The sequence below is a fragment of the Amaranthus tricolor genome, chromosome 3 (genome assembly GCF_026212465.1).
Source record: "Amaranthus tricolor cultivar Red isolate AtriRed21 chromosome 3, ASM2621246v1, whole genome shotgun sequence".
Classification (NCBI taxonomy): domain Eukaryota; kingdom Viridiplantae; phylum Streptophyta; class Magnoliopsida; order Caryophyllales; family Amaranthaceae; genus Amaranthus; species Amaranthus tricolor.
The window spans coordinates 5728164-5872342 of record NC_080049.1 but is presented as its reverse complement, the minus strand read 5'-3'; the positions used below and the strand labels follow the sequence as shown (position 1 = coordinate 5872342).

General features: G+C 32.9%; 12 protein-coding genes, 1 long non-coding RNA gene, 1 other non-coding gene and 1 pseudogene across 18 annotated transcripts in view; 8 read left to right on the top strand and 7 right to left on the bottom strand.

Moving 5' to 3' along the window:
• The window catches only part of LOC130807259 (sesquiterpene synthase-like), a 7930-nt gene extending 3911 nt beyond the window's left edge, over positions 1-4019 (top strand). The window contains exons 4-7 of the mRNA XM_057672415.1: positions 607-828; positions 1470-1608; positions 2396-2644; positions 3600-4019. Of these exons, the coding sequence (XP_057528398.1) occupies positions 607-828; positions 1470-1608; positions 2396-2644; positions 3600-3893 (904 nt within the window). The 3' untranslated portion in view covers positions 3894-4019. The remainder of the gene's footprint in view (positions 1-606; positions 829-1469; positions 1609-2395; positions 2645-3599) is intronic.
• Positions 4020-16356: 12337 nt separating this feature from the next.
• Positions 16357-21509, top strand: LOC130808267 (sesquiterpene synthase 2-like). The gene is made up of 6 exons (XM_057673748.1): positions 16357-16374; positions 17341-17471; positions 18307-18456; positions 20002-20239; positions 20332-20387; positions 21170-21509. Exons 1-6 carry the CDS (start codon positions 16357-16359, stop codon positions 21507-21509), a joined length of 933 nt encoding a protein of 310 aa, XP_057529731.1.
• Positions 21510-26765: 5256 nt separating this feature from the next.
• LOC130808266 (uncharacterized) lies at positions 26766-27449 on the bottom strand. Its single transcript, XM_057673747.1, has 2 exons — positions 26961-27449; positions 26766-26915 (listed from the first exon to the last, which is right to left on the bottom strand). The coding sequence occupies exons 1-2, from the start codon at positions 27447-27449 to the stop codon at positions 26766-26768; spliced, it is 639 nt and encodes a 212-aa protein (XP_057529730.1).
• A 4566-nt stretch (positions 27450-32015) lies between these two features.
• LOC130807258 (uncharacterized) lies at positions 32016-42345 on the bottom strand. Its single transcript, XM_057672414.1, has 7 exons — positions 42214-42345; positions 41868-41950; positions 34054-34780; positions 33235-33554; positions 32868-32978; positions 32585-32752; positions 32016-32348 (listed from the first exon to the last, which is right to left on the bottom strand). Exons 3-7 carry the CDS (start codon positions 34745-34747, stop codon positions 32202-32204), a joined length of 1440 nt encoding a protein of 479 aa, XP_057528397.1. The 5' UTR covers positions 34748-34780; positions 41868-41950; positions 42214-42345; the 3' UTR covers positions 32016-32201.
• A 16241-nt stretch (positions 42346-58586) lies between these two features.
• On the top strand, positions 58587-62641 carry LOC130807257 (uncharacterized). The gene is made up of 3 exons (XR_009040546.1): positions 58587-58912; positions 59030-59128; positions 59230-62641. It is a non-coding gene; the product is annotated as an uncharacterized LOC130807257 (long non-coding RNA).
• A 3-nt stretch (positions 62642-62644) lies between these two features.
• LOC130807256 (uncharacterized) lies at positions 62645-65613 on the bottom strand. The gene is made up of 2 exons (XM_057672413.1): positions 64326-65613; positions 62645-63416 (listed from the first exon to the last, which is right to left on the bottom strand). Exons 1-2 carry the CDS (start codon positions 65080-65082, stop codon positions 62785-62787), a joined length of 1389 nt encoding a protein of 462 aa, XP_057528396.1. The 5' UTR covers positions 65083-65613; the 3' UTR covers positions 62645-62784.
• Positions 65614-68524: 2911 nt separating this feature from the next.
• Positions 68525-75002, bottom strand: LOC130807254 (uncharacterized). The gene is made up of 2 exons (XM_057672411.1): positions 74319-75002; positions 68525-69855 (listed from the first exon to the last, which is right to left on the bottom strand). Exon 2 carries the CDS (start codon positions 69593-69595, stop codon positions 69176-69178), a length of 420 nt encoding a protein of 139 aa, XP_057528394.1. The 5' UTR covers positions 69596-69855; positions 74319-75002; the 3' UTR covers positions 68525-69175.
• A 518-nt stretch (positions 75003-75520) lies between these two features.
• On the top strand, positions 75521-76810 carry LOC130807255 (histone H2A.6). Its single transcript, XM_057672412.1, has 2 exons — positions 75521-75821; positions 76303-76810. Exons 1-2 carry the CDS (start codon positions 75633-75635, stop codon positions 76510-76512), a joined length of 399 nt encoding a protein of 132 aa, XP_057528395.1. The 5' UTR covers positions 75521-75632; the 3' UTR covers positions 76513-76810.
• Positions 76811-79814: 3004 nt separating this feature from the next.
• LOC130807253 (formin-like protein 5) lies at positions 79815-87020 on the bottom strand. Of its 3 annotated transcripts, XM_057672409.1 has the most exons (7): positions 86064-87020; positions 83549-84218; positions 82770-83457; positions 82467-82666; positions 81924-82159; positions 80973-81837; positions 79815-80667 (listed from the first exon to the last, which is right to left on the bottom strand). In XM_057672409.1, the coding sequence occupies exons 1-6, from the start codon at positions 86229-86231 to the stop codon at positions 80974-80976; spliced, it is 2826 nt and encodes a 941-aa protein (XP_057528392.1). In that variant the 5' UTR covers positions 86232-87020; the 3' UTR covers positions 79815-80667; position 80973. The 3 variants fall into 3 exon arrangements, with proteins under 3 accessions (XP_057528392.1, XP_057528391.1, XP_057528393.1); XM_057672408.1 differs by lacking the exon at positions 79815-80667 and having other exon boundaries at positions 80691-81837; XM_057672410.1 differs by lacking the exon at positions 79815-80667 and having other exon boundaries at positions 80691-81837; positions 83549-84215.
• A 7290-nt stretch (positions 87021-94310) lies between these two features.
• On the top strand, positions 94311-94383 carry TRNAA-AGC (transfer RNA alanine (anticodon AGC)). Its single transcript has one exon. It is a non-coding gene; the product is annotated as a tRNA-Ala (tRNA).
• A 19142-nt stretch (positions 94384-113525) lies between these two features.
• LOC130807252 (kinesin-like protein KIN-14N) lies at positions 113526-121278 on the top strand. Of its 2 annotated transcripts, none has more exons than XM_057672407.1 (17): positions 113526-113681; positions 114160-114455; positions 115228-115372; positions 115471-115580; positions 115841-115960; positions 116074-116277; positions 116656-116865; positions 116947-117021; positions 117132-117278; positions 117348-117486; positions 117582-117691; positions 118762-118923; positions 119019-119206; positions 119571-119652; positions 119922-120026; positions 120129-120233; positions 120367-121276. In XM_057672407.1, exons 2-17 carry the CDS (start codon positions 114180-114182, stop codon positions 120544-120546), a joined length of 2358 nt encoding a protein of 785 aa, XP_057528390.1. In that variant the 5' UTR covers positions 113526-113681; positions 114160-114179; the 3' UTR covers positions 120547-121276. The 2 variants fall into 2 exon arrangements, with proteins under 2 accessions (XP_057528390.1, XP_057528389.1); XM_057672406.1 differs by having other exon boundaries at positions 113532-113681; positions 116944-117021; positions 120367-121278.
• Positions 121279-123832: 2554 nt separating this feature from the next.
• Positions 123833-130172, top strand: LOC130807250 (transcription factor ILR3-like). The gene is made up of 5 exons (XM_057672405.1): positions 123833-124390; positions 125637-125699; positions 126177-126254; positions 126455-126617; positions 126728-130172. Exons 1-5 carry the CDS (start codon positions 124236-124238, stop codon positions 126992-126994), a joined length of 726 nt encoding a protein of 241 aa, XP_057528388.1. The 5' UTR covers positions 123833-124235; the 3' UTR covers positions 126995-130172.
• Positions 129094-130172, top strand: LOC130807249 (uncharacterized). The gene has a single exon (XM_057672404.1). The coding sequence runs from the start codon at positions 129094-129096 to the stop codon at positions 130129-130131; it is 1038 nt and encodes a 345-aa protein (XP_057528387.1). The 3' UTR covers positions 130132-130172.
• A 41-nt stretch (positions 130173-130213) lies between these two features.
• On the bottom strand, positions 130214-133429 carry LOC130807251 (probable galacturonosyltransferase 12; annotated as a pseudogene).
• Positions 133430-135490: 2061 nt separating this feature from the next.
• LOC130807248 (autophagy-related protein 18f-like) lies at positions 135491-143802 on the bottom strand. Of its 2 annotated transcripts, none has more exons than XM_057672403.1 (8): positions 142990-143802; positions 139365-139820; positions 138844-139284; positions 138296-138520; positions 137381-138181; positions 137140-137303; positions 136571-136915; positions 135491-135818 (listed from the first exon to the last, which is right to left on the bottom strand). In XM_057672403.1, exons 1-7 carry the CDS (start codon positions 143194-143196, stop codon positions 136651-136653), a joined length of 2559 nt encoding a protein of 852 aa, XP_057528386.1. In that variant the 5' UTR covers positions 143197-143802; the 3' UTR covers positions 135491-135818; positions 136571-136650. The 2 variants fall into 2 exon arrangements, with proteins under 2 accessions (XP_057528386.1, XP_057528385.1); XM_057672402.1 differs by lacking the exon at positions 135491-135818 and adding an exon at positions 135855-136119 and having other exon boundaries at positions 142990-143801.
• Between the last annotated feature and the right edge of the window lie 377 nt (positions 143803-144179).

Here is a 144179-nt window from a genome sequence, read left to right as displayed (position 1 = left end):
GTGATTTAAACTATAATTCAATCACCCTTAAACTTTTGATTGAGTTGGTTTCTTGACATGACATCTGAGCCAACATGACAAAAAGGTCATAGGTTCGAATTCCAACCACCCCTCAAATTCAAGTGAGATATTTTTCACTGGGTATGAGGAGATTTATGTTGCATCCACGCTTCTATCTCAAAGACTCTTGTGTAAGGTGACGTGTCAGATTATATAACATATTTTAAGCTTCAACAATCAACTTAAACTTTTGGTTAAGATGATACCTTAACATGTTCAAGTGTGCAAATATCTTATTATGCTCTCCCTAAACCAACTCTACTACGAAACTTCTTTAAACAAATTAGTGCATTCAAAATTAATATTTTCTATTAAATGCTTAAAATATATACACTAGCATATTTAATTTTTTATACTAAATGTTGAGTATTCATCTATTAGCACATTTAATTAATGCAAATATGTTATGGATTGTGATTTTACTAAGTTTGAGTCCTAAATTTGCCACTAAACTGTCAAATAATAGTGGCATACATATTGATAAAGATTTTATAGGAATTTAATTTAATGAATTTAAACAAAATTTTATTCATTTTTTTGGGTTAGGTGGTCAAGGAGCTTTGACTCGATCGTTAAGCTGCCCAAGTTTAGTAGGAATAGAGTGGTTGAGGCCTACTTTTGGTGTTTGGGAACATACTACGAGCCCAAATACTTATATGCAAGAATGCTTTTGTGCAAATTGTTCAAGATTATGTCCATCGTCGATGATATATACGACTCTTATGGAGTAATGGATGAGCTAGAATCCTTCACACAAGCAATTCAAAGGTTTTACAACATTTACTCTTAAATTATATCCTATCTTTCATTTCTTTTTTAGAGTGAAAGTGTCGTATAAATTTAGCCACATGAAATAAACTTAGATGAATTAAGTAAAACTGACAAAATATTAAAATTGATGTATATTATTTTAATGTGGACTAAGTCCACAATTAAAAAGACAGTGTTTTTTAATATTAGTTTATATTTTACATATCTGTTTTTATAAAAATGCTACACAATGGAGGGTTTGGATGTTGGCTTTTACATTGAATTTTTGGTTGGTTTTTGGTATTTAACTTGTTGGCTTGAAAAATGCCTTTTCAGTCAGCTTAAAAGTTGGCTTACAAGCCAAAATTAAAAAATTACTTCAGTTCGTTTTTTTTTGTTGTTTTTGGCTTATTAACTCACTTTTTGTCTAATAATCAGTTTGTACTAATACTTAAATTTACCAAACATCTTTATAAATAGTTGGTTTTTTCAGCCAGCTTAAAAGCAAACAAAAACAGCCAACATTTCAACTTATCAAACAAGCTAACTAAAAATTTCAATAGCCAACATCCAGTAATCAATTGCCAATTACTCAAAAACAAATCGAAACGAGAGCTTTTTAAATTAATAATGTAATAACATAAACAACGGAATTTCAGCTGGGACGAAAGTTGCATTGATCAGCTTCCAGATTATATGAAATTGTTTTATCAAGCTATTCTGGACACAGTTGGAGAAATCGAGCAAGATTTAGCCAAAGAAGGACGATCCTTTGCTATTCACTACCTTAAACAGCAAGTAAACATACTTTTTTATTATTTTTGTTTTTCAATTTTCAATTTATTCTGTCTCTTTAATTTTGTACAAGGTAAAGATTACACCTTAAATATCCATCTCACACAAACATGCAAATACAAAAGGAATAACTCTTATGGTTAAAACCTTATTTGCCTCACTTGTGTTAGCCTCTCTCTATACCCTAATAATGCTCTAAGACCCTCTTTTATGGTCCCATAACATATTAGGAACCCTTAAGACAAAACCCTAAAATGCGACTACAAACCGAGAACAAAACAGAAACTTGTAGATTTTATGTGCTCGGACTTGCTTGATCGAGCAGCCGTCCTCGACCAGTCGAGCTTCACTTCAAGCCCATTTGTTTATTTCGTATGCTGCTGTTTTGGTTGTGCACGGTTCTCCTCAAGCCTTGCCTTGATCAAGACACTCCATTCCTTGCACAGACCTCTTCAAATTATCATCATTTATCACTTCATTGAGTGACCCAAAGCATGTGCTTCCATACTCATTTGCACAAACACCATCATCATCCTCAATTGTGCAAGATAGAGCATGGGCAACCAAGCGATCGAAGCTATCACCAATATCACGGGAATTGGCTCTTACTTCAATACGAAAAAATTATGTGCCACTAAAATTTATGAGGTTGTTTATTTTTAGGGATCATGTGCAGTCGGACATATTGTACATGTCCTAATTCTCCACTGTATTAGAGTAATGAGATATTGTCATATTTATACTTCATTTATGTAAACTAAGTAGATTTTTTTGGTTTTGATAATTTTAGATGCTTGCTACATGCCAAGGTTACCTACAAGAAGCAAAATGGTGTCAAGAAAAGTTTGTTCCAACATATGAGGACTATGTGAAGAATGGCATTTTAAGTTCTGGATACTTGTTCATTTTTGTTGCGTCTTATCTAGGCATGGGTGAGATTGCATCAAAGGATTCTTTTGAATGGACCCACAAAAATTCTAGGGCTCCAAAAGCTTCATCTATATTGACTAGGCTCTTTAATGACATTTCTAGCCATAAGGTATGTTTTGAATTCATATATAAGCTTCTTAATGCCTTGTTTGGAAGAAAGGGGAGGAATTGACATGAAGGGGGTTATTTTAGTCATTTTTTCTAACAAGTTGAAAATTTATTTTTATCAAAAGACATACTCGTATTAATGTAACAAATTAACATCTTTTGAACATAGATTTTTAAGCTATTGAGGAAAGCCAAAGAACAATGATAAAAAATAATTACTTAAATCTATGTACTTAATGCATTTACGGGTAGGCTAAAAAATATTTAGAAGAAAGAAAGAAAAGAGAAGAGAATTAATTATTCTTATAAGTGGTGAGAATCAAACCTCTATCACTAGAGTAAAAAAAAAATAACTGTGAACTAGTAGCAAAATCCATAATTCTAACAAAATCTAAGTTAATTTGTGTTATATAGAACTAAATGGACCACATAAGTACATAGCATCAAGGGTATTACATATGTAAAATTAAAGTTAATTGAATTGAATTGACTCGAATCAAATTGAACTTAAATTGAGTATATAACCAATTCAATTTAATTGTACTGAGTAGATATAAATAATAATGATTCAATATTGTTCAAAAATATGCTATTATTTAGAAATGATGATTTTATTTGAAAATCTAAAATCTGTTTGATTTAGCGTTTTACAAAATCAATAAAATTCAAATTTGTACAACCACCAATTTCACCGTTATTTTAAACACAAATTCTTGTATGAAATAACGGCCACTATGAGATACACATTATATATATAGGTTGAATAGTACAATTAATACAAATTATTAGCATATGGGCTCCTTGTTTTTAGGTCGTCTCATTGAGAGACGGACTCACACAAAGATAACTCTTTGTAATTATAATTAAAAATTTAAAATTAAATATTTATTTTCAAACAGTCTTTATTTTGTATTAGTTGACATACTTAAATTTTGAAATATTATGAAAATTTGCAGTTTGAACAAAAAAGAGAGCATGTAACTTCGGCTGTAGAATGCTATATGGGCCAATTTGGAGTCTCAGAGGAAGAAGCTTATAAAGAGATACAAATACAGATGGAGGAAGCATGGAAAGACGTGAACAGAGGCATGCTTACACCAAATACTGTTCCAATGCCTATCATCCAACGAATGATCAACCTATCAAGAGTTTTACATGATTTTTATCAAATTGGTGAAGATGGTTACACCATGAATAAGTATTTGCAACCTAAAATAAATGCTATTTTTATTGATCCATTTAAAGTTTAGAGCTACTTTTATGAAAGATTATCTCTCAGTAAGACGATTTAAAAAAAAAGAGAGCCTATATGTTACTTATTTTAATAGTAGACTATTAAATTCATATATGAGAAACGTGTCACGAGAACACGATAATTTGTGGTACTTATATTTAATTTTTAGGGTTTTTCTTGTAATCCTCATGTGCGTAAAACTTTTCAGTTTAAAATGCAAGTTGATAGGGATCTTGATAGAAGCAAGTGAAAATAATAGGTCTCAAATATGATTAAAATTGAAAAAAAATATGTGGATAAAAATTTAAGAAAGTTATATAAATACTATCTAAAATAGAAATGTTACAAAGTAAAAAAATAGACGAAAATTTCTAGAAACTTTGGTAATCTCTTAGCTAGGAAGGGAGGGAGTAATTAATTTTAATTCTTTATGGTCTATGCTTCTCTAGTTATTTGTTTACTTTAGTAATTGTTAGTGTGAGTGCTTAGTTTTATAAGCCAAAAATAATGTAATAGAACAAGCAGGGTCGAACACAAGATTGAAATGGTAGACTCAATGTTGGATGTGGATAAATTTGTTACTAGACTTGTACAAATAAGAATAGTTTAAGAGAGAAAGAAGACTGCTCATAAATTCGATGAAATTTTATCTTAAAACTAATTGATAATAGAAAAACACCAATTCTTGTGAGTGATGGTCTCTTTGAGACTATTTTTAATTGGGCTAGTTCATTATATATTTTTTAAATATTAAATGTAGGTATTAATAAGAATGAATTAAGTAGATATTTAAAATATTAAAAGTAGGCACTAAGGATATGATAATTTAGCATTAGGATAATGTAAGTCGGCATTAAGAATAAAGTAAGTTGACATTAAGCTTTAATGGGCTGAATTTAAGATATACCTCTCAAAGAAACAGTCACTCAGGAGATTAGGTGATAGGAAAAAGCCTATAAAACTTATATGATAGATGTCCTTTTCTAATTCTTTGATGTACGGTGACACTTTTGTTATTTTCTAAGAGATGACAAGTAAAATTATTATTATAGAGGTTGAATTATGTCTTAATTACCCATTTATTATTTTCTAAATCTAATATATGTACTATTAAAAATTTGAAGGAGTGACAGTTAAAATAAATGTCAATAAATATATATCATATTAAAAGCAAATTATATTGTAGTGGGTTAAAAAATCGACTCAACTCAAAATTTAAATTGATAATTGAGACTCAGGATATATCAATTAGTAAATTATATTCTAACATTAAACAGCAATGTTATACCTTAGTTTACAACCACAAAAATAACTTTAAAAATTAAAACTGAAACAGAATATCCAGACCATGTTTTGCTTCATCGTGTAACCGCAAATTCTTCAAAAATATAAAAACAGTAATAGTTTAGTTGTCGCTAGCAGGCCCCACTCTTTGATACGAAAATGAAGGAATAAAACATTATACATGCGCGCCTTTAATTTTGTACGTGAATTTAGTCCACGCAGGTCAATTTTTAGTAGTTACAAGCATTATCATCTGTCTTGATTTTATTAAAAATTAAAATTAATATAGATACACAAAAAAAAAAAAAAAAAAAAAAAAAAAAAAAAAAAAAAACTATTGTTGATTGTGGTCCGGGCATAGCGACTACGAGATAGAGAACATAAAAATTTATGTGGTTATTTATCGATGTTATCTTTTATTTTTCCGAAGATTTTACTATATATCTTTTTTTTTTATATTTGAGGGATTGAGATGAATCAAACAATACTTTTGTTGACTATTTAAAACTTATGAACAAAAATAAAATATAAATTATTATCGATTGATGAACACTACCAAAATATCAAGTGTTACTCGATAATAATTGCAACTACCAAATTGAAACAAGGGTACAAGATGAGAAAAATATAATTTCATCTTCTTCAAAAACTCCTAAAAATGGCACTCAAAATATTTTTTTGCAATGTTCTTTAAACGCTAGGTTAAGTGGTGTTTACATATAGCGAACAATTATAAAAAATATATTAAAAATTCAAATGATCTTAATTTTTCAAACATTGCATAAGACGGTTGATAACTCGATGAGCAACCTCTTGACTATTCGTCAAGTACGCGAAAATATTTGGTCCCAACATAATGGTTTTTGTTTCACCATTGAAGTTTGAACCTTCATCCGTTCTTGCTTGCCAATCAAGTCAAAACACCACTAATCTCTACCATGACTTAAATTTGAATTTGGCAACAAAAACAACAAGTCCCAAAACAATATAAATCTCGACCACTGAAATGATACGAATTCGTACGTTTACTAGCATCATCCAAAAATATGCTTATAACTATTGATAAAGCACCACTTAGAACGCGATCTAATAGTGAGCCTCTGTCAAGGAACCAACTCAACCAAAAGCTTAAGCTGATGGTTGAGGCCCCAAGATATATTATATACTCTAACACGCCCCCTCACACAACAGCTCTTTGGGCTAGAAGTGTGGATGCAACACAGCCCCTCCTCATAGTTGGCACTAAATATTCTATTTTTAATGAGGGGTGGTTGAGATTCGAACCTGCGACCTCTTGTCACATTGGATCTGATACCATATCAAGGAATCAACTCAACCAAAAACTTAAGCTGATGGTTGAGACCCCAGGATATGTTATATACTCTAACAGCCTCCACCTAGAAAATAACACACCTCCTTTTGGATATCTTCTAAAATATCCGAAGGGCCTAGATTCACACAAGAACTAAGTTTTAAGAAGTCTAAGCAATATTTAAATTGTTGAACGAAACTGACTTACAAACTTAGTGATGAAATCAATAAGCATGTACAAGAAACTTTTATCATGATATAATTTCTTTATCTTTAGAAATTCTCGTCAAATTGAAAAAAACATGAATTTAAATGTAGAAAAGAATTAAATCACATGAATGGTACTAAAGGAGGTGATAAAATTCAATTTCAAATAATAAAAAAAATACAAAATAAGTGAAGCCATTAAAAAGAGAAATTGATACAAATTAAGAGGAATCAGAAATTACGTCAACAACATAACACAATGACCCAACTAGTCTTACGCAAACGCAATAGCACACTTGGGCCACTAAGCTTTCTTTTGTTTAGACCTTCAAAATCAGTACTTTCACATGCATTGACGTAGATGTATTAAAATACTCTATCGACAAATCCAACACAAGCCAAAACATCAAATGTTCTATTCAAACAAATATAAGCTAGAAATTTATTTGCCAATAGTAATACGGATACAAAAAACATTTAAGAGACCAACATGAAATGAATTTCACATTTAAAAAATATCAAAAAAAAAATCTAAGAGATCAATCATTTTCAATTGAATATATATAGAATTTCCATTTAATATTGTCATTGATGTTTTTGTTGTAATTTATTTATAAAGGGAGAATATTCAGTTACGTGTATTCAAATTTGTAACTAATTGACTAATTAAAATTACAAGAATTGATAAACAGGACATTATCATAGCTATTCATCCCATATATTATCAATGGCTTAGATTATGTTAATAATATATGAAATAATCACCAAAATTAATACGATGCTAAAAACTTTGATGAACGATAATAATAACAATGAACTAAGCAAATGTTTGATAATGTAAAACTTGCAAAGAGACACAAAGATTTAAAGAGGTTCACCCAATGATGGCTATGTCCTCCGTCGTGTGTAGTTTCTTGTTTATATTATATCAAAGAAGTATAAAACACTCTTTCAAATGAAGTATTACAATTGAGTAAGAGATAAAAATCAAAAGACTATGTGTTTGGCTTAGGGGTTGTGTTTTATGATTTTTTATGAGTGTATGAGAGCTCTCTATTTATAGGAGAGATCACACTAAGTAACATTAAATAACTTAAAACTATAATTAAATGATAATGAAACATCCCCAAGTATTTGAAGAGTCAAAAACAGCATCCTCGGAGCATCAGAGACTTCGCTCGACCAAAACAGGGGCTCGCTCGGTCGAGCAGCTTGGTCGAGCGGGCTGCAGAAAGTTTTTGGTTGCATTCTGTCTGCTCGCTCGACCCACCCTGGAGCTCGCTCGATCGAGCGGTACTTTAAAGAGCTTCTGATAGCATTGCTCGACTTGCATAATAGAGCATCTTGAATTAAACCTTTACACTTTTTCATTAAGTCTCATAACTCCTATGATTAACTCACACTTCATTACCTCATTAATCCATACTTTTAATCACCATTATAAACCACAATCATCAAGACTCAACTTAATACACCCATATTAACACACTCATTAAATTCCATCCAAGAGTCACACATCAATTGTGCACTCAAGTCAGACCATTCATGATACTATTCATAACAATCTCCACCTTGACTTGAGTTCACCCAAGTCAAAGCATTCATCAATCCACTTCATCTTACAGGATTATAAACAAAAATAACATACACACCTCAATTGCCTCACAGGGCATTATTTCAAGCAAGGAGCTAAACCAACCAAGTCAACACACAAATCAAACTTGGTACTAGGCAATGGCTTTGTCATCATGTCGGCCGAATTTTCTTTAGTATCAATTTTCTTCAATATGGCCCTTTTGTGCTCAACTACATCCCGGATGAAATTATACTTGATATCAATGTGTTTGGACCTTCTATGAAATGTATTTTGATTTCTATCCAAGTGAATTTCACTTTGACTATCACAATGCACACTTACCGAACACACCTTATTGCACATCTCACCAAACAGACCTTTGAGCCACTTTGCCTCCTTGAATGACTCAGGAACGGCTATGGACTCCGCTTCGGTTGTTGAAAGAGAAACACATCTTGTAACGATGATTGCCAACTTACCGTCGAACCACCCAATGTGAATACGAACCCACTTGTGGACTTTCTATTATCAAGATCACCTCCATAGTCCGAGTCACAAAACCCGGTTAGCTCGCTTGAATCCTTCCCATACATAAGACAAACATTAGAAGTACTTTTCAAATACCTCAACAACCACTTAAGTGCCTCCCAATGTCCCTTCCTCGGATTTGACATATATCTACTTACCAAACTCACCGCATGAGCTACGTCGGGTCTAGAACATACCATGGCATACATCACGCTACTAACGGCACTAGTGTTCGGAATTTTTACCATTTGCTCTTCTTCCGCCTTTGTTTGTAGACACAACCTCTTGTAAAACTTGAAATGAGAGGCAAGAGGAGTAGACACACCTTTAGCATCATCCATGAAGAAAAGTTGCACAACTTTCTCAATGTACTTCTTTTGGCTAAGGTATAAGACACCCTTGGCCCGGTCTCTCAAAATCTCGATTCCAAGAATTTTCTTGGCTTCACCAAGATCCTTCATATCAAATTCACTTGAAAGCAATTCTTTCAAGTTCTCCACCTCAAACAAAGAACTACAAGCTACTAGCATATCATCAACATATAAGAGAAAATACAACAAAGAACCATCTTTAAGTTTCTTAAGATAAACACAACTATCATAAGAACTTCTAGTAAAATCATGTTAAATCATAAAAAAATCGAACCTCTTATACCATCGCCTTGGCGATTGCTTCAACCAATACAATGACCTTTTCAATCTACACACATGACTTTCCTTACCGGCGACCTCAAAACCTTCCGGTTGCTTCATAAAAATTTCTTCTTCAAGCTCACCGTGAAGAAACGCCGTTTTCACATCCAATTGATGCAACTCTAAATCCTCTATCGCCACCAAAGCAAATAGTGCTCTTATAGAAGAGTGCTTCACTACTGGTGAGAATACCTCTTGAAAATCGACACCCTCAATTTGAGAGTATCCCTTTGTAACTACCCTTGCTTTGTAGATGGGAGGAACACCACTAGAAGGACCCTACTTCCTCTTGAATATCCACTTGCACCCAACAATCTTCTTTTTCTTTGGTACTTCAACGATATCCCAAGTTTCATTCTTTGCAAGTGATTCCATCTCTTGCTTCATGGCTATCAACCATTTGCTTGAGTCATTTGAGGCCATAGCCTCCTTGTACGTACTTGGTTCATGTAACCTTCGACGTCGCTAGCAATGTTGAGAGCATATGCAACATAATCACACTCTTCAATGTTGAACATCATCATCATCAATTTTTTCTTCATCAATATTGAGAGGTTAAACCTCCACTTGTGCATCAATAGGAATACTTACAACATTATCAACGAGCTTTTCTACACTAGACACTAACATGCTATTTTCATCAAATACAACATCTCTAAAAGTAATTATTCTTTTTGACTCATTACACCACACCCTATACCCCTTTACACCCACTCCATATCCCACAAAAATGCATTTTCTAGCCCTAGGTTCTAACTTACCATCATTTACATGAATATAAGTCAGACAACCAAAGACTCTAAGACTAGAATAATTTACCGGAGTGTTGTACCACACTTCTTGTGGTGATTTGAATTTTAAGGCGGTTTGAGGTGAGCGGTTGATTAAATAACATATCGTAGCCATCGCTTCGGCCCAAAATTGCTTCCCCAATTTGGCTTGGTTTAGCATACACCGAGCCCTTTCCAACAACGTTTTGTTCATCCTCTCCGCAACACCATTTTGTTGAGGATGCCCTGCACAAGTTCTATGTCTAACAATACTTTCACTAGAACAATATTGAAGAAATTTATTATCAACAAATTCAAGACCATTATCGGTTCTCAAGGTTTTAATGCTCCTACCTGTCTTTTTCTCAATCATTTTCTTCCATTCTAAGAAAACATCAAATACTTCATTTTTTTTTAATGAAGTAATACCAAACTTTCCTTGAGAAATCATCTATGAAGGTCAACAAATAATTACAACCACTAAGGGAGGGCTTTCTTGAAGGCCCCCACAAGTCCGAATGAATATAATCTAGAATTCCCGAAGTGTTGTGTATGGCGGGTTTAAAACTAACCCTCTTGTGTTTCCCATAAACACAATGTTTGCAGAACCCAAGGTTCCCGAACTTTTTGCCATCAAATAAACCTTGTTTAGAAAGTTCAAACATACCTCTTTCTCCCATGTGACCAAGTCTCAAGTGCCAAAGCTTTGTGTCATGATCAGACATTGTGTTTGTGGAAATATTCGCCGAGCCTAAGATAGTCGAAACTTCAAGAGCATACAAACTCCCATTCAACTTTCCCTTCATCACCAAGAGTGATCCTCTAGCAACCTTCATTACACCACCTTCACAAGTGATTTTACAACCGATTTTATCAAGAGTACCCAAAGATATGAGATTTTTTTTCAAACCCGGAACATACCTTACATCGGTTAAGGTCCTCACCATCCCATCAAACATTTTCATCTTTACGCTCCCAACACCAACCACCTTGCGTGTTGTGTTGTTCCCCATGGTTACATCTTCCCTATAAACACTTTCAAAAGTTCAGAAGAAAGTTTTGTTCGAAGTCATGTGGAATGTGCACCCCGAGTCAAGAATCCACTCATCACTATCTTTGTACCCATGTGTGGAAACTAATACACCACTATCATCACTATCATTCACGTAACTAGCATCGACATTGCTAGTTCCGTCCCTAGCCCCATCTTCATTTTTCTTTTTCAATTTTCAACAATCCTTCTTGAAGTGGCCTTTAAGCTTGCAATAGTTGCAAGTCTTATTTTTGTTAGACCCTTGTGACTTGGACCTCCCTTTACCCTTGTTTCCACTTCCACTAGCGGAACCTTTCTCTTGTGTCCTCCCTCTTACAAACAACCCATCACTCGTACTACTTTGTGACTTTTGTGATAATTGTGAATCTATAAGATCCCTTTGTGTCAAGGCATTTTTCACATCATCACTACTCAAGTTATCTCTACCATAAAGTAGAGTTTCTCTAAAATTTTTATAAGAAGGGGTAATGAACATAAAAGGTAAATAGCCAAGTCTTCATCATCAAGCTTGACATCTATGTTTTTTAAATCCATAACAATGGAATAAAACTCATCTAAGTGAGGTTTTAAAGGTTTACCTTCCTCCAAGCGTAGATCGTAGAGTCTACTTTTCAAAAGTAGCCTATTGGTAACACTCTTGGCCATATAGAGTGATTCCAATTTCTCCCATATCCCCTTGATTGTATTTTATTTAACAACCTCTCTTAGCACTTCATTGGAAAGACATAATTAAATTGACGATAGTGGCTTTAAATCAATCTCTTTCCATTTCGGCGCGGTCATTCCTTCCGACATCTTGTCTACACCATCAATGACCTTTTGCACACCATTTTGGATTTAAATGGCTCTCATTTTGACTTGCCATAAACCAAAATTCATACTTCTATCAAACTTCTCTATGTCAAGCTTCATTGTAGACATGTTTCACCAACAACGACTTCTCAAGATATCGTAATAACAACTTGGCTCTGATACCAATTGAAATAATCGCCAAAATTGATACGATGCTAAGAACTTTGATGAACGATAATAATAACAACGAACTAGACAAATGTTTGATAATGTAAATCTTACAAAGAGACACAAAGATTTAAGAAGGTTCACCCAATGATGGCTATGTCCTCCGTCGTGTGTAGTTTCTTGTTTATATTATATCAAAGAAGTATAAAACACTCTTTCAAATGAAGTATCACAATTGAGTAAGAGATAAAATCAAAAAGCTATGTGTTTGGCTTAGGGGTTGTGTTTTATGATTTTTTATGAGTGTATGAGAGCTCTCTATTTATAGGAGAGATCACACTAAGTAACATCAAGTACATTAAAACTATGATTAAATTATAATAAAACATCCCCAAGTATTTGAAGAGTCAAAAACAGCATCCTAGGAGCATCAGAGACTTCGCTCGACCAAAACAGGGGCTCGCTCGATCGAGCGGCTAGGTCAAGCAGGCTGCAGAAAGTTTTTGGTTGCATTATGTCTGCTCGCTCGACCCACCCTGGAGCTCGCTCAGTCGAGCGAGCTAGTTGAGCGGTACTTCAGAGAGCTTCTGACAGCATTGCTCGACTTTCATAGTAGAGCATCTTGAATTAAACCTTTGCTCTTCTTCATTAAGTCCCATAACTCCTATGATTAACTCACACTTCATTACCTCATTAATCCATACTTTTAATCACTATCATAAACCACAATTATCAAGACTCAACTTAATACACCCACATTAACACAATCATTGGATTCCATCCAAGAGTCACACATCAATTGTGCACTCAAGTCACACCATTCATGACACTATTCATAACAATATATACAATTCAAACTACTTAGGAATAAGATTGAATAGGGAATTTAAAAATTTTGAGGTAATTGAAAATATATATATATATATATATATATATATATATATATATATATATATATATATATATATATATATATATATATATATTAGTAAAGTAATTATTAAAATATAATAATTATAAATTATTAATGTATGTTTGCCAATGGACGAATTTTGTTAAATGATAGAAGTTGGATATACAAAAGACTTATCATTGTAGCTTATAATATAGAATACAAGCAAGGAATTTAAATTTTCTTGAAATTTGCAATTAGTAATAGTCATGTAGTAGAGATTAGATGTTCTAGAATGAATTGCCAAAATCGATTCTTTAAGTATCCGAATCAAATTAGGGAATATTTAATGAGGATGGTTTGTGGAAAATTATTACCATTGCAGATGTCATTGTAATGTTTTTCCGAATGAAATCAGTACTTCAGTAAATCGTGATGATATGATCTTAAAATTCACTATGCGAAATAATGAGGATAACCTACACTTGCATATGGTTCATGATGATGCTGCTAGTAGAAACCAGACGCGTACTAAACTTCTTTGAAGAAAACGATGCGCATTTAGAAAAAGTTTCCTTTGCAAGTACTAGAAGATCCAAACCCCCAAAGAAGACAGTTTTTTAACATGCTAAGTTGATGAACCTCTTTTGATTCCTTTTATGCATGTTAATTGTTATGTTTCTATGCGGTTTTTGTTACATCTCATTCCTATTTCTTGGGCTAACTCCCCCTTTTCGAGGGAAGCATGCGTTTGTTTGTATTTTTGCAAGTTTTTCACCTTTTTCCAAGCAAAAGAGTGTTAGGGACGATGTTCCCTAATCTCTCAGAGGTTTTTAGAAAGAGTGGAGAAAAACCGAGGATATGAAGTAAGATCCAAGAAAACACTTGTGGAAAAAGAGCCAAAAAAGCAAAGAAGCGTCGTTTCAGGAAAGAGTCCACTTAAGTTCAAATGGAGGTCAAATCACTTGGCTTTGATGGATAGAGTTATGACATTTTCAAAATGACATGGAAGGCAAAAGAAAAAACGATCAATCATTCAAACCTATATGGCTAGTCGTTGCTCTATGCGCGCATCAAAGCAAGCCGCTGCATAACCAACAGCAAAATGCTTCCCAAACCACGACTTAGAACATATAGAGCTTAGAGCCCTTAACCAAGTGAACTAACTTATATTCGTGATACTATTCCGCATAAAGTAATTATGAGATTTCCTAGGCCCAATTTTAGGTTTTGGCCTTCAAGAAGCTATTTTCGTGAACAAAAGTGCTTCTAATGAGGGATAACTAAAGCAACATTTTTAGTTCTTTTTTACCCTTATTAATTTTCTTAAATTTTCTTCTCTTAATTTATTTTTTTCAACTTAAACTTTATTTTATAGTTTATTTTTAGTTACATTTATTTATTACCTTTTGTTGTTGATTATTTAAAGGTTTCAAGCAATAATCATGGAGGTAATTGAGAGTTGATATTTTATGGGTTCTTATATTTTTGTTCTCCAATTATTTCCATCTTTTTTAGGTATCTTCTAATAATTCTCTTTAGTGATTATTGAGAGTTTTGTTCTTATTTTTTATGCTCAGTTTAATAGGATTTAATTTAGATTTTCTTTTATTTTTCCGCGGCTATAGTTTGATTACCGTAGTCTCTACCATCAGAATGTAACCCGTTCAGGGTGGAACGAATCCTTGGACTTTTGTGTTTAAACTTTCATTAATGGCGGATGTCAATTAGAGAACTACGACTTTATGTAGAATTTTCTAGTTTACTTCATCCGGGCTATTACAGAATGCGTTGACCCCATCCCCTTTTTATTAATTGATTGTTAAGTCTTCTTTTTATATACACTTTGTTATCATTTCCAACAAACCCCTTTATCTATTTGACTAATACGCAAAGAAAGTTGCATACCCTTACTCCTTGTGTTCAACCCATATGTGCTACAACACCGTGCACTTGCAGTAATGCACAAGTTGAGATAAATGTGTGTAAACATAAGTGTTGTAAACAATCCATTGTATCTCAGTTGCAAAACGTATACACATATGTCAATAATAGCTCCCTTAACGATTCTTAAGACTGATTTTTGCATTCCTAAAAGGTTGTATGATGAAATATGCAAAATGATGGAGGGTTTACTAGAACCAAATACAATGACAACTAGATTTAATGATACAAAGAAGCAAATAGTTTGACATGGATTGCTAGTAGAGAATATAAACTTTGGTTGTAACGATTGCATGATCTATCAGGGAGATCATCCAAATGCTAGACGTTATGGATTTATAAGAGAAGTAAGTGCAAAATAGACATCAATGGAACCAAAGGTATTCCAAGGAGAGGAGAGATTTGTAGCAGAGATAACTAGATACAGACTAACTTTTTTTTGGCAACTAATTATTCCAGGAACTACGAGTTTAATTGCCACAGAGTCGTGCATTGCTTTTTTTTTTTTGGCAAACAAAACTAGACCCACAAAAATACTTCTTACACAAATCCACCTAAAGCGCAAAACAATCGCACCTAAACATTGTGCGTTTTCCGGCAGTATTTCTAGAAAAGATCACTCCAGTAGTGAAGGGAAAAGATGATAGACGTGCCGTCACACATGGGAGAACAACCGCCTCCATAGATTTGGCGAACCAGACCAATGGCAAGGTTACTCTCACCACTACTGTATATTCCGGCAAAGACACGGCATCGTCAGGAAACAAGTGAAATTGACAAAAGGGGAATGGTGTTTCCCAAAGAAAAAAAAGGACTAAAGGGAGAAAGCTTTGACTTCCCTTAATTACCATTTTATATGCAATTTATCCCCTCATTAAAAAACCCTTCCCAGTAAACCCTGATCCGCAAATAGCCCCTAACCCGCAACCAACAATTAAACCCAGCCCACATTTCATGTGGCTCAAACCCTATTTCTATTAATAATGGGTTGTGCCTAGCAAGCCAATCCATCTCCTCTGGGATTTTTGACTGTGGTGCCACTCACACTATGATCTTTGCCCCTCGGGATGTTTTATCTCTTGGGCCGGCATCTCGTACTCATATATATACACACCGCGAATGGGGAATATATCTATGTTGATTACACTAGACATGTTGATATCCAATCATCCATTCATTTAAATAACTGTCTTTTAATCCCTAGCTTGTCCCATAAATTATTGTATTGTGCAGGATATTTTGACTGAGAAAATCATTGGACATGGTATTGAACGAAGAGGTTTGTACTATGTGGATCAAATAACTCAACAAGTCAAGCTATGCTTACTCACGGGTCCCCTGCTCATCAATTTTGGACATGGCACAGACGCATGGGTCATCCTTCTCTAACTTACTTAAAACATATATTCCCATCCCTAAAAAACACTGTTATGTCCTTGATTATGAATCTTGTGTCTTAGCGAAAAGCTCTGAACACTCATACTTGCCTATATTTTCTCGTTCAACTAGTCAATTTTCTTTGATAAATTTGTGATGTGCGGGGACCTGCTCCTATTTTTGGCACTCATAATATCTCTGATTATGTTTTATTTGTCGATAATTGTACTTGTAAAAGTTGGGCGTATTTTTTAAAACACAAGTCTGAGATTTTTTTTCATTTTTTATCGCTTTTTATAATATGCTTTAAACTCAATTTCATGTTAAATCACAAATACAACATTCTGATAATGGGTGAATAAATTAATTTAGTTACAAAACAATTTCTTTCAAATAATGGGATGCTCCACCAAACTTCTTACCCAAACACACCACAACAGAATTGAATTGCTAAACACAAAAACCGCACCTTATTTGAAATCACCCAAGCTCTTTTCATAGAGTCTGATGCTCTAGCATCTTTTTGTTCTAATGCAATTGCTACAACCTTCAAGGTTAAAAGAATATGTAGTAGGAGAATAAGATAAAAGGTATAAGGATTAAATGAATATGTCATATAATAAGGATTTGATTAAATTAGAGGAAAATACCCCTTAAAGTTGGAATTATTCATGATTAATCAATAGGTGGGATTATTGTAGGAAAATCACGAATAGGTTGGATTATTCTAGGTAATTTTTCCTTATAATTATCTAAATGATTTTTAAATTGAGGTAGGTGGTCAAGAGGCTTTGACTCGAGGATTAAACTACCCAAATTTAGAAGGGAAAGAGTGGTGGAAGGCTAATTTTGGAGTTTGGGAGCATAGTTTGAACCTAAGTACTCATACGCAAGGATGTGTTGGAACAAATGGTTCAAGATTATATCCATAATCGATGACATCTATGACTCATATGGACTGTTAGAAGAGCTCGAAGTCTTCACAGAAGCAATTCAAAGGTATTTTTGTAATATTTTATAGGAAATATTTACATTAATAATTTAATCTTTTACGGTTTCACCAATCTATTGTGAATAATCCTAACTTTGGATTACTTTTTAATAAATCAACCTTTATCCTTAGTTGCTGTCAGGAAATTAATATGGTATGTTGATAGCAAACTAAAGATAAAGGTTAGATTATATTAAAAAATTATCCAAATGTGGAATTATTCACAGCGGATGAGTGAATAGTTGAATTATTAAAATACCAAATTTTCATATTTTATATAATCTATATGTTAATGGATCAATTTAACCAAAAGTTTAAATTTTGGGTTGAGTTGGTTCTTTAATATGATATTAAAAGTCAATATAATAAAAATGTCACAAGTTTGAATTTCTAGTACCTCTCAAATTCAAGTGGAGTATTTCGCGCAAGGTAAGAGGAGAGCTTGTTTTTCATCCACACTTCAATACCAAAGGATTCTTATGTTAATGTGAGAGGTTGTATTAGAGTATATAACATATTCTGGGCATTCACCATTAACTTAAGCATTTGATTGAATGGATTCATCGACATTATATACTACCTCTTATTAGAATTAGTTGCTACACTTGTATAATATATAACTCTATTTTACTTTTTTTTCATATAAGCACAACAAGTGAAATTATATTTATTCTTCTTAAAGTGTTTCTCATATTATTAATTTTTTAAAAATTTTAATTGTGCTTAATTAAAAAATTATTTTAAAAAAACTTTAGCAACTAAATTGTACCAGTTGAAATATAACTAGAGTAGATAGCGAATTAATCGAATAAACGTATTAACTAAAAAATAATGGATTTTTAGGTGGGACAAAAGTTGCATTGATCAGCTTCCTGATTACATGAAATTGTTTTATGAAGCGATGCTCGACACAGACGAAGAAATGGAGCAAGAATTAGCCAAAGAGGGACGATCCTATGCTGTTTATTACGCCAAAAAACAAGTAAAACTGAAATCTTTATCATTACAAAATCTTTTTTACCTTATTTTGATGGGCCAAAAAGTATATTTATTTGGTTTTCATCTACATTAAATCATGTATGTGCTATTTACTATCAAGGGTCAGTCAAAAACAATATTTTTGTTATTACTAACAGTGATAAGATTGCGTACTTCTAGACCCTTAATTTTCACTTACGTGGGAGTAGTCATATTATGGCATTGGGATAAAGGAAGAAAAACTATAAATCATTAGCAATTTTTGTTTCAGTCTATAATATGAAGTACTATAGCAATGACGAAGCCACTTAAGATGAGAGAGGGTCAAAAGACTATTGGAAATATAATGCAAATACAAATAAACAAACCGATTTTTATTTTCCTTGTGTGGATGGCAATGGAACTCCTTTGCTTTGAAAATCACCAAATGGACACCATGAAGATAAGGTTGCGACAATCAGAGAAGTCGCTCAGAAACTTGATATGAGTAGAAGGCGTTCATGCACTCTCCTATTGTGATATTTTTCCCACAAAAGGTGCTTGGGATGATAAAATGAAATTCACGATGAGATACAAGCTATACAACAAAATCCTAGCACAAGGAAATTGCAATAGTAAATACAATTGTTGTAGTGAATTATGAACTTTGATGATATTAAGAGTTAATTACTCTTTCAATATTATCTCATGAAAGGAAGAACAAAAATGAAAGTATTCTTAAGAGAAAAATCATAAATGATATGAAATTGGGATGGAATGTCCCTTGGCATGCAACCTCTATTTATAGAGCTATGCATCAAACAATACCTCATTTTAAAACAAAAGTGTTTCACCAAGCAAAGTTTATGAATCAAAGTAATGTTTTACCAAGCAAAGCTTATGAACCAAAGTAATATTTCACCAACCAAAGCTTATGAATCAAAGTAATGATTCATCAAACAAAACTTATGAATCAAAGTAATGATTCATCAAATTATTCATCAAACAAAACTTATAAATCAAAGTAATGATTCATCAAATTCTTTGAGGCACTTAATTGGACTTATAATATATTTATTTAGTCCCACTACTATACTAAGTATGTAGTATATACAAATCTAGGTCTATATACTCTAAATGTTCAACAAAGACTACACTATGAGGTTGACTATTTAATAACTATTGGCGTTTAAGTTGATTAACAAAGTCAAAAAAGTTATGTCTTTTCAATCAGTTGATAAGCTGGTTTTTATACCATCATTAAAAAGACCTTTAACTTTTTCTAATGGTTTATGAATTGTTGCTCAACTTTTCTTTAATAAACAATTAATAACTAATACTTAATTTTACCGAACATCTATCTAAACAATAAATTTATCCAACTTGTTTAAAAACGAATAAAAACAGTTAAAACTTTCACTTGCTCAAACAAGCCAACAAAAGAACATTACAACCCATAGGTTACAACTAACAACCATCACCCAATCAACCCCTATAGCTGTATACTTGTATGAGCCAAATCTGGTTGAGGTTCCTTATATAGCTCAGGAACCTCAATTAAATTCAAATGTTGGGAAGGACAAGCCAAGCTTACCTACAAGAAGCAAGATGGCGTCATGAAAAGTATGTTCCAACATACGATGAGTATATGAAGAATGCCATTTTCAGCTCTGGATCCTTGTTCGTCACTGTTACAACTTATCTTTGTATGGGGAATATACCAAATAAGGATTCTTTTGAATGGCTCCACCATAATTCAAGGGCTCCAAGAGCTTCATCTGTACTCACTAGGCTTGCTAATGACATTTCAGGCCATAAGGTATGTCATATATGTATGTTTTTTCATAAAAAAAAAGTTTGCGTCCAACATATTTGTGGTGTTTGGCAAAATTGTTTATTGAAAAATTTTAGCTTATTTTGATACATTTAGAGGATTGGGAAGTCAAACCAGCCAATGCTACTGTTTGGTAAATTAGCTAATTGAAACAACTTATTATTATAAATAAACTATTTTTGAACAAGCTACTCATGGCAACGGGCTCAAAAGCAGGTGATCAAATCAACTAATAAAACCAGGTGGTCAACTCAGTCGCTGTAATCAGCTATTAACTACCAGCTATCAGCCGTTTGCCAAACGACCTATTGCTAAATTTATTTAGGGTATATATTGTGTAAAACATGCTGAACTGAAACTGAGTTGAACTAAACTTGATAAAACGCACTATAAATAGTAAAGCATTATGAGAATACTAGTGGTGAAATGAGTTGAACTGAACTAGATATGATAAATCAATTAGAAATGATAGTTTACTTATTAATTGTCGTCCCAAGATTATAGAATTTACTGCACTTATTGTATTTAATCATCTTTGCATTGAATTACTTTACTAACTCTTGTGAGACAAGAAAACCACTTAGAACCCATGCCATAAAAAATTCCTAGTTGAGTTCCTTCAAACTAAGAACGACTGTGCACTTCGAATTGAGCATGATTATTACTAACTTAAGGTCCTCGCAGAACTTCTGAGCCCTCCTAATTCTTGTTACTTGTGCATATACAATCATTGAGGTAGAATTATAACAAAAATAAGTCTCCCAATCTCTTAAGACAAACCCTAACACCAACAACAAATTTAATGCAAATTAATTATATTCAAGCCTTTGACAAGAACACTCAATAAAGAGCTCAATCAATTAGAAATAATAGTTTACATATAATTATTTTTTTTATTTTTTTTATTTTTTGTAGTTCGATGAAAAGAGACTATGCTAGTACATCTGTGGAAAGCTATATGAGCCAATTTGGGATTATCTCCGAGGAAGAAGCTTACAAGCACTTACAAATGCAGATGGAGGAAGCATGGAAAGACATAAGCACAGACATGCTTGGACCTACAAATGTTCCAATGCCTATTGTCCAACGAGTAATCAACCTATCAAGAGTTTTATGTGATTTTTATTCTATTGGTGAAGATCGATACACTATGGGTAAGTGTATGAAACCAAGTATTACTTCTGTTCTTACAGATTCCTTATGTATAGACAAATATACTGTAAGAGTTTTCTTTTGTTCTTGTTGTAACTTGTAATCTTCAATTGTTTAAAAGCTTTTTAAATTTCAATGCAAGTTTATCATTCATACATCTTGGTCTGGAGCAAAGAATATGGAGAGTACTCTTCATAAACTACTAATAATAATTTAGAGATCAAATTTAGGAAAAAATTAAAATTGGTAGGTTTTGTAGCCTTAAAATAACATTATAATAAGATGACACATTACCATATGAGATATGCTTAACTAATGAACTATAAGGACTTTTTTAATGTATAAGGCCCTATATTCTAAAAGCTCTAGGCAGTCGGACAATTTAAATGAAACTAGAACAGCCCCTGAATTAATTGTTTATGAGTTCTATGTAAGAGAACCGTGATCGTTGGTATATTTGGGCCGGGCCACGTTAGTATTAAGAAGCATAATAATCTAGACTTTAGTTGCCCACAAACAACAATTGTTCGAAGTATCAAAGCAAGAACCATGAGAATTAAAGAAAAAAAAGCACACAACAATTTAAAATGTAGAAAAAATCCTTCAAGCAAATTACTTAAATACTATAAAATCTACTCAATCAAGTGGATGCCAATTGCATGGCAAGGGATATGTGCTCAAACGAGCACACCTATTTTTCTCGTTTGAGCACACAAAGACAGAAGGTCAAAAAGACACGCTAAGTATGATGGGGACACTTGAATGTGCTTAAAACAAACCCCCTAAATAGGAGCAGCTATTCTTCTTGTCATGATCTACTTCTTCTCTCACCATACCCCAAGCTCAAATGCTTATAGTAATTATTGAGCCATAACTTAACATTTGCGAACATAAAGCTAAGGGTGAATCCAGAAAGAAATTATTATCGGTGCCAATATATAATGATGTGGACTGCATAACTTATCTTGTTATTTTCCTTATAAAAATTACGATTTCATTACGCAATTCCAAAAAGATAACCAATAAATAAAAAGCGTTCACCGATAAAATATTTATGAATCACTGAAAGTGAGCTCTCCTAACTTTCCTTGAATTAAAGTCGTCTATGATTGAGATGATTATAAATTTTCAGCAATTTCTTTTTCCATATATACAATTAAATAATTCAAAAGAAACTCATCTTCCATCTTGTTTCGTAGATAAGTCTTGACAATTTTCATAGCGAAAAAAATGTTTGGTAATTTTTGTACTAACCAATTTAATCAATATAAGACGAATAAGAATCAATAGTGTTTCTTTTCATAATTTACCCTGAAATATAAACATAATATGAACTATCAATTAATAATAAATCTTATTATATTCGATCTCTACTTCTAGATGTATAAAATTGAATTAATTACAATTCTTAAACTTATATACTAACTTTGAATATTGAAAGTTTTTTTTTTTTTTTGAAAATAACTTGTCAATTAAACTAGAGCAAGCTCCTCCAAGGTATTAAAACCTTGGGGAAATGGTTCCATACAGACCCTATCATGGTTAACACCCGTGTCCCTTTTAGCAACCTCATGGGCAAGGGAGTTCCCTGATCTACGAACATGAGTACATAAGAAATCTAGAAATTGACACTTGAGGATAGAAATAGCATCACAGAAGAGGAAGATTGGTGCAAGTCCTGTCCGAAAATCAACAATAGCTTTTACCAAATTCATGGAGTCGCCTTCTAAATGAGCATAATGAACACCTAACCGAAGGGCCACTTGTAATCCGAACTGAGCAGCAACAGCTTCACAAGTTTTCACATTCTAGTAGCTCTCTATTTTGCGTGATCCTGTAGCAATAACTCTTCCTTCACTATTTCGAAGCACCACACCCAACCCTCTACATACCCCTTCCTTTACCATAGCAACAAAGTTAATCTTCACCTAACCATCCATAGGAAGGATCCATTTTGGACTCGATGGGATGCCGAGGGATGTGCTTGCAAACACCTTCTTAGAATACGACTCATACTCGCGCACATTCTTGAGGAGAGCTGAGGCAGTTGGAATCGGGTCCACCGTAGTGTTCTCGATACAACGTCGGTTTCGTACCAGCCACGCAGCCCATAGAGAAGCACAGATTATCGCCACTTCCTCTTTAGAAGCATGTTAAAGAACCCAACGCAGGAACTCCTTGTTGGAAGCATGGGGAGCAGAGGCGATGAGAGAGATAGCAGTATTATTTGACCAGATGGGGCACTCTTCGGACATTCAATAAGAGCATGATGGAAATCTTCCACGATCGCCTTACAACGAAAGCATCCAGGGGAGTCAGCACAATGACGGTGATGTCGTAGAGAGTTCACAGCTAGGCTTCCTTTTCCTAATCTCCAGAGGAAGTGTTGGGCCTTAGGGGGGGATATTGAGATTCCAAATCGACCTCCAAAGGACATGATCATCGTTCCCAATGTTACCAAGAAAACTTGGGTTGTTCCCCACAAGACCAAGGTGGTACCCAGATTTAACTAGATATTGACCATCCGAGCTTGGCCACCAAAACAGAATGTCAATAGAGGGATCAGAGGGAAGTGGGATAGATAGAATAGCAGCAACAGTGGCGGGATCAAAAAGGTTGTTCTAGACATCACAATTCCAGCACATGTCACCATTGTTAATGAGATCACAAACTCTAAGTTAAGAGTCTGCAGAGGGGCCAGCAACAAGAACAATATACCCATCATTTTTCAAAATCCACACGTCGTTCCACACATTAATCGAGGCACCATTACCCATTCTCTAATCTAACTCTTCCGTTAACAAAGCTTTTCACCCCCATAGCTTCTCCATGTGTAGCTTGGGTCATCACCCCTATGAGCGTCAAGGACATCACCATACTTGAAATATCAGGATTTGAGAAGCTTGGCCAGGAGGGGGTTGACTTCAGTATGAATTCTCCACACTTGTTTAGCAAGCAGCACTGAATTAAAGGTATTGAGGTCTCAAAACCCCATGCCGCCTTTCACCTTAGGATAGCACATATTAGACCAACTGTGCCAATGCATACATCTGTTGTCTCCAGACGAGCCCCAGCAAAATCGAGCCATCATTGAGTGAATGTCACTAATTAAGCTATTTAGGAGACGAAAAATACTCATCATATAAGTAGGGATAGCTTGGATTACGGCTTTGAGCAGGACTTCTTTACCCGGACGAGACAGAAACTTTTCTTTCCATCCTTGGAGCTTCTTGCTAACTCTATCTTTCAAAATCAGGAAAATATCTTTCTTTGATCGCCCAATGATTGTAGGAAGGCCCAGATATTTGGAATGCTTATCCATCCCTTTCACACCCAAATGCGTAATAATATCTTGTCTAATAGATGCCGAGACACCTTTGCTAAAAGAGATTACTGATTTATAATTGACACGCTGACCAGAAGCTCTTTCATATCTGCTGATAATACTAGCAACAACCGAGCATTCATCCAGAGAAGCTTTAGCGAACAAAATACTATCATCTGCAAAGAAGAGGTGAGAGATAATGGGGGCGCCATTGCAAATCCTAACTCCGTGAATAGCCTTTTGTTGGACAGCCCTAGAAATGAGAGAAGAGAAGGCTTTTGCACAAAGAATGAACAGGTATGGAGATATCAGGTCGCGTTGACGAAGGCCTCTTGAAGGGATAACATTGCCACAAATTTTACCATTAATCTTAAAAGAGAAAGACACACTAGATACACATCTCATAATCCTATTCACCCAACTCATACTGAAACCCAATTTCAACTTGACCCGCTCCAGAAAACCCCATTCGATACGATCATACGCCTTACTCATATCAAGCTTAAGAGCAAAGGTATTATTTCGACCATTGGTTCGACGCTTCATGGAATGAAAGGTCTCAAAGGCAATCAATGCATTGTCGGTGATTAGTCTTTTGGGAATGAAGGCACTTATATTCACAAACATAAGATCCCCCAGGTAAGGCTTGAGTCTATTAGCCATCATTTTAGATATGATTTTGTATATCACATTACAACAGCTAGTCAGAAAGATGAACAGGGTCTTTCACTTTTGGGATAAGACAAGCACAAATTTTATTAATGGGGGTCAAGTCAACTAAACCCCTCCACCATTGCACAACCAAAGAATGATGGACCCCCCCTTCCTTCTCAGAATGATGAAGGATCTCGTTGAAATCACCAAAGAACACACAGCACGACGAAATCGAGGATTTAAGTGATCTAATAAGGTCCCACATCTTGAACTTGATAGAGTGATCGGCCCACCCATAGATGCCACCCGCAAACCATGAATTTCCAGCCTCCTCATTCGAAACTTCTACTAAAATATGGTGATCAGAGTAAGAGACAAGGTTCACTTCAAGATTATTCCACCATGTGCCAATCCCACCCGAGTTCCTCACACTGTCAAAACATACCCCATTATCAAATCCACACAAGCACGAACAGTAGCCAACCTATCTTTGTCAATCATAGTTTCCATCACAAAAACAAGATCCGGTCTCTCCCTCCAGCACCACCAATGGAGAGAACTCACTGTCAGGGGTTGGCCCAACCCCTGACAGTTCCAGCTAAGGATTTTCATTATCGTTTGCGGGGTTGGTCCTCGCCAACCTCCGCTAGTTCATGAGACCATACAATACTGTCCTCCAGCACACCACGTTTCTTTTGATTTCAAGGAACACATCTTCCATTGTCACATCATCATCTACAAGCTTTCTTTTCGAAGATCCATTGAGAGTATGGGACTCATCAGCAGCAGCGAGGGTAATAGTAGTGCTTGCTTCGTGAGAACCAAAAGCACCCTTGGCAGCCTTGCCTTTTTTCTTGGGGATAATATCTTTTTTCGAGGAACACCAGAAACCCCAATGGAGAAGGTAGGGTTAGGTGGGGAACCCTCTGAGGTAAGAGAAGCATTATCCCTAAAATTCACATTTGCATGGGGAGCATCAGCGTATAGTGGCTCCATATGTGGCACGGATCCCAACTCATTCTGCAGTAAAGTGGTCCCAGGATTATTTTACATGGTATCCTCACATGCCAACGTAAGAGCTTTATTTGCAGACTTCGCTCTCGGTTGTATATCCTGCATTACCTTTTGATCACTCGTCAGCACCAACCCGCAAGCACTAGAATAATTGAACACCGCATTGTCATCATCCTTCGTCGCAGCAGATTGATTATCATTAACCATAGAAGGGAGGCTTAGATTCTCTTTTGTAATAGTAGAGATCTGGTTATGGTGGACGGTTTTGGGTTTCACAGTGAAAAGTTGTTTCTTAGATTTTAGCCCTGCTAACTTCTCTCTCTCCTTAGATAAGCCTCTTCTAAGGGAGGCTTTTAATTCTAAACCCTAGCCACAGCCTTTATCCTGATCCTCCTCAGCCACCCAAACACAATCTCTATCAGTGTGGTCAATTCTACCACTTAAGAGGCAAAAGTGGGGAAGTCTTTCATACTTAACAGCAATAGTAACAATAGACTCATCCTTCACTCGAATTTTCTAAGATCGTTTTAATGGTTTATTCAGATCCAGCATAACCCTAACCCTCTTATGTGGTTCAATGTCAAGCAAGTCATCTTTAACCTCCAGCACCTCACCAAAGGAGGCGAAAATTTCCCTAACACAGTCTTTAGATCGAGACCCAAAAGGTAGATTATAAAGTCTCAACCAAAAAGGGGAAAAGCCACTAATAACATCTGAGGGTTGAACGTTATTATCGATATCTTGGAGAGCAAGTAACCGTTGTTCAAAGCACCAAGGTCTGCCCTCCAACACTTTCTCTTTATCTTTCCAATGAAATAATTGGAAAAGGAAGACATTAGAACCTATGGATCTAATAAGGACGTCTTCCTGTAAACTCCATTCCATAATCATAGTGCGTTTAAGAGCATCCAAATCAAAGGGCTTAGAGGATAACAGTTTACATATTAAGCAAAGCGAAAGTTTATCGTCCTCCTGTTCATTATCCTCTTTGTCGAATACAAGCACTTCATCATCCTCAACTGACAGATCGAGTGCAGAAGCATCAGCCATTTTTGAATGGGAGTAACTGTCACGCAGGGGGAAACCTTAGGTTGCGAGAGAGAGAAGCCTTACCTCTTAGAGAGAAGGGGAGAAAATTTAATTTAGGTCGGTTTTGAAAGATACATAAAGCCAAATTAGGTTAAAAAAACTATTTAAAAGTACATTAAAAAAATGAAAGACAAAGGCTTACACAATTACACTTACCTTGAGTTCTTGACAACAGGGTAAGTAATGAAATTCACTTTTTAAATGAATGTCTACGACAAGCAAAGCAATTACACTAGCACTAGGCCGCAGATAAACGATTAAAATTTTTGATCGGCCAAAAGGATATCGTCTTCTTCAACGGCCGGAAAAAAAACGTTATTCTTGAATCTTGATTTATATTTTTTTAAATTAGTTTTTCATTCTGATTTTTAAGGTTTTTAAGATGCAATTTTGTGTTTTAAAGACATATTTATGCTTTTTTTTCTTTTATATTAATTTATGTACGTAAAATTTTTTAGTTTTATTTTTTTACAACCTGGGCCTTGGCCTGTAAAGACATGTGTTTAAATTTGCCCTTGCATAAAGGTCAATGCAAAATAAGTGTTATTTTTGTCCTTATTGATGAAACGGAAAACTACTTACTAGCTATCGTAAGTGTATATATGCAATATAAGATCATTAAAAATAGTCGATGCACATCTATCAAATATAATCACACTTTTTTAAGACATAACTTATTTTTTATAGAAATATAACTACATATTTATTCGTGTCAAGCATGAGATCATAAATATTTTTTTACAAAATGATATTCTAATAATTTTTATACGTAATTTTTTTTGGCAAATAAAAATTTTATTATTTGCCAAAAACTAAAAGGTACAAAACTAAAATTGAGGTCTCGACCCTAACTGATTTTGCATCAGTATGGAATTCAAGCCCACCTTTTATGAAGAGTTCCCTTGGCCCCTTCTTCATTTGCATTTCAACGAGGGCAGCAGTAATAGACAAATTTATTTATTTATTTTTTTTAACTTAACAAGATTTTATTAATCCCAAACAGATAAAGTACAAGGCAGCAGCCCTCAAAAAAGCTAAAAACACCCAAAAACCATACAAAACCCAAACAAAAGCCAAACAACCGGCAACAAGAAAGATCAACTAATAAGAAAATTAACCATTTGACTCGTAGCACGACTAGCGATTCTAAATGTGATTGCTGTAGCTAAGCCGTCACTAAGGGAGCTGCTACCATGAAAATTCCTGAGATTCAGTTGAGTCCAAATCATATAAATCATTTACATCCAACATAAGCTCTTCTATCGATCGTTCTAGTTCTTCCTCTAACCACAATTACCAAAAATATCCAATTCCTCTTTAATGTCATGACCAAAGGAAATATTTATCAACACAAAAAACGAGACGGTCTTATTATGAGAACGTCAATTTAGGCCAGCCTAATTCGCACATGTAACAACATTTTCATTTTTGGGGCATTTATCAATTTTAAACTTAAAGGTATCAATTTTGAAAATTGATACCTTTAAGGTCAAAATTAATACCTTTAAGATCAAAATTGAAAAATACCCAAAAAAAATGGCCAGATTGTTACACCCGCAAATTGGACAAGTCCAAATTGACGGTTTCATTATGAGGCCGTCTCGTCCAAGACAAGTTGTATTATCAAAACGAGCAAAAAGCAAGTCTTTGACATCATTTGTGTACCGACAGTGATGAAAAATGTGATCATGGTTTCATCAACAGTCTCTCATGAAAGCCCATCTTTATTAATCTATCAAGTAGGCAATCTCGAATGTCCCACCAACCAAACACAAAATTTAGCTTTAGGGGAAACTAAAGAATTACAAGTTAAAGATTTGCAAGTCACCTTACCTTGAGAATGAATGAGCGAAGCATATTCCTTATTGATGCTAAATCTGTCCAAACAAACATCCTATGCCGGTCTAGATGATCCGAAAGCAAAGTCCTCTACCCGAGAATGAATATGAGCAACAAAATACTTCAACTTGAATGATTATTACAATTATTTAATCAAACCAAATCAATATTGTAAACTTGAAATTCTCAATTATTATTTTATATATATATATATATATATATATATATATATATATATATATATATATATATATATATATATATATATTAGGGTTCAAATCCAATATCTTAGATTAGAAACCTATTCAGTAATGGTAATCATAATTGCATAGAAACAAAACATATTCAATAAGGTAGAACAATAATTAAGGATGGAGCAATTATAAAGAACTAAATGAATAAAATGCTTAATCTTTTACAAAGAAACAACTTTTTGGAATTAGAACTAGAAAATTGTTAAAAACTAATTGTCCTCTTAAGAAAGTCTAAAAGTATCTATACAAAGCCTAATAAATACAACGTAAAAGAAATAAGTTATTTAAAAAATAAAAAAATAATTAAAAAAAATAAAAAAAAGTGCAGAGATTGATTTGTCTCAACCGAGATTGATCAGCCTCGACTGAGACTGTCAGTCGAGACTGATGAGAATTTCGTTCAAGAATCAAGACTAAAAATAATGAACCAATAACTTCTATGAAATGAGTCTCGACGAAGACCAAGTATAGTCTCAGTCGAGATTAAGTAATGTCATACAGTAGCTTTTATTCTGCTAGCTTTAATTTTATCAAATTGACTGTAGTCTCACTCCAGACTTCATAGATGTGACTAAGATTAACTCAGTCTCGCTCGATACTATGTAGAATCTCGTCCAAAGTCTTTCATATGACTACAAAGCTTCACTTAAATGCAAATCCATAGGCCTCCGAAAGTTATCACATTATAGCTTGGTGGACTCAAGTAGGTTCGAAATGATCAAACATCTAGCTCAATACATCGAAAATAGACCATAGATGCAAAAATAGGCACAAATGAGACTGAGTACCTAAGCCCGGTTGATTCCCATCACTTCCAACTGTTTGGAAATACTTCACATGTGAGACAAGATCTCAAATCGATAAAATAATGGATTGTTGAGTTGCATATATATTGGGTGAGCTAATCCTCCTACTACCATATGGTTTTGGGAAATAATAAACTTCACCAAGTGTATGTGCAAGTCAACGCCAAAGTGAGATTATGAGACGAATTGTCATTTGGTTGAGTTGGTTCCTTGATATTCGAGTCAATGGTTCAATCAAAAATAAAAAATGATAGGTTCGAAAAGAATGGCGTTCCTACCATCATTGATTACTCCCACATGCGAACTTGATGGGGGTGTTGGGCTGGTTTATCCCACATCGACAAATTAAAGATGGTGTGCACACTTTATAATCTATTGCAGACCTTGTTCCCATTGCCATATGGTTTTGAGATAATATATATCTCCTTGGCTTATAAAGTGTGTGCACCTCGTGTCTTCCTGTTAACGTGCAGACATTCACAATAAGTCCATTCAAATTTAACACTTATAAATATCTCACATTAATTTACTTTGGCGAGATGCTTATTATTGTAACACATTGGCTAATTTTAACTGTTAGATTATACACAAAATAGTTTGTTTAAAATTGATGATTAACTAATATATCATACTATACTCCCTTCGTGGTTTTCTAGCTCCCCACATATTTACCAACTTATTTACTTTGATCCATCCTATATACTTGGAAATATTTTAATTTTGGCTAACGTTACCATTATTTTCTATAATTCCTAACCTCATATATATATATATATATATATATATATATATATATATATATATATATATATATATATATATATATATATATATATATATATATATATATATATATATACTTAAAGTGGTGAAAACTGAAAACCAGACAGTGGTATACATATTGTGGCAAAAGGAGTACATATTATCTTATAGGGTGTATATATTTTTTGTGAAGAAAAAAGTTAAGATTATTTACAAAAATGGCATCTGAATATGTACCCCTTTTAAGCATATATGTACACTATTTAGCAAATGTCTAATTATTTACAAAACTGTCACCCAAATATGTACTCCATTTGAGTTTTTATGTACCCCTGTGTGTTGTGCGACAGCGGAAGCAAAGATCGAAAACAATAATGAAACAATAAAGATTCAAACAAACAATAAAGAAAATCACACCGAGAAATTAACGTGGTTCACTATCAACGTGATAGCTACATCCACCGGCACCGAGAATAAACTTTTCACTATAAACCGGGAGATTAAAGATGAACACGAGAAACCACAACAATGGCTCTCCAAGCTTTTTCTCTCTTAGTTTTCCTCACTTTGTGTTTTGCATTGCATCCTATTCTAATTCTAATTACATGGGGCCTTTATATAATATACCTCATAATAATAAAAAGAAATTAGGGTTAAGAAAATACAAAAAACCGTCAATAACTAAGAGTAACCGGCCAAAAACGTGCCAAGAAACCGCCATTACGCGAGCCGTGTAACTGAGACAGAACCTACTCCGCGCCCCACGGAGTTCACTCTGTTCGAGTCACCACATTTCAGCACTGTGTTTAGTTTTCACCATTTTAATTGGTTTTCACATGATCCAAATCCTATATACAATATATATATATATTAACTTTTTATAATTTTTAGAAGCGTATAATTCAGTATATAAATGATCAAAATAACACATTGAATTTCATAAAAAGTTAAATATACGTGCGTGCGTGTGTATACCTATATATAAGGCTACTTCGACAAAGCAAATAGGTAAGCTTTTTTATTTCGTTTAATCAAAACACGAATTTTGATCATTATTTCTTCTTGTCACCCACAGGCAATGCACACGATTTACAGATTGGGCACACATTCTTCAGGAGCAGCCATTTCTTCAAGCAATCTACATGATACTCATGTCCACACTTCAGACTTCCAAGCTTATCATCATGTTCATATTCGTCCTGCAATTCGAAAACCCGTAAACAATGAATAAAAAATGCTCATTCTAGTTTACAAGGCTAAAGTAACATTTACTAGTAATAACCAGAATGGACCATCTGAAAAAGATTTTGTTGGATCCCCCCTCTATCTTAATTCTTTTCTAAACACATGGCCCTGGTAGTTATATGCTAATTTATATCACAAAGAACCCAAAAAGAAAAAAAGGATAAGTTGTGGAAACAGAATAGAAATTTACCAAGCAAATAGTACATGATTCATTGTTTTGATCAGTACATGGCAGGTCCTCCAGATTGATAGTAGGTGCATTAAACTTAAAACGTCTGATTTTTAGATGAGATGATATGTCGTCCTCAAACAACCCAGTATTTACATTTCCTATTTGTTCACTCAAAGCAAGAAGATCCTGCATTAAAAGAAAAAGTGTTATTATATGATTATTTTCAATGCACATACAAGAACACATCTATGACTGCAATGACCAGTGATAGATGTGATAAAGATTAATATCAAATACTCACTTCATAAGACATGTTGTCAATGTCTAAACGCATCTGCCTATGATGATCAATAAAGCTCTCTACATCATAGTCCACTTCATAAGAGGTGGGAAATTCAAGAAGTGCAACTCTCTGCAAGCAATAGACAGTCATCAACATTATAAACAAATAACTTTTAGCTAGAATAAAATTCATAGAATAAATTATAGCACAAAAATTAATTGTAAATGATAAATTATTAACATTTTAATGATGGAGAGACATCAGACATCCTACATTAAAGCATATATCTAAATAGGGTTCATTGTAGTACTCATTTACAATTTACACAGTTGCATTTCTATAGAACCCAGAGCAATAAAGAACAAATTTCTGAAGAGGAACTTACATCTACTAGAAGATTCCTCAAACGAGGAAGATCACGCCGTCTTGAAGCTGCATCAGGCGCAAGACTTCTTCCTTGAGAACGATAAATTCTAAGGCCAGTTGGTCGGCTTGCTTGTTCTGTATTATGTTGCAATATAGATGATACATCATGCTGCATACCATCATTTGGTGAGAATCTACTAGGAGCTCCCGAAAAAAGAGGATAGCAAGTGACACCATCACCTCTCACATCTTGCATATTATGCAGTGGAAGAAAATTGTGATGTTGTTGAACAGGGGGGGAGTGCAAGAAACTTGTAGAGCCTCCATGTATATTGTTCACTTGATGAATCATGAAAGCAAAAGTTAACTTCAGAAATCATAACTATATATTGAATTCCATATAGCTAAAAATGAAAGGAAAAGAAAAATAAAACTTCTTCGCTTTTTACCACGAATATCTCAAAAATTCACCTTATAGTCTCTAAAATCTCAAATGTAACTGAAAAATTAAAAATTTTGTCTGTTGTCTACATCATTGCGTGTGCATTCTATGACCATGTGTTAACTTTGCAAATCATAACTATATATTGCATTCCAAATAATAATTAAAAAACTACTGCACCAGCAGCTCAAGAATTCACACCTTGAAATTCAACTAACAAAAAAGGAAAACTCTAAATACAAAGTCTAACCGAGAATTTTCAAATATTGTGTGAAAGTATATATTGTCTAAGTCATTGTGTAAATATCCCCACTCTTCTCTATCTCTTCTTTAAGAAAATCTTCCATTTTGATGGGTGTGTTATCATAATAATATCAACTAAAATAATAATATTACCTTGAAAATAAGAAAAAATGGGAGGTCCATTCCGCGGCAAACCGCCAATATTGGATGGATGGAAGGACTGAGCTCCAATATCTCCTTGAAGATAATGATTGTAGTTTTGTGCCATATGTAGGCCATGACCTCTATAATCAGGCAAGGGGGCTGGAGCTTCGGAAGCAAGCCCATAATGAAAATGATAGCAAGCCATAGGAGTAGCTGGAGAACTACTAGGTCCAGCAGAAACACCAAAATGTTGAAAATTTCCAAGGCTGCCCTCAGTACCTTTTCTCTTGCACAACTCTCTAACACCTTCATTTAAATGGAAAACATTCCCTCCATAATTGCTTGAAGATGGTAAATGGTCCACAAATCTATGGTTAAGTGGAACGGGAAACACCCTAGGTCCAGAGGATAGATCCATGTATACATTGAAGAGGTCATGCTGATTTGTTGCAGGACGAGTAGGTGGAGTATACTGTGTCGTCGCATAAAAAGCTGGCCTAACAACATGCTCAGGAAAATGATGGATATCATAGTTGTTCATACTACCAGTTGGAGGTAAAACCTGATTTGCATGAGACTGGACAAAATTAGATGTGCTTCCCAAAAGAATGCAGGGTTCAGGTTGGAGATGATTCTGAACTTGCTGTCCATTTGCTGAATCAAGAACTTGGTGGCTACTACACCACATATCACTTTCATTCATGTTCGACCAATGAAGTTATTACAATTGCTATAACTGTTCGACACGAGAGAAAAAAAATAACATGTCAGCCAAATTTTACACATTACAGTTGAAGGACTTAATAAATAATCAGAAAAATAACACTTCTTAGCTATAATGTAATATAAAACCATGGCAATCTTGTTAAGTTATCAATCAATTCGTCCATATTCAAATTATTTTGAAGAGTGTAAATAGTACTTGCTTTATAAAATTCCAGTAATTTAATATATAAGATATGCAACTACCCTTAATCCTTAAGCTTGCAATGCAACTTCATAACTTAGATTGACCCAAATATACACAATAAGGGAATCAAACTAAATCTTCAAAGTTCAAAATACACTCTAACCTAAATCAACAAGATCGCATAGTTATGATTAAAAGGTTCAAATCATTGTCACATGATTGACTAATCTCCTTGCGAATCGCGAATAAAAAAAAAGGCGACTTGTTGTCGGTTTTGGGCTATTTTACAGTCATTTTGAGCGAATCGCGAATCCAATAAAATATTTAACTGGCAATCATGTTACACTAGTTCAAATAAACTTTCAAAAGGTGATTAGGTCCTCCAACTATGAATTATAACCTAAGCTATTGTTAACGCAAGTGCCAATAGTTTTAACAATAACGTTAACTTTAATCATATTATCGAACATGATTTATCATGTACATTGGAGGAGGATGGTGAAGGTGGGACGAGTGTGAGTGGATTAAGATTTGGAACGATTGATGAAGTGATAAACGTGGGGCGTTTGAGGCTTCACTAAGTGTGTAGGAATTATGCCTTGAACAAAGTAAGGCATGGGAAAGAGGTTGTTCGCTCGAGGCAACAAGTAAAATGAAGTCAGTGGTGCCACAAGGGCTTGCTTGTTCGAGTACAATAATGCCTCGTTCGAGCAGCATGATCAGAGACCAACAAAAGCTTTCTGAACTATGTACTTGTTCGAGCACTTTAATGCCTTGTTCGAGCACATTGCCTAAGATGTTATTTTGGACTGTTCAATGCACGGTTTAAGGCATTGAAAGGATGTACTGTGGGGCAATTAATCTAAGAATAATGGTGGGTATTATTTCTATGTTTATTACTTGGTTTATTGTTGATGTTTAATATGCATTAAGAGGGTATTTTATTGCTAAGATTAATGTTCATAATGCAAATGCCAAAACACTTAATAATGATGATAAATTCAGCCACTTAATCGAACATGCCTTAGGTTGTACTTTGAAGAGGAACGTTGAGGATGTGTCGTATGTGAGTGAATTAAGGTTTGGAACGATCGATGAGGTGCTTGATGTGAGGCAAATGAGACTTCACTAAAGGGTGAAACCATACCTTGAACAAGGCTAGGCATGGTATGAAGGTTGCTCGAACAAGGCAACACGAAAACAAAGTCAGAAGTGGGCCAGAGAGGTGCTCGTTCAAGGCACTAAAGTGCTCGTTCAAGCACATTGAGCTGCATCAAACAGTGAGTTCTGAACTGAGTGCTCGTTCGAGCACTTCGCCTAGAATTCTTTTTGGGACGTTTGAACTATGGTATGGCATTGATAGAGCATAGTATTCCTTGTTTAATTGCTATGTTTATTGTTGGTTATTATCATACTTATTGTGATGGTTAATGTTGATGTTTATTGTGTGGATTAATGGTGAATAATGATGTGGTTCTTGAATGATGTATATTTCCTCTATAAAAGGATACATCATTCATGGAACAAATCACCACAAATACACATATTAAGAGTAGTCTATTGCATTTTTAGAAACTTGAGAGTGTTCTTACTTAACTCTAGCATTTGTGATTTTGAAAGAATTATTCTCAAGATAAGGTGAGGTTTATTACACTTCTATTGCTGAATCATTTATAATAAAACTACATTTGCGAAGGAAGTATCCAAGATACCTCAATAAACACTTGTATTCATTTTTCATTTGATTTTCATCTTGTTTTTCATTATTGAACCTCTTTAAGGCTTGCATTTTGATTGGTATTAGAGCGGGAGTGCGTCTTGGGCTATTTGGTGAGAAAGTGAGGTTAAAAAAACAAGAAAACCATCATGAGTGAAGGGGGAAAATTCTGTATTAACTGTTTGATGGGAAAATCAATTTCGTAATATAAAAAAGCTTCATAAAGAATTATTTGGTGAAACAAGGGATCGATGATGCACTATTGAAGGAAAGACCAAATAATGTAGAAGAGGCAAAATGGACACAAATGAGGAAGAAGGCGGTAAGCACAATCCGAATTGTCATTGCACCCGAAATCAAGTATCACTGCTTGAAAAAGACCAATCCCTGTAAGCTGTCGGGAAAATTACATACGGTGTATGCTTCCAAATCCATATAATAAACTTTGCTTAAGGTGGGAGTTGTATCAACTCATGAAGGATGAGGATACAACAATGCAAGACCACATTAACACATTTAACAAGTTGATGTGCCAATTGTTGAATGCAAATGAGAAATTGACGGATGAGGGGCAAGCCTTACTCCTATTGGCTTCACTTTCCAAGGACTATTAAAACATAGTCCAAACATTGCTCATAGGTAGGGATTCTATCACTCTTGGTCAGCATAGGCGGGGTTGAGAGAGAATGATAAATTCATGGTGAGAAGAGATAGGGAAGAAAAGAAGAGTGTTGGGGATGGCTTGTTTAGTGAGGGTTCTAATAGAGGGAAAACAAAGGAAAAGGGATATCAAGGAAGGGGAAAGTCTCATGGGAGGGGTGACCTTAGTGACAAAGAGTGTCACTATTGTAAGAAGAAGGCGCACATACAAACGATGTGCAAGGAATTTAAAGAGAACCTTAAAAGGATGAAAAGCTTAAAGGATGGTGGGAGAAATGAGAATGAGAGTAGCGAGAGTGCCGCTCTAGGCTTTGTTGGTGATGATGACTATGATGGGGCTCTATCAGTTGATGGGGAGTGATTCATAATAAGGGATGGGTAATAGACTACAGTTGCTCATTTCACATTTGTTGTGAAAAAGAAAAATTTACTAAGCTTAGTTATGGTGATAATGGCCTTGTTACTTTACCAAATGATGAAAAGGTGAAAGCAGAAGGTCTTAGTGAGGTTGAAATTGAGACACATAGAGGGGTTAAAGAGAAGACTTGGTGATGTAATATATGTACCTAAGTTTGAGAGGGACCTTATTTTATTGGGTAGATTAGATAGTAAGGGATGCACTTTCAAAGCAAGTGGAGGGGTCTTGAAAGTCATTAAAGGGAGCCTTGTGCTTATCAAGGTTAAAAGGAGTAAGAGGAACTTATACAAGTCAGTTGTGGTAGCCTAGACCACAAAGGTGTTGATGATGGTGTGTTTGGGTCAAAGAGAGTTACTTTTGAGGATGATAAGAGTTTTGGACTGGGGGGAGATTGTTAATGCAAGTGCTAAAAAACTTAATAACGATGATAAATTCAGCCACTTAATCGAACATGCCTTAGCTTGTACTTTTGAGAGGAACGTTGAGGATCTGTCGTATGTGAGTGAAATAAGGTTTGGAACGATCGATGAGAAGCTTAATGTGAGGCAAATGAGGCCATGCTTTCAACAAGGCAAGGCATGGTATGAAGGTTGCTCGAACAAGGCAACACAAAAACAAAGTCAGAAGTGGGCTGGAGAGGTGTGCTCCTATCGTTCGAGCACATTGAGCTGCATCAAACAGTGGGTTCTAAACTAAGTGCTCGTTGGAGCACATGGGGTGCCCGTTCAAGCACTTTGCCTAGGATTCTTTTTGGGACATTTGAGCTACAGTATGGCATTGATGGAGCATAGTATTCCTTGTTTGATTGCTATGTTTATTGTTGGTTATTGTCATACTTATAGTGATGGTTAATGTTAATGTTTATTGTGTGGATTAATAGTGAGTAATGATGTGGTTCTTGAATGACGTATTCTTTCGCTATGAATGGATACATAATGCATAGAACAAATCACCACAAACACGCATATTGAGAGCAGTCTATTGCATCGTTAGAAACTTGAGAGTGTTCTTACATTGTTCGAACATTGTGATCTTGAGAGAATTCTTCTCAAGATAAGGTGACGTTTATTATACTTGTATTGTAGAATCATTTATAATAAAACTACGTTTGAGGGGAGGTATCCAAGATATCTCAATAAACACTTGTATTAATTATTCATTTGATTTTCATCTTGTTTTTCATTGTTGAACCTCTTTAAGGCATACATTTCAAATGTATGTTAATTGTAGGATGTTAATTGTGCTTTGATGGTGCATTGAGTGTGGTTCTAAGAATGATGCTTTTCTTCCTCTATAAAAGGGAGCATCATTCATAGAACAAAGCACCACAAACACATATTGTTGAGAGAGCTATTCTTTGCTGAAACTTGAGAGTGTTCTTCATAGAATTAGCATTTTGTGATCTTGAGAGAACTGTTCTCAAGATAAGGGAAGGTTTATTATACTTGCATTATTGAATCATTTATAGTAAAACCACATTTGAGGAGGGGTATCTAAGATACCTCATAAAAAATTGTGTTCATCTTTGTTCATTGTTTTCATTTTGTTTTTCATTGATGAACCTCGTTGAGGCTTTCATTTCAATTGGTATCAGAGCGGGGAGTGCGTCTTGGGCTATTTGGTGTGAGAAAGTGAGGTTAAAAGAACAAGAAAAACATCATGAGTGAAGGGGGAAAATTCTGTATTCAATTGTTTAATGGAAAAATCAATTTTGCAATATGGAAAAGCTCCGTGGAGAATTATTTGATGCAACAAGGCATCGATGTTGCGCTATTAAAGGAGAGACCAAATAATGTAGAAGAAGCAAAATGGACACAAATGAGGAAAAAGGTGATTAGCACAATCCGACTTGTCATTGCACCCGAAATCAACTCATAAACTAATAAACTTTTCTTGAGGTTAGAGTTGTATCAACTCATGAAGGATGAAGATATAACAATGCAAGACCACATTAACACATTCAACAAGTTGGTGTGCCAATTGTTGAATGCGGATGAAAAATTGACGGATGAGGAGCAAGCCTTACTCCTATTGGCTTCACTTCCCAAGGACTACAGAAACATAGTCCAAACATTGCTCACAGGTAGGGATTCTATCACTATTAATCAAGCATTGGCGACGTTGAGAGAAAATAATAGCTTCATGGTGAGAAAAGAGGGGGAAGAAAAAAAGAGTGTTTGGGATGGCTTGTATAGTGAGGGTTCTAATAGAGGGAGAACAACCAAAGAAAAGGGATATCAAGGAAGGGGTAAGTCTCATGGGAAGGGTGGCCATAGTGACAAAGAGTGTTACTATTGTAAAAAGAAAGGGCACATACAAATAATGTGCAAGGAATTTAAAGAGGACCTTATGAGAATGAAAAGCTTAAGGGATAGGGGAAGACATGAGAGTGAGAGTAGCGGGAGTGCCGCTCTAGGATTTGTTGGTGATGATGACTATGATGGGGCTCTATTAATTGATGGGGGAGTGGTTCATAGTAAGGGATGGATAATAGACTTTGGTTTCTCGTTTAACATTTGTTGTGAAAAGGAAAATTTTACTAAGCTTAGTTATGGTGATAATGGCCTCGTTACTTTACCAAATGATGAAGAGGTGAAAGTAAAAGGTATTGAAGAGGTGTCAAAAAAAAATGGTGATGTAAGGTTTGTGCCTAAGTTTGAGAGGAACGTTATTTTATTGGTTAGGTTAGATAGTAAGGGATGCACTTTTAAAGCAAGTGGAGGGTTTTTGAAAGTCATTAGAGGGAGCCTTGTGCTTATGAAAGGTTTAAGGAGTAAGAGGAATTTGTATGAGTTAGAAGTTGGGTGTGGTAGCCAAGGCCACAAAAGTTTTGATGGTGATGTGTTCGAGTCAAAGAGAGTTATATTTGAGAATGATAAGAGTATTGGACTTAAGGGGATGATTGTTAAAACAAGTGCCAATAATCTTAACAATGATGTTAAATTTTAATCATATTATCAAACATGCTTTATCATGTACATTGGAGGAGGATGGTGAAGTTGCGACGAGTGTGAGTGGATTAAGATTTGGAACGATACATGAAGTGATAAACGTTGGGTGTTTGAGGCTTCACTAAGTGTGTAGAAACCATACCTTGAACGAGGCAAGGCATGGGAATGAGGTTGCTCGCTCAAGGCAACAAGTAAAATGAAGTCAGTGGTGCCGCAGGGGGCTGCTCGTTCAAGCACAATAGTGCCTCGTTCAAGCAGCATGATCAGAGACCAACTGAAGCTTTCTGAACTATGTGCTTGTTTGAGCACTTTAATGCCTTGTTCGAGCACATTGCCTAGGATGCTACTTTGGACTGTTCAATGCACGGTTTAAGGCATTGAAAGGTGTATTGTGCGGCAATTAATCTAGGAATAATAGTAGGCATTATTTCTATGTTTATTACTAGGTTTATTGTTGATGTTTAATATGCGTTAAGAGGGTGTCTCATTGCTAAGATTAATGTATATTAATTGTAGGGTGTTAATTGTGCTTTGATGGTGCATTGAGTGTGGTTCTAAGAATGATGCTTTCCTTCCTCTATAAAAGGGAGCATCATTCATAGAACAAAGCACCACAAACACATATTGTTGAGATAACTATTCTTTGTTGAAATTTGAGAGTGCTCTTCATAGAATTAGCATTTTGTGATCTTGAGAGAATTGTTCTCAAGATAAGGGGAGGTTTGGTATACCTGCATTGTTGAATCATTTATAACAAAACTACATTTGAGGGAAAGATATCCAAGATACCTCATAAACACTTATGTTCATCTTTGTTTAATGTTTTCATTTTGTTTTTTAATGTTGAACCTCGCTGAGGCTTTCATTTCAGCTATATTGTTTAACCATATTATTGAACTAAGCTGCAAATAACATTAACATTTATCAAATACAAAAATTCATGCATTAATTTTGTAACTTTTTCCATCTTATTATCATATATTTGATTGAATAAGATGCATATAATTTACCAATTATTTTATTTTATAAAATAAAATAAATACATAAGTCATCGCTCAACATTACATCAATATTAAGGGAAAAAATAAAAATTTATGAAAAAAATTTAAAAAAAATGCAGAATATAAGCTAAGAAATTATAACGATAAAAACAAAAGTAGATTTTACCTTGGTATCATACAATAAATCAAAAACAAAAGTTAATAACTTTGATTTTTGATGAGAATTACAGTCGGCAAACAATTAAATTCCTGCAAATCAAAAATATCCCATTAGATTAACCCAAAAAATTAAAGCTCGTAACATGAAGTTTAAAGGGAAATTAACCCAGAAAATCAAATTGAAAAAAACAACAATTAATCTTAAAAATGGAGGGTATAATTAAATAAAAATAGATGAAAAAAAGAAATAAAATCTATGATCAAAATTGAAATTGGAATCCTTTTTGAAGCAATTGATGGAAAATAAAAAGGACCTAGTTGATAAAAAAAGAAGAAAAACAGAAAAAACACACCAAAAATTAATTGATGGGCAAAAATTGGATGATCCTTGACGATGAAAAAGAAAAAGAGAAAGAAGAGAGAAGAAAAGAGGGAAGGTTAACAATGTTCGGTTTCAACTTATCGCTTTTTGTGAAGATTCCCTCAATTTTATTTATTTTTCAAAAATAATATTAAACGTTGTATATATAAAACATATTTTGGAAATCAATTATTAGATTTATTGAATATTGGAAACTGTAATAATATAATAAAAAATAATCGTTCATAAGAATTTAACAACTTAGTATTTAAGCTAAAAATCCTGTATTTTTATGGAAATTAAAATCTCCGATTTTTTGGAAACAAAAATTCTTTTTTTTAAATCAAATCCTATAAATTGTAGTCATACAAAATAAAATAATTACTCCGTGAAATTTATATCATTAAGGAATAGTTTTAGAGATTAGTATATATTTATATATGTAGACGTATATATATTATATATGAGTATGCGTTTTAATTATAATTGTAATGAAACGATTGATGATTTTCTAGATACGTAACTACTGCGAAGATGTCATTTAACCATGGTGAAAGCCAGACTTATGAGTATTTCAAAAGAAAAGCTTTGCTACCATAATGTAGAGCGATCACTAGAAACACTTTTTAAAGCTGCACAATTAAATTATATGAACAAAAGTATTATGAATCAGTAGAAAAATTTTAATCTTTCAATTGATGGGTTACCCTAACAATCGATATTTGGTTTGTTCCCCACATTTGGATCCTTAATGTATATAACAGCACAGCGGCTAGACCATAATTGGCTTATTCAAAAAACATTATCGCCTTTGAGTTAATGTCCGAAAAACATGCTGAATATAACATAAAATGTAGATTAATAGAGATATGTAAAAAATGGTACTTACTAGATAAGATATTCTCCTGTTCTGTAGATAACGTGATCACAAACACTGAATGCATTGAATTTTTGTATGAAGAACTTGCTTTTCAGTTTCATCCTAAGTGGTAGATATTACATATACAATGTTGTGCTCATGTAATTAACTTATGTTGCCAAGTAGGTATTAAAAAATTAGGTAATTGTAAAAGTCCATTAGAAACGTGATTAAGTGGCTTAGATCAGGACAATTAAAGAAGAGATACAAACAATTATGTGACCACTATCGACTTAAAAAGGATATTGCTCACTAGATACTACGACATGCTAGGGCTCGACTCATTATCTTTTAAAAAAGGCTATTAAATATCGTGTTGTTATAACACAAGTATAATGAATGTACGGATAAAGGTATAAGCAGAAACATGGAAACTAGTTATAAGTGTACACAAGATATTTTCATGTGTACGAAACAACGTCTACCTAGTAGTAAGTGAATGCATTATCATTTTTTACCAACTATAGGGGTACACAAAGTATTTTATATATTTTTTATTTTTATATTATATTTAAAGCAAAAAAAATCGCATCGATGCTCCCAACCCGAGAGTTGAACCACTAGGAACCGCCTCCTGAACCACTTGGAACCGAAACCTGAAACGGAACCCAAAAGTCCGAATCAAGTTTCAATTTTTAGGAACTGAAGCCGGATGAGACTGGAATCGAAACTTGCCCAACTCGGACTGTGGCCAATACTACATGGAATGATTTGGATGTAAAATGAATTTTCCTATTTTATTCATTTTCAACACTTCCAAAACAACTATCAAACAACCCCTTGCTTATTTTGAGATCTTTTGAGTTACGATCAAGTTATCCCGGATTTCGTCTCTTGATTAATTATTGCAGCCTTGAATGATTTGACAACTGAAAACTTTCAACAATTAAAAATTTATATTTCAAGAGTTAGGTTTGAAGTTGAAGGGAAGAGAAGATAGCGTTAAAAGAGAAGATGAAAATGGCATCCTTTAAAACTTTAAACAATTCAATTTTTACAGCAAAATTACTCATGAGAACGATGCTATATTAGAGTTCGAACAATGTGTTTCAAACTCTAATATTGCCAAGATCGAATGTATGAGGATCATGTTCGGTGTGTAGTATCTCTTATATTATCAAAGGAGTTCAAAGAACTCTCAAATATGGAGAATTACAATAGAGAAGAGATATAGGCTAGTGTTTGGCTTGGGGTGTATTTTGTGGATGATTACTATGTGTGAATGATAGCTCTCTATTTATAGGAGAGATCTCACTAAATAACATTAAGTACATTAAAACTATGAATAAATGATAATAAAACATCCCCAAGAACTTGAAGAGTCAAAAACAGCATTCTATGAGCATCAGAGACATCGCTCGACCAAAGTAGAGGCTCGCTCGGTCGAGCGACCTGGTCGAGCGGGCTACAAGAAGTTTCTGGTTACATTCTGTCTGTTCGCTCGACCCATTCTGAAGCTCGCTCGATCGAGCGAGCTGGTCGAGCGACACTTCAGTGAGCTTCTGACAGTTTTGCTCGACTTTGCATTGTAAAGCATCTTGAATTAAACCTTTACACTTCTTCATTAAGTCCCATAACTCCCATGATTAACTCATTAATTCATACTTTAATCATCATCATAAACCACAAATATTAAGACAAAACTTAACACACCCATTAATGACATACTTATGGGATTCCATCCCAAGAGTCACCACATGAATGCACCCATCAAATGTGCACTCAAGTCACGCCATTCATAACAACTCACATAATTTAATTTTTACTAATTTCTCCACAATAATTTTAATCTATAAAGCCTACCAATGAAGAAATAGAACTATAATGTGTCAGACTTTCAACAAAAATTTTTCCCTCTTATTTTTATGCTAATGTAGCAGATGAATTTGCAGTAAAAATTATTTCTAATATAGTACGCACAGAAGAAGATTTGGTAAGCATTATTATTTTCAAATTACTTATAGGGATGGCACTGGGTTGGATTCGGCTCGAATTATACATACTCCGATTTTGCTCCAGATAATAGTCGGACTTCTTTTTCAGTCCACCTCCACTCGGAATCGGATTATGCATACTCCAAATTTGCCCCGACTCGGACTCTCAGACCTTCAACGGAGTCGGATGCGGAATCGAATTATTATCAAATTTTATTGTTGTGATATTGTACTAATGATTTTAAAGCATACAAAATTAACATAATATATTTTTCAATACAATTTAACAAAAAAATATGTAATTTGAATTCAAGTTTAATAAGAGAAATAGTCCTACTACTACAATTTAACAAAATAAAAAATGTTGATTGATTAATCTAAATAAAAATACCAAGTAGTTTTTCAAAATCGAAAATTACAATTAGTATGAGAGAGAGCTTGAATTAGTTTCGTCTAGAGTTTTAAAGGAAACAAAATATTGGGTAAAAGTCAATTTCAAAGTCGATTTCCTTTAGGATCGGAATCGGGTCGCAGTGTCGGATATTTAATAAGGTCAAATTCCGGTCCGTCTCTAATTCATACTTAGATAGTAAAGTCGAAGTCAGAGTCTGATAACTTTTCCCTCGGACTTGAATCGGATTATTTTCCTCGGATCGTGTCGGACTAGGATCAGATTCGGACTGAATTGCCATCCCTAATTACTTACATCGGTAAAAGAGAATAACATCTTGAACTTGATATAGCTAAATAGAACGTACCAAATTTGTAAACCAATATTATTTTTCAATATTATTTTCAATATTATTCTTGAAATAAAGAAAATAATTGCTTGATATAGAAAAATTATTTTTCAAAATTATGTACCAGGCTACCAGCTATAAAATAATTATATCTTCATAATTATACTGATATGCAAATTCATGTCATTGACTTATCTACTTCACATTCCTATTTGCTTTAAAAAGTAGTTTTATAATTGAATGGGTAAATTCACCTATAAGTAATTATTTTAAATTTGTATGAACGGTAATATTTTTTCAAGATCTTTAAAATGAGACTGAATTTGTAATATTTTTTACTCTTTTCAAAAACTGTTCAAAAAAATCATTCAATTATTTAAAAACATTAAGCTTTATCATAAAAAAATAAATTTATTGGAATTTATTAGAAAATTAAATTAAATTAAATTAATTCATGAAAATATAGTTATTAAAAAATTAATATAAGATCTCACTTGACTGTATTTTAGCTAAAAGAAGTTGAACACTGACCTTTGGCCACATTTCCCTACATTCATGTGATCATGTCATTGTTACCTGCCTATTTTCTATTCCTATTTGCGTTAAAAATATTAGTTTTATTTAATAAATGGGTAATTTCACCAATAAATAATTTTTTAAAAAATAATTATACAAAAGGTAAAAAAATTTCAAGATCTTTAAAATGATACCAAATTTGTAACATTTTTAACTCTTTTTAAAAATAATTCAAAAAAATTCAATTATTCAAAAAAAATTAAGCTTTATCATAAAAAAATAAATTTATTTGATTTATTAAAAAATTAAATTAAATTTATTCATGAAAAAATAGTTATTAATAAATAAATATTAGATTTCACTTGAGTATATTTTTACTAAAAGAGGTCGAAGAGTGACCTATTGCTGCATTTTCCTAAATTCATGTGATCATGTCATTGCTACCTGCCTATTTTCTATTTCTATTTGCTTAAAAAATTATCTTTATTTAATAAATGGGTAATTTCACCTATAAATAATTTTGTTAAAAAAAATGATAAGAACGGTAATATTTTTTCAACCAAATGAGATCAAATTCGTAATATTTTTGACTCTTTTCAAAAGAAATTCAAAAAAAAAATTATTCAAAAAAATTAAGCTTTATTAGAAAAACATAAATTTATTTTAATTTATTAAAAAATTTACGGTAAATTTATTCATAAAATATAGTTGTGAAAAAATAAATATTAGATCTCACTTAAATATGCTTTAGCTAAAAGAGATCAAAGAGAGACTTGTTGTCCGTTGAACAACCAATCGATAAGAATACAGTGACATAGTCTGAAAACTGGGATAAAGTGACATGAATTTGCATCACACTTCATAATTTCAGTGACATGCAATTGCAAACTACTTATCTACTTTCTATTTGCTTAAATAAAGTAGTTCTATTTACTATATGAATTATTTCATCTAAAAATATTTATTTTAAATAAAAAATTGCACAAACGGTTTTTTTTTCAAGATCTTTAAAATGAGGCCAACTTTGTAACTTTTTTGACTCTTTTCAAAAAAATTGAAAAAATCTTTCAATTATTCAAAAAAAAAAAATAATTAAGCTTTATTAAAATAAATCATTTTAAATTTATTTTAAAATTGTGAATTAGTTTTAATCATTTAATTATTGTAACGAATTTAAGTTATTCATAATACATTTTTATACCATTTATTATTTTCATAATTTTATTGAAAAGAAATTTTAAATATTCAAAATGATTATATATATATATATATATATATATATATATATATATATATATATATATATATATATATATATATATATATAATCTTTAAAACACTAACAAATAACCTTCTTTGTAATTTTTAAAGTAAATAATATTTAAAACAAATATTTATACAAGTATAAAATTAACTCAAAACTTTTTTTCCAATTTTCGTGCATAACACGGGTATCTATTTAGTTTTTAATTAAACATGAATGATCTCAACTACGACAGGTGCTTGCTATAAATATACTAAAGTAACCTCTTATCTATACAACAAGTCATTTTTCGTAAAAGAATAAATAAGTAAATGCAAAATTAAATTATAAAAAAATTGAAAATCGAAAATTGAAAATTGAAACTATTTTTATTTGGTGTTGAGGTTAGACATGGTTACACATGGAAGGAGTTAATACCGAAGAGGCTAAAAGGTGTGAATAATAGAACAAGAGAGAGAAATAATCCTCATTATTGACTCCGGAGTAGCTAGGGCAAATATTTACTCTTAAGATAAAGGGTACTTCCATAATTATTTGGCAAATTATTAATTAAGACTGTCTTACCATGAGACAGTTTAATATGGACTAATTTAATTCTAATTTATTAACAAAATTTAACAAAAAAAACAATTTAGGTTTAGTTTTTAATTCTAATTTATTTGGCTGCTTGTATGGGCTCGTCTCACTGTGAGACAATCTCATACAAGACTTACTATTACTATTTTCTCTCAATCCAAACGGATTCTAAGTCGAACCCAACAATTATCGAAAGTTAGAAATAAGTAAGCATTTTTTACAAAAAAAATTCATAAATAAGCTTCGGTTAAACTTACATTCAAAATTAAGCGCCTCCAGCCCAGTGCTAAGGATTGATTTTTATTTGCTGTTACTAATAGCGGCCTATTATTAAAGCTGAGTCAAATAAAGTCAGCTTAACAATTGTCCGTTGTTACTAACAGTGGACCATTAACATCAAAATTTAACAACAGTCAACAAAAGTCAAAGCAAACGCCCCCTGTTAGTAACAGCGGCCGATTACTTGACTAAATTTTATTGACTCAGCTTAAGTAATGGCCCGCTATTAATAACAAAACTTATTTTTTACTTTTTTTTTCATCTAAATTTGCTTATTAATTTCAAATTTTTTTCATTGTCTTAAAACTTGCAAGTTGCAACAAGCCAACAATATAGAGCCCATAGAAAAAGATAACTAGAAAGTGCATTAATCAAGAGCGAAATTCATGAAATTTATTACATGTAAATATGTATCATTCTCCCTTATTTACTTTAGATCATTTAGAAGAAAAAGTTTAAATATTATAATCTTAAATTATGTAAAATAAGTAGAACATAGTAGTAATGTAATGCTACAAGTAAAGGTGTTCATTCGGATTATCGAATTGATTTCAAATCAAATATTTTGATTCAGTTCAAAATCAAATCTTATTTTCACATTAATTTTTACGTGATTTTAACATCATTTTCAAGTCGAGTTAAATCAAATTTAATTATTAGGTCAGTTAAATATTAGATCCTTAAATCTATTTTACAAGTTTTGCACTTTGTCACTTTCATCACAGTTCTAGCAACAGTAAACCAACTTTTGAGTTATATCAAATCCATTAAATACGACATTTAAAGCGTATAGGAAATCATGACAATGTTCAATTTAATGAGGACACTGACATGATTGAGGCTTGAGCATGTCTCAATACTCAATAATAGTAGAAAGGATCAGACTACTATCAACAGTTAACAACATTAAATAACTACTACTCTTTCAAATCTTTAGTTCACAAGTTTCTTCGCTGTGTTTTAGTTGCTTATTTATGAAGTATATTAGGATTTTGCTCAAAAATTAAAAAATATAACTGTAACTCCTCAAAAATGAGTGTGGAAGTTAATATTTTCTCCGTGTTAAAATACTTACACCAAACATATTTTTGCGCAATCCAATGTGTTTGTTGGATTGTTTATATTTAAAACTATATATAACTAAAAATTATAAAAATTTAATATTTATGGAACGGAGGAAGTAATAGAAAATAAGGCGGTGAATAAATATTTATAGTTTTTTTTGCTAAAAATAGTATTTAATATAGTAAGAATTTAAAACGATTAAATAACAAAGTATAACAAGTATAATAAAACGAAGAAAATAGATACAATATTATTTTAAAAATAGAATCTTTCTGTTTTTTTATTTAGAAAAGAAATTTTAAATACGATTTTCTTAAAGATTAAACATATACCTATGTGATCATGTACGTCAAATTTATCTTAAAGCATAGTTTATACTATATACTAGTTTTTATAATTTTTAATATATAATACATAATTATACATATTAATTCTAAAAATTATATAAAAATTAAAATTAACAAACAAACACAATTTTTTTAATTCAGTGCCCTTACATGTGGAATAGCAATGATCCATCACTATACAAAAGCCTATTGACAAGGACATACTTACAACTTATTTGATAGAAAAAGTAAATATAGAATATGATGGTAGAAGGCAAAAAAGAAGCTGGAATAAATATAGAGGCAAATGTGACTCCTTGGTTTTAATGTTTCTTATTTTAATGATGAAAGCCACATGAATGGTAAGTACTTCTATAAAATAATTAGAAAATTTAATTTTAATTTTGTCCAAACTTAAAGTCCCCAATAAACTAAAGTTCCCATACACCTAACAAAAATTCAAAGGTGCATAAAGGGTGCTGGGCAAGCAAGGAAGATTTTGATCAATATAAAAGTGTACCAAAGGAGCCTTGAAATATGCCTTGAATGAGGCAACGCACAAGGGGAAGGATGCTCGAACGAAGCACAAAACAGCAGCAGTAAGACAGAGGCTTCTGAAGGCACCGCTTGACCCGGTCGAGTGGCATATGTCTCAATCAAGCAGGCTTCAACAGGCTAGATGCGTGTTTATGTTTCATGGGCCATTTGCTTGGGGATCAAGTCCTACTTGCCCTAGGGTATTCTAAACATATGAGGGCTATATATATGGTGCTAAATCAGGTTTAGAAGCATGGGAATGAGGCTAATATACAAGAGAAGTTAGGGTTAGAATACCACAAGAGTTTTCTTCTTTAATGTATTAGTTTATAGGTGATATCCATTGTTGAAGAATCACTATCTTGAGAGCTTGTTCACAAGTGTATTGTTTATCGTTGTATTATTGAGTATATTAATGAAAGTAATCATTTTTTGAAGGGCAGATATCCTTAAATTGATCATTTACAGTTTTAAAGTGATCACTTTTAATAATTGTAGAGTAATCCCTTAAAGTGATCACTTATTCTTAAAGTGATAAATTAGAGAAATAGACTAATTATGGACTTGTCGGCCTTCTGGTGAAACAACCTCATACAATACTTGCTCTTAATTTTATCCTAATTATGTCACCCAAATTTGAACTTTTTCCCTAAATAATGCTTTTGGCATAAATATTTCCCATTTTGCATTGAGGAAAAAATTTAATTCCCTGAGTACTGTCCACGTAGGACAACCAACCTAATTATTTTTTTACTTTTTTTTTTGCATAATCTAATTTTATATGTTAAGCTTAGATTTTACACCCATAGACTTGAATTAGATTATTTATTTTGTATGCATATTAGGTGTTTGGTGAAATGCTTCAATGAAAATTTCATCAATTTGTTAGCTTAATTTAACGTGATTAGCATATATTTATGTTATTAGTTTTTCTATACTTAAATTGAATAATACTCCCTCCGTTCTTTTAAGTTTGTCCACCTTACTATAACGGGTAATTTCAAAAGTTTATCCACTTTAGAATACTTTCCATTTTGGAAATCTTTTTTCCCTAATATACCCTCATATCTCTCTCTCACTCCCTTATTTCTCTAGTATATTCACTCTCTCACTCATTTTTTTGTTCTTTGAATTTTGTTTTATTTTAATTTTCTCTCTCATGCTTCCAATACAATCATTACTTTACACCACTATCTAATTAAAATAATACCCACTACAATAAAAGATTCTGTTTTTCTTAATAAGTATTAAAAACTCAAATTGAACAAACTTAAAAAAACGGAAGGAGTATTATTAGTGTTGTCTTCAAGTAAGTTAATTAGTGTTGGTCATTGATAATTCACTTATTCATGCTTGTATACCAAAAAGTGTTTGTGGCATGATGTTAGTAACATGCTTGTGTGTGCAGAAATGGATCATTTTCTCGTTAAAGTGTATTGGGGTGGGGAAATTAGTCATAAGGAGGCCGATGTGGCGTATAATGGTGGATTAAATTCAGTCATGTTATCCATTGTCAAAACATACAACTTTTGAGGTGTTTCTTACCAAAGTGTATGATGTTATTGGTTGTGATCGTAACTCTTATGAATTTAAAATGGAGATGAAATATCCTGTAACGGGAAAAAATGTGTTAGTTTCGGTTAGGAATGATGAAAGCATAAGTGCTCTTGCTTATGCGGCATCCTAAGCCCTTGGAACGGCAATGGAGGTGTATGTTGAATTGGTTCCAAAACTGGGTAATGCGAGGGAAGCCATGTGTAGCATGGAACTTCCAGAATCAGGTCCTAGTGTAAGCCATGATACATTTACAGAAATGTTAACAAACCCAAATTACGTTAATGAGCATTTAGATGAGTTTACTTTTCCAACTCATTCATGTGCCATTGGTTGTGGTGCAATGCACACCTTCTCCACGACTCACTTGGGTAGGCGTAATGCCAATGAGGTTGACTCTTTAGATAAGGAGAATGAGCATATTGATTCTAATTCAGAGGAGGATGATGAAAAAAGAGAAGCTCTAGATGCAGCGATTAGAGATGGTGCTCCATCTCATGAATGGCTTAGAATTGATGAGGTTGATCAAACATTGATTGATGCATGGATGACCAGGAATAATGACAGCTCCATGACTGAAAATGGTGACTTCGGGATAGGGCAAGAGTTTAACTCGTTAGACCACCTTAAGAAGAATGTTAAAGCATGGGCAATATCTAACAATAGAAACTTCCGTGTAATTGAGTCGGAGCCTTTAAAGTATGTTATACAATCTACTAATGCGGAGGAGAAAGGTTGTGAATGGAGGACGCAAGCTATCATGAGCGCTACTAGAACATTTAAGGTTGTGCGATATAAGGTCATAAACAAGATTGCTCAGGGCATTACAGTGATGACCATCCCTTCCTTACTTCTGATTTTGTTGCTGATCTCATCGTGGATATGATAAGAGTTGATCCAGCTTTCAAGGTGAAGTCAATTGTTAATTTTGTTAACACTAAATACGGATTCGTTATACCATACAAGAGAGCTTAGTTGGCCAAAAATAAGGCTATAACCAAAGTCTTTGGGGATTGGGATAAGTCTTTTGAAGAGTTTTCAAAGTACCTGCAGGCGTTAATGCAATATAATAGAGGAACAATGGTGCATTGGGAAGTCAAACCAACAATGGATCCTACAGAGTTATTTTTCAAAGAATTCTTTGGGCTTTTGGATCATCAATTAAGGGTTTTTCCTACTGTCGATCCCTTATCTCCATAGATGGGACACATTTGTATGGAAAGTACAAAGGCACACTTATAATCGCTATAGCGGTAGATGCAAACTCTTAGTTGTTCCCACTTGCCTTTGCCATTGTTGAGGGAGAAAGCAACGACACATGGAGTTGGTTTTTGGATTGTATAAGGCAGTATGTCACTAAAAGAGATGGCTTATGTGTCATATCTAATCGTCACAAAGGAATTTTACATGCAATGAACAGAGTTTGAAAAGGGTGGGAAGAGCCATATGCATTCCATCGATTTTGTAATCGACATCTTGCTTCAGATGTCCATAAGAAGTTCAAGAAAATAGCAGTCAAAAACTTATTTGGAAAAGCTTCTGAACAGACAAAGATTTGAAAATATAATTTCTATATGAATCGCCTTAAAGAGTATGATGAGGAAGCATATAAGTATTTAGTCGACGGTTCTATTCCTAAGCGTCAATGGACTTTGCTTCATGATGGTGGCCATCGATATGGAGTGAAAACTACAAACATGTCTGAAGTGTTCAATGGCGTAATGAAGGGGGCAAGGTGTCTCCCAATCATTTCATTAGTTAGGATGACATTCTATCGGCTTAACGAATACTTTGCAACAAAGAGGAATTTAGGGAGAAAGAGATTAGAAAATGGACATGTTTATGCCAAGAATCCAACTGATATGATTGATAAGAACATTGAAAAAGCTCACTTTCATGATGTTAGGATATATGACACAGTACGTGGAATATTTGAGGTCACCACTGGTCATGGCAATAGGGTAGCAAGAAAAAGTGGAAAATGTTACATGGTTGACCTCACAGCTACATCATGCTTTTGTCAAAAATCAACCATATTCAAGTTACCATGCTCACATGTTCTTGCAGTATGTCAAGCTCGTAACATTTCATATGATGCTTTTGTGGACCCTTCGTTTCGAACTACAGAATACGTATCCACATATAAGAAGACCTTTATGCATGTTCCAGACATGTTCAGCTGTGCTCCTTGGAATGGTCCAACTGTTGTTCCAGATCCATCAACTAAATGTAGAAAGCGATCAACCAAGATAAGGAACAAAATGGATGCATCGATGACGCGTCCTCGGAACACTTGTGGCATTTGTGGATTTAGTGGTCATAATAGAAAAACATGTCCTCGTAGGGATAGTCAAAGCTCAACTAGGTATGTTTTTTACTTGTATACTAGTTTGTCATTATGTTCAATCTGATAATAATGTATATATATAACAGGAATAATGACGATGTCGGGCCTAGTTGATCCATCAGTACTTACGCTTCAAACGAACCATCGAAGCTTAGGTGCGTGGGAGGGCTCCACTTCCCAGTCGGTTACTCACCAGCACTATCAGGCGAGTACGTTGGATTGGCAGGTCGATGACAGAGTTTTATAGTTAATTAAGTTAGCAGGTTTTACTTATATTCATAGGTTGTTAGGTAGGGGTTTGGAGCTCGATCGAGCTCTTATCACTGCTTTAGTGGAGAGGTGGAGACCGGAGACTAATACATTCCACCTTACGGTTGGCGAGGCAACAATTACTTTACAAGATGTCACAGTTATACTAGGACTGCCGGTTGAAGGACTAGCAGTCATTGATCATGGAGAGGGACATTGGCCAGCCTTAGTTCTTGAGCTTTTAGGGATTTTGCCAGAAAACCCTCAAGACCGCACGGAGACAAAGATCATCACTGGATCCTTGTTGAAGTAGACTTGGCTTAGAGATCGTTTCAGGATATGGTCGTGGGAGCATATTCATTTAGGGAGGCCTGTCATTCGGATGGTTTGACCCCCTGGGCAACATGCTCAGGATGATGACGTAGAGGATTTTGAACCGGTCTTAGGTTCACAGCATCGACACGTGAGGGATCCTTTAGTAGTAAGGTAATAATAATCAATTCCCTGTTTAATTCAAATTTCACTATTTTATGATACTTCACAATGTTCATTTGTTCGCAGCTGGCTTCGCGTATATCTTTCGAGGTCCCACTCCCTACATACTCTAGTCTACTATCGAGACTCACTTGATCGACAAAGGGACGACCACGTTATTAAGATTTATTATTTGTATTAGTTGTGAATAAATTGTTCATGTTACCGCGTATATTGATTTCTATTACAGATGACATGGCAACCTTACACAGCGGCTAAGATGGAGGCTTTGCCAGACATATGTAGATCGGGCCAGGGAATTTGGAGATCGCGTTGTCCACTAATTTGCTTTAACATCGTCGAATTACATCTCTCGGATCGTGTAATGCGTCAATTTGGTTTGGAGCAGGTTATTCCGGATGCCTGTGACACTCAAGCTGCACTACATGCGATTGATAGGAGGACTGAGGACAAGAACTACATCATACGACATAGATCGCATGTAGATGTGTGGAATGACCGAGCATCTCGATTAGTTTAGAGAGAGAATTACACCGGTTAGAGCTTGGGTGCGTACATGTATTGGTAAAAGCAAATCTCTATATTACGCATCATGAAACCACATTTGCACAGCCAGGATCACATTACCATCCTACATCTACGTTACTGGTACGTCTTCTTTAAACAATCACAAAATATAGTAATACCTTTATGTGATTCTTTCAACATTTTATTGTTTACATACAGGCTGAGCGCATAAGATCGGTCCTTATACAATGCAATGACACGATGCACGGGGCTGTTACATTGTCCATTGATGTGGGGTATCGGCTATGTACTCAGACCCTGGGCTCCATTAACACGTCATTGACCGATGTATTGAGTCAGGCGGGGTATGATTATCTCATTCTGACTCCACCCACCACTGGGGATGATCAGACGTTCCACACTCCTTCTTCTCGGGGTTTGAGCCACCGAGATAGCTCTTCTGGAGGATCAAGTAGTCGGTCCTCAAGGGGTTCTGGGCGTTCATCTACTCGAGATCGGTCTTCTAGATCTCCATCAATGTCCGGTGCTATGTCGCCATATGTTTCTCCAGCTTCCGTGTCCACTCCTCCACATCTATCGCCTCCGCATATGATCATTACATATCAGCGTGCTAGTCAAAGACAAGTTCTTGCTCTTAATGTCATTGCAGAGGCTGACGAGTCTACACCATCCTCATCCAATGGTGCATGCAGTAAAAGGGGGCGGGGATTGTAGTTTAATAGATTTTGTTTTATATGTCTTGAACTTCTTGTGTCACTTTCGATGATTGTAATATCGTGCGCATTATTTTCATAATTAATGTTTACAAATCATGTTGGTTGTTAGTTGATTATCATGGAATAGATAGTATTGAACTAGTTTAATGCAGGCTGTGCTAACTATTTATGGGAACTGAAAGAACAAATAAAGCGTTGCAAGGGCACAAGAAAAATAGGCATCTGAGATGGCTGTTTACATGGTAAAGCTACCCAGACAAAACCGCTACTTCATGTGGCGATTTGCCCCATACACTAAAAAATTACTCTGTTTGTAAACCGCTGAATGAAATGACGATTTTCTCTTTAAGGTAAACTGCTATCTCATGTGACGATTTGGTATTGTAGATTTAAAAAAAAATATATTATGCCACGTGGACAATATATTGGGAATAAGTTTCCCTGCAACATAGATTGAGAATTATTTTCTAATATATCTATATTAAGGGAAAAGTATCCCCAAATTCTAGAAAAAAAAAAATCATATTCAAGATTTAAACATTCAGAAGTTAACTTTACATTTAAAAGTGTTAGATTTGCACATAATGAGAGTTGGATAAAGCATGGACCAAAGAGATATAAAAAGCAATGCAGAAATAAGAATCACCAAACTTAGGTAGTGGTATTAAATGCTTCTTCTAAATGGGCCTTATCTTATAACAGTGCGTGGTATTAGTTGTTGCCGTGTAGTTATGCCAAGTTTAATCGGCAAAGAAATATTATTGCACTCAAACAGAATGCCCCTAGAATTAAGATATATAAAAAATGATGAATTGTGGTTAAAATATTGTCCATGTTTATAATGACATTGTGACTTATGAGTAAGGAATCGATCATTAAACTTCACATGAGAAGAAAGCCTTATTATTATTTTAATAAATTCTTGTATGAGACGGTCTCACCGAAAAATACGTTTTATAGATGATTAAATAGCACATCTCATACATATTATGAGAATATAGATTTCTTATTTGAGGTCATCTAACCGAAAAACGATCTTTCATGAGATTAAAAATAATATTACCCTTATTTAAATAACATTAAGGTGTGTTTAGATTGAAGGAAAGAAAAGGAATGTAATAAGGAGAGGGATTGGACAGATAAAGGATCCTATGTCTGGATAATAAAATGGAAGAAAAGAGATTTAGAAGATTAGATTAATAATTTTTAAGGTGTTAATCTCTCCAAAGTTTAAAAGACTTGGATGGAAAACATTCATCTCCCTTAATTATCCTTCCCTTTTATTATAAACAAATAAGAATTACTTTTCTTCTATTTCTCTTTACTTCATTTCCCTTTCCCCTTTCCCCTTTCCATTCTTTCATCATTTCTCTTTAAAATTGTTATCCAAAGATAAACGATGAGCTTAAGAAATAAATTTTTCTCATATAAGATTTTGAGTTTTAATTTTCACCTAGTCATAACTAAAAGATAAGCTCAACAAATAAAATAATAAAATTAATTTTTTTTATAAAAAGTAAATGGTGAAGACAAATTAAAGTGAACCATGGCTAAGTTTTGTTTCTTATTCTACCATCAGTTCATAAGTTGATGCTAGGCTGGCCGTGCCTGGGTATTCAATGGACCACATGCCCTTTTGTCTTATGATTTAACTGCCAACTGAGTTTTTCAAAATCTTGCTCAACTAGACTTTGTACCATACTATATTACTATTAGTACTAAGAATATATAATTAATGTTTAATGTCTTTTATTTGCAAATAATTCCTTTTATTTGTCCATTTTTGAAAATTCATCCACATTGTAGCTATGTATTAACAAATGAGAAAACTACATATGCAAATTTCAAAGTGGAAACTAGTGAATCAAATTAGGTTTCTTTTGAACTAATTTAAGTAACATTTTATTTGTCCTCTTTTTCACAACTTTTTAGTTTTGGATTATTATTATTATTATTATTATTATTATTATTATTATTAATGTTAGGGCTGGCAAAAGTTGACCCGACCTGCTAACCTGATCTGAAACCGACCCGAAATTAGCGGGTTTGGGTTTAGATTTTTGACCCAATTAATTAAATGGGTCAACCCGACCTGATCTGTTTATATAATGGGTTAGGTTCAGGTTGAATATTTGAACCCGAAAAAAACCTGTTTAACCCATTTATTAAATGGGTCAATCAGGTCAGGTCGACCCATATTTAACCCATTTAAAAATAAATAAAATAAGCATAATAATAATAATAATAATAATAATAATTAAAAAAAAAACGGTATAAAAGACCCACGAAACCCTAAACGCTTAAAGACCAAGCCGTCTTCTCCTTCCTCCTCTTCTCCCTCTTCTTTCTCTCCTTCTTCCTCTCTCTTCCCGTGCGCCTCCTTCCCATTTTCCCCGACCAGCAGCCGCCCTCCCAAGCAGCAGCAAGGGGCTGCGTCACCTTCCCCAAACAGCAACGACCAACATCTAGGCTGCCTCTGCTCGCGTCTGCTGCAGCCACGACCCCAGCCTGCGCTTCTCCCTTTTCTGCTGTGGAGGCTGCTCTTCTCCCTTCTCTCTTTAATTCTTCATAATAATATGGTTTGTGTTTGTGTTATTTAGGGTTCGATTTTTTCGAATTTGTTGGGGTTTCATTTTTACTAAACTGGTAATTTACATCTTGTTTTTTATTTCATTTTTCTGTTTCATTTTTATCGATTTTTTTGATTTTTTCGATTTTTCAATTTGTGTTACGTTTACTCCATTTTTCTTTATGTTTTGCAAGATTGTGTTCAATCCTGCTTCATTTTTACTCCTGCTTGCTGCTTCTCTGTGCGACTTCAGAGTGTGCCTTCTCCTTCCTCTTCTCTGTGGCGGCACCTAGGTAAGAATTATTGATTTATTTCTTTGTTTCCCATTTTTCTGATTTTTTTTTTGATCGATTTTTTCTGATTTGGATTGTGTTCGATTTTTCTGATTTTTTAGATTTTGCAGTTCAATCTTCCTGATCTTCAATTTAAGCTTGTACTGTGTTCGATTTTCAACTCCATTAATGGATGAAAGTATGTTATACTGTGTTCCATTAATGGATGAAGCTTGTAATGTTTTACAGTGTTAGCCATAAATTAGTTTTTATATTGTAATTTTGTAATATTGTAATTTTTGGGTCAAATGGGTCAAATGACCTGAAATATATGGGTTCAGGGTTTCAATTTTTGACCCATTTAATTAAATGGGTCAGGTTCAGGTCAAGGGTCTATTGACCCATTTATATATGACCCGAACCTGAAAACGACCCAACCCGACCTGTTTGACACCCCTAATTAATGTAAAGAGCATCTGCATGTTAAGCAGAAGGTTTGAGGTTCGACCCCTACTGGTACAGGTATTAACTAGGGGGTTTCTTGACTGCGTGCATCCTCTTTACTACCTCGTTGAGGGAAACATGTATGACTTGTCTGCATCTTTCAGGAAAAAAAATACCCCCCACTCGAACCCTGCCTTTTGCGGGATACTGGGAGTGTCCTTCCTTTTTACTAAAGTAACTCATTAAATCATATTTATTTCTTATTTATGTAAAGCTGTAAATGATTTTTACTACCAAGGGTCATTTGAAAACAATATCTTAATTATCTTTTTATCGCTTATGACTTATGAGTATATAACAAGAGTAAAATTGGGTATATTAAATTTCCCTCTCTAACTAAGAGCTTAATACCATTGGGGAAATAATATATGAAATAACGTCTCGTATTGTTTATTTTTTTCCTTCCATCTTCCCAACTTTTCTCACTTTTATTTTATTTATTCTCTATTAAATGACAATTGATTCATAGGGCTTGAAGTAAATTTTTTAAAAAAATCTTTGTCCTGTTTATGACTTGTAGGGGGACCGCGGGATTTTAATTTTAGGAAAAATTATCAGGAATAGTATAATTTTTTATTTATTTTTCTATAATAATATGAATTTTTAATTAACTATGAATAATAACAACTTAAAGGGTTTTTTCTTAGAAAATCCTTAACATGTTAAAAATCAAACTATAAGCGATTATAAGACAAAAAAATTGGTAAATAGTTAATAAACTAAAGTTGGTATTATTCTAGGAAAATAACCCACTAAGTTAGTATTATTCATGGTTAATCAATAATTAGTATTATTATAAAAAAATTAATAAAAAATTATATCATTTACGTTAATTTTTCCATAATTTTATTATTATACTAACAAATTCCGACATAATATGCTTCCAGGATACTTATGTGCATTAATTAACATGAAATCTAGGTTTCTAGGATGCACGATTATCATAATAATATTAAATACTCACCAAGTACCCTATTGACAACCGGAGCAACGGAAAACTAAAATATTATACTTTCTCAATTTTGAAATATTTGGAGCACGTATTTATTGTTCAAGCTTATTTTATATATTACGGTTAAATGTGTAAGAAAAAATATAATCAAGTGAGATCTTGTTTGAATCGTCTAATCGTTTACTTTCATAATATAAATTTTTTATAATTTTTAAATGTGTATAGTTTAATATATAAATGAATAAAATAACACAGTAAATTGCGTAAAAAGTCAAATATAGCAAGTATATTGAAATGGAGAAAGTATATAGTACTCCTAGACCTGGGAAAATCTGATCCGACCCGAAAATGAACCCGGGACCCGACCCGACAAAACCCGAACCCGACCGACCCGAAAGCGACTTAATCCGATACATGACCGACCCGATAATTACCCGACCGAAAACCGACCCGTTTTGACAGATTTAATATCAATTTTTAGAGTAATTTCAATGTTCAAATTCATTTCAAATAAAATTTTAGTTTTCAAAGTATCTCAACATATTGAGTATACCACTTGAACCCTAAAACTCATCAATAGATCTCAAAAAACACGTATTTAACGTCTTTTTAGCCATCGTAATTATTTTTCTTTAAAAACAGGACGTTATAATCATCTTAATTGAATACATGTATCTTGTTAAATCAGTCAAATGAGTTTTTAATTCTTCTACATTTCAGTAAGCAAATCAATATAATTTATACGAACGTTTCGCACGTTTGAATGAGCTTTTCAAAAAACGAATGTCGCTACCCTAAATTATAAAACGCGTATCTTATAAGACGAAATAAGTACTTAGTTAGTTGTATATCTTTCCAACATGAAAATTGTGAAGATAATTTTAACGTCATTTTTATCTAACGTTACAATTATAATAAACAAAATAACTTTTATAAAGCGCGTATCTCACAAGTCTTTCAAAATAAGTATTAATTCCCCTATATTTTCTAGCACGTAAATGAACCTGACATACCAACTATTTTTTAAAAATCGTACATGTAATTTCTCTAATGATTTTTTTTAGACATTTTAATGATTTTTTTTTTTATGTTGAATTAGTTGATTGGATATTCTAATGTTTTATGGTAACCCGTTGGGTCAATCCGAACCTACCCGAAACCCAGAGTGATCCGACCTGAAACTGACCTGATCCAAAACTGACCCGACCCGAAAATGACCCGACCGAAATTGATCCGACCCAAAACCCGACCGACCGACCGTTTTCCCAGGTCTAAGTACTCCCCTTTGTTTCACTGATTTTGTCGCATTTATTTTTTTAACATTATTCACAGTTTACTTTTAACTTATATTTTACTGTTAATCTATAAGTTAAAACATAATTAAGAAATATCGATAATTATAGTACCACATTTTCACCCGACAACTCTTCTGCTTGCCTGTTCTGTTAAACACTAAGCTATATCTCCTATTTTTACCAATTTTGCATTAAATGATCTTATAAATCTTTCAAAAGATTCAGCTACATTAATAAATTAACTGTAACTGTATTTTTAACTAAAACCAAAAATAAAGTCAGTGTAGGGTTATTACTATACCTACCAAACAGTCTTGCATGGCCTACCTCTAGTTTTGTGAGGTGATAATGATCATTTTAATGGTTGAAATTTTAAATTAAGACATAAATACTGTAAATATATATAATTAGATGATCGTAATTCGCAAAAAAATGCAAGAGTGTAATTTGTAAATTATCCTATTTTAAAAACATATTACAAAAACATGTATCACAAAGTCAACTAGTACGATCATTATTGTTTCAAAATTCAAAATATAAATAAATTGCTAAAATTTGAATATTAAGTCGCATTGAGAAGAACCAAAACCAAAAAAGCTCCCATAGTTTTCACCAAATGAAGTAGAAGTACATTGTAATTTGTAAGTTATAAAGATAAGAATCATAAATAGGCTCGTGCATGAGTGATATTACAAAAATGAAAAAATATACTTAGCTGTTCTATTGAAATTGTAGCATTTTGTAAATCTATATGAGAGCTTTTAAAAATAAATGTTAAAATTCTAATGGGACGAAGGGAGTAAGAATTTATCATTCCTTGACATCCTTTTAAGTTCATAAATTGCTATCAATACATAAAATGCTATCAATACATGGGATTATACACCCTTAGTTTAAAGGACATTTTGGCACCCAAAAAACAACTTTTAGGGTTTGCATATTACCACAAAACAAGGGAGTAGAGCCCTAGGATTGAGCAAATACAACTCCTCAATGCTTGCATATAGACCTACTTTTCCTGCTAATGAATCAAACCCTGTTTGCCCCGCCAATTCTTGCAAATTTTCCAATGGCCTATGAACTCTTCCTGCAATAACTCGGCATACAATCAACGCCCTCTTAATCGATGGCTCTTCATCACCGAATTCGATGCTTTCAAATGCCCGTCCACTAGTAGAAGTCGTAAAGACACCAACCCCACTTGTAATGTCCTTCTTGGTATAGAAACCGTGCCTTATGATTTGACAAACACAACATTTTTCCGAGATACAAAGGCTCGAAGAACCATCGAGGCCTAACGAGCAGGCCACAGTCGTCCCATAGAATCGTAGTAGCTCGTTTCCATCTGCAAGGCATCGCGGATGCTTCTTAGTGAGCTTACTAGCTTTGATCTTAACCATTTCTCGGTATTCTTCAAACCGAGCTATTGTTTTCTGTGTGTTATGGACTTTCAACACCCTCTCTATTCTACCACAGTGATTCTCTGACTTTAACCAGCTTGTTCTGCATATGATTTCAACTATTTTTCTTGAAGAATCACCTTCCAAAAGCTCAGTCACTGTAGTAAATTAACATGAAGAGTACTCATAAATAGTCTTTAATAGAAATTGCATTAAAATCTAGCTAGGACATATGACCTAAAGTACCCATGTTGACACTAAATTTAGAATCTCTGCAAAGAAAACTCTTTAATGGAACAGGGTAGAAAATTCATTAGCCTTGTATAAATGACAGTTCTGTACTCAAATTAGTACTATCAAATTGGTAACATTTATAGAATTACTCAAAAAAAAAAACTATCCTAATAAATTGGGTGAGACTAGAGCCGTTCAAAACAGACCTGATGACCGATATTCATCCGACCTTGAAATTGAACCCGAATTGAGCCGATTTGAAAATAGATTTACAATTTTGTAAAACCAAAATAGATTTGAAAATAGATTTTATAACGACTTGAAACACTTGACCCAAAATCAAACTGATGACCCGAATGAACATCTCTAGATGAGACCTTTGTTACCACCTCGAGTACATGAGTCTTCATTTGACTTCAAGTATATTCGACATATGGACATGGGTAGGACATCTAACCCTTTATTTTGAACCAATAACATTGCATTTTCTATAATTTAGTCGAGTCAAGACACTTGTATAGGTGGAAGTATTGGATATGAGTTCCCGAGTCCAAGTTACACAAAAGTGAAACAGTTGAAAGTCAAAAACTAATGAAACAAAACTAACAAGGCTTTGTTATCAACATTCAACCAAAATGGTTCCAAGAATGTCTTGAAACTAAAATAAGGAAAAGGGCCCAAAAAGTTGAAAATCGAACATCAACACTTTAATAGAATTACTTCTATAAAGCAAATAACTTTTGAAAAAAGCAATTAAGGCAAGATCATCTAGATTTCTTAAAAACAATAATTAACAAATTTAACAAAATAAAGCCAAAGAGAAAACAAATTACCAGCATGATTTGAGAGATGGTGAGCTTCAAGGGCGTCCCATTTGTTAAATTGCTCTTTACACTTATGACAAGTCAATTGAGAAGACCCATTAGACTCAATCTCAAGGGAGAACCTTTTCCTTGAATTACTTATCCCACTACTACCAATTCCACTTCCCCCATTCCCAAACACAGAAGAACCTTCTCTTTCCCTCTCCAAACTAAAGGACTTTCTAGAAGACTTTGCAACTGATGAACTTTTGTTAAAGTAATGCATTGTAGGGTGCCCTCCAGGTCCTGGGGTACCTGGTCTTAAAGTACCCACAAATGTTGACTCATCCTTCTCTTTTTCTGAGCTTAACCCATCTGGGTAATTCCCAAAAGGTCCATACCCAGTAATCTTAAGCTCACACCTTGAATTACTCAAAATTACTTCATGGGTAATTGGGTTTAGAAACTCACTACTACCTATAGATCTTGGACTACAACTTGGGGGTTTTTCAATATGTCTTTTACTTCCATGAATTACATCCTTAAGATTTGCTATTGACCTTGAACAACCTGATCTTCCAACCCTTCTTGTTAATATTGAGTTCATCATATGATGATTATGATGATGATTTTTACTACCCTTTGATGATTTTGGTTCATGTACATCTGACGGCTCTGATTTACAGTGCAAAGATTTCTTCAATGAGAACCACACATTTGGTTTGGTGTTCTCTTTTCCCTGTTTGTTTCTTCCCTTACCATTAACATTTTTCCCACTTTCTTCCATATCTTTAAACCCTAATTTTTTTTTCTCAAAAAGCTTGCTCCTTTATCCAAATTTCTTCCCCAAATTTAATCAAATTAAAACCTTTAAATTTCCTTATACCAATCTATCATTTTCAACAATAAAAATTACGAATAGGCAATACCCCATTTTCCCTTTCAACAATGTGGGAGCTAAAAATGGGAAATTTGCAATAAATGTTGCATTAAAAAGTGTATACTTCTGGGATGACTTAAAAATTGAACAAAATCTCTAAAAAAGATATTTTTTTGGTTCCATAACCAACAATTAACCCACCAAAATAGACAGCTAACTGACCAGAATTTCTACAAGCACCTTGCAAATTTTGAAAATGGGTTCTATCTAATCTCACTATCTATCGCTTTCTTTTGGAGGGAAGGGATAGAATTAAGTTTAAGAGAAGGATAGATAGTAAGACAAAAAATTTGTGCTTAAAGAAAGAAACAATTAAGTGAGTCCAATTTTCAGTGAAAATTTAAGAAATGGTAGGAAATAAATGCAGAAATTTTGCAAGTGGTGATGGAGTCTGTTTAGGGGTATTAAATTTATGGTAGTAAAAATCAATGAGGCTTCCTGACAACAGGTGTTGTGTGGGGAGCCTTAAAATTTTTAAAAATTTAAAATGTAAAATTAAATATAGATAATATCAAGGCTAATACTTCTATAACTAAAGTTGAATGGAAACCCATGTATGTACATTTATAAATAATTTTAATAAAAAAGTTGTAATTATATGGTATTGGTATAATATTGAGTAGGAGTATTATATTTCATATAAAAATAAATATATCATTTTAGAATTTATTGCGTTTTAATGAAAGAAATTAAGGTTGTTAATATAAGTATTAATTTAAATTCTTATATTTTGTAGGCGAATGTTATTATAACAAAATTTGTCACAGTTAAACTAATATTGCAAATTTTGTGAGAAACAATTTTTAATTGGCCGGTCCATAAAAGAAAATATGAAGTAAGTTATTTGATGGACATTAAGAACATTATAAGTAGACATTTATGATTTGATAAATAGACATTAAGGATTCTGTAAGCATGCATTTAAAAATAATGTAAGTATGCATTAAGGATACAGTATACAGACATTAAAGATTATGTAAGTAATTTTTAAAGTTACAGTAAGTAGGCATTAAGCTTTAATAGGCTGGGCCTGAGAGACGTCTCTCAAACAGACAATCTCTTAAGAAACTTGCTGAAATAATATTTATTTATCATGTATTCTTTTCTTTCTTATAGAAACATTTTAGTTTAAATTTTGATAAATAAACTTTATTAATATGCAAATACTTTTACATAAAAAATTAAGCAAATATATATATATTTTAAGAAACTTTAATAGGAGATGTCATGTAAATTTTAAATTCAAAATTGTTATGGTTTAAGAAAATTTAAAAGAGCATATCTTATTGTGATATATTACACATATATTAAGGAATATGTTGATGTTAATTTTGATAGATATATTAATACATTTGTTTGATATATTTATTTTAATATACGTGCCATGTAATCTCAAATCATCCAATAATTGTGTTCCATGTGTCGAACTTCTATAAGAATGTCATTTAAAATTTTACATTTTTTTTATTAAATTGTTTTATTGTATTTTAACAATTTCAAAGAGAAAGTAATTGTAGAGCAATGACAGGATTATGATATACCAATAATTTAACTTAAGTAAATTTATTAGGAACTACTTTTGTTTAATATTGTCTCTTAATAAGATAAGCTCAAAACAAAAAGCTCCAATACTAATAATTTGTTTTAGTTTAGCTTTTTAACTCATGTATGATATGCGTCTCTTTATGAGTCAATGAGACCATTTCATACAAAACTTTGTGTCGCATTAATGGATTTCATTGTTTGATAGTTGTACGATTGGGGTTTTTTTAGTCGAATTGATTTGGATTAGAACTTTGGATCTATCTATTTTGAGTTGGTAGTGGGTTGGGTTGGCTATGGATGGGGTTGGGTTTGGTGTGCTTTTCGAGTCAATTTAGGTCTAAGATTTTGCTTTTCACTTCTGAGTAGTTATTGCACTGTGCACCTTGGAGATTGGAACTTTGCTTCCTACCTTATTGAACTAAAGTTCTTTTTAAGGAGATCTTACATGGTAATAATGAGGTATTGTGCTTTTTAAGTGATAATTAAAGCTTTTTAAAAGTCTATGCAGTAACTTTGAGGTTTATCAAATTCTTTCTCCGTTACCTTTTTACACATAAAATGTTTGAAAATGTTAATTACAAAGCAAATTTGAAAAAGTATATCAAAAAAAAATTCATTTTAAGCACAATGAAATCCTAATTTGATAGTAGAAGAATCGAAAAAACTAGGGTTTGAATTTTGGGGAAAAATGTGATTTGGAGAAAAGATGAGAGAGTTCGAGTTAGATGTTTTGGAGGAAATTTATGAAACTGATGCAATTTGATTTGTTAAACGAATACATAGACATACAACAAGGTTTAAGCTTAGTAAATAACGTTTTCAAATGTTTTAAAAGTAAAAAGCTCACGAAGAAAGAATTTGGTAAACTTTAGGTTATCGTGTGGATTTTTAAAAAGCTTTGGTTACCACGTGGAAAACCCAATACCTTAAGGTTGCCACTGGAATTCCCTTCTTTATATTTAACACAAAGACTTGTGAGTGATAGTCTCATATCGAGAACCGTTCATATAGGCTGGCCCAAAAGTAAAAAATTAAAAAACAAAATTAACTTTAACCTAAAAGTGATCAATTTCAATTTATAGTAAACCTTAAATAGATCATAAAAATTAAAAAATTAACTTTAACCTAAAAGTGATCAATTTTGACATTAAAGTGATCAATTTCTAGTTGCAAAATTATAACCTTAATTAAATCAATTTTTTTGAAGTATTCAATTTCGACGTTAAAATGATCAATTCAAACCTTAAATTGATCAATTAAATGATCAGTTATATTATTTAAAAGAAAACAATAAAAAATTTCAATTTTGATCTAAATTGATCAAATTTGACATTAAAGTGATCAATTTCTACTTCCAAGTTTATAACTTTAAATAGATTAATATTTTTAAATTCTTCAACTTCGACGTTAAAGTAATCAACTTAGATCTTAAAGTGATCAATTATATATAAAATGATCAGTTATAACTAATAAAAAATTAATTTAACTTTAAAAATATCAATTATGACCTTAAATAGATCAATCATTGATCGCGTATTGAAAAAAACTATAATTGAGTCGATTAGGCCACTAGTTTCAATATGAGACGGTCGCTCGCAAGACCCACTGATTATTTAAGCATTATAATATAAATTAATATTAATAAAACTTATCTTCAAAAGTAGGTAAGTTTGTAAAAAAAAGTAGATGAGTAATTTAAATAATATAAAAATAATCATAATATAATGAAAATAAAGTGCTAAGGTACCATAAGAAGAAATAAGTTTCAATCAAATTTTAATGTCTATTTTAATAAAATGATTATTATAATAGGAAATTTAAATTAATAACACTAATTCTTAAATGAGACAGTCTCATGGTGAGACCATCTCTATTGGACTAGTCCAATATACAATTTGTTTTAAAGTGATCACTTATAATTTTAAAATAAACACTTTTCATAGTCTTAGAGTGATTACTTATAACCTTAAAACGATCACTTATGATTTTAAAATAATCATTTAAAGAATGGGCTATGATATGGGCTTATCTCATGGTGAGACGGTCTCATACAAGACGAGTTGTATTAATAATACTATTTTTTTTTGAAAGAAAGCGAAAGCTAGACTAAGAATGATTTAGATCAGAGTACAAAGCGTCCCTTAGCCAGGTCGGGCCAACATCCACCCAGACCTCATCACTAACACCGGAGGCAGCCCACCGGACTAACTTATGAGCGGCACCATTACACTCTCGATAACAAACTACAAAGGAAATAGACTCAAAATGAAAACTAAGAGAGGCAGTATTGTCCAGCAAAGATTGAACAACACAGCATTGAGAGCTCTTGCCATTCATGGAGTCGATAATTACCTTGCAATCACCTTCAAAGAGAACATGTCGCCATCCCTGCTCTTTAGCAACAGAAAAAGTCCAAAACATGGCACGGGCCTTTAGCTTCTTCAACAGACCCACAATGCCAAACGGATTTCGAACCGGCCAAAATAAAAGAACCCATCGAGTCCCTAGCAATGAAGCCCAGACCGAATTTATCTTCTTCCTTGTGAGCAGCTCCATCAAAGTTGATCTTAATGGCATCAGCTGGTGGACACGACCAAGCCGCTAACAATCTCCCATTCCCAGAAGGACCACGATCAAACATCAGAGCACATTGGTAATCAAGCAACCAATCCAAAGCTCTTCGAACATTGAGAAGAGGAGGCATAACAACTCGATCAAAAATCTCCTCGTTCCTAGACTTCCAAATTTGCCAGCAAAGAGTAGCAAATTTTTCAGCTTCATTCCTCCCTTTATGAATTAAATACCAATCCAGCATATCCCGAAAAGAATTAGATAAAGAGCAAGGGGCCTCAATTCCAGGCAGGTTCCAAAAGTTCACGGCCCAAGAGCAATCACGAATCAAATGAAATAAGCTCTCTTTTTCCCGCAACGCTTGCAAGCCTCAAAATCAGGAATCCCTTTTTTGCTGAGATTGACTCCATGGGGAATTATGTCCCAACACACGCGCCAAACAAACTCACAGAGTTTGGGGGGAAACCTTAAGCTTCCAAATCTTACTCCAAATTGGATCAGGACCTATGGAACAAGAAGCAAAATCGTTAGAAAGCAAAGCATGGGAATAAACATCCTTAACTCTAAGAATACCATCAGCATTAAGAACCCAACAAAGTTCATCATTAACGCCACTAATGCTAATCGGAATCCTCAAGATCTTATCCGCTTCAAATGGTAAAAATGTCTCACGAACCAAGCCTTCCCGCCACACTTTCGACTCCTAATCGATGAAATAATCAAGAGTGATCTCCTCATCAGAACCTTGGCGAGGGGTAATAACACGGCCAGACCCAGCTCCATCAATCCAAGCATCTTTCCACACACGAATATTTTTACCGTTACCAACTTTCCACCGAACCCCGTTGCCTAAAATTTTGCAAGATCTCCAAATACTATGCCAACCGTAGCTAGGGCGAAAACCAACTTTAGCGGACCAAATATCACAATGCGAAAGCAGCGGGCCTTCAAAGTGCGAGCTAACAAAGAGTCCCTACGACAATGGAGCCTCCAAAACTGCTTAGCCAACATGGCTTGATTAAAGACATCGAGGTCTCAAAAACCCAAACAACCATAATCTTTTGGACAACAAAGATGAGCCCAAGACTTCCAACAAATACCTTTTCTCTCCTTAGGAATACCCCACCAAAAACGGTGAATCAAACACTCAATATCCTTGCATAAACTGATAGGAAGCTTAAAACAGCTCATAGCAAAAGTAGGGATAGCTTGCACAACAACCTTGATAAGAATCTCTTTACCCGCTCTAGATACCAGCTTCTCTTTCCAACTTGAAAGCTTTTTCCAAACTCTGTCCTTTAAAGCCGCAAAAGAGATTTGTTTAGATTTATCAAAATCGTAGGAAGGCCCAAATATTTATCGTGGGAAATAACCTCAACGATTCCAAAAACATTTTAATTTGCTGACGACAATGAGACATTAAATTATGACTAAAGGAAATCTCACATTTATCAATATTAATCTTTTGCCCCGACAAAACTTCATAATCTCTAAGAATATTACTCACAATCTCCGCATCTTTTATAGAGGTCTGGGAAAAGATAATACTATCATCAGCGAAAAACAAATGAGTGATAGGAGCCCTTGCAATAGAAATACCCCGAATAAAACCCAAGCTATAAGCATGTTTAATCATCGCTCCCAGACCCTCAGCACACAAAAGAAAAAGATAAGGAGATAAAGGATCTCTTTGGCGAAGATCCCTATTAGGAGTCAAAGAATCAGTAGGTATGCCATTAACCAAAAAAGAATGGGAGACAATCATCACACATTCCTTAATCTTCGAGACCAAACACAAAAGAAAACCCATCTTAATCATAATTCCTTTCAAATAATCCCATTCAATACGATCGTAGGCTTTACTCTTGTCTAGCTTTAAAGCCATATAACCACGCTTTCTAGTTGTGTTTGTCCTCATGAAATGAAAAACCTCAAAGGCAAGTAAAGTATTATCCGAAATTAGATGTCCAAGGACAAAAGCACTTTGGTTATCATCAATAGTATCAGGAAGAATGACTTTAAGCCTATTAGAAAGAACCTTTGAGATGATCTTATAGGATACATTGCAATGACTAATGGGCCGAGGGTCCTTCATCTCCTTGGGCTTTTTGACTTTCGGAATCAAAACCACATTAGCGTCATTGAGATTGTCAGGCATACCCCAATGATTGAGAAACCTAAGCACCATAGAGCTAACCCCATCACCAATCAAGCCCCAAAATTTATTATAAAAACATAATCGGAAAACCATCAGGACCAGGCGATTTGCTTGGATGCATAACATCCAAAGCAACCAAAACATCCTCTTTAGTAAAAGGTTTAAGGAGAAGATCTCGCATGCAATCATTAACCTAAACCTCAACATGATCAATTTGATTTACCGATATCGGAGGTCTAGAAGAAGAAAATAGGTCCTTATAGTAATCTCTCACAATACGCAAAAGTTTCTCTTGCTCAAAATGATCCACACCCGCAGCATCTCTAAGAAACTCAATCCTATTACGCTTTCTTGGATGAGACGCCTGATAATGGAAATAAGAAGTGTTTTTATCACCATCCCAAAGCAAAAAAGGACGACATCTTTGCCAAGCTTTCGTCTCAATTTTCTTCCTGATGTCACGAAGTTCCTCTTCAACTCTGCGCTCCTCCTCAATAATACTAACAATTTGCACCATCCAATGCAACCTCTTCAACTTTTTTTGCAGCCATCGGTGACGTTTATGAAGATTTTTGAAAGTGTGTTTACCCCAAGGGACTTCAACGTATCCCAAGTCTTCTCCTTCTGACCATTCTCAGACCAACCGTAAATACCCGTACCACGACAATATTCACATGTACCATGCTTGACCTCAAAATAAATAAATCTGGAATCCTTCGATCGAATACAAACATCCACCTTACACTAGTGGAAAAAAGTTTATTGGCTGCGGTTTTATCCCCGTTATATGCTGCGGTTTTGACCCGCAGCACTTGTGATAGCAGCAGATGACACAATATTATATGTTGCGGTTCAAAACCGCAGCATATAGTCCATATGTTTTGTTTTTTTTTTTCATTTTATACTAATTCATCACTAAATATTAATAACTATATACATAATAATTATTACACTAATAATCATTCAATATTTCCCCAATCATCACCAATCATCATCCAAATTAAACATCATTTAAATATATATATATATATATATATATATATATATATATATATATATGCAACCTAATACAATTTACAACCAAATACATAGCTCTCTTAAAATTAAGATATAGTAACTTAGCCAAATTCATATCAACGGTTCATATCCACAAACAAACACAAACCTCCAAAGTCTTTATGTTCCTTACCCGAACAACTCTCATGGGTTTCCTTCTATGAAAATTTCCACTTAAACTCAAATCAAATAAACTAAGATCAAAAATTAAATCAACTGGTTTAGTTCCCAAAATCGGATCAACAAAGTTGGATAAAAAGGGCTCTAGAGAATCGGTACAACTGATTTATGTTCCTTATATATCTTAAAGACATTGCGTTGCATAAGTAGTCCATTTTCCATGACATTTTAGGTTTGGAATCCGGACACCCAATATGTCTGAAATGTTTAATGGGGTTCTAAACGGAGCTCATTCACTACCTATTACTGCCTTGGTTCAGATGACTTTTTATCGTGTTAATTCTTACTTTGTGGCAAGACGAAGTATGTGAAAAGAGAGGCTTGAGGCAGGATTTGATTACACACCAAACTCAACTATTACGATTGAGAAAAACATGTTGAAATTTGTATTCCATTTGATCACGAACAAGGCTTGTTTGAGGTTAAAACAGGTCGTGGTAATCGTCCTCTGGGAAAGGGGGGGAATGTCCATAGTGTTAATCTTGTAAGGAAAACTTGTACATGTGAAAAATACAAGACTTATAAGTTGCCATGTTCTCACATACTTGCAGTTTGTGGCTTTCGAAGCATGCCATTTGCCAATTTTGAGGATTCATCATTTACGACTTTTAAGTATAGGCAAACTTATATTAAGAGCTTCAAGCCCATCAAAGATATTGCATAATTGTCATCTTACTTAGGTCCAAAACTTATCGCCGATGACAATAAGAAGAGAAGAGGGTAGGGGCGTCCTCGTATGACAAGATTTCCAAATGAGTTGGATGAGGCTTCACGCCCCAAGAGAGCATGTGGAATTTGTCGAGAGAAAGGACATAATAAGAAAACTTGTCCTAATCGAAATGATGGAACGCCAAGGTGATTGTTTATGTTAAGCTTCGTTGAAAATTTCAATTTATTTGTAGATATTTATATTTTTTCAATTTATTTGTAGATATTTATATTTTTATTTATTTAAATGTAATTGCCTTTCCATTATTGGTAATGTTTTTTACTACACTTTCATGTATGTGTTGCAGTTGACATGGACGAAAAAGGGTATTTAAGGGTATGGGTCGGGTCTGGACCCTATCCGGATTCGCACCCTAATTTTAGTGTAGGGTCAAGACCCGAACCCTAATATTAAAGGTCTAAAAATTTAGACCCAGACCCAGACCCTAAGAGTCTGAACTCGGACCCTTTAGGTCTAAAACCATACCCTAAAAAGTTTATTTTCTTGAGTGAGAATAAAGGGTCTAAAAAAATACCCTAATATGAATCCTAATTTAAACCCTTTATTAGACTCTTAGGTTTCTAAAAGCCATAGAGAATTACTTCAAACCTTCTAAATCAATAATGATTTCAAAATCAAACTTAAAAACAAATTTGAGAAACATATTTTTACTTCAATGACAGAAATTACTCTAACACTACAAACAACATTAAACACTTAAATTTAAGTTACGAAAATACTAAAATCCAAAATACACAATTAATCCTTGTCCAAATACAAATCTAACTCCCATATCATCCAATTTCTAAATTCGAATAAACAAGAAATAAGTCATGGGAAACAAAATTCGAATAAATTTATTACCTTGATGTAGCTTTAGGCACTAGTACATAATCAACCCATAAAAGATGGGTTCAAAATTCCCCAATCAAAAAACGATTCTGACCTTGCGATTTCCTCCATTGAAATCCGTACAAATTTCAGACCAATACCATAAAATAGAATCCAAACAATCCAAAGAAAAGCAACCCCCAAATCAATTCATTAAAACTTAGGGAGAAATTTGGTGGATTTGGATTTTAGGATATTAGGGTTTGATACTTTTCACTGTGGTGTCGGGTTTAGTGGTGGCGCGGGCTTTAGAAGCTAATTGGGGTTCTGCGACTGGGTTGGGTATGTGTAGTGGTGGGTTGTGCGGCGGGTTTTGGAGAAGGGAAAGGAGTGCTGTTTTCAGAATAAGGTTATTACAAATTATACTCTCCAACCCAAAAAAATTTAAAAATATAAAAAATAAAAAGGGTCTAAGGGTCGGATCCGAGTAGACTCGGACTCTGAATCTTATAATATATTTTAGACCCGAACCCTTAGGGTCCAAAAAAAATAAACCCTTACCCTTAAAAAAGGATAGGATCCAATAGGGTTTGGATTGGGTCTTAGACCCTTGCCCATCCCTACACATGACCCTCCGGTGCTATGGATTCACCACCCAATTAAGGATACAATGCCAAATATATGAATCTTGGGTAACATACTTTTGTCATTTATTTTGGAGCCTTAGATGGACTTTGTAATGTTATTTTCACTTAATCAAAAATATATTTTATTATAATTTTGTCATTTTAGTTTGAAAAAAAAATTGTACATAATAGATGCTATGAAAAAATGATACTGAAATGTGAAAGTAAAACAGTCCAATTAGAAAATTGTGAAGATATTAAGTTGGTTTTAATCTATTTTAACAATGAAAAAACAACTTGTTAAAATAAATTATAATTTGGAAATAAAAAATCATGTAACATTATTTTGGAAATTTTATAAACATCGTACATTATTCAAGTAAAAAACTCAAACTTAAAATTCCCTCGCTAAACAAAAAGTTCAAACCTTATAGGCATAACGGCAACCTTGGTTGTTCGTGTGCAACTAAATGGATCAGCAATCTAAAAGAAACCTTGTCAACCGTCGATGTTAATTTAATCTAACGCCAAATAATACGATCCGTGCACTTAAATCTGATTGGCTATCATTCAAACACCCCAAAAACTCTATAAATTCACAACGAATCTGATTTACTCGCAGAACATTTCACTTTCTCTCCCCTCGAAACGAAACTCATCTCATTCTCTCACTACAAAATCGTCCTCAACTTCGAGTTTTCTAGATTGAAGCCTTTCATTAATGGCAGGAAGAGGTAAAACCCTAGGTTCTGGTGCCTCTAAGAAGGCTACATCTCGTAGCAGTAAGGCTGGTTTGCAGTTTCCTGTTGGTCGTATTGCTAGGTTTTTGAAAGCCGGCAAGTATGCTGAACGTGTTGGTGCTGGAGCTCCGGTTTACCTTGCTGCTGTTCTTGAGTATCTTGCTGCTGAGGTAATTTTTGTTCTCCTTCAATTTTGAAACTTTTAAAAGTTGTTCAGAAATCTAGGGTTTCGTTGTTTTGTTAATTGTTCTTAATTAATTTCGTTCTGTTATTGGAATTGGTTGATTTTATTTCCGCTGAATGTTTCCTCGATGATTTAGCTGATAGAATTTCTTAAATTTAGAGTTGTGAACTTGTCTGAAGATCTTGAAATTTGAGTTCAGAAAATTTAGTAGTTGCTTTAGATGATTGTTTTTCCTGACTTCTACCTTTTGGAAGGACATATTAACTCCATTAGTAATTAAAATTATTATCGATGATTAGTTGCTGATCTTGAATTTTGATCTGGAATCTCATGATTAATTTGACTTGAATATAGCTATTTAATGAATATTAGTCGTTTGTTTTAATGTCTTTCTTCCTTAAGATTTAAATGAATTCAGAAGTGGATGAGTACTGGCTGATTTTGAAAAGGTGAAACCTTTGGTGTAGGTTTTGGAACTGGCAGGAAATGCTGCAAGAGACAACAAGAAAACCCGAATTGTCCCAAGGCACATTCAATTGGCAGTAAGGAACGATGAAGAATTGAGCAAATTGCTTGGTGATGTAACAATTGCAAATGGAGGTGTGATGCCCAACATTCACAATCTTCTTTTACCAAAGAAGAGTGGGACTAAATCTTCTGCAGAGGATGATTCTTAGAATTGATGATTTGGGAAAATATTGTTCAATTTGGGATTAATTGTGGCTTACTTTGTTAGATTGTTATAAGATCAAGTTAGGGTTAGAGTATTTAGCATTTAAGCTTACTTTTGTGGGTAATTTGTGTTTAATTTATTGTTATGTTTAGAGGTCTTGGATAGAATTTATCACTTTTTAGTGTGTATAAGTTTCTTTGTTTCATTTTCCTGACAATTAAAAGAAACAACAATGAAATATTTCCAGTATCTCTTTTTTGTGGAAATTACTTAAAATTGAATAGCATCTCTTTTAGTGTGTATTTAGCATCTCTTTGTTTCATTTCATTTAGTCATATCTAGGATCAAGTTTATGTAACTTTCATGTTTATTAAGATGTACCATATATAAAATTGAATAGCAAGAAAAAAGGAGAGTCAATTCAACGTTTCCAACTCTCCCATTCCATTTGTCCGTCAAAACCAATCATTCAAGGAATGTTTATCGTCACCAACTTCTATGATCTCCACTTCACTACTCCCAAGTCAAGGCTCCATGATCCCATGAAGATTAACTGGTCACTTACTAGTTATTTCTCATTAGTGTACTCGTATAAATCAAATTTGAATTGATGAAATTGAGTTTTTAGGATTACAAATCACTTGATTGAAGTTATCATGATTAGTAGTCTTCGATTAGATTACTAGTCATCTTAAGAGCCTTTGTGAGAGTATTATGGTGGGTTTAACCGATACTTAAACAAAATAGATTAATTCTACATTTTATTTTTGGAAATTATTATTCATTAAAAACATAATTATAAGTGTGTATGAGAGGATTATTTAAGAGAGATCACATTTAGTAATTTTTAACCTTAAACATAACCCTTAGCCTAAACACATTTCCCTAGTCCTAAAGAACCATTGATAGATATTTAGAGTGAATAATATTTAGTATTTCTAAACTTAAAAAAAATTGAACTTTGGGCATCATAGCCTAGTTTTCCTAGCTTGTGTATATCATTTTAATATCTGAGCAAGATTAAAATCCACCCTGTTATTCATCATCATCACATGCCATCTTCCACCATGAGGGGAGAAACATTGCAATCCTCGCCAAGTTCTCGAAAGGATCTTCATGCATTATATGAAAGCGAAAGATAGGAGAAAATGTCACAATTAAGAAGCTTGAGACTTATTATTCAAGATCTTAAGCTTATGGCTAAAAGTAGTCAAAGCTACCATCACTATGAGTATGAAGATGAAGAAGAGTTTAAATCTAGATGAAGAAGGGATCAAATTCAAAATCGCCCCTTCGTACCAAAGTTGATGAGTTTGAAGGTAAGCTAAGCTTGATCTCGATGATTTTTTTGGATGGTTGAGAACCGTAGAAAGAGTTTTTAACTATTAATAAACCTCTGAGGACAAGAAAGTCAAGATTGTTGCATTGATGCTTGAAAAGTATGCATCAACATGATGGTTTGACAAATGCACCAAATGGTAGAGACAAGGCAGGGAAAAGGTGAGATCATGGGAGTAAATGAGGAGACAATTGAAGGAGAAATTTCTACCTACGCTATATGCAAGAGATTTTAAAACTTTATTAATGAAATGTGATATTAATGAAGATGATCATCAAATATTAGTTATAAATCTTGGTGGTTTTAAACCTACTACTATAAAAAATGTTGTTGAATTTCACCAATGCTCATCTCTTCAAGATTTGATGTTACTTGCTCATAAAGTATATAAACAACAAACTAATCACACCCTTATCCATTGGAGACACGACCTAATTGTTAAAAGAGTTCATCCTTCATTCTAATCATGAAGTTTTGGACCAAAATTCAACATTGGGCTTATATGTAAATATTTATACGCCATTATAATTTATTGAAACTGTCTTTATACCCAACTTAAAGTAATTTAATTGATGTGAAAGGGTTTGAAATCAAATGTATCAACAGATTGTGGACTTTAAATGTGTAGAGACTCACTTTATAACTGTGTTATATGATGAGCTGAATACAAGTCAAAAGTTATTATATATAGCTATTATGGTCCCTAGGTTATACATATTCTTTTTCTCCTGTTATCCCATTATCAGAGAGAATAAAAAGTGAAGACATTAAGGGTCGTCATTTTAGAAAATATGTATTAATCTAGAAGATTTAATCGCTCTCTTTCTTCAAATTTCCCCGGTGCTATGGAATTAGGTAACTTTCGTTTTTTTTTTTTAATTTGTTCTTCTAATTCAATATCTTGTTTGTTAGTAATAGTATTCACCATTTAATTGTCCCATCATGAAGCATTTAAATTCATTCAAATCCAAGAAAAAAAAAATTCCAACATAGACATGCTACGTGGGTTAAGTTCCTTTAAATTCATTTTACTATCAAACACAAAGTCGAGAAATTAAACAAAGGTGCAAATGCTCTATCTTGTAAATTCCTTCTTATAAACACTTTGTTCTATTTGTTCCGAGGTTACATTTTTCATTGTGTTTTCATTTAAACACTTTTATATATGTTTGGATAATAAATAGGAGAGAAAATAAATGAAGGGAAGGGAGAGAGAGAGGGAAGCAAGAGAAATGAAGAGGAGAGGTAAGGAGGGAAAATGCACCTTATTTATTTAGAAAAGTAGGGAAAGAAAAAGAAAAGAAAAATGACTATTTAGTATTTACCCTTTATATTTTTAACTTTAGGAGATATTATATTATTAACAAAATTTATTCATATTTTCCATCCAAACCCTCATCTCCAAATCTCTCCTCTCTTTTCATTTAAATTTGCCACTTTTTTGGTGTATAACTTTTTACTTCAAAGTTCTCTACTCTTTAAATTGGCTCATAGGACACACAAAACTAGGGATAAGCATGTGCCGGATTTAATAGGGTACAGCTAGACCCAAATACAGATTCTATTTTTTTATTAGACCAAGACTCGGACCCAGATCCATAAGGCCTGAAAAATTTAGACTCGGATCTAGACCCTTAGGGTCTGGCAAGTCTACGATCTGCATCTAAGTCCAAAATAATATCATTTTTTTCCTGAAAATTTTTCAAACAATTTTTGCCCATTCGTATAAAATTATTTAAACATTTTCAACTAACGAGGATCTTCTAATACTTTATACTATTGAGCGACCAAATATATAAAACTTTTCAACATTCAAGTTCTTAAAATGAAATATTTATCATGTCTTTTGATTTTGAAGTATAGATATAATGATCACATTTCAAATTACGTGAACTGACAAAGTTCCAAATCACGTAGTATTCCAAAATATAACAAAGTACCAAATAAAACAATTAAATACACATGATAGCTAATATATAATTTTAAAAGGATGTAAATGGGTCTATGAGTTAGATTTGAGTTTCAAATGTGTGGACCCAAACCCAAACCTTATGGTTATGGATCCAAATCCAAGACCCAAATCCAACCCAAATTCATTGGGTCAAAAAATAGGTGAATATAAGACTCTTAAATTAAAATCCAGTCGGTTCTAGAGCCTGAGGATCGAAGACCCATACCCATCCTTACACAAAATTCTTTAGGATTGAGATTTTTTTTCCTGGCAAATAATTTTCTTATTAAAAAAAAATGGTACTACCAAACAAACCAAATTTAATTAGGCAAAACCAGTGACCCCCCAAATGAGCATAAATATGAGTTTACAATTCACTTTTCAGGAAGTGTGCTAAAGGGAATCAATCCAACCAACAAAACATAGCAATTAACCAAAGAATCTATATACCACAAGCAGATAACATAGCATGAGTGTGACTGATGCCAGCAGCTCTAATTCAAATATTAAACTGCATATTTCTTTGCTGCTGGAGGGACTCTCTTCAATCACGACTTATTCGTGATGAAGGTACTGGTCTGTCTTCTTTCCCACCATCCCCAAATCCTCCTTTGAGCGGGAATCATTGGAATGATGATGATGATATTTCTTTGCTGTTGGTAGAGGGAAAGTCGTCTTCTTACCATACCTCATTGGTAGAAGCCAAAACCTCGATCTCGTGCTCAATAGAAGGCCTATCCTTGGTGCTTAGCTTGTCTTTCTGATGACAAACTTCCCTTATTGGGAAAACCTCTCCCCAGCCACACCAAAGGACAACAATAGATGGTTGTGGCAAAAATTCTCTTCAATAGCCAAGTACCTGACCAGCCCTAATAAAATCCGAGAGAACCCATTTAACCCGTAAAGAATCTTTTTATTTTATCAGCTCATAATTGAATAATGTTATAAAAAGATCCGTACAACAGCATACTATCAAGCTCTAAACAATCAAAACTACCCAAAAAATTAACAGAATGGATTAAATTACAGGGTGAGAACCTAGAATGTAAAAATTAACTAAATGGATTAAATTACCAAGAGACTAATGGCCGGTTTGGTTAGTGGTACTAAATGGTGGTAATGAGAATGAAAACCGGTGTAATTTTGGTTGAAAAATTACAAGAGAGCCTGTTACCTTAATCCTCATCTGATGAGCTAGAACCATTCTCCACCCGTCTCTCTGCAATAGCGGGAAAAAGTTTTTGGCGAAAATCAGGAGGAAATGGTGTTCGAGGTGTTTCAGTAGACATTTGCCTCAAAGGAGGCTCCTTTTTCTTCTGATTTTTGGCAGGCCACCATGGTCTCTGTTTCACCTCTCGGCATGCTTTGTCCAGCATAATTATAAAATCCCGAACTATTACAAACAAGCGTAACCCTTCTTCCTTTCCGGAGTTTCCATGGAAGTAATCTGCAGTACTCTTAACAAGAGCCATAATCTTCTTTTCTTCCACCAATAAACCCATGATATTGCCCTCGGCATGCGCTACAAAGCCTTTAAGGGCTTCATGGAATCCGCTGACTTCGTCCAGGTCTTTCATTTCATTATTGAGAAAATTCTTTGCTTTCAGTAAAGCATTTCCGAGTCTAGCAACAGTTCCCGTTAAAGAATCAGAATCCAAACTTGCTGCTTTCTTGACGTTTTCAAGCTGATCACCTACTCCTGAAACGACCTGAAGACCAAGATTGCGGTAGTGTTCTTCGGAATCTTCAGGGACATCTTCCAAAAGATCTTCCGATTTGACGCTGGAAAAGCTTTGACGGTCTTGCATAGCACGAGCAGCTCTCACACCTTCTGAACGGATTATTTCCTGAACAACAAAATGGAGAAGTGTGGTCTTGCCATCTGTCCCTTTGACATCAGCCAATTTCAGCAGTGTATCCAGCTTGAACGCTTGTGCGCCTCCACGATATGTTCCGTCATTCATACGGTTCCCTGTCTTCAGGACAGCTTCTAGAAGCTTCAGAAAAAGGCGATTGTTTCTGAGTTCCTTACAAGCAGCCTGCTCAGAAATGCAAGAAATGATGGAAAGAGTAATATCAGCAAATGAAATTATATTAGAAGCTTGTCAGATTCGGTGATACACACCTCTAAAGTTACGAACGATTCATTTACTGACGTAGCCTCTTCCTGAAGAATACTCATAAAAAGTAATGTCTCAAGTCGTTTGAAGGCAAATGGGATATCCACCAAGACCTTTAAAAATCGCTCAGCCGGTCCAAGCTGAGAGATTTCATCATTGAAAAGTCTCAATTTTAGTTCTTCCTCTGTGGTTGGAGCCATCTTTAACAAAGTGTCAAGGAGCTCCGAGGGAAGTTCATTCCCTAACAAAAGACGGACAGTTAGTAAAATTCTAGGAAGGTATGGGAAATGGATACGCCAAAAAATAATTAATAATTCACAATAAAAATTGCCTCTTCATTATGTGAAGTTGCAGATAACGTTAGCAAACAAGGGTCAATCGACAATTTCTTTATTATTACAATGATAAGGTCGCATCTATTCAACCCTGAACCCCCAACCCTACTCAGGCGGGAAGCACTTAGTGGCATTGGGGTGATAAAAACTTCTTTCATACCATTTCTCGCTTTTTTAGATATCTGCAGGAGGAACAAGAGATAAGATGATCACCTTCCAGCAGAGCATCACGGACTTCATGAGTAGTTACATTTAGTGCCCGCAAGAGGATAGAAAGATTTTGAGCCTTCTTTTGGTCTATAAGTTGGATGAATTTTGATGGTGGATCGCGGGAGGAAGACTGTTTCGTTTTGTCATTTTTGTTCTCAGTCGCAGCATAACCAAATAAAGATGCTATCATCTCTTCATTAAACCTGCAAAGTTGGTTAAAAATATTATAGGCAATACACCATACTATCCAATGTCTAAAAAAAACTAAACTATGGAATGACAAATAAATTGGAGTAGCAAACTCACTGAAAAGACCCTGATTTGAGTTGGTCCCAAACCATTGAATGCTCAGGGTTAGCTTGAACCTTGTCCCAGAAAAATGGTTTTAGTTTTGCTTTTGAAGCATCATCCTCGTTAGCAAAACTACTGCCCGGTTTGACTGCAATTGGTGGGAGTTTGGAATCCTTGTTTGGTAGCGGTGGAGGCCCAGAACCAGGTTTACAGGGTCTAGGTGGTGGTGGAGGTCCAGGAGGAGGTGGGCCTGGTGTTTTAGAAGGTGGGGGAGGAGGTGGGCCTGGTGTTTTAGGAGGTGGGGGAGGAGGAGGGGATGCTGCTGGAGGTTTTGCAGGAGGAGGCGGGGGTGCTACAGGAGGTTTCGGAGGCGCAGGGCCTCCTGTGCTTGAAGTTGGCCTTACGGAAGCAGGAGGTTCAGGGGGCAGAGGTTGTGCTCTCCCAGGGGGAGGTTTCAAAGAAGGCATTCCCGAAAAAGGCACACCAGCTCTTCCAGGAGGTGGCTTCAGCCCAAGAGACACGTTACTATTGGTAGACACGTTCGAAGCATTAATTGAAGCTGCACTAGCTATCACATTGCCAGCAGATTCCGTTGATAACATAACACTAGAAGACATACTATTCAAGTTGCTAGTAAACGAATAATTGCCCATCTTGTCTTTTTGAACATAATTCTCATAGGTCCAAGTTTTGGGAGAAGAACCTGAAAAATTTACCGCAGCTGATAAGTATAAGTGAACCAAGTACATAATGAAATTTAAACTTCAAGACAAGATATTTCAAAAAACTTGTACCAATAGCATCACTCAAGCTTAAGCTAAGAAGGGGCCTGTCATCCTTATGTTCCAATTTCGAACCTCCACCAAAAGCCTTGCGACAGCATATAAATAAACATAAAGCCACAAAAAATGTTACGAGGGCAGTAACAATAACAGCAACAACAATTGTCGTATGGCTGTGGCTATTACTGCCATTGCCAGCTGCTGTGTCTGACTCAGAATCTCCACCTCCATTCTTTGCCGGTGGAACAGGGATTGGATTGAAAAAATTGTCTGCTGGTGTTGGAGCCGTGTGCTTTGGACCAGGGATTTTAGCGCCGAAAGATTGAGGTGAAGGAGATTGAGCAGGAGCTTGTGCAAGAAGCCTTCTTGAATCAACTGAGTGCGTCAACTTTAAGAACTGGGAATTCGGCTTTTTATGGAACCAGCTCACAGGACTAGCATCTTCACCAGAGATTGGAAAGATGATATAGTTCTCCTTGAAGCATTTAATAAGATTTTGCCTTTTTTGTGAATCTAGGATGCTGATAGCTTTCCGAGCATTTTCCTCTTTCACAGCCTGATCGTTTAAACGTTTTCCGGTTCTTGTTCCAGAGGCATCTGGGTTACTGAAATCAAGATATTTATAAATTTGCTTCACTTGTATCAACTCAAGCCTGCAATTGATAGCTAATACCTCCACCTGCTAAATCATATTATAAGTTAATAGTTATAATAGTCATATGTCAAAGGCCTTTGTAGGGAATATAAATATCTGCGAAAAAAATAGAAGCCCTTCATTTCAGTTATCCAATGTCATTTCAGTTACTGAAATTCGGTTGCTTGAAGACTAATTAAACTGTGTGTCATTTGGTGTGTAACTTTGACTTACATTCGTGTTATTTGGTTTGTAATAGTTTATCATAACAATTAAGAGTTGACTTAGTTTAAAATCACTTAGTTGCATTCGACTACCCTAAAAAGAAGCTAAAGTTCGACACTCTACAACAAATCAGCTGAACACTCACTCATGACGAAGACACGGAGATAACAGCTGGATGGATGAAGCAAAACGTAGGAAAACACACAGTAGCATTGATTGACGAAGCAAGACGTGGGGCATCAGTGAACCAAAAGAGGAAGTTACGAATTGATGGAAGTGTGAAAGCAAGAAACTATCTAGGCGTTGCGTGGGACATGAGTTTGCGATTGGATACAAGACATAAAGTTGTACACAACAAGTGCGAAGTTACAAGCATGTGGGTGGTTGATCAAGGAGAAGATGCATGACAAAGTATAAGGGAATTGGGATGTACTTGGGTAGACCATAGCAAATAAAAGACATGAAGTACAAATGAAAGATACAACATATAAAGCGCAACTAAAAGATTTCCAAGGCCTACAGAGAGAATCAAAGGAAGGGGAGAATCAAAGTCTTGAGGTGTTGACAAAACCAAGGAAGGGGAGAACCAAAAGCAATACCATCGAGGCCATTCCTGAGGGTAGTTTTGAGGTGCAATTACCTAGGGCCAAGCTCATAAAGGGGCCCAAATTGAGTTAGTACTTATAGTTAAAAATTAGTATTTGCATAAGTAGCTTCTAACATGGATCGAACTTGCAGCATTAGGTTTCTCAGTTAAGGCCATGACTACTGAACTACATAGTTGGAGAAAAAATAACCGAAATTTTACTTATAAAAGGGTCATTTTTAAATTTTCACGTACGGCCCCAAAATTGTCAGGAACGACGCTGATTATACCATCAACCAACAATGAAGTGCGCATACATTCAATCTGCGAAAACGCTCAAAGGTGCAGGATCACCAAGCATTAAGCTTCCACTTAATTAGAATTCACAAAAAAGGAAACAACAACACTTAAAAGATTGAAGTTAGCTAATCCGAAAAGATAATCTTCAAGTTTTAGCCAAAATTTTGATATCTAAGTATTAGTTCTCAACCATACATGAAACACAAGTGGAGAGTGGTAAAGCAGAAGACAAAGTATGAGCTCTAACCTAGTATCTTTAACAACGTTCATGGTCGTCAATTAACAAGGGCAAAGCGGGCTACCGCCCCATGCCCCAAATTTTTTAGGGCCCATAAAACTTATTTTTATGTATATAAGTGATATTAATTTTAATTATATTTAGATATAACTTACATTTTTTCTAAGTAATATGATTCTTATTTCTTAATGTTTTTTTTATAAAATAATGTAAATATCAACAATAAAAAATAAAAGGTGTATTATATTATTCGTTACGGTTTTAGTTTTTAGGGGCCTTTTTATCTTTTAATCTAGCGCCCAAAAATAAAAGGGACGGCTCTGACAGCGTCTACAGAATAGTGAATTACACGGCACAAACACAACTATCCACTTTAAGATAGCAGAATGAAGCCATACAATTCAGACATTGAACAACTCCACAAATTTCTCTAATCAAATAGTTAATATGTATGGCAAGTAGTATAATACAGTATATAGAAAAACTTTTTTGTATTAACTGATAAATAAAAAGCTCAAAAGAAAAGACAGACACTTTTTCATACCAAATTTTCATCAAAATCTTCGGAAGCTGAATTAAGGCCCAAACCAGTAAGAACTCCTTGGATCACCTTCCTATCTTCCAGGGTCATTCCCAAGAAACAGCAAAACAGAAGAACAAACACCATTGAAAGTCCCACATCTTTTATATGCATCTTTTGCAGCTTCACCATCCCAAACACAATAATCCCTTTTCATTTCATCAATAAACCCAAAACCTCAAATCTTCAACCAACAAAAATAAGGAAAAAAAAACCCTTTCCCAAAAGGGAATTTGTAAAGTTTGGGAAATTGCAACTAAATTTCACCTTTAATGCAGCAGTGAAAACATATTGAAATCCCAATTCAATTCTCACTAGAAATTACAAAAGTTAAGCAAATTTGACTGGTTTGAAGCTGACCCACAAAGCCTAAATCAAAAACATTGAACTTTGGGCAACATCTAGTTGAATTAATGTAGAAATTGCTTCTGGATGAACAAAAACCGACAAATTGAAAAGAACCCAATTACCCAAATGAGAAAAATTGATTGAGTATTCAAACGTGCATGCGTTTAAGCAAGACAAGGCGTTTTGGAATTTTTAGACCCTGAAAATTTGAAAATTGACTAGATCAAACAATTGAAGAAAAACCCATGTAAGTTAAGGAAGCAGAAAAGTTTGACCGCGTTAAAATCAAAAGGGTTCTAAAAGTTTAGGGTTTTAAAAATCAAAAACGATAATCAAATGAGAATCTATGTTGAAAGCCTTACACTGAGATGAAAGGAACCGAATACAACGAATTGTAAAATCCCACTACATTCTGTTTGTCAGACTTTGGGGCAGGTTCATTTGGGTGAACGTTTCGCAAAAGGTCACGACTCACGCCTAGAGGTAGGCACGGCCGAACGGATCATATGAGTCATACTGTGGCGAGTTTAGGAGTGGTTTGTGTTGGATCGTTTCGTGCCATTGGCTTGTCATATTGTGCACATATAGCTACAATTATTTTGTTTTCTATACAGTTTTTAAATTAGCAAAATACAAATAATTCACATAATTTAAATTATATTAATTTTTATTTTTTCTAAAAATTGAAATAAAATTGGAAAAACAAATTTTAGACATTTGTATTGTAAGAATATATATTTTATAATCAACAACAAAATTAATGAATAAGAAACAACAAAAAAATAATGGGAAATTTCACGTAGTAACCCTGAGGTTTTAGGTTTTCCACGTGGTAACCTAAAATTTTCAAAAATCCACGCGGTAACTTTAAGGTTTACCAAATGCATTCTTTATGATTTTTGCTCAAAAAATGTTAGCAAACGTTAATTTCCAGCTTGGTATCTTGTTGTACGCCTATTATGCGTTTTACCTTATCAAATTGCTTTAATTTTATAAATTTTCCCCATAACATAAATCCTAACTCTACCATCTTTCATCCAAATCACATTTTCCCCCAAATTCAATCCTTAGTTTTTTTTTCAATTCTTCATCTACTACATGATTCCAATTCAAAAAACTATTAACACTTTTAAGAAGAGTAAATGATATATAGACCATACATAACATAAGAATTATTTATTCATAGGATCATTACACCATGTATAGAATAAATTCTTAGATGCTTGACCATTTGCCTACATAATTCAACATAGTTGGTCTAGAAGGAATTAGGGGACATCCCCGGCCAGGAGAATTGGTTTAGGGTTCATAATTAGGATGTGAGTATGTATTACTGTGTTAATTGTCACTAACCTGTCGTTCTCCCTCCTCTAATATACAACCTATTGATCTCAATTTGTTGTGTTCCCTAGAAGTGTTTTGAATAAGATAAATGCAGTTCTTAGGAGCTTGCTTTGGCGTGGAAATCAATTGTAAATGGCTCCTTGCAATGTCAAGTATTTATAGGTCATAGTATTTATAGGACGGAGAAAAGGAGCTTTTCCTTTTTTTTCGTTCCTAGGTCATAATATTTATAGGACGGACTAAAATAAAAATTGTTTAAAAATAATGAGATAAAAAGAGTATTCTTTTTAGTTTCTTTGCAAGCATTTTGTTGTATTTTGTTTGGTGGGTGTAATAAAATTTTATTTCACCAATAAATTAGTTTGAAGAGCTCACTAACTAATCACCATTTTTATTTTTACACTTACAATTTACAATTACAAAGATCATATTGCCTTCAGGCTTCATGTAATATTCCTTTGAGGCCACTAACTTTGAGTTTGCTACTACTTTTTTAATTTCAATAAAATTGCTACATGATCTTTCATTTTAATGAAAGAGATATAATTTAGAATAATCTAAATTTTTTATAATTTTTTTACAATAATTTTATTTATTGATTAATCATGAATAATTTTAAATTTAGAGGATATTTGTCTAAAGTAAACTCATGTAGCTTAATGACCTCCTATAGTAAGTAATTTATCAAAAAAATAGTCTAAAAATTAATGTAAAATTTAGAAAAAAAATTTGAAAATTTTACATACAAAATACTGAATAATAAAAAAATAAGAGTAAAAACTTTAACCTTTTTTTACATTTTTTCGAAATTTTATTTTAATTTATCTTTTTTAAAAAATAATTAAAAGTTGTTATAGCAAGTCATCCAAATACTGAATTTATTTTAGGCAAATACCCCTAAAGCTGTAATTATTCATGGTTAATCGATAGATGAGAATATTATAGAAAAATTAAGAAAATATTAAATTATCCTGGATAAATTTTCCTTATAATGAAATGAATTTTTCTTTTTTTTCTTTGAATTATCAACATGAGTAAATCGTTGTAAGTGTCTAGCCCTATGAGCTTGACTCTCTAAGCGTCACACATAGCCCTAGTAACACTTTAGCTCCTGGCTTGCACTTCTCCATAACAATTGGCTTAAAAAGCTTACTTAAGCAGTTATTTTTTTTAGTCAATATTTCATCTGATCAAACTAGCCAATAACTTTAACCAACAATTCTAACTAACAGTCATTGGTCAAACAGACCTAAATATGGTAGAAAAGAATGGACCAAAACAAAATTTTGGCAACTTATGAAGAGAAGTATATATTGCTAAATTAAAGTATCTTTAACTGTTGGGAGTCTTTTTGAAATTGTGAAGTAAATGAACTACTTTGAGAAAAAAAAATGTAACGATTACTCTTCATAGTTAAAACTTCCTGCTCCATTCTTGAAGAAAATCTCACCACAAATGTTTATGAAAATTAAGAAAAATACAATTTTAAATAGTAGATATATTATTTTATTAAATAATAAATTCAATGAAAAAGTAGAAACTATAAACATTAAAAAAATTTTAAAAAAAAGTTAGTGAAAAATATGGGAACCACAACAATTAAATATTTTTTTTTGATAAAGTTAGTGAGAAATATATAGAAATCATAAACAATATAAAAATATTAAAATGAATTTAGTGGAAAATATGTAGGAACAAAAACTAATAAAATGTTAAAATGAGGATAAACAAGATTAATTTCATCCAAAATTTGTGAAATAAATAAAAAAATTCTTTATGAGAATAACAAATAGAACAAACCAAAATGATAAATAGAAACAACTTTAAAAAACGGTAGAAGTATTTATTAGGGATGGCCAGGGTCCAAGATATAGTACACGTTCCAAACCTGCCCTTTGTTTTATGGTATGGGTCTGATTTTTTTAAATGCAAATTCTTGTGAGCGACAATCTCTTTGAAATACCATCTCTAATGTAATTAGCTCATAATCATCATTTAGTTAAATTAAGCTTTAATAGGCTGAGTCTTAGAGACGTCTCTCAAGAGAGTAGCTCTTTTTAAAACCTATTGAATTTGAATCCGGGTCCAAAAAATTAATATAGTTGGATCTAAATCTGGATTTTTGAATCAATTTAAATTCTACTTGATTTCGGTTAATTGGTTCAATTTCGAACAACTCTGCTAGTACTGTTATCTTGAGTTGTTTTTTCCTTACTCGGCTCTAGGGCTGTGAAAAATAGACCCGACCAACAATACCGTCTGAAGCCGACCTGTATCCGACCCGTTCGTTGACCCGAGGTGCGGTGAGCTATAACCGATCGAAACTCGACCTGATGTTGACCCGTAACCCAACATGTATCAGATTATTATAGACCCATACTCCTGAATTTTCGACCCTTTAAACGGAACCAAAACCGCAAGGGAACAGAGGAAATTCGGGTGTTACACATAAAATAAAATAAAAATAAGAGGCAACATCGACCTTGTAACAAAATATCACGGCGGAATGTTCATCGCCTAATCCTCTGTCGACATGCTAAGTATGGATCGTAGTTCCAAAGTAAACGCTTGATGTTGAAAAAAGAAAAAGAACGATAACTAGCGGAAATAACTTATACAAAAAGGAGGACATGTGCCTCAAACATAAACAACCTGAATGAAAATATACTAGTAGTAAAGTTGAAAAAATAAGATTATTGTACACTTCAAGATTCTCACTCATTCCCCTCCGTATGCAATGCATGGAAGCTCCATCATCTGTAATGTCTATCTATGATGTCCCTGTTGCTCAACGTAAGATCATAGACCAACGCGTCATAGCAGGACCATCAAAGACGAGCCATCAACAATGAAAACAAACAGTGCACGTCAGTAACTAACAATTATGTTATATATATGACCAACAATCAATATCCACATAACAAGATAAAGGATGCATTCCACTATGAAAGTATCAACTCTAACTATTTCTCATTTCGATGTACTTCTCAATGCCTTCACCATTTTCCTTCTCTTCTTTGATTTCATATATTCTCTTATGTGACAAGAGGCCACCATATTGGAGTTTGCAAGACCCATATGGCAACACCTCGGCCAAGGATGGTGACAGCCATGCCGGCGCCCAATGGCAAAGCATGATCATACCCCCGTACAGCGACCATTTACAGATGATCCATGCCTCCGGGAACTAAACCAACTGGGGTACCAATCCAGTGGAGTCACAATAAACAACCAACATAATATCTCATCAATAAGGGACTCATTCCCATTCATAAAACATAATTCAAAACTTATCAATAAGGAATCATTCCCATTTCATCTCGTATAATCCAATATTCCACTCTCGCGATATCAAAACCCATTCTCTACCATCTCTACAAACCAATCCATACTTGAAACAATAACTTAATAATGTTTAATAGCAAATCACAATCAACATAACTCATATAATATTGTTATGCAAAGAAAACATATTCAAGATGCATGTAAGAGTTAGCTACTGCGTGTACTTACTTGCAACTGCAAGATGACAAGTTGTAAAATCACTTCAAAAGAGGTTCTTACGCCCCTCTTATGAACCGGGCACCTATACACGTTTAAAGTAAGACTAGTAAGTCTAATTGACTTCATTTAGCAGCTACTTGCTCTAAGAAGTACCCCTCTACCATCCTTACAAGTCACAACTCATGTGAATATGCACTCTAACCATACACACAGCATGTTTATTCGTAAACTACACCATTAAATCAATCTAACATTAGTTTCCATTAAATTCTAAAACAAGGCATGTTCAAGGGGAAAATATTCAATTCACCGACTTTTGCAAAAAACAAGACTATGTGGGCTTAAATTGTATAATGTAGTGTATTACATCCGATTTCAATGCATGATGATAATGATTTTAAATCAAATTTGTTCCATTCCTCAATGTGTTTCATTGTCACCTTAGATTACTTGACATGAGCATGAGATATTAACATATTTATAACTTGTTATCTGATGTTGTTTCATTGCCACGCCAATTTCTTGGTATGAGGCTGAAACTTAATAAAGTTACTGATTTGGCAATGGTTAATGTGTTTTGTCTCAATGTCGTTTCAAGCACTAAGATGAGCCTGAAATACTTACATTTGTACAATTTCAAATGATGTTAAACCTTAATTCTGAGAGTTAAATAAACGTACACAAGTGCATGATGTTTAACTTGATTAGATTTTTGTGTGTAATAACCACCTCAATGACTAAATGGAGAGGTGTGCATAAGTTGATAGTTACAAAATCTTGTCTTAAATGTTCTTTTCTTTACAAAATGTTGATCCATGTCTACATAATATTGTAATGATTTACAAAATGTCTACTTAACTAAAGCAATCCTTGTGATCCAAAAATATAAGGGTGTTAATCCATTTCTACGCATTGATAACTTGTGGAAGATCATTGAGATTAATTATACCATGAGATAAAAATTGACGTGCTGCATCTATAAGTTATGGAGGAACTTCTAATTATCTTGGCAACATACCCAAACTGTCCAATCTTTGTTTTCCAATGTGTGGATTCTTGTAATCATTACCACCTCTAGCTTTCAACACCTCTAGCATGCATAGTTGATATTGTATCCATGTGTAGTTCAAAAGTTTTGATTCAAAAGTGTCATATGCATCATTGACTGCCTTGATCAAATCTTTGAGGTCTTTTGAGAATGACTTGAATTGAATTGATTGTAGTGCACTAAACAAACCTAAATTTAAGATGTTCATATCTGGACTGGATGCCGGTTGACAAACTCGTCTTATGTTAAATCCATCTTTGTTAGCTTCTTCATTGAATGCTTGATCATTTGTTAAAATATGTGGCTTGGAATTATCTTGTTGAATCCAAATATCTTTTGACTCCATTCGTTAGCCATTTCAATCTGATTGCTGGTAGAACTTCATTGATTAGTTTATCTTGAATGACATCTCGTGTAACTTTTGTTATTGCTCTTAAATTGTGGTGTACTTGATGGTCTGTTTTCTGACCTTTTTATTGCATAATAAGTCTCTGTGAATGGAAAATTTTCTATTTTCCCATCCCACAACACTTCTCCATTATTACTAATTTGAGGTCTTGCAACAGCTACTATAACCATTACTTTACCTATGAAATTTTTGTTTTACACATACCTGTATGGTTTTTTCTCTTCCCAAGAGAATAAATAGTACCTTTGTGTTTCCCTACTCATGTAGAACCATTTTTCATCGATGTGTACAACATTATACATCAAACTGAACTTTGGTGGGTTGTCTATAATAGATGGTATTATTTGAGATAGAATAAAGTTGAGTCTTCTTATTTTGTGGTCATGAGAAAGTACAATGAATTGAAGAATATGAAGTTCAATGCCTCTATATATGGACATTTTGATGTACTGTATTGTAATATAACGATTGACTTTTGGTAGAAATTTGTAAAATTGGTGGGAATGTTATGTTTTGGTGGTAAAATCTTATTTTTGAGGGAAATTCAATGTGAAATCAAAAGAAGGCAATGAGTTGAAGAAATGAAATATAAAAGCTATTTTTCTTTTTCCTTCTTCAATTAACAATAATAAAATATAGGTTATAAAAGCAAAGCAAGAGCTACTTAGTAGCTCAGCCAGCTTTCCTTAAGAATTGTGCCCATGCAATATGTAGCAACAATTACAAAACAGAGGAATTATCTACTTTATTGTTACAACATTTAAGGGCATTGATAAATTAATCAGTGAATTAAAAGTTAAAATGGTGAATTAAACATTTGAGAGCAAAAATTGGATGCTACTATGTGGAAAAATCTTACAAAATGATGAATTAAACGGAAATTAACGGAAAATGCTAAAAAAATGTATAAATTGGATGCTACCATGTAGAAAAATCTTACAAAAGTGCTATCATTAACGTTTCATGAAAATTGAATGCTATCTTGTGAAATTTTCTTTTTATTTATTTCACATTATTTTTATATTTATATTTAAAAATAGATAATATCACATTCTTTTTCACAATTTAAGTCTTCTATATTTTTGATTTAATGGAGTAATTATCAACTTTTTGTATTCCCTCCGTTTCATTTAATTTGCATTATTTGTCATTTTGGTTTGTACCACTTAATTTGCATTATTTTTATTTTTGGACAATAGCCCACCACTTTCTTTTAATTTCATCTATAAACTTTATGACTTTAACTCTATTTTAATTTTATCACACAATTCCATCTCTCTTTTTATTTATTATCATTATTCACCTTTTTCTTAAAAAATATTAACTTTTTCTTTACATCAAATCAAGACTAATTTCATTTGGAAATTTGTACTTATTCTTTGGATGAATGACAGATCTCAGAAGTCTGACAGTATCACGTGAAGGCTATTCCTACATACTTCTGAGTAAATCAGAATAGACTGTGACCTTCAGATCGTGAAAGGATACTCAACATGCGAGATACTGTCATCTACAATAGTATAAATATAATATTTTATATCATCATTAAAACCAACAAGGGGATGTAGCTCAGATGGTAGAGCGCTCGCTTAGCATGCGAGAGGTACGGGGATCGATACCCCGCATCTCCAAATTGTTTTTATTTTGCTCCTCTCCTCTAAATACTGTTTCAATACTACAAATTTCTTAAAATAATTTTAATTTCTACTGTTTTTGTAAAGAATTGTTCGTATACATTCAACAATTTAAATTTTCCAACCCAAACAATGTTCTCTATTTGATAATCTCACATTCATAATGATAAAGTAATAACATTCTGAAGGAGACAGTAATTTCAAACATCCTTGGAGATTGCTACATGAAGCTTTCTCTTCAATCATTCACTTTCTTTACTAATGAAAAATATATATTATAAATAAGTTATCAAAGCTAGAGATTAAAGTGAAATGGATTTGAAAAAACTGGATTATGTAAATACGAAATAATGGTATTAAAAGATGCTTGTTTGACTTCTCCCTCATAATTTTAATTTTTGGAAAAATTACCTATAATAATTCTACCTATTGATGAACCATGAATAATCCCTACCTTAGAGTGTATTTTTTAACATTTTTTTCTAATTTTACATTTTTTTTTGAATTACCACTATAGCAGAATATTAGGTTACCGAAGCTTACTCTAAGCAAATACCCTAAAGTTGGAATTATTTATGATTAATCAATAGGTGAGATTATTATAACAAAATCATGAAAATATTGGTTAATTCTAGGTAATTTTTCCTTAGTTTTTTTAGAATTTTAGATTAGATCATCATCATCTTTATTATCAGTGTTTTTCGGTTCTTCATAATTGAAAAATTAAAAGAATAATTAGAAAGTTTTAAAAGACTAAATAAAGAGACTAACTATGTAATTAAGAAATTAATTGAGTAATTAAGAGATTGATTACGTAATTAAAGAGAGTAATTAGAGAAAAGTAAAGAGAGTAAGAGATGGTGTATTGGTGTGAAATGGATAGTCTAATTCATTCATATTTATTGAACAATTCTCAACGGCTAGTTTACAATGACTCTATTTGGCGGTTTCAAAAGAAAGATTATTTCAAAGAACCGTCTGATTCAATTGACTCAAATTTGACAATTTACAGTTCTGATTCTGTAATCGGTTCAAAGGTTTTCTGGAACTACCCTTGATCCCTTGGTTTGGAATCGGTTACAAGTGATTTCGGTGTGAACATGTTCCTGAGCGGTTCGATTCTAAATTACCCACATATAACCTTTCATACGAAAATTCCTCTACAAAGTTACAACCAACAAATTTGAGAACAACTACTCTCTTAAGAGACCGTCTCTATGAGAGACGTATCTCAGCCCAACCCATTAAAAATTAAAGTCTACTTACAGTATTCTTAATGGCTACTTATATTATTCTTAATGCTTATTTACCATCCTTAATGACTACTTTCAATATCTTAAATGTTTACTTACATTATTTTTAATGTCTATTTACAATATTTTAAAAAATATATAATAGCCGGCCTAATTAGAGATAGTCTCTCAAAAAAAAACTGTCTCTCACAAGAATTTGTGATCCGAGAAAGTATCACCTTCTCCATGTGATACCTCTCATTCTTCACTAGTCACTCCTTACTTCTTTATAAGACTATAATATTCAATTTGCCTAATTTTAAATGTGAATTCATTTTTATAAATGTACTTCAATTTTATTTTAAGTATAAATATATTATTTTTACCCTTTATATTCTTTCTTATTTGTAAATAATTATTTTAATTTATTATATTTAATTTTTTAATATCCGTGAAATTAATGGGATTAAATTATTGAAACAAGAGGAGTACTTAATTTGTTAAATGTTAATGCATCAATAGCGTCTTCAACAAACAAAGCTATATCTTTTGGGCCAACTTTAAGCAAACTCCTAACTTGCTAGTTGTTGCCTTGTTGGTAGTCATATTTCTATCAAAGCAAAGCTTCAAGCTAGTAATTGGATTATCTCTATTAATGGCCAATGGGCTTCTTTTTCAAAAACAATTAATTAAGCAAACAAGTACAAAACTAAGGTCTTAGCTTTATATTCCAAACAAGAAAAAAAATTTCTATTTAATGTAGGCTTGAGAATCATTACGGACAAGCGGAAAGGAAATTTTAATTCAACCTAAAGGCAGTGAGAATCAAAACCTTATTATAACGCTGAAAGGAAAAGTTTATAACCACTAGGTTAAATCATGATTCTCTAGAACAAGAAAAATCAATTAGTTCATTATTACATAGGAATCAATAATTTGTGTTATTTCTTTACCTATCGATGTTTTCAGTTGCTTTTTGTGAATTTTCAAAGTACGTGTTCGAGACTCAACATCTATAAATAAAATTCATAAAAAATTGTACAAAAATATAATAAAATTTAATTCATCAAAAAGAATTTAACAAGATTTTATACATTAATATATTTTAACTTGTGTATTTCTTCTGTTCCTTAAAAAAGTTTCCCGTTTCTACGTTACATTTTGGGGTGTTTTATTTGTTGTTATCATAAGTAATCTTTTCATTTTTATCACAAATTTTGGACAAAAATAACCTTACTCGTCCTCATTTTAATATTTTAATAATGTTTATGGTATCCACATATCTTTCACTAACTTTCTTTTGATATTTTTATAATATTTATGGTCCTCACTTTTCTTCCACCAAATTTATTATTTAATAAAATAATATCTATACTATCTAAAAGGTTCTATATATATTTTTAATTCTTGTGAACATTCCTTAAAAAAATATGTAGACATATTCCTTTTCTTTTTATTAGATTATTCTTTGTATGGGAACTTCAATAGGAAGAGATGAAATAGTTCTCGGCCAACAACAGTCATCAATAGATTCTTTCAATGAGTTTAAAATTATGATTATCCACTGGGAATAATGATTAGATTTTACAAAACTGAAGTTGTATGATGCACCAAAATAGCACCACCGTCCATACAACCTAAAAGGGCATATAATCATTAAGTATTTCAATTATAAACTCAAAAACTTAATTAAAAAGTACTCTAGTTGCAAGTTTCTAATAATTAAAAATAATAAATACATTAAAATTACGTGAATATAATTAAATGGATAAAAATTAATTATAATAACATGTGTATATGAGAGTAAAATTGGCCATAACCAAATTGAAAATATTATAAAATAAAATAAAAAACGCAAAATAAAAATATTGACAAACTCATAAACACATAAAAGTACCATTGTTTTGACATACATGGAAAAAGATATTAATATATAAGGTAAATGAAAAAGTAGCCAAAGGTGCCCATCAAAGGGATAAATTCAAACTTGAAGACAAAGAACGGTAATAATTTAATATACTCCTCAATTAATTTAAATATTTTTTTATTGGTAACACTTATATTTTATTAAGATTTATATTATGTCTCAAACGATTGTACATTAGTTTACCTAATGTAACAATTTTAATGAAACTAGTACAAGTTTTGGTTGCATTCAAATGAATGTACTCCATAGATTTTCTATATCTTTTTATTATATTGATAAAAAAAACTACAATATATAGAAACTCATGAATTTAACAAGATTTGACGTTATAATATTATAATTGCCTCTCTATATTAAGAATAGAAAATTTGAAAAAGTTGAGAAAAAAAATTACATTTGGTTGACCATTAGAATAAATATTTTACTTCATATAGCCGATTTTAATTTTTTGAGATTAAAACTTTGGCATTATTATCTTGTATATAAAAAAACAAATAAGATAATAATAGTTGAAAAAAGTTAAGAGATTACACTTGTTCAAATAATATTTTTTATTTTTTAAATTTGAAGAGTTATGAGATTAAAGTTTAGATTTTGACAATGAACTTATTTGATTTTCTGTCACTTAAAATTTACTTTATTTGACATTTTGACGATGTTTGGCAATTAATTTTTATTTTTTCTGTTTACTTTTGATCTTTTGCTTTTTAGTAGGTCAAACAGCTAAAAAAAACTTGGTAAATGACTTTTAAGTCGGCTGAAATCTATCTTTTAAGCAAAAATCAAAAAGCTGCTCATAATAGCTTATATATTATTAACTTTTGCCTTTTTGATATACTCTTTCTAATAAACAACCAACTGCCAACAAATAGTTTTTATTAAACATTTAAATAACAGCTGATTTGAATAGCTAGCTTATACAATTGGATTTTCAGCCAATACTTTCAGCTAATCTAATCAGCCAACAACTTCAGCTAACAGTTATTTACCAAACAAACCATTTGTATTTCTAACCAAACAAGAAGAGTTGAATTTTAATATGGTAATTTAACTTATTTTATATACGCATACATACTTTAATTTTAATAAGCTTTTTTTTTGGAAGGATAGTGAATGTCATTAGTCATTACTCATTGAAACTTGAGGGTTAAAAGGTAAATATGTAATATATTTTAAGTAAATTGTGTTAGACAAATGAGATTATTTGATCCAAAAAATATTATAGAATAAAAATATAAGTAATAAAAAGAATTTTGTAAAATTTGAATTTAGAGAAAATCAGACGAACAAATAAAAATGGAAAGAATACTATTTCTATTCAAGGTAGACTAAAAAAGAGTTATAATTGGTCAACAAAGCACTACTAGTTTAAGCATTTACCTTGTGGCCGGCTTCGTATCCCCAAGTTTGAGTTATGGACACTATTTATCATTTAAGTTTATTTTATAAATTGCGACTAATATGTGAGTAAAATATCGTCAAGTAGATTCTTATTTGAATTGTTTAATCGCATACTTTATAATATTAACTTTTTATAGTTTTTAAATGTGTATAATTCAACATATACATGAACAAAATAATACATTAAATTGCGTAAAAAGTCAAATATAACAAGTATAATGGAAGGAAGGAAATATGATACCAGAACTTTTTACCACTAACTCTTGTACTTGGCAAGTTTTTATTGTTGAATGCTTCTGCTTCAGCAACAAAGTCCGTATTTTTCCTACATTTTTTTTGTTTTTATTAATTTAATCTTTTTATTGTGAGACATATTTTAAATAAATTAACTTTATTTGTAAGTATATTTTATAGAAGTGCATCAGGTATTTAAATTTTTAACCCTCAAAATCTTAGTGATTTTTTCATATTAATGGTATCTCTTTTGTTATTCTGACCACACTATTTTCTACTAAACTCCTTGTTTTTTTACTTAATTTGGTGAGAATGTTATTCTTTATTTTATAGTATTTTTAGCTTCACTATTTTCATAGTATTTGTTATTTTTTATGAGATTAAACTTTAGTATACATGGTATACTTATACTTAAACTTTTTATATTCAAAATTATCCAACACCCTTTATCAGTATAATAAAAAATCATAATAAAACTTTTGCCACATAGGATCTAGATAGTGATATTTTTCATAAATGTCACTATGCACTATAGTAAAATTAATCCCCCCATTTCTTTATATTTGTCCACTTTACTTTTTGCATGCATTTCAAAGCAAATTTTAAGCCTCAATCTCTTAGTACGCATTATAAAAAATTGTAAAAATTATGTATTAAAATTCTTTGCATCAAGACAAATCTAACAAGAGCTCACATGAATACATTTTCTCTTCATTATATACTTCAAAAATCAAATTTAAATTTCTCTCTCCTAAGTGGAAAAACTTAAAGCGCACAAATACAAGGGAACAAAGAGATATGTTATGATTGGTGTGACTTGAGTGCACATTTGGTGTGTGCATTCATATGGTGACTCTTGGGATGGAATCCCATAAGTTTGTCATGAATGGGTGTATTAAGATGAGTCTTAATATTTGTGGTTTATGATGATGATTAAGGTATGAATTAATGAGTTAATCAAGGGAGTTATGGGACTTAATGAAGAAGTTCAAAGGTTTAATTCAAGATGCTCAACTATGCAAGTCGAGCAATACTGTCGGAAGCCCTCTGAAGTGCCGCTCGACCAGCTCGCTCGACCGAGCGAGCTTCAGAATGGGTCGAGCGAGCAGACAGAATGCAACCAGAAACTTCTTGTAGTCCGCTCGACCAGGCTGCTCGACCGAGCGAGCCTCTGCTTTGGTCGAGCGATGTCTCTGATGCTCCTAAGATGCTGTTTTTGACTCTTCAAGTTCTTGGGGATGTTTCATTATCATTTATTCATAGTTTTAATATACTTAATGTTACTTAGTGTGATCTTTCCTATAAATAGAGAGCTTTCATTCACATTGTAATAATCCACAAAAGACACCCCAAGGCAAACACTAGCCTATATCTCTTCTCTATTGTAATTCTCCATATTTGAGAGTTCTTTGAACTCCCTTTGATAATATAAGAGATAATACACACCGGAGGACGTAGCCTTAGTTGGGTGAACCTCGTTAAATCTTTGTGTCGTTTTATTGCTTTACTTTCTCCTACAAACATCGATATCATTGATAGCGTAATTTTTTTGTCACTAAACTTCATACGCTCGATCTTGGCAATATTGGAGTTTGAAACACATTGTTCGAACTCTAATACATCATCGTTTTCAAGATATATGAACTTGATATTAATTCTAGGCGAGATGCTCTTTCCTAAAACATCATTTTCTCCCTACTACGGTGCTTGGGAATATAAACTGAAAATATGTTCTAAGATACAAAGAATTACACTAAATTCCTAGCACAAGAAAATTAGAACGACATGAGAAAACTTAAATGGAAGAAGAAAATGAAAATTTACAATCGAGGATTGCAAGTTCTCTATATAAAGTGCTAGAGAGGATAAGAAATTCAGAAATCACATGCATATTCCATGTACATCTCATGTAAGAAATAACTTACACATGCCTTTTATATTTATAGAAAAACATACAACCATTCAAGAAGTAATATGTTACTTCATGAACCGCAACATCGATTCACGAATCAATGTCGATATTAAATCAATTCATCCCAATTATTTAGTTAATATAACCATATTAACCGTATGTAGTTATTGCATAACTAACAAAACCGAATAAAATGAACATTGCAAAAACCACCGCGAAAGTCGCGAGCCGCGACCAGGCCAACTCGCAAGCTGCAAGTAATGTTGCAAGCCGCGACCTGTGCTTATACCAAAACAGAACTTTTGCAATCTTGGAATATTTCCAATTAATTATTAATTTAATTAATTTATTATTTACGATAACCATTATACGCTCTAAATGACAACAAATTATTGACATGAAATAAAACAAGTAAATATCGAGATGAGATATTATACCTTTGTAGCGTGAATCCACTAGCAAAATATATCAACGAGACAAGAACCGCAAACGAAATTCCTCTTGTGCAGTCCAACAACAATGTCTCGTAAGACCTCGTATATTAGTACGTCGTTTAAGAACTTTTCTTAAACAAATTTTATATGTATACAACTCTTGTATTTAACTCCATTATCTTTTACGCTAAAATACAATATATTAAACTAAAATGAAAATATTACTTGTTTAGTATTTTTACGCCAAAAAGGATAGTTATCAAATTTTGCAAACTCACCAGAAACTTTTTTATCTCATGTACCCATCATAATCTTATACTTATATAGTAATAAAGATAGGTTTTAGAAACCTTTTACGGCCTGTTTGGTCGATGGTAATGAAGTAATGAAAATAAAATATTGTAATGGCAATAGTAATGAAGGAATGGATATGAGAATTGGTAATGGAGATTTTTTTGTTTGGTGTGCATGACTAAAGAATGGTAATGGAAGATAATATTCCATTGATTGCATTTGGTTGTTAGTAATAAAAAATGGTAATGATTCTTAGTTTCATTATTGTATATTTGTATCTAAAAGCATTATTGTATCTAAATTATTCTATCTAATGATTCTTTTTTTAATAATAATATTTTTTTGGATAATTACATACATTACCTTTTTTTTCTTCATTATTTTTTTCCTTCAGCTCGAAACGACATTACCTTATTTTATTACTACAGTAATACTTCATTACCATTCAGCCTAATACCAGGTTGTTTGATGGTAATAAAAATGGCTCTTTTTGGTAATTTCATTACCTTATTTTATTACCATCCATTACCATTGAAGGCATCCAAACAACCAAATTTTTTATTACTTAATTTTATTACCATTACCGCCCTCTAATACCATGTACCAAACGGGCCGTTAATACCTCTCAATTAGACGTTTACCAAGAGAATAAATATTCTCTTAAAAGTCTAATTTAAACTAACATAAAAATTAGGGGGTTACACTAACTCATATAATCATTATATAACCATTATATTAAATGGAGGAATATGAGTAATATCTATTCCAACTAAATTGGTCATATGAACCTAGATTAATATAAGTCCAAATACATAAAATAGTCTCACACATTGATACAGTGTGACCCAATAGAATTAGTGACATTAAGCTCGCACCATTATCAAATAACAATCCAGTCATATTTATTAGTCTCTAATAAAACATAAATGTTACTCAATGTCCACTACATTAACGTGTCATTGTGTACCAACTTAATTACGTTATATGACTTATAAAATATTTACTTGATTATATTGAACATTTCTAACAATCTCCCACTTGTTCAAGAAACAAGTTTACTAGAGTTGTAGGACTCCTTCTACTAACTCCCACTTGCTCCAACAAGTTGTGAATCTCAAATCCTTTGTCAACTTAAGTTTTAATCAAACATAAGGTAAGAACAACTCTCATCTTTATTTGGTCTGATCATGTTCCTCGGACTTATGAGATGAACTGAAAAACAAATGATTATCTCCATAATCTATTTGAGCATGGTCATGCATTTTACAGTTCTAACTCTCCGAGTGGCCTGAGACTAATAACCCCAAAAGGGTATGACAATTCCATCTTGTCCTTCCTCTATTCGCTATGTGATTCATAAAATGTATAGGTTATGACAAAAAAATAAAACAAATTCAATGAGGCATAAAAGAAAATTTAGGCTGAATATTGGGTACAAATATTACTCCCCTTGATTTCAAATGTTCTTTCCATTAACTTTTTTTGCAGATCCCAATGCAAACTTTAAAATCAAATAATTTTAATCGTGAGTTTTTTAAAAATTCTAAAAAGTTAATATTTAGAATGTATATATTGAGACGAATTTAACAAGATTCCACATGAATATGTTTTTTCTTATAGATCAATGGGAAATCATAGTCAAAGTTCGGTACTAAAATTCGTAAATTCTATTTGACAAAAACATATGAAAACGGAGGGTGTATAAGGTTACAAATTCTTGTGTAAGACGGTCATACTATAAGACGTTCCCCATACATAGCTTGAATAGTCCAACTAATACAATTATATTTTATTTTAAAGTCGTCTATTCACTCAGAGACATCTCATACAAGAGTAGTTCTTATTAGATATAGCGTTTGATTTTCTAAATTGGTCATAGAGAATTACCTAAGACAGCCAAAATGTATACATCAACAACTCCCTAAAAGTTGGTTCCTGATGTGAATTTCAATATGGAGTATTACAGAATTTTTTTGTAAGTTAAAGCAAATGCATTAAATAATTAAAATTATAAATCAAAACAATAAATAAATGAAAAGCTAAACTAATCATATGGCTTTAATTCATTCCATAATATCAATGATTCACTGCAACACGTTTGGCATAAATCTAGATAGAGAAAGGTGAAGAAGAAGTTATAGAAAAGGTATTACTCCCTCCCACTCTAAGATACATATTGCAACATATTTAATGACACAATATATAAAATAAATTTATTACAAAGTTAAAAGAACGGATAAAAATAAATATTGTGTCAATGTTTCACGTTTGGAATGGAGTGATAAAATACAGATTGTAGTAGACTTGTGTTGAAAATAGACCCAATGACATGATATTTACCTGACCTTGTAACCGAATTTGACTTGACCCGTATTCAAAATCTATTTAAAATTATATAAAAATCAATATAGACGCAATACTCAATTTTAAAACAATCCGAAACACATAAACCAAAATCAATCTAATAACCGAAATCAACACAATTGAGGTAGGAAAGAAAGTAAACATAACACCAGCAAGAATTGAAGTGCCAACTTATCAATGTATTAGGAGTGGCAGGGGAAGAAGTCTTTTTTATTTATTTTTTAATTTTGATTTAATAATCATTCAAATTAAAACAAAGAAAATTAATTAAATGCAAAAGTCTTGTATAGATTTGATCCACACTATTTTAGTGTTTATTCGGCAAAAATTAATTTGTGTCATTTTTTTTAACTTTTCTTTCTATTCTTATAAATATAATTTCCCCTCTAAAAAATAAAAAAAAAGTGAAAATAAACATGATAATAAGGTCAACAACATGTATCATTGTTGTTGCAGGTAATCCGAGAGTCTTTGGAATCAAAATGACACAAATACTACTACTTGGCTCCAACAAATACATTAAAGTGGGCAAACTTCATGCCTTCATGATCGGACCTTCCTTCATGTTAAGAGTCTCCATCATATACAATGCAACATCCACGACGTTAAATGACAATCCTTGACCTCTGCTTGGGGACCTATTTCTTTTTTTTTTTTTTTTTTTTTTTTTTTGTTTATCATTTGTTTTAGGTAGTATTGATTCAATCTTATAAAAGTAAAAAAAAATCCTTAACCACTAACCTAACTCATACTCTTTTTGTTTCAGTGATTTTGTTTTATTTGATTTGGACATGTTTGCCAATGTAATATTAAAGTCTTAATTATGCATAATTAAAAATTATAAAAAGTTAATATAAATAATCTTTACATTGAGACGAATTAAATAAGATCTCGCTTCACTATATACATTAAGAATAATACAAATAAAGAGTGAATTGTCATTAGTGTTAAAAAATCAATAGGACAAAGATACTGAAACAGAACAAGTATATAATTCTTAATTTGAAACCTATTTCTTATTGACCAGGCACATTTGGGAATGCAATAATTATATTCTTAATATCTTTAGTTGTGCATAATTAAAAATTATAAGAGGTTGATGTTCATGATATTTGCATCGAAACGAATTAAATAAGATCGTACTTTACTATTTTATAATAAAATACAAACTAAAAGTAATTGATAAACAATGTCAAAACTTAAAAGTCGTCAAATTTATACGACTAATAACTTGATTAAGAGGAATTAGATGATATATTAGAATGAAAAATGCAATCAGAGATGATGAGAAGAAACTATATGAGAATATATACAGTATCAAAATTCAATTACATAAACGGACTCTGCAATGAGAAATCTATCATATCTTAGCCGGTGAAAATAAAAAATATTATTACAAAATTGAAATAAAAAGGTTTTGACCGTTAAATTAACTCATAATTATAAGCATATATCATAATATAATACTATTTTTTTTCTATAAGGAATATACAAATAATATTTATAGCATTAAGGTTTATGTATAATAATAATAAGATAAAAATAGAATTATTAAACATTAATTAAGCTGATTGACCCAAATTTGATAATAATTAATTTTCATAATTGTTGATTGACACAAATGGAAACAACAAATGAAAATAGAGGGAGTATATCATAATTCACAGGAAAAACTGTCTTGAATAATCCCACATATCGTCTATCTAATGTGAATAATTCCTACTATTGATTATTTTTAAATAATTCAACTTTTGTATATTTTTTGTTGACATCCCTTGTCACATTTTAACCGGGTACTGTAGTTACCTACTGGTCGTTACACTCACTTATTTTGCCTCCTTATGCTTCTTCGATGTTCTACCCCCAACTCCTTTTTGGTGGTACGTACCTACAATAGCTGGTTAAAATAAGGTAAGGAGTATTGTCCGCAAAAAATATACAAAGATTGAATTATTTATAAATAATCAATAGTTAAAATTATTTACAGTAGATAAGAAATATGTGGAATTATTGATGACAATTTTTCCTAAGATAAGGTTCTATAAATCTTTGCATCCAAATAAGACACCCTCCATTTATATAGGTCGTTGTTTTGACTTAGTCTAGTTGTTCTATTTTTGTACTCTTTCTTATTCTGGTTAAATGTCATTTTTTTTCTTTTGACATATTCTAATAAAATGTACAATAATCTTATTTGATAACATTTTTATCTTACAGAATTTCTTATAGATTTAATTATTTACACAAATGTCATTAAATTAATACTTTTTAAAAAAAATTCATTATCAAATAGCACATCTAATGAAATATTATATTTAATCATTAGAAATTAAATTATACATTAATAAAAACGACACTCCTATGACGAGAAATAATACTCTATTAGTACAAGAGCGTCGTTTAAACCCAGATAATAGAAGATCCATCGTGAGTCAACATTTGACCGGATAATAAGTTTGTGGTGACCAATCAGTGGTATCAACATGCATGGTTTTAAATTTTAATATTTTTACGATGTACAACATTCTTGGAAAACTCTTTCGCCTGATTGTTTTCTAGCTCTCATGATATTTTAATATAAAGAGACCCAATGGAGAAGCCATATAATTTGGTGTAGATGTATACTCTTCTTTTGTATTGAAATTTCAACCCTTAAATGATATCAAATGATGGTAATGAGAATGATTTATAGTGTAAAATTTCATCAAAAGTTTTATATTATTTTCATAGTAATGAAACTTGGATTACAAAAAATTTTATTTTTTTTTCATAAATTTCTATTACCACCTAATACTACCTCTCCCAATGGTAATGCATTGGAATGAATTTCATGAAGAAAATGAGATGATTGAAGTTGGACAAGCATGACCATCAATATAGCAAAGAGATTTTTCAATCAAAATTGCACTAGTTTTTCATTTCCATTATCACTATTTATTATCACCTACCAAATAGGCCGTTAAAGTGTTAGAGAAAGTAGATGTTTCTTAATCTTCAAACTCACGTTCTTATTTATTACTATTTTCTATATTATGTTGTCATTTTTTTGTTAATGTATTTAATTTTGTGTTTCTTTTCAAACAAGATCTAACTTGTTTCAATTCATTAATATCAACGCTCGCGCATATGAATTTTAGTAAGTATTCTAGTCCCAAATCTAAACTTTTGTGATTAATTTTGATTTATTTCATAAACTTCATAGGAATTTTTAAAAAAAAAGTTAAAAAGGGTGAGATGTGAATTAAGTCGCACACAATGTGGCACTGTTTCCACGTTTTGTGTTTCTTACCCTGTTTTTTTTGGTAGGTTAGAGAGTTTTTCGTTTAAATATATATTTTAAAAATATTTAAGGGAAAATTATTAAAAAGGGTAGCGACACAATGAAAAAGATGTCGATAAATAGTAATGCTCATCTTCAAAAAGGTAAAGGGTGATAGCTAATTGGAGTTGTATATTTGACTGATTGATTTTATCAATTGATTTGATTTTTAAATTTCGAATACTGGGAACAACTTGTTTTAAATTAACTTATTTTGATTCATAATGAAAAGTTGTTTCAACCTATTAATTTATTAAATATTAACATTAGATGGTTGAAGCACAAAATCATCTATTTTTACCTAAATAAATTTAATTGTCTAGTAAACTATTTTGGCAAACATTCCAATTATTTTTGCTGCTTTGTATAATATTTAGTAGTAATTGGTTATATAGTATTAATTTATTAGGAATAAAAAAAGATATAAGTTAATGTATGGACTATGGAGTATAAAGAAAATTAAGGAAAGAATAATTTGATATATAATGGGTTCCTAAGTCCTAACCATCACTTTTGGTGGAATTAGTTTCTTGATATGGTATTAAAAGTCCCAGTTACGAGTTCGTATCTCATTCATCCTTCTTTCAAATGGAATCATTAGCGCTAAAAATGAGAGACTTATGCCACAACCTCACTTTTATACTTGTGGTACATTCTCACTTATAGCCTAAAATGATTTTATGTGAGGATTCCGAGAGATATAATGGTTTATTAGAGATTAAACCATCAAATTGTGCTTTTGATTAAATTAGTTCATAAATAATCATACACCACTCAAAAAAACAAAAAAATAAATAATCATACAAGGTTGCAATATCTTATAAAAAATATTTACTTTTATGTGATGGGAAAATAAAAGGTCAATGTTAGCAAATTGATGCAATATTCAAATTATTACAAACTAATATATACGGTCACTAGTTTTTTTTATGGTAAAGAAAATGCAAGTTAACATTTTTAATTATATTCAAACTTCTAAGTAAAAAAAAAAACGATTATATATGGATTGATTAGATAAGCAAAATGCATCAGCTTCAAACTAACAATATTATTAATAAACATTTTCAATAGGCATTGTACTCCGGTCTCAATAATTGAATTTATCTTATTTTTTATTTTGATCAGTTTTAATAATTAATTTTTTGTGTTTTATTTTTTAATATGATCCTCACCACTTGAACACATTTTTACTTTCTTTATTTTCTCTTTTTATTCTAAATTAATAACCCCACTACTTTAACCTGAACTCTTATATCTCATTAAAATTACAATAATAAATGAATTTAGATAAGAACTTTTAAAAATCAAATGTTACGATCTCAGACCGATGTCGTATTAATTTCTAAGGTACACCCAACCAAGTTTCCATAACACCCAAGAAAAACCGAGAGAAAAACAACATCGTGTAAAGGTTGTTACTTGTTACTTGTTACTAGAGGTGTCTAATGAAACGGAGCGGATCAAGTCAAGTTACTTGTTACTTGTTACTTGTTATTGATAGGGCGGATCGATGTGGGTAAGAACTTAACAGGTCGGGTCGAGTTATGAGCCCATTTGCACCGGCCATGGGCGGCGGAGTAAATTATTCTGACGCTTGGTTAATTTTTTGTAAATTTTTAAAGATCCTTTATAATTAAAAAGAGAGGTTTTCTTAAATAGTGTTAAAATTAAATAAAAACTCAACACAATTACATTTTAAGAATTATAATTAAATAAAAACTCAGCACATTTTTCTAATTAAATCAAGTTAAAATTAATATTATAAAAATAACTTCAATTAATTTGTTAAAAATTAAATTTTTATTTCTAATGTTAAGAAAGAAGAGAAAAAAAGTAATGAGTTGATCCAAAATAATAAAATAGTGTAAAGTTTAAAAGAATGAAAAATTAAGAAATAAAATGTTGATTATTTTTAGTGATTATTGATATTTAATAAATGGGTGAAAAATAAATGATGTAAGAGAAGATGTTTGACATTAAAAAGATTGCTTTGGATATAGATAAACAAACGGAGAGAAAAAATATGTAATTAATAAGATTTGATCCTATATAAATATGTTAAGTAAAACTCCTACCAACTACTCTACCTTATTAATATGTTATTTTAATATCATTCTCTTATACATGTCTTTTAAATTTGGGGGCCCTAAGCAGTTGTGCACTCCGAACTCTCGGTGTCGGCCCATTAAAATATCTTAAATAATGAAAAGGGACTGGGATGATAGTTGATATATGCAACGACACTTCTTGGATCAATGTCCAAAACTTTGGAGTCAATGTTCAATGTTCATCAACGAGGAAACGCAGCGTCAATTGGTTGGGTGTTGCTAATTGATCAGCATCATTGATGATCAGATAAAGGCATGGCTGCATGCAATAAAGGAATATTAAATTGTACTCGCTCCGAATCAATTTAGATGTCCCATTTGCTTGGGCACGGTTATTAAGGATGGTGTAGGGTCCATTAAAAAGGGTAAGTAGTAAAGGGTAAGTAGTGAAGGGTAGTTGGGGAAGTAAGGTATATGGAGGTATATTCGTAATTACTTGTGTGAACTAAGGATATTTAGGTAAAAAAAGATTGACAAAAATAGAAATGGAATAACTAAAAAGACTTTGCCAAATAAGAAAATGGGACAACTAAATTGGTTCGGAGGGAGTATTATATTAAGTCGACAAGTTAAAAGCCTACCCTAATCCGTTAATTTTTTTTATTGTCAATAAATCTGATGGAATCTAAGAAAATAGTGTGGCAGTGCCACAAACAACCAGATCTCCTTTCCAAAAAATATACAAAAATGAGTATGCTCCTCACGCCTGGGAGTATGTCCTTCAACATTACAAGTACTCCTTTGTCCGTTGGGGATGCATAGATCTATGGATATGGAATAAGTCATTAACATTTATCAATGATTATCAACATTGCTACGTATATTCATGATATATCTTAATAAATTAGAAAAAACATTTCTCATCTTTTGCCTATCTGTTGTGGATAATCTATACTATTAATTGTAATAAATAATTTATATTTGTATATTTTTTACTAGCAACACCCCTTGAAATATTTTAATCGGTTACCATAGGTACTTGCTACTAAAGAGGAGTAAGGGTAGACCTATGAAGAAGTATACGGGGGAAGAAGAACTCTGTGTAAAGACTATCGTTTTTTAAAATAAGGCAAGCGTTACTTTTAATTACTTGGGTGTTCAAAAATATCCGATCTGAATTATCCGGTATCCGATTTCAAAAATCGGATAAATTATCCGGTTTTTTAAAATTGGATAGTCCGGACCAGGTATCCGGTTTTTAAACCAGTTACCGATCTAAATGCAGATTAGAATATCGGCAAAACTGGTTATCCGTTTTTCTAAATTTTTTTTATTAATTGTTATTTTTTATTTTTAAAATATATAAATATTTTTTAATAAAATCTTTTGTTTAGGTTGTTAAATTTACTAATATGTACAATTCTCAATTATAACTAAGTTGTCTAACCAATCTATGGTTAATTAATTTCGACTTTTGAAAATCCAACCATATTTCCAAAACGATTTGTATTCCAAATTTAAAGTGGTGAATCTTGAATATTAATATGTAATAGACAAAGCACTTGCCTTTATTTGTGTACTCAACCAATTCAGTTACCATAATTTTATATCGTATATTAGTGAATATTACACAATTTAATATTACCATGGTTTTTAAGCATATTTGCTCAAATAATATCAAAATGAACCAAAATTTAATATTACAATTTTTTAGTCACCAAAAATACTATTCATGTAGGACAATTTGGGACTACAAAGAATACCTAATATTTAAGTGGAAATTTCCAAACATGAAAGAAAAGTTTTTGCATTATAGGAAGATATGAGTTTCTAATTCTTTTTCATTTGATTTTTCTAATCCAACTCATTTAGAGTGAATATTTTCATACATGAAACAATAATTGTCTCAATGGCAAAAGATATTATCTTATAATTTTAATTTTAATAACTAAACCCATATTTAAGTAATAATATCATCATTCATAAAAGAAAATATAATATTTGAATGGTGTGATGTAACATTAAAAAGAGAAGAAATCGTACCAAATGTATTAGTAAAACCAAAATATAAGTGAATATCTTTATCCATAAAAAAAATTTTGAAGTGTGTTAAATTTATAAGTATATAAACTTACATTTAAGTTAATATATTTATCCATGCAAAATTTATTAATCCAACAATGTCCAAAAGCGAATGAATTGCTTAAAAAAAAAAATTAATTTATGTCATTAGAAACAATGGGATAATAAATATTTTTATTTACATGATTTAAAAGAAATCAGTATAGGGATCAAATATGTTTGCTTAGTTTCAAGCATAACAAAATTCATATGTTACATGTGTGATCCAATTTTAAATATTATTAAAATATTAATAGTGTTACGATTCATCACACATTTAGTGTTTAATAATTATAACAATATTAACAAAGAAAATAGATGTCGAGATCAATTACGCATCTGATGAATAATAATAACAATAGCAATAATAATAATTACTCCCTCTGCTTTCATATCTTTTTCTCAAATAAAATTTATAAATTTTAGTGTCAAACTTTGACAATAATTTTTCATCTATCTATTAAAAAACATATTAATGTGGGATCTTATTAGATTCTTTTCAATATATACTTTTTAAATATTAACTTTTTAAATTAATATTTACAATTTTCATTTAATTTGTCCATTGATATGCACATTTTTTTTTGCCAAAGGTTTAACTCATATTTTTTAAATCTTATTCATAAACTTATACTTTCAATTTTAATCACTTATTTTTATTCTTACTTATTTTTTTATTTCATTCTCCAACCTAATTTTCATTTTCATTAAGTTACAAAATAAAAGACACAAAAAGTATGAATTTGGTTGAGGTAAATTGAGAAATTAGATTTAGATTTGGATTTGGGACCTAACTATTTATTCCTTATGCTTTTAACTTTTATAAGGATGAGATTCTGAGCTTGTAGTTTACTGCTCATATAAGCAACGGTTGGGATTCACATGATTGCTTTAATTACAATCCACGGGCCCACCTTCGGCAAAACATAAACATAACCAAAGTATCATACTTCCTTCTATCCACTGGATAAAGGAGATTTACTTTTTCACCCTATTTAATATATTTATTGATACTTAAATTATCTTATTATATGTAATAAAACTTTATAATAAGTAAATATTAATCATCTTATGTGCATTGAGATTAATCAAACAAGATTTTACTTGACTATATTAATAATCTATAAATTACTTATTCCGTTATACTTTATCCGTTCCACTATACTTGTTACATTTGAATTTTTATACAATTCAATATATTATTTCGATAAGTTTTATATTGGATTATACACATCTAAAAATTATAAAAAGTCAATATTAGGAAAGTATGCGATTTGACAATTTAAACAAGATCCCACTTAACTATATTTTTTCGTACACACTAGCATAAGATATAAAATAAGCTTGAACGATAAATAGTGTCAATAAGAATAATGTAGCGAGTATTTCAAAACGGATGAAGTATTATACTTCACTTGGAAATATTTCAAAACAAAAGTAATAAATGTTTTGATTCCTTTAAATATGAGTTTTATTAATATTTTCTTGAACATAAATAAAGATATTTAAAAAGAATTACTCCTTATGTTTTTAAATGTTTTTCCCATTTACTATTTTTGCATATTTCAATGCAAACTTTAAAATAAAATAATTTTAATTTAGAGTTTTTAAAATTCTAAAAGTTAATTGTTTAAAAAATATATATTAAGACGAATCTAATAAAATTCCACATAAATATATTTTTTCTTATTGATTGATGAAAAATTATAATTAAAAGTATAACACTAAATTATTAAACTTTTATTAGGAAAAAGCATATGAAAATAGTAAATGGAAATTGAATCAAATTGTACTACTATATTTTTTTTGATAAAATAAGTTAAAAACCTCTTACCTAAACCAAAAAGTAAAAAATTCCTTTCATAATTTTTCTCTCTCCTCCTAAAAGTTCAACCTTCACTTTCTCTTCCTCTTTCTCTTTCTACTCCTTCTTCTCACTGCTCACACTTCTCACCTTGCTTCATTGCAAATCCCTCTTCCCTCTCCATGCCCTTTTTTTTCTTCAATATGTAAGTTGCATTTAATCATTTTTCATTTTCCCTTTTTTTCATTTCTTTTAATAGTAATTATGAATTATTTACACTAACTAATATTTATGCACCCATTTTTCCATTCTTTCATAGCCCATTTTCTTTTATATGTAATTTTTCTACATTTTGTGGGTTTTTCTTATTTGTAAGGAAAATGTCAACTGAAGTAATCCTATTTAACTAAAGATTAGATTTTTATAAACAATTAGTGAAGTTTAATATATTAATCATCAAGGGTCGTTGAGAGATTCAATCTAATGAAAGAACAAATCTTTATGAATAATTATTGTGGGTTTTTAATTTTAAACTAAGACTAACACTTGAAATTTTCAAAACATTGTTGTATAATATTAATGATGGGTTGTCATTTGATTATGTCTTTTTATTATTTTTTTAGTTAGGAAATGAAAGCAACAAAATTTATGCAATATTTTAATAATTTAGGGGTTGTGCATAGAAATGTGTATTAGGTGGTAGATGATGATGATGAAACTTCAAAATCAGTTAAACGGTGTAGAGGGTTTAGAACAAAGAAGGAGAGAAAGTATGGTGGGTCCCAGATCAAATGGAATTCGTCCAAGGCAAGCTTTTTCCGCCATTAATGGCCGCCGTGAATCTTTTCCGGCCAGTGCACCACCAAGTGCACCTGGTAGCAATGCAGGTTCTGATGTTGGTGGATTTGATTTTACTAAAGAAGATGTTGAGATGTTGTTGTCTGAGAGGATGAAAACCAAGAATAAGTTTAATTATAAGGTAATATTTTTATGATAAAATATGGTATTATAGTTAGGTTTACATTAATTTTTTGGGTTTTTTTGAATAAAATTAAAGAATGATGGAATATGGTATATGGGTTTGGTTTAATTTTTATTTTTTGAATTTTGTGGATTTATTTTTGTTTTTTTTGCATTTATGTGTTTGGTGTGGCTTGAAAAAGAGAATTAGGGTTGTGGGGTTCACTCAAGTTTGAATTTTTGTTGCAATTTTGTAGATATTATGACTGTTTTTACTGTGAATTTGAGAGAAATAAGCTTTTGTGGGTTATTCAAATTTAACTTTTCATTTGAATATGTAGAGATTATGACTGTTTTTCCTGTGGATTTGGTTGTGTTTTTTTTTAATATGTTGTACTACTATTCATTATTTTAGTAGGGTTAAAACAAGGACCCAAGATTGTGGGGTTTCAATGAAATCTAAATTCCTGTTAAAATTAGAGTTTATGCCTGTTTTCCTCTGATTTTGATTTAATGTGATTGTGTATTGTAAATTTGTAATTATATTATATCATACATAAAAAAGGAACGCTCACGGAGAATTTTGGGTTAGCGTACTTTTTTCGATTTTCACCGCCTATAGAATTAATTAATTTCTGCTTCCTCTTGCCTGTAGGGTTTGTCTAGCTTAACTCCGAATCAAATAAAAGGAGTCTAAAAATGAAGATTTTGAGTTTATTTTTAATGTTTTTACTGTTATTTTATTTTTAATATTTTTGTTTTTCCTATTTCGTGAATTTGGATAATTGTAGGAGAGGTGTGAACAAATGATGGATTACATAAGAAGACTTCGGCTTTGTATTAGATGGTTTCAAGAGGTTGAAGGAGGATATCTCATAGAGCAAGAAAATCTCCGTCAATTGCTGCTAGAAGCCGAGATAAAGTGCTCGGAGATAGGTATGATTATTAGTTGTCTACTGAATTTGGTATGACTGAAATATAATTTGAAAGGCTTATTGATTGCTTGATATGATTTGGATGTTTTACTTTCTAAGAGATGTTGATGCAAAACAAGGAGGAAGAATTGAACTCCATTATCATGGAGTTGAGAAAGAACTACAACTTGTTGCAAGATAAATGTGCAAAAGAAGAATCCGATAAGTTGGTGGGTTAAAAAACTTAGTACATGCTAAATCTATTTATTCTACTTATAGACGAAAATGATTCATCAAATCATGTCTAATTTATTCACGTGAAGTTGCAAATTAAGTTTGCTACATGGGTCAATTGGAAACCTCTTTGATATCAATAACGAGGGTATGGTTGTGTACATCTGACCCTAAACCTTGCTTGGGTGGGAGCCGATTAATGGCATTGGAGTAATAAAATGTTGATAAGTGGATTAAATTTGATTATTATGAATAGGCTGTAATGGATGACTTGTCAAGAGAGAAAGAGGCCAGGATAGCTGCAGAGAAGTTACAATCTTCTTTATCGGATGACCTTGAAAAAGCCCGTCAAGAGCAGCAGACATCCAGTCAAAAGGTAGACTGTTGTAATGGGTGACTTCAATGTGCATATGTTGTGTAAAATTGTTGCACGATGACCTTTTCCGCCTGGACTCTAAACTGATGCAAGATGAATACTGATATTTGCAGATAGCTTCACTTAACGACATGTACAAGAGATTACAAGAATACAACACGAGTTTGCAGCAGTACAACAGCAAACTTCAAACAGAACTTTCTACAGCTAATGAGACCTTAAAACGGGTTGAGAGTGAAAAAGCGGCTGTGGCCGAAAACCTCAGCAGCTTGAAGGGACAATGCTCTTCGTTGCAGGATCAATTGACGTCATCAAGGGTGAGTTAAGATGCTATAATTGTTAACACTTATTGAAGTTCTTATGGCATTGACTCATAGTCATAGCTTAATGTTTTCTTCTACTATTACAATGTTACTGCTGCAAGTCTATTCACGGTCAAAGCAGGATCGGCCCTGAGATTTGTGAAGCCCAGGGCGAAACAGTAATTGTAGGCCCCTAACTTCTAAATATACTATTATGGGCCTCTAAGTATTAACTATTAAAGCGTCTTTTTTTTTTAATATTTTTTGATGGGCCCGGGACTTAGGCCCCTTTTGCAAGTTATCACCATCCGCCACCACACCTTTATATTGTTAGGTTTCTTGAATGAGAGTTCTCTTTCTGCAATGTTAATAATTTACGGATGATTTCCTTAGGCATCTCAAGAAGAGGCTGTCAAGCAAAAGGAGGGATTAATTAATGAAGTGGGATGTCTTAGGACAGAGCTACAGCAGGCTAGAGATGATCGTGATCGTCAGTTGTCACAAGTTCACACTTTGACAGATGAAGTAGCCAAATACAAAGATTTCACGGGAAAATCTGTGTCCGAGCTGGGTTGCCTTACAGTGAAGTCTAACGAATTAGAGGTCTATTGCATTTACTCTTTAGCCTTACAAATTGCACCGCGAATATAATGCTAACACTTCAACCCTATTGATTACTAGCAGGCCAAGTGTTCTACACAGAATGAGCTAGTTAAAACCTTACAAGATCAGTTGGCAGCAGCGCACAAAAAGTTGCAGGTAATCAGCCAATGCCAATGTACTTGTATTTGATATAATTCAGATCACGGTCGTTTTTATCTATCCTTTCGGGCGTCATGTTTTTCTTTGTTACATTTGTGTGGCTTCAGATGAGCGATTTATCTGCAATGGAGACAAGAAAACACTTTGAAGAGCAAAACATGACTATTTGTGACTTGCGAAATCGTTTGGCGGATGCAGAAGTGAAACTTGTTGAGGGAGAAAAATTGCGCAAAAAGTTGCACAATACCATATTGGTAGATATACGTCCTTTGAACTTTCGGTGTGATTTAAATACAGGATCACTAAAGCATATATGTTTGCAGGAACTCAAGGGAAATATCCGTGTTTTCTGCAGAGTACGACCATTATTACCTGATGAAGGCTCTACAACAGATAGTAAAGTCATCGCTTTTCCTACATCCATGGAAGCCATGGGACGGGGAGTTGATTTATTGCAAAATGGTACATTCAAAAATATCTGTTGTATGCTCATTATTTTATGGTACCTAGAATGGATCTTGAATCTCTGATGCCGCTTGTTTTTACTTGGAAACCAGGCCAGAAGCATTCCTTTATGTTTGACAAAGTATTTATACCGGATGCTTCTCAAGAAGATGTATTTGTGGAGATATCACAGCTTGTTCAGAGTGCACTTGATGGCTATAAGGTGAATTTATTAGACGTGCAAAGTTTGATATTCAAATTTTAAAGTTATAATTTGATATTATCACAAAGATTCTACTCTTGCATACTACAATGTCAAAGCCTTAATCTTAAAAGATCGAGGTTGGTTAAACCAATAAATCAGTGTCAGTCACTGACCACATGAGTTCTACTTCTCCATTCTTTTCGGTTTTCCATCACCTCACCTCAACCCATAAATTTAAATTCTTCACATCATTTTCCACTGTTATCTCGGTTATTCTTCGGTCTTCCTCACTCTTTTTTTTTCAACTTTCTATCATTACCGGCTCACCGATATACTCCATTGATGCCCATGCCCAACACTGCGATTCACCTAGATTCTACTCTGCATGCTGTTTAAAAACAAAAAGGTTTCTGCATAGATATTAAGATGAATACAAAACTTGAGAGAAAAAATGGCTTAGATTGTGGAATCCAACTTTAGTGAAATACGGAGGTAAGACATGTAAAAGACGAATGTAGAGTTTATCGTGACACATTTAGAAAATATGCATAGAAAGGGAACAAAAGGATTGTTTTACGCTATGTTTGGATAGCATAGTAAGAGAAAAAAAAGGAAGGAAGGGAAAGGAATAAGGAGAGACTGTGGACCTTGTTTGTTTAGAAGGGAAGGGAAGGGAAAAAGAAGGAAAATAGATGTTTTCCCTCTAAATCTTTTCACTTTTGGAGATATTGTATTCTTAACAAAGTTTGTCCATGCTTTCCCTTTAAACCCATTCCCTCCAAATCCTCCCTTCTCTTTTTATTATCTAAACAATGTATCTCCATCCTTCCAAATCCCCCCTCTTCCTTTCTCTTCATTTCTCTATATCCAAACACAGTGTTAATGTGAGCCGTTGTTGAGTTTAGAATACTCATACCATGCACGCTGTCTTCTTCCCATGCTTTTGGTGCATTGTTCTGTTCATCATACTATGTTTTTTTTAGTATTCTCGACCAAAGAATCTCTTGCAGAAAATGGCCAGGATATAGAGTATAAATCATTATTCCTGACAACCTTATGGAATAACCTTATTTTTCTTATGTATTTAGGTCTGCATTTTTGCCTATGGTCAAACTGGATCAGGTAAAACATTTACAATGATGGGCAGTCCTGGAAACCCTGAGAAGAAGGGATTGATTCCTCGCTCATTAGAGCAGATCTTCGAGACAAGGCAGTCTCTCAAAGCGCAAGGTTGGAAATATGACCTGCAGGTGAGAAATGAATCGTTCCTCTATATCTAAAATCACCATCAATATATTGCAGTCACAAGGAAATGCTAAATGCTATATTGGATGATCTATTGCAGGTGTCTATGTTGGAAATCTACAATGAGACCATCCGCGATTTATTATCTACTAGTAATGGTGCTGCTGGAAAGCAGTACACTATCAAACACGATGCCAATGGCAATACCCACGTCTCTGATCTTACCATAGTCGATGTTCGGAGTTCTAAAGAGGTCGCATATTTGTTGGATAAGGCCGCTCAAAGCAGGTAACAATCGTGTGATTTGTTAAAGTATTACATGAATAATTATCGTTTAGGTCGTAAATACGGGAATGAATCAAGATACCGTTAATATTCTTCACCTATTTAAGTTTTTACATCTCCAAGATGCCAATATAGTATTTCATTGCTTTCATATTCAAATGTAACATCAAGGACAATATTGGAAGATTTTACTTGATAGATTTGGAAAGTTATTTTGGGACACCCTAAAATATAACGATGCAATATTCGGATCAAATATTAGTAGTCCAAAGTTTTCATGGAAGTCAGTTCAATTTGTTGTGGGGATCTCTTTTAACAACGGTTGGTATGAGTTTAGAGTTGAAATATACTATGTTGTTTATTGCAGATCCGTGGGTAAGACCCTAATGAATGAGCAATCATCACGCAGTCATTTTGTGTTCACTTTACGTATATCTGGTGTTAATGAGGTACCATATCCATATGATTCTACTACTTCCATTGTTTTGCAACATTGTAAGTGTCATATGACTTGCTTATCGCCTCGCAAATCACGAATGGAAAAAAACAAATTATGGTCGGTTTTAGGCTATTTTTGCACCATTTGTGGGATCTGCAAATTCAAAAGGCAAACTAACTAGTGAATTGTGTTTCGCTTTATTATTGTTTACATGTTCATCCAATTCAATGAATTTACCGACCAAGGTTTTTTACAACATTTTGTTTGAAATTTTGTTAGAGTACCGAGCAACAGGTACAAGGTGTGCTTAACCTGATTGATCTTGCTGGAAGTGAGCGTCTTTCAAAGAGCGGGTCTACCGGTGATCGATTGAAAGAAACTCAGGTACTCCTTTCATTTAATTTTCCAATATTGAGTTTTTGGTTCGTTTTATAAAGTTTACTTCACAGTTCTCATGACGTCATGGCTTAATCAACTATTGAACAGGCCATCAATAAGAGCTTATCCTCCCTTAGTGACGTTATATTTGCTTTGGCGAAAAGGGAAGACCATGTACCATTTAGAAACTCCAAGCTGACATATCTCCTACATGTACGAACTTTTCTGTTTAGTGATTTGACCATAACCGAAGATATTAACTTTCCTTCATTAAATTCCTGAAAAATTTCTTTTGAATTTTGTAAAAATGAATGGAATTTGATTACGATGTTTGATTGTGGAACAGCCTTGCCTTGGTGGGGACTCCAAGACCTTGATGTTTGTTAACATCTCCCCTGAAACCTCCTCATTGGGCGAGTCATTATGTTCGCTCCGATTTGCGGCCAGGGTTAATGCTTGTGAGATTGGTATCCCTCGGCGCCAGACTAACATGCGATCCTATGAATCTCGTATAAGCTACGGCTAAGTCTTTTATCGGAAGATGAGCTTTATACCTGTGTATTTTATATCTTTGATTGGCTAATCATCACGACTTCAGCAGAAAATAAAGACTAAAGAACAAGGAACGAAGAACAACGAGAAAGAATGACCGATTGATACGTCTAACTTAGGTAAGGAATGATTTTGTATAGTTTCGTGTTTCCCACGACTTGGGTTTGGCTTTTCCCAGTTGAGCTATCCACATTGTTGTATTAATGATCTATGCATACACAAAACATTACACTGAGGTTGATATTTTTTAAACTTTTATCCTCATTGTATTTATAATTCTAATTCTTTTGTGAATCTATCTTGTATTTCTTTCTGAGTTGCAACAAGATTGTGTTAGAGCAAGATCGTTCCGTTTTACCCCATCTTGAAGCTACAGGGTAGGCTGATGGAAGAGCATGGTCAGTTGAGAATTGAACTCAGTACGTAGGACAACAAAGTGGTACTTGTTTCAATTGAGACACGATTTGATTCTCTAAATCAATAATGAAATGTACTTGTAACCTATAGAATTTACATAATACATCATTTTGAGTTTGCAAATCTCATGGAGCATAATGCATCCTAAGGTAAAGGTTTTGCTCGAACTGATCTATTAATATAGTATTAGAAGCCAACATAAAGTCTTGGATTAAAATCACCTTGCTTAATACACCATAGTAGTTTCAATTTGAAGGCTGTTATTTGTAAAAACAACTTTGAGGCTGTTTATTTTAAAATGACTAAATTTCAAGGCTGTAGTTCGTAATTAATCCTATTAATATCATCTTTCTATAAACTTTAATCATATTAATTAGAGATAATAAAGCTTGATAAAATGCATTGACATGTATGATAAATTAAAAGTGATTACTATATTGAATTAAAAAAATATATTATATATTTATGTATTTCATTAAATTTGTTGCATTTTATGAGAATCACTTACAAAATAAGACAATCATTACTATAGTGGACATATATTTGAGTTCAAGGAGAAACAAGAGTGTTGACATTTTGTTTATTGGGAATCAAGTTCCTCATTGTAAGGGCCACAATTAGCCAAGTGATTGTTGGTTCATAAAATATATATTCTCCCTATCTATCTAAATTAGTTTCATTTGACTTAAAAAACTTTCACATATTTAAATTAATTAATCGCAGAGAGATAAAAAAATATAAATTAATAGAAAATGATGTGAAACGCTTACGTTTAGCCACTAAATAGTCTTAAACATCAGCACCTTTTGCATTGATATATAAATCATTTGATGGCCACTAACTTCCTTTCATTTTTTTTTTTGATAAAACTTCCTTTCACTTTCACTTTATTCTGTTTGATTTTATTATATTGTGAAAAACTGAAAATTGAAGTAATATTTTTTTTTTGCATCATGTAGCAAATTTAGAATTTAATAATATAAGATTGTTTACTATAATTATATGCATAATTTTTAAATTTTTTCGGTATAAATTTTTTTATATAACTCGAAACTTTTATATACATCTGGTCTATATACGAACAAAAATTTTACTTTGTGACTAAAGATTAACCAACCCACCTTTACAAAATTTTCAGCCCATCTCACAAAAAGAGAAATATTGCATTTACTTGCTAGCTTGGCTCCATTCCCTACCCTACATTTATGTGGTTCTTTAACAACCTTTCACTATTGAGCCACCCTTTGGTTCTCTTATTAGCTATGGGATGGAAAAATCCTCCAATTTTAATGTTTATGTTGGATGGAGGATATTAAAATAGGCTCCACTTTTAAGATTTTTCCCAAATGGAAGAGAGAATATATATATCATGTCACAAGAGTGTTTAATGTTGCAATGTCAACACTTAATTTGACTACAAAAGAAAAAAGCAGGGAATCGTGCATTTTACGTCTAACCTAAAATAGGTGAAATTTGATAGAAAAAGAAATTTTATTGGAGAATGAGACAAAAAATAAGTGAAGGATAAAAATAAGTGGTTAATAAGTTTATAGATGGATTAAAAGGATGAAAATGAGACCATTGCCAAAAAAATTAAGTGAAAAATTAATATGACAAACTAAAATAAAAATTTTTTGGCCTCACTCGAATGCACCCGAGAAAACTTCCTAGAGGTCACTCATCATAAGATTGCTCTCCACTAAACATTTTGCAATTGGAAGTGCCATTAAAGGTGGTTCAATTTCTTAAATTGGAGTTTCATTTTCTTGATTCGGAGTTTCATTTTTTTGGAGTAGATGATTTGTAGGTTCATTTGATTCTATGAGTATTAAATCAGGGAAGAACAAACATATATTTTTCTGAGACTTTGAGACATGATTTTTCCAAAAGTATTCAATTCCTTCATATTCAAACTGCCAAAATCCAATAATTCTAATAAATATATGTTAGCGATCAATTAAAAATTCATTTTTTAAAAGTGACGATTTTATATTTATCGGACTCAATTAAATATAGAAAAACTTTTCTATAATAATCCAACCTTTATAATTTCAACTTTAAATTAATCATAAATAAATTCAACCATAAGAGGTGTTTGCTAAGAATGCACCAAGTAACCTAAGGCTAACAAGTGAGTTTGCAAAAAAATAAAATAAAAAGTATAAACAAAGTTAAATTATGAAAAATTAAATAATTAAAAAAGAAATCAGGTAAGTTTATTCTTTAGTTTTAACTTTTAGTTTTAATAGTTTTGAATTTTAATTTTATTTTTCCTTTTTCTAAGCGATTAACAACTCATAAAAAGCATTTTAATTTTCCTTTTATTTTTTTTATCTAAATTGTTGGCAAAAGAAGGGGTAATGTCTTAAATTACAAAATCAACTTATTTTGAGGGAAATTTTTTTTAGTTTCTCCATTCTGTAATACTTGCTACATTACAATTATTGACACTATTGATGATTCAAACTTACTTTATACTTTCTTCATTATGAAATGTTTGATATATTATGGTTCTTGGCACTATGCATCATTCTAGTTTATTTTATACATTATAGCTAATATGTAAAAAAATATAATCAAGTGAGATTTTATTTTAATTCATTGGATTGCGTAAAAAGTCAAATATAACAAGTATAATGGAACGAAAGACATATATTGTAACTAAATCGTCTTATTACATATTTTCACAATATTAGCTTTTTAATAATTCATAGTTATGTATAATTTAATATATAAATGATCAAACTAACACATTAATTGCATAAAAAGTCAAATGTATAAAAATATCAAAATTGAAAATGAAAAAAAAAATGATTGGATGACCTAAGAAAACCCATGAATTTGGGGAGGACACGCTCACCCAAGAAGAAAAGTGAAAGGTTCCTCTTAGACTTTATGGAATAGTGAATGTGATTATCTTCATTAATAGTTCATACTTCACATTAGTTTGATGAATCCAAAACATAGTCTACAACTACCAATTTCCCCAATTACACACACATTTCTCAATAGTCTTGGATTCTCAATTCTCATCCTTTTGCCATACTTTCATTTCAACCCATAAGCATAATTTTTTTAATATTATCATTCATTTATCAAATTTTTATTTTATTAAATAAAAAACTCATCCCCATTTTCTCTCTCCAGCCTCCACCCTACCTTTTCCTAGAAACCCCCTCTTTCTCTCTCTAAACTGACCGGAAAATTCACCCTTTTGCCTGGAATTTTCCGGCAATTGTACTGGAAATGGTGTCTCAAGAAAACTCAAATTGGGTTTTTGATTTTAATTATAATATTGATGAACTTCAGATCCCTAATCCTGATACCAATTTCTCTGCTCCTAGTTTTGCCTTCAATAATTGCCACTTGCAACCTCCTTTGACCCTTCCATTTAATGTTAGGTATTCTCTTTTCTACCTCTTGTTTCAATTCTTTTGGTGTTTTTTTATATGGGTTTTTTTTTTTTGGTGAGTTTGGGTTTTGATTTTTGTAACTCACTTGATGATTTTGTGGCTCAATATTGAAACTTTTGTTAATTTGAGAAATACCCATTTCTGTATTTTTTTGATTAATGGGTTGTGTTATCCTGGAAACATTTTTGTTTTGAATATGCCCTTTTGATGAATTATTTTGTTTTCCTTTTTCTGTGAGAATCTTCTCATGTACTTATAATTATGTCTCTTTTTCCGAATGTAATTATTCTCTTTTAGGCTCTTCAATTTAATTATATTGTGTTGGTCTAAAAGTTATGAAATTTCTTCTCTTTTCTTTATTTTAACAGCTAAGGAAGTTGGATCATTATTAAATGTTATTGTATTGATCTTTATTGTTTGCATTGATAATAGTTGTTCTGAAAATTGATGCTATGGATTAATGGACTTGGTGGAGTAGCTAATTATCACTTACAACTTATTAATTACAGTTTTATGTTTGATCTGATTTTATATTCTCTTGAGCCAAAAGTTAAATACTGTTCTGGTTTTCACTTGAGTGTTGAGCACAATGTTGAATAGTTTAGCAAAACATGGTGGAGATGATGGGTTGGTAAATTGGTGATCGCCGGTTATTTGATGAGAACTGTATATTATTAGGAGAAGGATATGGTGGATTATGGAGGAAGTCTAATATGGTGATAGAAATACCAATTGGTTCTTATGGCTAAATGGAAGACTAGTGAAGAGACTGTTTATATGGGTTATGGAAGTATAACATGTTAATAGTTTATACAAATATGTTTTGTGGCTAAATCGAAGACTAGTGAAAAGAATTATATTGATATGGATTGTGGAGGCCTAACATGTGAGGAGCATGGCATGTTTGTACATCTTAGCTATTTTCTTACAGGTTTTTGTATTAATTTGGAAACTTTAGGAGCATCATAACCCTAGCTTAAATGCTGGTTCCTGGGATAAATTGGGTTTTGTATTGAGGTGGGTATTAGTTTTTTGGAAGAACTATTGAGTATGTGAAAACTTGGATGTTTGAAACTGAATTTTTATGATCTTTCTATGTGAACATGGTATTCGACTATTATTGATGTAACTTCTAGCTCGTAAATTTCCAATTTGTGTTTGTGAATTTTGTTCATGTTTATGTGCTCCTTATATTTCTTCTCTATCTATTGGTGCTTATGCTTGTTTTGCTCAGTGCGGAAATAGAAGGAAATTATGGCGATTCAGAGGGCCCTAGAGAGAACAACTCGAAAAAGAGGTATTCTTTGTTCTTTCTCCTTTTAGTATATTGGATTGGATATTGGATTTGGTATTCCAGTAAATGAAGAACTTAGTTTAATTAGTATAGGACTTAGAAGATCTTCTCCAAAAAACTAGATTGGTAGCTAAGAGTGGATCACATTGTTAGAACCATTATCCTTGAGTCATCAAAGATATCAAAAATACTTGCACCGTTCAATTATTTTGTTGTTCGACAAAACATTTAAGTTATGGTTTATGACAATAATAACCCAGAAGATCGTATCATATTCTTACCATGTTTGGGCTTCTCTGATAGCGTTTGCTTGTGTCATTCTCAATTTGTTTCCCAATACTGATTATGTTTATGCATTGAGAGCCTCATGTAACGTGTTGAAGGATTGTTTTTATATTAATGAATGTATTTTATGGTATATGTGGTGTTTCATCATATACCCTTTTCGTCTTGCAATCATTTTATTCCTTCATATTACAGGGGACGATCTGAATCATGTGGTCCATCTAGCTCGAAAGCTTGCAGGGAGAAGGCACGTAGGGATCGCCTTAATGATAAGTTAGTTCTCTTTTTTGTGTGTTGTATTAATTGGTTTGTTAGTTTAGTTGTTTTTGCTAGATAAAGATCATTCACTATTGTTTGCTTCTGGATAGATGCGTAATGGTCACTTTTTACGTGTATGTAGTATGTAGTATGTAGTATGTAGTTATGTACGTCAAGTTGCACGAGTGTGAAATAATGATTTAAATCATGCATAGGTTCATGGAATTAGGCTCGATATTGGAACCTGGTAGAACTCCCAAGACTGACAAGGCAGCCATTTTGAGTGATGCCGTTCGAATGGTGACCCAACTAAGGAGTGAAGCCCAAAAGCTGAAGGACTCTAATTCGAGTTTACAGGAGAAGATCAAAGAATTGAAGGTCTGTATAGTGAGCTATTTTTAGTCAGTCGAGGACACTCATGTAATTATTGCAAAATGTTTCCGAAGATTTGTATGCAAAAAAGGCTTAGTTTGTTTATTTTCCTTTAGACTGAGAAGAACGAGCTCCGAGATGAGAAGCAGAGGCTGAAGGCTGAGAAGGAAAAGCTAGAGCAACAGCTGAAGACCGTGAATACTCAACCAGGATTCATGCCAGCTCCGACTCCTATCCCAGCTACTTTTGCTCCACCGACACAAGCACCGGGAGGCAAGCTGGTGCCGTTCATGGGATACCCTGGAGTCGCTATGTGGCAGTTCATGCCTCCAGCATCAGTCGATACATCGCAAGATCATGTGCTCCGCCCACCAGTGGCTTAACTGGTTATGTCATTAGTCCGTTCTTCAAGATTACGGTTACACCTTCACGCTTTTTCCTCCTTCTCTTTTCATTTTAGTAAGTCAATTGTCAATTTGCCATTTGACTGTGCACTACTTTTTGTGCTGAAGTCTGCTAACAAATTACATTTGATGGGATGTGGAATGTGTATGTTAATAGTGGAACTTCAATGAAAATGTCGCGGTTCAAAAAAAGGTAACTGTAAAAATATCTGAATTAGTTTCTTTCTATCCCCCGTTTAAGCCATCATGTAAATCGTTCCTCTGGCTCTCGATTGACCACTAGTTTTAGGTATTACCTAGACCTCATTTGTTAGGATGTAAGCGGCCGTATGAACTTTTACGGTTGCTGGAAGAACAAGGAAATTCAATGTCTTGCTGAGTTGCTTTCATGGAAATTTAAGTTTTGTTTTGTACTTCTTACCATTGTTTGGTAATATGTCAGGCTATGTGATTTATTAAGTTTAAATAGCTTGGTATATTCGGCTTTGGGAAGCTTGACGCAAAGCATGCAAACTCAAACCGAGTTTGAGTTGGCGTTGCAGGATCAATATGGGTCCTTATAGTACCCTATTCGTTTGGATTCTACAAACAAGCTCTCTAAATCTATTTTCTTTACTTACATGATTTGTTTTGACCAACATTAGTTAGTTGAGTACAAAATACATCTTTGATCATAGCTTTTATGAGCAGAACGCACTAAATATGATGATTATGATGACAGGAAAAAAATGTGCAACATTTTTGCTCCTTTTATTATGAATTTTGATCTTAGTGGAATATGAGGAAAGTTTAGAGCTTTTTCAGGACCTGAAAACTGAGATGGAAAATGGAGATAGTGGTGGTACGTTTAAGTTTAGTTAAAAAGAAAGTGTTGTGATTTGATTCAAGTTCCATTATTGGATTTGGAGGACATGACTACTTCGTGTTTCATTCAATTTGCATTATTTGTCATTTTGATTCGTTTAACTTATTTTGTATCATTTCTATTTTTAGACAAATGTTTTACCACTTTTTTTTAATCTCATTTATATATTTTAACTTTCTTTTATTTTCATCCATATAATTCATTTTCTCTCTTTCTTTATTATTATTATCTATTTTTTCTTAAAAAACTTTAAATTTCTTTTTGTTTCAATTCTACGGGACAATAAGAGGAAATATGTTGATATTTACATCCAATCAAAGCCAATCACGCGTATGCGCATACAACTTAGAAGTGGAAGCTCCTTTGGTCTAACTTGGACTGCTTTCAACAAATGTGTTAATAAGAAACGTGATTTTATTTGCTTTTTTTTTTCAACAAATTTACTATATATTATTATGTTTGATTGGGAGAATAAGACAAATTTTAATTTGAATGGATGACATTACAAAGAATAAAATGTGTTTAAGGTGTTAATGATGTTAGTCTTGTAAGTCTTTTATGCAGTCTTAATGAGTAAAATTCATTGCAAGATCTTGTAGAGGGGCAAGTTTTTAAAACGTTTGCAAGATTTTTGATAAATATAGTAGTTTGAAGAGAGTTTAGGGATAAAGTATAAAAGATGAAAATGAGTTTTGTATCAGTCTTCATCTTATCTTAATATTAAAGAAGTATATAAAAAGTTAATAAAAATCTGATGTGATAGAGTTGTAAGATTGAGGCTTAATTTCAAGATATTCACATCATAATGAGCAAGTGTTCATTCAAAGTAGGATATGGCCTTGGTAGAACTATTGGGTAAATTCAATATATTCAGCAAGTCTTGTATGAGACCGTCTCACCTTGAGACGAGCCCATATAAGCAACCCATTAGTATAAAAACAATGAAATTTGAATTATATAGGGCAATAGTTTTTTTTAAAGCATTTGTGATGATCCAATTGAGGTCGTTTTATGGTGAGACGGTCTCAATAAAGAATTAGTGCAATATATTTGTCCCATGAAACAAAGATGTCAAATGTGAGGTTGAAAGTTTTCCACCTTATCCCCTTATCAAAATCTCTTGATTTCTTATCATCAAAAAGAAAAATATTGGATCTCTTGTCATCCTTCCTTGCTAGCATTCTTAATACTACATTCAATCAAAAACCTTTCCATGGCTTCCCATCTTCTCAAACTCCATATCCAAACCACAAAGCTTCATTATCCACCTCACCCATGTCCTCTCTCCAAATTCCCATCTCACTCTCTTCCTTCCTTTACAAATCACCCACTTCATTCTTCCTTCACAACTTTCTTGCCTAAAAAACTTCTACACATACCAAAACACAAATTTATGCTTGTTCAATCTTCCCTTCCTAGCTCTTTCCCTTCACCTCCAACTTCCAAAGAAGGTGCAATTTTCCAAGCCAAAACTAGCCTTTCGGCCGCCTTACAAAAGCCACTGAACAATCCTAAACTTGCAGGAAAGATGAAGAAACAAAAACAACCAAGATTTCGAGTCGAAATACCATTAATTGATGATTCCCCTGAATCCCTTGCTCAACTTGCTTTAGAAGTTTTTAGTGATCTTCAAATCAAGAGAAAAGGTTCCTCCATTAAAATGTTGCTTATTTGGCCTAATCCCACTTCATTGGATATGGGGATTAAAGCCTTTAAAGCTCTTCCATTTGGTTTAGTTGAACATATTGAGCTAACTACTGCCATGACAGTTGATAACAGAGTTATAAACTCAGCTGACGTGGCTGTCTTTTTGGCGCCAAATTCTTCACAGTTGACAGTTATGAAATCAGTTAGTGACAGTTTGTATCCAAGCCCTTTGGTTTTGTTCAACCCCAAATGGGCATTTGACGAAGAGGGTAGTTTCGGTTATTCGAGTGGCGTTGCAGGCTCGTTTGATGTAATTTATGCATTCTTAGGATTGGAAGTTAGAGGGATTTTGAGCAAGAGAAAAGGAGTTGTTTTTAAGTATGTTAGGGATGGTATTGTTAGTGGAGAGCAATGGAATGTACTTGTAGAAGAAGAAGGGAATGCAAATCAATTTAAGGTTGTTTCGAGATTCAAGACTCGACCTTCAATTACCGAAGTCGAAAATGTTCTGTATAATCTAATGGCAGTTAATTCCCCCATCACTAAATCAGCTAAATTTTTGAAGGACTTAGTTTCCAATGTAACAGGAAGAAAAGAAAGTTAATTGAGCAATTACTATGAATTTGACTGAATTTATCTATGATTTATTGTGAGTTAATCATGCACCAAAGTTATTATATTATGAAGTGAAAGAATATAGAAGAGAGTATACACAAGAAAAGGAAACTCCTAATCTAAGGAGGCTTATTGTTGTGAGAGATTGTCTCTCTCAGTGAGACGATCTCAAAACAAGAAGCTCATATTCTCATAATGTGTATAAGTTGGGCTATTTAGCTCATATATCGGGTGCATCTCACGGTGAGGTTGTCTCATACAACAGTTTGTGATGAAAAAATAACTTCTACCCTGTTTTGCCTCCTCATCTTGTATTTTTCTTTACATGGATGGAAACCCTTGAATTTTGTTGAAATTCCGCGTGCCCCTATCTCATGTACAAGATTATCACCCTCGTTTCCCTCGAGAATTAACTCTCAGATTTCTCTTATATGACAACCCTTGATGAATTTATCGGAGAAATCGATATATTTAGCCCATAATGGCCTCAGTTGCGGAAATGCTATATCAAGCCAAGGCTTAGCCCTTCCATTAAAATGGATGACACCCGCCTTTTCAGCGTCCGCAAGACTTGTATTTTCTTGGTACCCGAGACCTAACATATGCTAGAACAGATCTATGACATGAACTTGACCGTGAAATGCTAGTAGTCCCGGTGGCAATGTGCCCAACTGCCATAGACTTAGGTCCGATTTCAAGTTCTGTGCAAAAGAAAAGTATATTCCTGATCACATGATATTAGCAAAGCTTATAGAAGAGTGTAAAATGATGTAAATAGGGAATAAGAATCTAATATGGTTTGTAAATTACCAATTGGAGCCATTGATAGTAGGCTTGAGTGATGTTCGACTTCCTCCACGCGTCTAAGTCGAAGACGTTCATGCCATAAGCCCACGCACATTCCTCCGGATGAAAATTTTTCGATACCAAAGGATGAGAGAAGTTCAAACAGTTCTTGAGTCTCTTCGATATCACAAACTTATCATCTCTGCTACATGTTTGAACTGCTCCATTAACCTTCCCGTTCATATCGAAATCCCACAAGCGTGACAAATCTGTTTGTATCATAATATCATCATCGAGAAAGACAACCTTCTTGAGGCTCGGAAACAGCTGAAAGGTCATGAAAGAAACGATAAGCATACATATAATATGAGACGAGAAGAGTATTAAGTGTAAATGAATGAATATGCCTCGGGAAGATGTATTCTTATATGATTCATGATCGAGTTATACTTGGGGCTCATAGCTTGAACTTTAGCAGCAATAACATGAGGTTTTTTGGTATCACTAGCTACAATCGCTTGAGACCCACCTCTAAATCGAGACCTAGCCTTTTGATCCTTTTCCATGGCCTCCAAAACCGGCACTTTCCCTTTAGTAATCCAATCAAACTGAGGTAACGCCTTGTCCTCAATCACTGTCGGTGTTGAAGAATGCAAAGAAAATCAAGCTTGCATAGGCGCAAAGGTCTTCTTATCGGTAATAATGTGCAAAACAACCTTCTCGGGTTGAAGAGAGTTTCGAACAAGAGAATTTGGGACGACTGAGGCAGCTAACACATTGTCAGAGGCCAAAACAAATTGGAACAATGAGTTGTCAACGAGGTAAGGGACTTACTCGAGGTTTGGAAGTTGAAGACGAGCTGCTGAATTTGTGCTGTGCTCGTTGGCTAGCCTTAATGCTTGGCAATAGAGTTGTTTCGGAATACTGCTAGATGCTACACGCCGGTACGAGTATTATTGGATCTTGGCAGTTCGCGTCCTTTGTTCAAGATAATTTACCTGTAAAATATAACGCAAGCTATGAATCATGCACATAACATGTAACACCTCTGGATTTCCATCCTTTGTGATTTTGGTTTCGTATAAGAGGTTAGAAATTCAGGCCCCTTATATGAAACCAAAATCGAAGGATGGAAGTTTTTTGAGTCATCATCGTCGTATCCAGTATGTCCCGCTCATAGAAACTATGTTCAGACTCTGGGGAGGGATGAAAGATGGCTAATCATACCCATAAACTAAAGTTTTTCGGGTATTACATAATATTAGTTTTTATGCTAATAAAAGAAGAAATGATTGATAAATCTACCATTGATTTAAGCCTTATAGCAAATGTTCTGGCATCTGGTTTACTGTGTCTTATGTCATCCATAAACTCTTCTAGTGACAAAGGAATATCAGGTCCTGGATTTTTCTCATTTATATAATTACTTGGTTCTTCAAATATTTCATATAACACTTCTGGCACCTGAAATAATATAAAGATCCAAGTAAATCATCAAGTTTAGTTATAAAATGGTATTTATTGCTAGAAATACAGAAATCTTTTAGAAATATAGAGGGAATTACATCATTGGAAGGAGATGCTCTTCCTAAAATCCTTGGTGCTAGTCTCTTCCCCAAGCAACCTAAATCATTAAACATACAATTATATGTTTTCATTCTTAAAGAAGTAAATGAAACGGTCTAATGGTAAAGTGATCACTAATAATCTTAAAGTGATCAATTAGAGAAATGTGCTAATTATTTGGGTTCTCATACAAGACTTAATGAAATATAGTTTATTGGTTTTGAACTATTAAAGACTGGTAAATTGACTCATTCATTGATATGGACTTCTTAATTGTATCAACGGTCATCAAAAACAACTTTATGTAAACAAGGTTGTGTATACATCGAGACTCGTAAATCCTGCCTAAATAGTCACATAATGATGTTGAGATAATAATATATTCTTCTATAAGTATTGTTGAGATAATAATGATCTCAACCAAAAGTGTATGCTTATGGTTATAGTACTATAATATGGTATATACTCTATCACACTCTCTTACACAAGTATAGATGTAACACAAGGCTATCATATACTTAATTAGGGACAAAGTGGATTAGATTCGAACCCACAACTTAGGTATCTAATAATATGTCGAGGAACCATAAACCATTTTAATTCTCAGTCAAAAACTCAAGTTTACAGTTGTACCCAGAATATGTAACATACTCTATCACGAGATAGTAAGATTAATCAACATACCTAAAGAAGAGCATCTTGTTTGTCCATCAATTGTATTCACAGTTGTCATAACAAACACAAAACGCAGCAAAAGAGTGAAGAACACAAGAGAATACAACACCATCCTATAAGAAAATCTTCTTGATCCACCCTTAACTTTTATGAATTCTCTTACTCCTTTGCCTGGAAAAAGTGTTACATGCCTTAAACTTGGACAAATATGAAGGTGCATTATTATGAATGTAATAGGAGTTTTATTACTATTTAGACCTTCCAAAATCAGAGAAAAATGCAATGTAAAAACAAGTTAAAATGTGTAAAAGGAAGGTATATTGAGGTTGTTGTTCAAGGTGTCTATCAAACACCTAACATTGCTTATAATTCAGGCCTCATATTCATATTTGTGATTACAACTTATGATTTAATATTTAGTTTTCACTGTTTTGACTATTGTTTTCGGTGTCGTCTTATCTGCGTGAATACAATACGCGAATAAAGCGATCGTTCAGGATCTTAATTTTGACGGAACCTATAACTTTTTTGTTCGTAAGTTGAAAAAAATGTTTTTTGTCCCTTGTGGATCAATTATAAAAGATTGTTTTATATAATTCAAATAATTCTTGTTCTCGTTATAATTACATACTATCTCCATTCCAGTTTACTTGCAACATTGGAAGTATATACACTATTCACTTAGCTTCTTTAATCTGTGATTAATTTTTAATCTATAAGTTAAAACATAGTCAAGTGGAATCTTGTTTGATTCGTCTCGGTGTAAAGATATTAATATCAAATTTTTATAATTTTTTATTATATATAATTAGAGATATTAAAGATGAAATTAGTGCATTGATCCGCATAAAAAATTCTAATTTACAACTAAAACGGAACGGAGGTAGTACGTATGTATATATATATCTAGGTAATAACATATATCAATAATTCATTGTATATTAATTTCTAGATTATTTATGTTTATTGAGTTGATAAATGTGGTTTTATTATGAAAATTAGACTTTTGTCAATTGTCACTAAAAATATTAAACATTCAAATATTTTTATAGCAACCTTTAATTTATCGAAGACTAATTTATCGAAAACGTCTATAATTATTTTGTTTGAGACATTGGACGTAATAAATAGGATTATATGGAAATGGTAACAAGAATAGGAGCAGATGAAGAGTCGAGAAAGATCCAAGAGAACTTAAGACGAGCAGATAAAAGTCGACTTGCGGGAGCTAAACCTCTTTAAGGTCCTGACTAGGGATAGGGGTAGTTGGAGGCGTCATATCCATGTGTTAGATTACTGATGTACTCGTAGGTTCCTGTCATCCGGCTCCTCCCGTTCCTTTTATTAGTTTTCGTGTTCCCTTTTATTCTGTAGGTGGATCTACCTATGCCATTTTATTTGTCTTTTCTCCCATTTAGCTACGTCTTCGTATCTTTCTCGAATCGGGGGACTTCTTTGGCCACGCTCTCCTCCATAGGTATGAGTTGCCGCCGTCCTTCCCTCCCCAAACCCTGTCCATAATTTTCTATATGCGAAATATACTGAGTTGGATGATGATGATGAATAGGAGCAGATGAGGAGTTGTTTGGTTATTGCTTTTCTTATACTCCACATTTCTTAAAGAAAAAAATATTAAGTGAAAATGATCCTATTACGAGTTTAACATGTTTTCACAATACAAAATCTATTATATGTTAAGATTGTTGACAGAAACAGAATTTCTACAAGGAAAATGACACTTTGCTCCATTTGGCTTAAAAAAATGATTTTGTGGTAGATTTTTTTTTTTTTTTTTTGATTATTTTAGAAGAGTATTTTGTTTTTGCTATTTTCACGTTTGGAAAAATACATCTTAAAATAGAAAATTTTAATAATACCCTTGAACACAACATTCCAAATTCTTCCTCCATTTTTCATGGAAATAGACTTATCTTAGTTCATTCTCCATAAAGCTAAAGATTCATATTTATATCAGTTAGAGGATAATAGACAGCTATTAAACAACTTATTAAATTCTCTGAGCTTCTATTTATGTGAAGTTGCAATGACATTTATTATAAACGTAAAATAAAAACATCATTAAAATCACAAACATAAAATTAAACTCAAATTCACCTAAATTAAGTCACTTAATAATATTAAAGTAATAAATTATTCATGTATTGTTGAAATATGGCATATATATCTTATAGCTAGAAATACATTTGCCATACTACCTCATCCCCTGATAAATTGTAGTGTAGTTGTTGAAAGATGGCATATAGATCTTAATAGCTAGAAATACATTGGCATACCACCTTATCCCCTAATTTTGCTACATCTTCAATAACATTAAATTAAATAACATGTCGGGATTGTGATAACAAAATGATAATACGATAACAAAAGTAATTTATCTATCATAACGCCTAAATATCAGTTAAAAACTTGAGGTATTCCTTAATACTTCACAACACGGAAAATATCAAATACTTTTTTGTTAACAAAAAAAAACCTTTACAATGCAAACAATGCGACAGTGCCTTGTTTTTTCCATGAACACTTGTATTATAATGACGAAAAAATGTTGTATCAACAAACCAACCAGAGGAAACACCGGAGCATCTCAACATCAATATGGTGACTGATGAGTAGCTTGTGCAACACAGCCTTTCCAATAACCATAGAAAATGACAAGTCCATAAATTAGATTGGGATAACCATATCATATCATAATCATATCAAAGAAAAAGACACAATGTTAGAGCTATTATTTACAACGTATATATTATAGACAAGACAGCTTTTATGTACAAATTCAATAGATGAGAACTGCCCAACACCACAATATTAAGTGACAAAGTTTCGACACAAGAACGATAACCATCACAATGGGACGCCTCGCTTCTCTAAAGAAGTCATTGTAAAAGTATAAACATAAACACCTTGAGAGTAAAAGAATAGCCGCAACCTGAAGAAGATCAAGCAAAATAGTTTATATCATTGAGAAATAGGCTATAACACCATCATAATTTGGCATGTTTGTCCATTCAGTTTTCAGGATTGTTTCTTTTCTCAATTCCAAATATCTTTGGTTGTGCTTATTTAACATAATCTACATTGAAACATATCAAACAAGATACCACTTGACTAAGAGGTTAAAAATGAAGCACATATTCCTCTGTCCCAACTTAAGAAATTGAATATGATGAGTTAAAGTACTGGAATATTTAGAAATAAGAGTGAGTAAAAGTGGTGGGGTAAATTGATTAAGAAAATTTAAAATGAAAAATGGGACAAATTGAGTGGGACAGAGAAGTGATCGATGAATAGTATTAAAAAAACAAATGAGAAAATAATAGTGAATGAGAGTAATAAACAATATGAAAATACAAAACCCTCGGGAATAAAAATATCATTACCTCTAATAGCACTCTTAATCTTTGCCTTCAAACCGATTCTTCATTATCAAGGCTTTGCTGTAATTACAAACTTGAAACAGCTACCCATCTTTCAAGTGTTCTTTGTCTCTATTATTTACAATCTGAAGCTCAGATGACTTTCCTATGGGGAAATCATTAGCATTCACATTGACCATTTTCGCATCTGCAGGATTCACTATACCATTCTTGTTTTTGCCAACGTCACAACGGAGTTTCATTCCAATTTCAGCCATTGAGCCAAAATCATCTGGCCTGACACCAGTTGATAGATTACCATTTACAGCCATCAGCTTAGGTTCAATCTTTCCGTTTGCAGCAGCAACTCTGAACAAACAAATGCTATTTGTAAATAATAATACATAGTTGTATAGAACTATAAATACATTGAAAACAAACTAGAGAACACATTGTGAATTATAACCAGAATACATCATCAGTAGTCACTAAAAGTTTGTCATATCGATCGTTTGAACAATCCCCCCCTCCTGTCGACGTGCGCCCTAAAGGGATAAAAGGGAATACATCGGAAAAGAGACGAGACAGATTACCTTGCAAGTCGAGATTTAGAATTAACCACGTAATCGAAAACAGGAACCAAATCCTTGGATCTAGCTTCAATTGTACGTACAGGAATATTTTCAATCTCAAATTCCCCACCTGTGTTATCACCATCTATCCTGATGCCATCATTTATCATCGACTGAAAGCAAATCTGTAACAATTAAATGAGCAAGATAAAGCATCTACTTGGATTCTACATTATTTGGATAATTATAGGCAATATTATACCTGAGATTGGACCCAAAGCGGAACATGCTTTTCATGCATTTGCAATTCAGCTGATGAAATAAAAAGTTGATTTCTTTCATCAGCAGTTACTTCAGATCTAGCTAAATCACCACCATATCCATTTCTGGTCTCTTCACAAATTAATTTTGTAGAATCTGAGATGCCATTTTCACCATAAATATCAAAGTTATCTTCTCTATCCCTCCGTTTCTGACAAATATTCCATTTTTGAGTTGCCTCAACAATTAGTTTTGAATCATTGCCGGGAACTGATCCATAAGCAGGACCCATTCCAGATACAGTAGCTAGTGAATCTTGGCCAACAGAAACTCGCAGTGCATATTGGATCAAACTACCAGAAGGAGAATAAACGAGCAAGTGATACTTTGACTTCATATTACAAGCATTAACATGCATGTCGTTGCCTTTGCAAAGATGGAAAGAGGCAGCAACAGCACCAGAGCCAACACTATTCCTTCCCAATGCAACAGCTGCAGCACCATTAATGGAGCCTTTCCAACCATTAGTTCCATTTCTTATCCTGCTAACAACGGATAGAGTAACAGGTGGACCAGATTCAAAAAAGTCGTTTTTATTGAACATTTGGCCAGGAGATTTAGGCAAAGATGGAACCACTGAATTGCTCATGACACTAAACCCATTACTTTCATCTCTAGTATCTGCAAATTGAAGATCCACAGAACCACCAAAAGGAGAAATAGCAAAAAGATGGCTGGTGCCCCTTGAAGAGCTTATCATGAGCCAGCGGCTGTCAGTGCTGAAAGTTATATCTTGGATAATCTACAAACATGCAAAGGTGGTGTATCAGATCAGCAGCATAAAAACTTAAGTAATTTGGCAAGAGATTGTAGCAGGAAACTAGGAGGCAAAAGGTTAACTTATTTGAGACCTCACCGCATTTGTCAGGCCACGTTGCAGTCTGTAAAGATGCACACAGGAACCACCAAAATCAGATGTCAAAAGTTCAGGCTTTATGCGGAAAACATTGATGTTATGACCCATAACTGAGGCTGTCACCAGAAGGGTCCCACTAGGATCAAAACATAATGCAGCAATAGGGCTTTTGTGTGCTCTAAATTGAGTGATCACCGATTTACTAACAACATCTTTCACAATGACCTGAAAAACAAACAGGGTTGGAGCTTTTAGATCATACAATAAACCAAAAGTTCAATGACTAAACATGCAGCAAATGGCATCAAAAGATCAACAAATGGACAACAAAATTTTGGCCCGTCCAAACTTCCATACTTAATGAGCGAGTGTGTTTGGAAGGATCTGGGCGAGTAAAGCCGTAGAAGGGAGGTGCAAGAGTAGATTGTGTAACCAATTCACTAAATACAGATCTCCAACAAAATCATAATCATGTATTACGATTGCAGACAGCTCACGAACAAGAAAAAATAACACAAAACAAGCAATTTTGAATAATAGATGCACACCATTCCAACACTCTCCATGTCCGGCAGATGGCCATTTTTCCCATTTACAATGCCATTGGCTTTGCTTCTAGAAACTCCAGATAGAAGTGTGTGATTAGATTCTGGTAATAACTCAGAGCAATATCGGGACAGCTTTTTATAACCTATATCTCCCAGGGTTGCAATTCCAACAGCAAGATGCTTGCTGGATTCCACTGCATATTGAGCCACACGACTCCCATTTGATACTGAACTAGGAAAACTTGCTGATGGTGTCAAATGCTGTGGGCTGACACGTCCTGCATTTGAAACATCTACTGGACTTCCACTGTAAGCCAGCCACCTAGGACCCAATGCAAGTGGTCCGTAGCCTATGCTACCAGAACTAGGACAGCTAGTCACAACAGGATTTGTGAGGATGGTATATTCCCTCTCCAAGGTAGCAGCATTAAAACAGTGCACCTAGAATGAACAAATATACATAAATCCAGCACCACATCTTATGCTATAGAGAAAGAACACAAATCATAAGGCTTAAATACCTGAGCTGCCTGAGAAACAGCAACAACCCGAGGACTGCATCTAACAGAATAAATAACTGATCTAAACTTTGATATATGTACATAAGACTGGGAAGTTAAAGAATAAAATTGAATTGTAGAAGGACCATAATGTCCATCCCCAGGAACACTGCAACTAGCATTACTTCCATTGCAAGGGGCAATTCTTCCATCTTGAAGACGAGAACCATCGGTGTACACTACCAACAGAGGACGACTGTCACAAAATTTGTCCTTAGGTGCCGTCGTTGGCAGTGGCTTTGGCAGCATTTGCAAAAATGAAACTGGACCATCATGTTTAGTGACCAAGTCATGAACATTCTGTGCTTCCTCAACATCCCATACCTGGAAACCAGACTGATAACCCAGCAGTAAGACCTTTCGTTCAATGCTTCCCTCAAATTCCACGTTGTCAAATCCAGCCCAAAGAACCTTCATCTGTAGGAATAAGAAAAACCAAGTTATTTTGAGAATGCAGAAGGCAAACAAGGAAATATATGTGGTGAAGCTAATAAGATCTATTGCTTCGACAAGAAGTGTAGGAACATATTACACATTCAAGAAAGTTGATAGAAGATTTTATTGAATACAACGTCCATTCCACTTTAATAACTCACAGAAAGAATGCCCGCCCACAAATCTTTAACTCACCAAATGAGATCACAAGTACAAAGTCTACATAACATTAGCACTAATTCCCAAAACGCTCCTTCTCAAAGGTCCAAATTGACAAATATGATTATGTCAAAGTAAAACTAAACATACAACCTTGAGAATATATAAAAAGCAGAAACTAACTGGAAATCCAGATATGGAGAAAGATCCACTGAAGTGGATACATAAAGATGAGATAATCAGCTTACTTAGCATGAATATATGACATACATAAGCCCTCTTAAAACATACATATATCACTAAAAAACACTCAACTAATGCAGCCAACTATTATTGAATACATATGAGCTACCTCTAATTATGACCTACTTCAAAACAACTTCATACTCACTGCTTTACGATTCTACTATCACCCTTAAGTGTAGAAGATTGTTCATAGACTCATAGTTATTAGAATCCCGATTTTGATTTACGATTCTACGATCCTACAATTCAAAAAAGGCGATGGATCGTAGGTAGGATCTTAAATGGGTAGAATTGTGCGATCCTACTTAGCTCAAGAAATTAGGTGGTAGGATCATAACACGATTCTACGATCTGATCTTACAAGTGCGGTATCAATCGTAAACATATACCACAGATTTCACTAATGTGTATATACATATATATATATATATATACATATATATATATATATATACATATATATATATATATATATATACATATATATATATATATACATATATATATATATATATATACATATATATATATATATATATACATATGGGTAGGATCAAGTGAAAACACTTAAAGTGGTGAAAACTGAAAACCAAACAGTGCTATACATATTGTAGCAAAAAGGGAACATATTATCTTATAGGGTGTACATATTTTTTGTGAAGAAAAAAATCCAGATTATTTACAAAAATGCCATCTGAATATGTACCCTTTTAAGCATATATGTACACTATTAGCAAATGTCTAATTATTTACAAAACTGTCACCAAAATATGTACTCCATTTGAGCTTTTATGTACCCGTGTTTTCAGTTTTCACCATTTTAATTGGTTTTCACATGATCCAAATCATATATATATATATATATATATATATATATATATATATATATATTTAAAATAATTATATCGATACCACTATAAAATTCATGTTTTTCTTGATTTACAATTTAAAAATGATTATTAAATGTATTTTTTTTAAAACTTAATTGATGAAGTCAAATAAGATTTTACATACACCTTAAAACTTAAAAAAGAACAATTTTAATTGATAATTAGTAATCCAAAGCACATTAATGAATGCATATTCGTAGGATCACACGATTTTACGATCCGATTCTACCGATTTTGATCCTATTCCCTCGACGATTCTAGGTAGAGTCCCAATCCTAATAACCGTACGAATTTTCAACTTGCCAAAACGACAAATCTGATTACTCAACCAGGCCTGACATCTGTTGTAATCTGTAGTTTGAACTTGGTAAGGTTATCAAACATATGTTTTATACTTAAATCTAAAAATATAATGAAGTGTGTTGATGGGGCACACAGAACTGAAACAGACGCAACCTGGTTAACAATTTTCTTCTACGGTCTTAGAATGACAGTAGAGCCTTGAGATAATGTGTACCAAGTCCATCAACGCCGAACCAATTTTTTTTACACGTGTAAATAGTATATTATTTATGCAAAAAATTAATTCGACTGAGGTACAAGCAAGAGTTAACAACCACAGGAATCATCAAGGAAAATGAAAAAACCATCTCAAGTCTCAAACGCGATGGACTAATAGAGTTGTATTTGTATGTTAGCTTAAAAGGTTGATATGAGCAGATTTGATTTCAAGCATTATATAATAGGTGAATAGCTAAGCCCAAACTTGTCTTATACAAAGGAGAGTTACAACTGCAAACTAGGGTTACAATTATGTTTTAATGGAACTGCAACGATGCAAGATAGTGTACCATCTTGCAACACAATTTATGGACTACTGCCAAGTGACATGGAACATATCAACTCCCTAAGCATCCTGCCAATAATTAGCAGTCTATACTAGGTCATCCAGCTAATCAAATATGTAAGTGAAAATAATTTGCAGTTCAAAAACCTATGCAGCCCGTACACATACTGCCACTATCCAATAACCCAACAGTCCCATATAGATCACAAATATTACTAAAACTACAACCACGGCAGCTTCTTCCATCCAAGATTCCAACCAAAAAGAGCAGCAAAAAAGGGTACAATAAATGATCCCATATGTAAAACCATCTACTACAATATTCCCTCAACAATAACCTTGCAAGCTGCATATCCTAAAAGCAAGTATATGCTCAAAAAGGAGAAACCCTTTGAATAATTTAGCAGTCTAGCACACACCAAAAATATAAACGCAGTCAAACACTAAAGCAGAAGATGGGTAATCCAAGTCATACTATCCAACCTAGCCTTCAACCACAACATATATGGCGGAAACCAAACAAAACGAACAATGCTTCCTCCTAGCCTTAGCTTCCTTACTCATCTGAAGACCTTGTAACTCTAGAAGACCACTGTCCATGATGACAAACTTCCCCAAATTTAAATAGTTGATTTTTTTATAAGTGCACCGTTTCTCTTTCGGTAACCTGCCGGGTCAATTGACATGTGTAACACATTGTTGTCTTTTGTGTCACGACTTACGTTGGTACAGTTGTTGTCATTCCTTTTTTTACCCAATTTGTGTGACATCAAGAATTGGCGCACTTCAAAAATCGAAGGAAGCATATCCATGCTTGATTGTTCTGTTTCTATACATCACGAAAAGACCTCAAAATAATCCAAACGCAAACAATTACTTTGATACAAATATGTACTCAATTAATGGTACCAGAAACAAGCAAAATTCATAGAAAATCCATCCAAACTTCAAATATATCCAACGCAATCGAAAAAATGCTGATTCAACCAAAATAAGGAGCATTGTGTACCTGATCATAACAAGGATCATCATCCCTATCCAACACAATTGACGAAGCTGCTGACCGGACCGAGGAAGCCACATTAGAAGCACCTGAGGACACGATCCTCAGATAACTAGAAATCGCCCGGAACGAACTCGGAATAAACCCATTCGGTCGACCTGAAGAAGTAGCTGCTGCCACTCCTCCTTCAGATTTTTTTCTTTCATTCCTCATCAATTCCTCAAACAACTAGAAGACGAGAATTCGCTGCAACAGTAATCTAATCAATTGAGGATTATTTCCTCCAAATAATTTTTCTTTAATCATAAACTGATTGTGTTTCCTTTTAAATTCTTCAATCCACAAGAAAAATCACACGAATTATCACAAACTTCAAGTGTTAAAATCAATGAAACCCTAAATAATCAAACTGCTAACTATTGTAAAAATTGCAGAAATCCTTTAGTTAATCAAAAAATTGAACTTAAAAAGGAAGAAATGATGTTTTTTTTCGGCAAAACAAATTGATTATATGAGCAAATTTACAATTTTTACCTTTGAAGAAAAAAAAATTAATTATACGAATTCAAATTTTAAAAAGAAAAAAATTAAAATTCTTTTTAGTTTTAATCGAATTATATTAAAAATCATTCGATTATAGAATAAATTATCCAATAAGATAAGATAGTTAGGGTTCTTTGCCCCTTTAGTTGGTAAAGATAAGTTTCGTGCAAGAGAAGAGAAGGTTCTAGAGAGAGAAAAGTGTGGAAGACGAAAATGGAGGAAAGAGAGTGCAGAAGTTAGATACATATATTTATCTGATGATCGGATAATGTCGAAGAGAAGGAAAAAGTAAATTAATTAAGTACTGAAAAAAAAACAGATTTTATGTAAAAATAAATAAAAAGGAATGAAAATGGAAATGTTTGGAATATTAAAAAGTGACCGGAAGTTTAGATGGTGTTTGGTATTACCATCGTTACAACTCATACATTCGTTTTGATATGTTCTTCGATTTATTTATTTTTACCTAGATTTAATGTAAATTTAAATAATTTTAATTGTAAGTTTTTAAAGTTTTAAAAATTTTATTTTTATTAAAAATGTATTGAAATTAATCTATTAAGATTTTATATGAATATATTTTTTCAAATAAATCGATGAAAAATTATATAATTAAAATTTGACACTAAAATTCAGAAATTCTACTCCCTCCT

What these genes read in the sequence shown, in the direction of transcription:
- LOC130808267 (XM_057673748.1), top strand. An exon ending in TTCACAGAAGCAATTCAAAG is followed by an intron (nt 17,472 to 18,306) that starts GTATTTTTGTAA and finishes ATGGATTTTTAG; the next exon opens with GTGGGACAAAAGTTGCATTG. An exon ending in AAAAAACAAGTAAAACTGAA is followed by an intron (nt 18,457 to 20,001) that starts ATCTTTATCATT and finishes GTTGGGAAGGAC; the next exon opens with AAGCCAAGCTTACCTACAAG.
- LOC130808266 (XM_057673747.1), bottom strand. Translation starts at nt 27,449, where the DNA reads ATGGCTGATGCTTCTGCACTCGATCTGTCAGTTGAGGATGATGAAGTG. An exon ending in ACATTGAACCACATAAGAGG is followed by an intron (nt 26,916 to 26,960) that starts GTTAGGGTTATG and finishes AAACGATCTTAG; the next exon opens with AAAATTCGAGTGAAGGATGA.
- LOC130807258 (XM_057672414.1), bottom strand. Translation starts at nt 34,747, where the DNA reads ATGAATGAAAGTGATATGTGGTGTAGTAGCCACCAAGTTCTTGATTCA. An exon ending in TGAGGAATCTTCTAGTAGAT is followed by an intron (nt 32,979 to 33,234) that starts GTAAGTTCCTCT and finishes TATTGCTTGCAG; the next exon opens with AGAGTTGCACTTCTTGAATT. An exon ending in TTGACAACATGTCTTATGAA is followed by an intron (nt 32,753 to 32,867) that starts GTGAGTATTTGA and finishes CTTTTAATGCAG; the next exon opens with GATCTTCTTGCTTTGAGTGA.
- LOC130807256 (XM_057672413.1), bottom strand. Translation starts at nt 65,082, where the DNA reads ATGGAAGAAAGTGGGAAAAATGTTAATGGTAAGGGAAGAAACAAACAG. An exon ending in CCATCTCTCAAATCATGCTG is followed by an intron (nt 63,417 to 64,325) that starts GTAATTTGTTTT and finishes AATTTACTACAG; the next exon opens with TGACTGAGCTTTTGGAAGGT.
- LOC130807254 (XM_057672411.1), bottom strand. Translation starts at nt 69,595, where the DNA reads ATGCTGGATTGGTATTTAATTCATAAAGGGAGGAATGAAGCTGAAAAA.
- LOC130807255 (XM_057672412.1), top strand. Translation starts at nt 75,633, where the DNA reads ATGGCAGGAAGAGGTAAAACCCTAGGTTCTGGTGCCTCTAAGAAGGCT. An exon ending in TTGAGTATCTTGCTGCTGAG is followed by an intron (nt 75,822 to 76,302) that starts GTAATTTTTGTT and finishes CCTTTGGTGTAG; the next exon opens with GTTTTGGAACTGGCAGGAAA.
- LOC130807253 (XM_057672409.1), bottom strand. Translation starts at nt 86,231, where the DNA reads ATGGTGAAGCTGCAAAAGATGCATATAAAAGATGTGGGACTTTCAATG. An exon ending in AAGATTTTGATGAAAATTTG is followed by an intron (nt 84,219 to 86,063) that starts GTATGAAAAAGT and finishes AATATGATTTAG; the next exon opens with CAGGTGGAGGTATTAGCTAT. An exon ending in AAGCTTGAGTGATGCTATTG is followed by an intron (nt 83,458 to 83,548) that starts GTACAAGTTTTT and finishes TAAATTTTTCAG; the next exon opens with GTTCTTCTCCCAAAACTTGG.
- LOC130807252 (XM_057672406.1), top strand. Translation starts at nt 114,180, where the DNA reads ATGATGATGATGAAACTTCAAAATCAGTTAAACGGTGTAGAGGGTTTA. An exon ending in TGAAGTCTAACGAATTAGAG is followed by an intron (nt 116,866 to 116,943) that starts GTCTATTGCATT and finishes ATTGATTACTAG; the next exon opens with CAGGCCAAGTGTTCTACACA. An exon ending in ATCGATTGAAAGAAACTCAG is followed by an intron (nt 120,027 to 120,128) that starts GTACTCCTTTCA and finishes ACTATTGAACAG; the next exon opens with GCCATCAATAAGAGCTTATC.
- LOC130807250 (XM_057672405.1), top strand. Translation starts at nt 124,236, where the DNA reads ATGGTGTCTCAAGAAAACTCAAATTGGGTTTTTGATTTTAATTATAAT. An exon ending in GAGAACAACTCGAAAAAGAG is followed by an intron (nt 125,700 to 126,176) that starts GTATTCTTTGTT and finishes TTCATATTACAG; the next exon opens with GGGACGATCTGAATCATGTG. An exon ending in AGGGATCGCCTTAATGATAA is followed by an intron (nt 126,255 to 126,454) that starts GTTAGTTCTCTT and finishes AATCATGCATAG; the next exon opens with GTTCATGGAATTAGGCTCGA.
- LOC130807249 (XM_057672404.1), top strand. Translation starts at nt 129,094, where the DNA reads ATGGCTTCCCATCTTCTCAAACTCCATATCCAAACCACAAAGCTTCAT.
- LOC130807248 (XM_057672403.1), bottom strand. Translation starts at nt 143,196, where the DNA reads ATGAGGAATGAAAGAAAAAAATCTGAAGGAGGAGTGGCAGCAGCTACT. An exon ending in CTGTTTCTCAGGCAGCTCAG is followed by an intron (nt 139,285 to 139,364) that starts GTATTTAAGCCT and finishes TGTTCATTCTAG; the next exon opens with GTGCACTGTTTTAATGCTGC. An exon ending in AACGTGGCCTGACAAATGCG is followed by an intron (nt 138,182 to 138,295) that starts GTGAGGTCTCAA and finishes GCATGTTTGTAG; the next exon opens with ATTATCCAAGATATAACTTT.